Raw genomic sequence first — 144179 nt, forward strand, 5'->3', positions numbered from 1 at the left:
CGTACACACGATCACTACGCGAACCGCACTCGCGCACACCACCATTCAAATCGCACTCGCGCACAGCACCGCTTGGATCACACACCTCCTCTCGATGTCCGTCAACAGACTCGTCGTCCGCGTCGTCATTATCCGAGCACTGTCTGACGTGGCACGGTTTTAAGCGCGCAACATTAACAACGTCGCGTTTTTTGCCAGTTCTATCCACTATCTCCCAGTTGTTCTCGCCGATTCGCCTAACAAGACGGAAAGGCCCGTGGTATCGGTGAAGGAGTTTTGTCTTTCCCCGAGCTCTGAAGGGAGTCCACAAGTACACCAAGTCCCCCGCATGGTAGTTTGCACTTCGTCGTTTAGCGTCGTAACTACGTTTGTTCTTTACTTGCTGACGCCTCTCCCGTTCGGTCACTAGCTCGCGAGCACGCTGCAGCCGGAGGGCCACTTTCCTGGCGTCCAGGGTGCAGTCGAAACCGCGTTCCGCGCCTAGTGCTACATCTATAGGAAGTGTGGGCTCATGTCCGTGCAGAAGAAAGAACGGGGTGAACCCGGTGGTCTCGTGGGTAGACGAATTGTATGCAAAGAGCACGTACGGAAGAAATTCGTCCCAGTCGCGATGGTGCGAAGAAACGTACATGCTGAGCATATCGGTCAACGTGCGGTTGAAGCGCTCGCACAAGCCGTTCGCTTGAGGATGGTACGCTGTAGTAGTGGCATGCTCGCTACCTATAAGTCGGAAAATTTCTTCAGTCAGGTTGGCGACAAAATGCTGCCCCCGATCTGTTATCACTTTTTCTGGTGCCCCATGGCGTAAGACAATTTGCTCGACGAAGGCTTTAGCAGCTTCTGCAGCAGTGGCCGCTGTACACGCGACAGCCTCGACCCATTTCGTGTGGTAGTCAGTAACCACGAGGATGTAGCGGTTTCCTGCTTTGCTTTTAGTGAAAGGGCCAAGAAAATCCATGCCCACTTGTTGGAAAGGGCGACTTGCAGGTGGGATCGGCTGGCTTTCTGTGGGCGAGCGGCTGTTTCTGGCACTCAGAGCAGGATAGGACGTACTTGTTGACATGGGAAAACATCTTTGGCCAGAAATAGCGGCTGCGAATTTTCTCCCATGTGCGCTTGACACCGAGGTGGCCTGCCGTGATGTCGTCATGGCAGTGCCTCAGAACCTCCGATCTCAAACACTTGGGGACAACGAGTGCTGCGCGATCTTCCTGAAAGCCTTTCGCTCTTCTGTACAATACACCGTCGACCAGCCGAAAGCTCCGTGCCGTTCTTTTCGTTTTTCTGGCAACGGGCGCACTCGGCTGCTCTAGGTGTTGTAATACTTCTCGCATCCATGAATCCTCTCTCTGCCTTTCGCCGATGTCCACATGATCCAGCACGAGCAACGGTAAGGGATTTTCTTCGCTTGCTGGTGCGGAATCATGCGGAAGTCGGGAAAGAGTGTCGGATTTGCTTTGCTCAAAGTTAGAGCGCTGCTCCTTCCCCTGGGGTCCGTTTTCCTGGAGCCATTGCCGGCACTGGGGCGCAAAGTGGCCGATGCGGTCGCATAACTGGCAGCGTGGTCGCTCGTCGTCGTCACGGGTATTTTTCGCTGGCCAAGGCACTGGAGGACGACGTACATCTTGTTCGATACCTTTCAGGCGGTCAAATAATGAGGCTATAGAGTCCGCGATCGTCCTCAAGTCCCTGTCGCGGTCGGTGGCCTCTCGCGGGCAGTGACGCTCTGCCGCAGCGCAGGAGGCGAGACATGTTGGAGGCGGCTGCACTGTTGCTCCAGCGGGGGTCACTCCCGCGAAGGGTGCCGCGGCGAGTGGGTACCACGACTGCTGGCCGGCAGGGAGGTGGGTGCCGATCGCTTCTGGTTGGTATGCACGTGTCATCAAAAAAGCTGCCCAATCAATTCGGCGTAAAATTTCAAGGAAAGCAGAGCAGCTGTCCGGGTTTGCAATAAGGATTTTTTCCATCACGTCCGGACGCAATCCGCGCGTAAGGTGCCGCATCCGCTCCTCTTCCGTCATAGATGGATTGGCTCTGGCGCACAGCTGCACAACGTCATAATAATAATCTTCGAGAGATTCTGATGGCAGCTGCGTTCGGTTTTGGAGCCGCAAATATGCGATCTCAACTGAGTGACGACTTGTGAAGGATGTTTTTAAGAGCGTCGCCCACTCTTCCCATGTATTAGGGGCACCCGTTAGAATTTGCGTGGTGTGCCACTTTTTCGCATTGCCATCTAATGCCAAATATAAAAATTTTGCTTTCGTCCCTTCATCCCAGTTGTTGAGGGAGGCTACGTGTTCGTAGCAAAGCAGCCACTCGGTTATTGACTCTTCCGGTGTGCCTCTAAAGACTGGCGGTCCGACGAAAGGTTTAGCTTGAGGGGTCGACATGGTAGCGAGAACAGTAGGGGGTTCGGTTATATTCGAGCTGTTAGAGCTAGGTTCTTGGGGTTTGTTGCCACGGCCCATGATATTAGTGCGTGGCCTTCGGTACCCAGCACACTCCACCACTTTGTAGCGAAGTGACGCAGCCGTGAGATATCTGACGCATCAACTCACCAGGGAGACGGAAGAAGAATGGGGATGAGCTCTGGCAGGGAAGGTCCAAATCCGCAGGTACGACGACGAGAGTAGCATTTGAACAACTAGATTTATTCCCTTGGCATTTGCCGTAAGTTTAAACTGTACAAAAATATTTACAAATAGAACGATGTCATACCCGTCGTCGTCGGCCTGCCTGACCGGCCCGGTCACCCCTGGTGTAGCTGCGCCGTGTCTGCTGCGGTCTACTTGCTCACTCTAAACTACCCCGAACTATTCCTTAAATAAGTTTCCCCAGCATCCAAGAGACACTTTTCTCCACCAATGGGCTACTTCGTTACTTCGACCAATCAGGCAAGCCGACATCATCCAATAAGCGGCAGAGTTCAAGGGGTCAAGAAATGGTCGCGTCAACACTCCGTACACAAAAGCACTCTGACCATAACTAATTGGCCTTTGACCGCCGAGCGTGAGAAGACGACGCGACATGTGCAGGTGTGACGTCAGGTGCGGCGGGGGCGGCGGCCGCGCGGCAGCACTGTCCGCGGCGCCGTCGAGGTCATTTGTGTACAAAGGTTTGCCCCGCGTCAAGGACCCCACAAAATTCCCCGAAAGACAGCAAAGAAGGCCGCGTTACATTGTCTTCGCGACAATAGAGTCCTCGTCTAGGTTTCTCAGTATTTTATGAGTAATACTGCCCAGCCCCGGGGCAGATTTGGTACGGAGATCCCGTATGGCTCCCCTCAGCTGCGCCGTCATGAGCGGGAGGTCTAGCGTTGCGTTTGCAGCTCCCGTGTACGATTTGAGTTGCTCTGTCGGATTTGTTCCGATGTATCGGTCACAGATTTCTTTGATTAGCGCATCGTCCGTGCCGCGACAGCTGAGCATTTGTTTGCCTAGTCGTTCCTGCAAGCCTCGCTTCGCTTCCCACATGTGTAGAAGTTTGGCATTGGCCAGTTGCATTCCGGCTTCCTCTGGAATGGTTTTTGTGGCTTTCGCCACGCATGGGTGAAGCTGTTCGAACCACGATTCGATGTCCTCGATTTCGTATGTTTCTGCGCTGCCGTCGTGCGAGTTCCTTTCGGCTGCTCTAAGCTTCCTAAACACGTCCCACTCTGTGATATTGAATTGCATGCCCCCCTTGGGTTTTATGAGCCTGCTTCGAGTTGTGTGACCAGTATGTAATGGTCACTTCCTAGATTATCTTGTGTATGGTGCCATGTCGAGCTTTCTAGGTGAAAGTTGGGTCCGGTGTGGTATCTTCGCTCACGGTGTTCCGTTACCTGGTGGGGTGCGCCGGTTCGGTGATCACGGGCAGCCCCTCGTGCTGTGCATCCAGCCAGAGATACCGCCCCTTGGTCGTTTTCCGTTCGTACCCCCAGGTAAGGCGGTGTGCGTTAAGGTCCACCGCTACTTCTAGTGTTTGATGCTTGGCAATGTTCAATGCAAGAATTTCGAGGACTTCACGAGGTTCGGCAAGCTGTGGGGACACTGTGGACATCAAATTTTCCGGTGAGCACCTCGCCAAACCTTTGTGATGGGCCAAAACGTGTGTGAAGTGTGAACGCTAACGGCGGCGGCGAGGCGGCGGCTGCTGGTACGCGGAACGCGTCGGCGACGCGGCCGCGACAGATGGCGACGCTTACGCCGACTCCAGCTACGGAAGCGCCGAGAACGCCGACGACAATGTTTAACGAGGCAGCAGGCCCCGAGAAAACACCCAACGCGCAACTCACCTCCTCGGACGTGGACCGAGATGAGATGGAATTCCAAGAAACCGTTAATGAGGATTGCATCGTCCTCCAGAGTACCGAAGAAAGTGGCGGATCCCATGGACGCCACGACGACGACGGAGATTGGCAAACGGTTTTGACCGTGCGCCAAAAGAAGGCACTCGCACGAGCGGGAAAAAAGGCCACTTTTTCCGAGGGTGGCTACGAATCATCGGGCCCATCGTCCAAGCCCCCGGTACAACCAGCGAATAAAAAGAAATCCAGGACAAGGCGACTTCCACCACTGCCTAAGGACGACTTTAAAGTGGTCGTGCGCCCTCACCAAGGTCTCCCTATCAGGGAACTCACGGCGCCCCAGATCGCAGAAGCAGTTATAAACGCCTGCCAAGGAAAAGTGAATGGAAACCAGTTCCTGCTGAGATTGAAACCAGGATCAAACATTTTTATTATCTCAACCCCTACAGAAGAGGTGGCGGATATTGCAAGAAGAATTACAGGCCTCACCTTGAACGGTCGGCTGCACGCAGTGAGTGCGTACGCAGCAGTAGGCGAAGACACAAAGAAAGGAGTGATACATGGCATCGCTCCTTACACAAGCCCTGAAACCCTGCTAGCCAACCTACGTCTTCGTACGCAAGGCGTCGATATACTAAGAGCTAGGATGTTGGGTGAAACGAAAACAGCGGTAATTACCTTCTTTGGCCCCATCATACCGCGATACGTCTATTATATGGGAGGGGAGCTTCCCTGCTTCCCATACAAGAATACCATACAATTCTGCAAGACTTGCAAGCAAACGGGTCACAGAACGGACGTCTGCCCGAACCCCCACCTGCTGATATGTCACAACTGCGGCACTCGGGAGCCACAACCAGACCACGACTGCAACCCTTTTTGCGCCACCTGCGGAGAAAAGCATCTCACGGGATCCAAGGAGTGTAAACGTCGTTTCAAGCTGCCACCACAGCGACCGCAGCCAAAATCACCAAACCGGATGGCCGTCAAAACGCCGGGCATGACGATCAAGTCATCGTCGCCAAAACAGAGATGGTCTGACACGGACGATACGGACGATGACGATTGGCCTCCACTGCAGACTCAAGGGGACATTCCAACGTCGCAACCCCAAATTCGAAAATCAAGATCACAAGAACGACAGAAGAATCGAGACCAAGGGCTATCTGACCGCTCCGCCTCCAGACACCACAGAATGTCCTCCAGATCCCCTACCCCATCCAGGACTTCAGTGGCAATGGGAGACTCGACCCAACATAAGGTGAGCTGGGCGGGGATGGCACAAAAAGGGGCTCCAATAACCGCCAACCCTGAGTACCAAAGAATCCTTTCTGAAAATCGTCAGCTTAAAAAACAGTAGAAGAACTTAAAATCGAGATGTCAACGCTGAAGGCACAGTTTCAGAATACCAAAATTGGGCAAGCTAAACCAGCACAAGGAGATAAACCGGCCGCCCAATAGACAACAATTAGCAACATTGAAAGAATGATGAATCAGGTAGTAGAACAAATTCAGGCTCTGCAAACCTTTCAACAGCAGTTATTTGCTGAGGTGCAGAACCACAAAGTTTATGTAGACGAACAAATGTCTAAACTGCACCAAACATCACGCAAAAGAGCCAGCAGTAACCCCGGAACACCGACGGCGAGAAAGGTAAAAAACGGGGCTGTTTCCGATTCGACGGATACCGAAATCGTAGCTAACCATGGCCAGTAAGACAACCCGAACCACGGACACCGCTGAGATATGGCAATGGAACTGCCGCTCTTTTCAGAAAAGAGCGGCAGCGCTACAAGCTTATTTAGACGCCGCCATTATTCAACCGGACGTCATCTGTCTTCAGGAAGTTGGAAAGGGAGTAGTTAAGCTTAGAGACTACTACACCTTTCAAAATCCCATGTATCCTAGAGTGGCGACGCTGGTGCACAAGAACATCGCGGCCAGTGAATACTATTATCCCCAATGCTCAACGGAGCACCAATTGATCGAATTACACACTACAAAAAGGAGTAAAACCAAAACGTTTATTGGCAACGTGTACAGCCCACCGAAAGAACGGCAGACTGCGTTTCCCGAGATGCTTGAATGGGCGCTTGGACATCTGGAAAAAAAAAGACAGGTTTATTTTAGTCGGGGATTTTAATGCTCCCCACACCAATTGGGGTTATAGGACAAATACAATAAAGGGCAGAAACCTAGTAGAAGCAGTAGAGAAATATAACATGCAACTAGAGACCTTACCCCTCGCCCCCACGAGACTTGGAAATAGCGTCTGCGGAGACACGTACCCAGACCTCACCTTTACATTTAACGTAAAAGAGGAACAGTGGAGGAACCTGGATGAAAATGTGGGAAGTGACCATTATATTATTAGTTACTCCATTACGACTCCCAAATTAAAGAAGCCTTTCAGAAACGCGAAACTTACAGACTGGACTGCATATAGACATTACCCGACCTCTCAGCATCCAATAGATACAATAGAAGAATGGGTAGACGAAATGATGCAGGCATACCAAACTAACACAAAGCACGTCGCGCTAAGCGAAAGAACACCGGTAGTGGATCCCCACCTCGTCCATATGTGGGAAGGCAGGCGAAGTGTTACTAAACGATGGAAGCGACAGCGCTTAAACAGACAGCTCAGAGCTAGAATAGAACAACTGACAGAACAAGCAAATCAGTATGCTAGGCAACTACAAGCGAACAACTGGATACAATTTTGTGACTCGTTACGAGGAACTCTCTCAACAACCAAGACATGGGCAATTTTACGGAGCATGCTTGATCCATACAATACAAAAACAGTCACTACTAGAGCATTACGCACATTGGTAGGAGAATTTAAGGGGGATGACGCATCCTTGATCCAAACCCTGGCAGACAGATACATCGGGACAGGAGGAGATAACATCGATAAGAGAGAGTACAAAGGCATGGACAATCCCAAGCTTCATGCACCCATAACGAAACAAGAAGTATATGCCGCCGCTCTAGCATTAAAACGTAACTCAGCCCCAGGCGAGGACGGCATCACGAATGCTATGTTAAGAAATATGAGTGATCAGCAACTGGAACGCCTAACCCGGTACTTCAATTAGAAAATCTGGGAAACGGGAGAGCTTCCTAATCAATGGAAAGAAGCGACCATCATCTTAATACCTAAACCGGGGAAAGCAAGAACATTGCAGAATCTCAGGCCAGTATCTCTAACCTCCTGCTTAGGCAAACTTTTCGAAAAGGTCCTTCATATCAGGCTTACTAGCTATATCGAAGGGCACCAACTTCTCTCGCACAACATGTACGGCTTCAGACAACATCTTTCTACACAAGACATATTCGTAAGGCTACGAGATGACGTGCTGCAAAATGTCCCTACAGGGGGAGAGAACATCATAGCAGCGCTTGACTTAAAAAGCTCTTTTCATACGATCTCCCATACCCTCATACTTGAAGAGCTCGAAAGAATGGGCTGTGGAATTAAGATCCACGATTACATCCGCTCTTTCCTTACTGAACGTAAAGCCACAATAGGTATGGAAAATATTCGATCTTCCAAACTCCCAATGCCTAACAGAGGCACACCACAGGGTGCCATCCTCTCACCACTTCTATTTAATGTCGCAATGAACAGCTTGGCACGACAACTAGAGAAAATTAACGACCTCAACTTCGCGTTTTACGCAGACGACATCACGTTATGGGCCTGCAAAGGCTCGTTAGGGCAAAAAGAACAAACTATCCAGGAGGCTATCGACTCGGTGAAGGACTTCGCAGAACAAAACGGTATGCAATGTGCTCCGGAAAAATCTGAGTTTATCCGGATCCACGGGCGTAACTACAGAAACAAACCGAGCATCCACCTAACTATGGGTGACCGGACGTTACCAGAAAGAAATATGATCAGAATACTAGGACTATGGTTACAAAGCAACAAAAGAGCCACTCACACCATTGCGACTCTAAAGTCAAGCACGAGGAGCATCGCTAGACTAATAAGCAGAATTACAAAGAAAGGTAAAGGGCTCCACGAAAACGAAACCATAACACTAGTCCAGGCTTTTATTCTTAGCAAAATAACATACGGACTACCATATCAAGAGCTAACCCCGTCGGAAATCAAAGAAATCGACCTACTAATACGTGGCGCGTATAAGTCAGCCCTTGGGCTTCCTAAGAATGCGGCAAACGAGAGGGTGCAAGCTCTAGGCATATACAACACATTTGAAGAGTTAAGAGCAGCCGTTCTGATGACACAAAGAGAACGACTATGCCTCACAAGCACAGGTAGAAACGTTCTGTCGCGTTTAGGCTACCCATTGCGACCGCAGTACTCCAAGGAACAAACAACCCCAATGCCGGATCGAATACGCGAGCGCATAGTGGTCTCCCCAATCCCCCGCAACATGAACAAAACTTATCACACAGCGAGAAGACAAGCGAGAGCTAAACATCTTCAGAAAACCTTCGGCAGTAATCAAGACGTAATGTGTACTGATGCAGCTAGATTTAGCAAAGGACATGTAATAGTGGCAGTTCAACCCACACGCCACGGAACGCTTCACACATCAGCCTCGATACGCACTAGGTGCACTGCAACAGCGGAAGCAGCGGCGATTGCTCTCGCTATCGCATACAAGGAAAAGCAAAACCGCTCAGCTTTAATAATGTCCGACTCACAAGTGGCATGCAGAATGTATCTACAAGGCAACATACCACAAGTCGCCCTTAAGATCATAGGCGACACATTGAAAGAAGATCATGCAATTTTATGGTGTCCTGGCCACGAGGGTATCTCGGGAAACGAACAGGCACACACTCTAGCTCGAGGCTTTACTAACCGAGCTGGAGATACGCACAACGATGAAAAGACGATCGCCTACTGGTCCGCGATATACTGGAGCACCAGCGAAGAACCCGGCGACAGTACGCCCCACCACACAAACTACTCAATGTAGAGGAGGCGCAGAAATATAGAAGAATACAGACGGATACCTACCCACATTTGGGTAGATACATAAAATAAACCCAACCTTGTACACTAACTCTTGTCCGTGGTGCGGGTCATGGCCTTCATTACCTCACGTAACATGGGAGTGCGCCAAAAGACCTCATGCCATTAATTCACCTTTGGTACTCACCTTGCTAAGGGAGCCCTGGGAGGCCATCCTCGCTCTTGCTGACCTCGAGGCCCAGAAGGGCCTCTTGGACCAAGCTGGGCGGGTCGCGATGGCCACTGGAGTCTTGGAATAGGGACCCACCCTGCACCGCTCCCTTCCGCCACTTTTTTGTCTCATCAATAAATGTTTATTCCTCCTCTTCACTCGCGGCGAATCCGCCCGGAGAGCGACGGTGACGTAGTCGGGCTCCTGCACCTACGTAATCGTGTCCGCAGTGTGAAGTCGCTCGTGGGGACACGTGACTTTGAGAACTGTTCAAGACAACATCAGTTATCTGTGCAATCTGTTGCTTGAATATAAAAAATTGAAGTTTAGAGAAATAATAAAACACACAAACAGAATGTCCGCGTGTTTTTTGCTTTATTTCGCATCGATGCAAGAGAGATGTACTTCCGCTTCGTCTGCTTGTTCCCACGGTCATGCGGTCACGTGCGAAGGTACCGAAACTATGCCATTTTCTACCGTGTTCCAGTGCGTGATCACACTCTGCAATCCGCTTGTTGTGCCTCAGTATTCGTGTAGCACTGAATTATACCGCTAGTCTGTTTCCTTGTGCACAGCGCGCAAAATCGTGCGCTGCGCGAACGAGACAACAGCTCGCGCGCGGCGCGGCCAGAGGAAATGCGTAGCGCAGAGAAGGAAATATGAAGGCGGGGCCTGTGACGTACGCGTCACGCGATCCTCGAGGTCAGGTATGGGAGAACGCAGGGAAGGAATTTCGCTAGACGGGGCGAGTAGAGAGAGCGTCTTGCTTGGCAGTGGAGCCCGCCTGCTGAAATCATAGGTTCGCGGCACTAAAATATTTCTATCTCGCCGTGCCCGCATAGTGATCGGCGGAATGGAATCGCAAGACATAGACGTGGGTTGCACGGGCACGCCACAGGGCTCCGTCATCTCGCCCATGCTTTTAAAAGGAAGCTTAAAGCTTTTCCAGAAAAAATGAGTGAAGAGGAATACGTCGTGGTTTTCAGCCTTCTGAATTTGAATATCGCATCGAAATTGAGCGAAAGACAGCGCAAACATATTTTATTTCGACGAAAAGTGCAGCAGCAGACACGCCCAGCTCGCGCGCCTCGTTTCCGCCTGTGATTGGTCGGGCGCCTCGTGACGTCAACAATGGTGTTCGTCCGCACCTACTGCTGCCGCTACACACGAAGCACGGTGCAAGGTAGTTTGGTGCTGTTTTGCTGAGACGGTCATGGGAAATTTCGAGAGCTTGCGTTCTCTGAGGAGTTCGGCGTTAAGTCCAAACTACACGCGAGCGATTTTGCGCGCGACGGTGACGGCCGACGGCTTCGAGCGACAAAACGGGCCGTCGCTTAAACAGATCGCTTGGTGTTGTCGCTCGATCGCTCGTTTCTAGAAATCTAGAACTCGTCGCTTGTCGCCTGGAAGTGCTATGAGCGACTAGCCAATAGTGCGAAGCCGGAACTGGATGTACATAACTCAAATACTACTGTTTGTCGCACGGAACGAGCAAACTATTGAATTTTACACGTGCAAGAATAAGAACCTAGTGCAAGACCTTCATAAATATTTTATGCTCCTTTTTCAGTAAAATACATCAACTTAAATTGATAAAGTATACGTCACGCTTGTTTCGGCGCGTATATTGCTGCCCTCATACCGGGAAGTCGTCGCTCAAAGCCGTCGCTTGCGTGAAGTTCGGCTTGCAGGCGACGAGTGAACGCGACAGCCATCGCCTCGCTTGTCGCGCTGTCGCTGTCGCGTGCAAGATCACTTGTAAGGGGTTTATACTTTACTCCCTACATGTGCGAGCCGATTGCGAAGAGCCAGCCTCTCCAAGAAGCAAAAAATGCTGGTGCAGGCACTGCTTTCGACGCAAACGAAGGCGAAGTGTTAGCATCTCCTTGTTTTGGAAATGTTCTTTGGCGAGTTTGTTTTCTGCTAAGCTGCATTCAGAGTTCTAGTGAGTACGTTTCCGGGCAAAAAACTGCAGTGTTATGTTCCTGCATGCCTCCTCGTAGAACAAGCGGCGATGCGATCTTCGGCATTTGTGCGCTGCCCGAAAGCTGTCGGCAATCTACACAGACGGTTTAAACGCGGGAAAAGTTTACCGGCTGTTGTAGCACGTGTAGTATAGAACCTCCATTAGCGCGCCATCCGCACGCTACTCGTAACCGGCGAATTCCGTCGGCTACGTGCGATGGTCGGTTTCTCGCTGTGCGCGAGAGAAGGAGGAGCGCAGCGTCCTGGCGTGAGCAGGCTTTCCAACACATGCAAAATTTACACTTGCACTGCGTTATGGTAGCTGCATGCAGGCTGTTTCACAACACACGTGCAAATAGAAAATTCGCGGCGCTTGGTGATGAAACCTGCGTCAAGGATGGGAGATAAACATGCACCTTCCGTTCAGCCTGCTGACACGAAGGAGAACCCAAAGCACGCATTAGTGATAAACTCCGGTAGTAATCGTCACGGAAGTGGTTAGAGCACAACACTGTTGTTCTTGAGCGCTTGAAGTTGTTTCGCTTCACAGCAGCCTCCCACTTAGCTGAAAGCTTCTTGTCTTGCAGGAGCTAATAGAACATCGGAACATCGTCGCGGCCGCTTGTGTTCGTGGAAGCGTAGGCTGCACAGAACGCCGGCATGATCGGCCTACAGTTCAATTGATGCTGCGCACGTGAACTACCACTCCTATATACACACAAACAAAGGAATGTAGGGTCGAGCGAAGCAAATTAGGATGGCACGCACGCAGAAATAAGCCCGGTCAGGCACGGTCGCGGAGACGGCGAAGGAACGGAACACCAGTGCTGACGTCACTACGCCGCGGTTTCCGGTCTCCGCTCGCATCGTCAGCGTCAGCAGCAGCGCACGGCGCTCGACGGGGGGCGGAGCCACAGCGCAATTTTAACCGACGATTACGTCGCTACTAAGTGAGAAATCTCCCTCCAAAATTTTACCTGCATGGTTTATAAGGTTCCCGCATCCATATATGAGTGTCTTATTGAATTCGACAGACTCTTCAGCTTCCCTTTAACGTCGTGCTTCTCGGGTTACCCCAGAAACTGGCAGAGATAAAAGGCCTTCACCACGGCTTGTACGCCGATGACATCACGCTCTGGGTTGCTGAGGGAAATGACGCCCACGTAGAGCGAACGTTACAGGCGGCTGTCGACGCGGTGCAGGAGTATCTGTGCGACACGGGCCTCGAATGCTCCGCGGCCAAATCGGAGCTCCTGCTCTACAGACCCACGCGCCGGGGCCGCAAACCCAAGAACGCCGATTCCACAGCCAAGCGCGCAGACAATTAGAGTACTCACATCGGAGGGCATCGTCATCCCGCATGCACGACACATCCTCGAGACGCTTGGCATCAGCTACCACACGCAGCAGGGCGAAAAGGTCGCGATACCCACACCGATTCGCGAGCGCATCGTCGTTTCGCCGTTGCCCAAGAACATTCACCCGACGCATCACATTGGCCGGCGCAACAGGCGCGCGCGAGACTTGCAAAAGAAATACGGCAGCAACAAAGAAACCGTTTACGTAGATGCGGCCCGTTATTAGCGGCGACGTGGTTTCGCGGTGGCAATCACGGACCACAGCGGAACTTGCGTCGCGAGCGCGACGATACGCACGGAAGAGACGGAGGCAGCCCACGAAGCAGCGATAGCCCTCACAGTAGCCACCACGGACGCCGAGGTGATAACAAGCGACTCGCAGGCAGCGATATGCAACTACGCTAGCGGCCGGATCTCCCGGGAAGCGGCCCGCAGCCCGCTTTCTCCAAATTCAACAGGGCAATATTTGCCGCAAAAGCGACAGATGTGTGGGCGGGGGTCCTCGTACGGACCCCCGCCCACACGGACCCTCCGCTCCCGGGAAACGAGATGGCCCAGGCCGCGGCTCGCGGGCTTACATGCCGAGCCGCGGCTTCCGCCGGCAATCCCGACGTCTCGCCCACCGCGAGAGCGATGGGGGAGTGGACGTGGGTGGATCGCATGAGTCATGGCCACATTTAGAGACGTCACGCAACAAGTGGACGAGACTCGGGTAAACCTCAATGAGGTTGCTCATGACTTGGCACGAGGACTTGCTAACCGGGACAGTCACAACCGAGCCGTTCACCATCAAGCCAGGGAATCTAGAGATCATTTAATAACATACAATGACATTACCAAACACTACTATTTAGGACGCAGGCAATTTTCATTGCCACATTCAAAACTGAACAGGGCTCAGGCAGTCTCACTGCGCTTATTGCAAACAGGTACATATCCCACACCGTACACCATTAATAAAATATATCCAGAGAGGGAGATTAAGATGGACTGCAACGATTGTAATGACATCATTGGAATCAGACATATGCTGGCGGGGTGTCCCACGACTCTCCCCAACCTCGTTGAAGAATGGACACAGTGGGAGAAAAGGATTCAAAGCCCATTGTTTCAGGACCAACTAAGGGCCGTCCAGAGGGCCCATGATGTCGCTGAAAGGCTTGGCCTGACAGTGCCAACGTGGGAGCGGCCCGCCTTGACTTAAGAAGTCGAGCCTCCGGACCTCATTAAAAATAAATGTTTTCACACACACACACACACACCACCGCACGCCAAACTAAACAAGAAACAGGCGGTTGCCTGGAGGCAATTGCACACACACATATATCCGAACCCGGCGATCCTTCACCTGTGCTACCCCGCCATTTATTCGTCCGACGATTGTAAAGCGTGCGGAGCCAGAGCGACGCTGCAGCACATGCTGTGGGCATGCGCCGGTAGCCAGCAGCAGGAGTCCCCGACGAATGGGGTAGACATGGCAGTCTCGAACCGAGGGGCGCGTTGGGAGACGGCCCTGCTCAGCGACGACCTCGCTGATGAACTGTGGGCCGTCCCGCACGCCGAGGAAGCCGCCCGAGTCCAAGGACTCGAGGCCCTCACCTAGGCTGGGGTGCTTGTGGCCCCACCCCGCCCAAATCACCGGACATTGACAATCTGTAAATGTCCGGCGAATAATAGCCGAGTGAGCGAGTGAGTGTTCACTCACTCGCTCACTCGGCTATTAATGAGCCGATTTGAAAAATTATTGAGGCAGAACGCTCCCTGAGGACATGTAACAACTTCCAGCGTATAACCAAAATTTGCTATGGGGCCTCGTGAGAGGCCTTTAAGGGTGGCTTACGATGGCTAATTTTGTGTAGAGCTCTTGTGAAATCCTTTCTCGAAAAGTGGCCACTTTTCAGAAATGGTAAGCGAGCACGCCCTTGTTACTTCGGGAGGCGATGTTGATATTATGTGCCACCTATGGCCACTCTGCTTATGGTCAGCCCAGTCGTGAAAATGAACTTCAGTATAACCGCGAAATGCATAATTCACAAAAAGTTAACCTGCTGTTAACAAATTAAATAAAAACGAACATATAAAAAAATTGGGCGCAAAAGCGACCTCTAACCTCCTCCGCCCGCAGTACGGGGCAGGCACCCTCCTTGTCCGGTTTGTCGGCACCCTCCTTGTCGCAATAAAATAATATGTACTGCAAAAGTCAAAGGAGAAATTACGTAGAGGTCTGCTGCAATGCAGCTCCCGTTGGTGGCGCTATAGCATTGGCCCCGATAGGGAAGCGATGGTGGAGCGGGTCCAGGTGCCACGTACTATAAACACTCACCTGTTGCTTCGCAAGTTCAAGTTGTGCTATGCCATGGCGCGAGTACTGATGTTACTGCGTTTCGAGCCTCTTATGGGCTTCTGGCAAGTTTCTTGCAATGATTTTCATCTTGTTCATGTGAAAATTTAAGATATAAATTTTCAAATGATTGTGCTACTCGTTGTCGTGCGTGGAAATACCGTGAGTGCTGCTGTGCGTGGTTAACACATAGCTCGGAGTCACGAATTAGTACTGCGTGCATTGTGAGGTCAGAACGAAGGACGGGCGTTATAAAGGGCTATTATGAACACCCTTTAGACGATCTAATTGCTCGATGGCTCACTTATTCGTGAGGATAGAATACGCGGTCTGCATCGTTTTTCTGTCCTGTGTTTTATTCCGGAACCAGGGCGGCCCTTCAAAGATAGATCTTGATCCACACATTGCGCATTTTATTTGTTACGCGTGATAACTTATTCATTTTCACATCTTAGTCGTGCCTGATGGTGCCTTCGATATTTCCCGCGAAATTCGCAGCACGCACTCGCACCACGTCTCGCGATCAATATTATGCAGCGTGTTTCTAATTACAGTTCTTTTTTGCCAGCGGCGGAAGTTTTCGATTATCACATCTTTAAGGTTCTAGCACTCGAGTGATAATGTACTTCATATAACTCCGTTGTGTTCGTATTGAATAGCGGAGGAAATTACATTCCGGTTTTTGTAATGTGCGAGACACTGCGCAAGCAGACAGGCTTTGCAGAACGACAATGCGAAGGCCTAAATGAACATTTTCTACATAAAATAGTTCACCCCGGGCCGCGCCGGAGAATGTAACGCACGACAGCGTACATGCTCCGACTTATTAAGGATATGCTGAGGTACATTGTTTAAATATAATTTGAGTTATGCAAGCCATACTTTAGATAGGAAGTGTGCGTGAACACCGCGCTTTACCTTCTCGCGGTCTCCGATGGCTTAGGAACCTTCTTCAAGTAGAAAATAGGTGCTAGGCTCACAAAAATCACACGTCGTTCCACTCCAAGAAGATATAAGAAGCCAACAAACACTGACACCAAGGACAACATAGGGGAAATTACTTGTGCTTAATAAATGAAATAAAGAAACGATAAAGTAATGGAAATTAAAGTGGATGAAAAAACAACAAACGGCGTCGTTTCCCATCCACTGCGAAAACGACGCCGCGGTAGCTCAATTGGTAGAGCATCGCACGCGAAATGCGAAGGTTGTGGGTTCGGTTCCCACCTGCGGCAAGTTGTTTTTTCATCCACTTTAATTTCCATTACTTTATCGTTTCTTTCTTTCATTTATTAAGCACAAGTAATTTCCCCTATGTTGTCCTTGGTGTCAGTGTTTGTTGGCTTCTTATGATATGACTAATAAAAATCGGGCCCCTCGGTTAACCCCCTTTCTTCTCGTTCATTACATAACGAGGGTCTCGAATCCGGCAACATTGATGCCTTCAGGTAGCATATGTGGGTTTATTGACCAGTTGCCTTCCACCCTAAAAAGATCACGTTCTCGTGACGCCTGCGGCAAGAAAGACGTTCCACGTCCGCCGCCAAGGTCTGTGAGTGGTGGCGCTGGCTAACACTCCCAGGGTTCTACTAGGACACATAAATACCCAAGAAAGTGGATGGGAAAACGACGCCGCGGTAGCTCAATTGGTAGAGCATCGCACGCGAAATGCGAAGGTTGTGGGTTCGGTTCCCACCTGCGGCAAGTTGTTTTTTCATCCACTTTAATTTCCATTACTTTATCGTTTCTTTATTTCATTTATTAAGCACAAGTAATTTCCCCTATGTTGTCCTTGGTGTCAGTGTTTGTTGGCTTCTTATGATATGACTAATAAAAATCGGGCCCCTCGGTTAACCCCCTTTCTTCTCGTTCACTCCAAGAAGAGTTAGACGAACTTGATCACCTTTATTCCTCACCATGGATAGCACATTCGCGGAAAAAAGGCAGTAAAATATTTCTTGATTTACGAATTAATTAGCATAGTTATTAACTAGTAAATGCGTTGCTGAGCTATCGACAACTGAAACTTCGCTCCTCCGTTTTAGAAAAGCTAGTGTGGGCTTAACTCTAAGTTTCTCATGCCCAAATGAGCAATGTGAGGTATCAAACGACATGTAAAAAATAATACGGTTGACTTTTTAGGGTCAAACATATGCATATACTGGTTGGATCTTATCACAAAAGTAGACCAAGAGTTGTTTTTCTTCATACCGTTACATAGTAGTACATGACTGAGAAGTTTGCTGCAACGATTTCTAACCATCAATTGTGTTTCATCCTACCTGAAAGGTTCACAATCCCTTTAAGTTATCTGTATTTATTTTGTGGCATATTTGCTACGCATGTAGTTTGGTTCAAACAGTAGTGAGTATCCAATGAGCGCTATAGGTACTTCTATTTTGTTTTGCTGTACTTTACTCACTTATTTAGGAGTTCAAGAACGGCAAGGAAAATAAGGACTAAAGTGTTGCGGCTGAGCGGCTGGATCGGGAACTCATAAGAAGTGCCTTCCTACAGAACAACTCAATTCCAATCACATTTTGTTCGTTCCAGCCCTACAGGAGCTCTTCCTCGCTCAGGCTCAAGAGATTATCGTCAGAAATAACTAATTTATTTGTGTCCCGTGATCGACGTGGGGTCAGTGATGGGCACATTACCAAATGCTACGAGCTGCGAGAGTTTCCCGTGCTGTTCAATGTCGCGGACCTCAAGGCAGAGGTCGCCGATGCTTACAATCGCCACTTTTTAGCCATCACCTAGTGTTTCAGTGAAACAATTAGCCACAGCGAAAAGTGATAGTTCTGAAGGTATTTCCTTCACTTTGATTATGTATTACATGGAAGCGTGGGAACGTTCCCTTCCCGCTAGCTGAACATTTGGGAAGTTTCTTCTATGCGTCCATTTTTAGAAACAGGACAACCAGGAATTGAGGGAACAACCTTTTAGCCATAAAAAATTTATTTAGCCAGGTACGCTAGCCGCCCGCCACCGAGCCCAACAATGGGACGTTAGGAGACCCGAAGGAAACGCTGACGCCATTTCCGCGTAGCTGCTGCAACCTAATATAATATACCCGAGGTTGGATAGACCACAGTGTGTTCACTGTTGCTGCCTGAAAAATCGGCTGTAGAAGGAAGTGAGAAGAAAGTAGATTGAAACTGAGAGAGAACGACGAAGGTTGGCGAGCGAGACAGGAAAACTACTGATTTCCCCGCTGGATGGGTCAGTCCGGAGGTGCCGTTCTACGTGAAGCGGAGGCCAAAGAGATGTGTTGCCTTTGCTGAGGGGCCTTATAGATCCAAAGTCCCGGATCCGGCTCAACCCTCCGGATCCCCATTTCTCCGGACTAAGCCGCACACGGTTAAGCGCGGGAGGGTCTCGCGCCACCATTTGCTCGGGACCGTGGTATCGCAACACACCAAACGCCTGCTGACGCAGACTCCCCTGTGGGAGCACTAGGGATTGTATACATAGCATCTATTGAGGCAGTGGATGATGCTCACTCACCGCACACATATCAGCTGTTTTTGGTCCGTCTGCATGAGCAGTGGCCCTGGGGCTGGCAGGCGCGGTTGTCTGCTGGCCTTTCATCGCTGCTCCTTCGACCGAGCGGGCTAACGGCGTATCACCGGCGTACTCGTGTGACTCGGACAGGCGACAAATACTGTGGCGCTGCCCGACTTCGCTTCAAATCTAACCTGGACGAAGAGTGCTTTGTGAATAAACGTTTCCCTGGCTCGTCAGAAGATCGATTTCGTTTTACCTTTGATTCAGTTTTTTACCTGTGAACAAGGCTCCCGTGTGGCAGTCGAAACGTCTTCTTTTCTTTTAAATCTTTATTTGGTCGGCGAAGTACCCCGGGTTTTTGTTTACCTTTTAACCATGTTTCATCCCGACCAGACGGGCTTCCGTCAAACACTGAACTTCATTCAGTTTTTCTTCCCGTGACGTGTATTATTGAGAGTAAGAGAGGTGGTGGTCCCCATGAGTTAGTACAGCGAGCAGTGGAGACAAATGTAAGCGGAATGGTCACGTGAACTACACCTCGCACATGTAGGGCACCCACGGCAGCTTTGTGACCCATGCCCAAATTGCTGGCACTTGAAGCATAGACGCAGGTTAGGAATGGATGGTCGTACACTGATCTTTCAGTATCCGGTGTCGATTGGGTCTGTGAAATTGCTGGTTTCGGAAATAAATATTTGGATTTCATTATGATCGCGGGGATATCTTCATTTTCGAATATTTCCACGTTCTGGTCTTGCCACCTCACGAGTAGGCTGTCACTGTAGTCCAGGAGGTCGTTTTCGTTTCTCCCTTTTGGCAAAAAGTAATACATTTTATCAATTTACCTCGTTACAGAAAGCGATCAGGACGTGCAGAAAAATCAGAAGCCATGTTGGAGCTACACTATTTGGCAGGCTTGCCAGCCGCGCAGCATTGATGCGTCTCGCGGACACTACCCGACTTGAGGTATTAAGTTACGTTCAGCAGCATATACCCATTTTAACCCTATATGAATAGCCTAGAATGGTCATGCCACGTGTACAAAGTTAACCCTCGCGACTGGGAAGTTTCCAAGTAAAAAGGGAAAAGAGGACTGAAGTGACTGAAGAGGAGGACAAGAAAGGGCCACTAGCGATTTCTCCCGGTCGGGTATATCTGGGGGGTTCCGCCTACGGGACCCCGACGTTGAAGTGAAGCGCGTCGGCTCCGGATAGGGGTCTCAAAAGTCCTACTACAGCGCGTCGGCTGAACCACACGGATCCCCTACACGACAAAGCCACGCACGGCTTAACGCGGGTGCGTCCAATTTCCATGTTCATGAGTCCGTGGTGTCGCAAAAAACAAATCAGAGCACGGCATAAAGGCTGACTAAAATACATAAGTTCTTTGACACTTGGGCTCATATCGTATTTTTTCTTTATTTTTGTGAGTAGCTGTCGCGCGCACAACAATGGAGATTTATTTTGCGCGATACCCCGCTGAGAGGTTGAATTACCCAGCTGAGAGACCCAATTGTCAAAGTGACTTTGCTACTTGGAGTCTTCTCGTGCGGCTTGGGATGCAGAAGTCTGCGTACGTGGCTTTTGTGCGTGGATTACCAGTAAATTATGCGCCTTGACCGGTCTCCCGCTACGGCGCTTCGAGAGGTCCTTCAGGATATCTTCTGTGAACTTGCGCAGCTCCGCCTTTTCGTCTTCAATCAGCAGCTGGTAAATAGGGTTCAGAATAGTGTAGAAATCTGCAAATAAAGAAGGTGCAACTTTTAATTCCACACCAAGAGCTCCTACCTGAGTTGTGTTCAGTTATTCCATAGTCGTTTGTTTTTAGGCGTGCCAGCTCTTTCTATCTTCTCTTTCCATTCTCCCTTTCCCGTAGCCCAGAGTAGGGTGGCTGACCAGACGCATTGCTGGTTAACATTTCTGTCTTCTTTCTTTATTTCCTCCTCCTCCTGCTTATTTCGCACGGATATGCGCGCTTCACACAAATACCAAATCTGTAGAAACCCTGTTGAGCGCACAAATAGGTACGCATAAACTGCCCCCGTCACTTGTTGTGCTTGAGAATTTCGCTAAACTATGGTTGCATCAGTACCACGAAAACATTTAAACTGGTCTGCATTGCAATGAGAATGACCTGCTTCTTTAAGGACGCAAAACAGGACGATACGGTTCGAGTGACTGTCATTGATACTCGCAATACAACAAAGCAACGAATTTCACTTCTGCCTGGAAAGTCAGTCCCCGCTGAACTTTATACTGACGGGCAACGTCACTTACATTCAAACTCCTCAGGATCTCTGCTGAACCGACATGAGAACGCATTATGGTAACAGGGGCAAAAAAGAAAGCCATCCAATAGTTCGCGTAGGAATGTGTGGCCGGGCCAAATTTCGTGATTACGATCGAGGACCACAAATGCCTAATGTCGTCGGAAAGGATGACTGACGAGGCGAATGAAGTTTCGTAGGTGGACTGGTTACACCTGCAATGCAGCTGCTTCATCGGGACGTGGGCGTCGTTCGGAAGAACACTTACCAGCAAATCCGTGCCAATATTACGAGGCAACAGCGGCATCGAGAAACAGAGTAATGTACTTTTCTGCGACGCCAGGTGCGCAGCCGGTAAATTACCGTGGTAGCGTTAGCCGATTCTCTCCTATGCCCGCAAATGCGGGGTGATCACTTTTTCTTTAGTTTTTACAGAATTATTTAAAAAACTGCCTGTGGCAGAGAGCACAATTCTTGCCCTCGAGCTGTATAGTTTGATAAGGCCTACACTACTAGCACGAGAAATTGAAAAAAAAAAAACATTCAACCAATGAACAAAAGGTGAAAATTTAACTTCTTCATTAATTAGATTAGGGTACATATTGCAATTTACAAATAGTAGCCCGCGAGCTTGCAAGACGTATCCGCTTGAAATGAATTTTCAGGATTACACCAGTTTCAAGATATTTCTCAAAAACGTAGGACGAAATGCATGGGCCTGAGCCCCCTCCGGAGTTTTCAGGAGGAAGCAGAGCCCCCCCCCCCCCCCCCCCCCCCCACCCGCCGATGCAGAAGCCAACCCGCCCCCCCCCCCTCCCTTACACACACACTTAAAATGTCATTACCACAGCTTTGTCACCCACATCATTTAAGGTTTCTTTGGCTCGCTTCGACGTTAAACCTTAAAATGTTTATTGTAGCTAATAGCTTACTTCATCATTGTTGGCGCGGACGTACACGGCTTTTAATTCATACTTTCGCTTTATTTCTGCAAATCCTGACAATAGGAGGACAGGCGTATTAGAAGCACAAGTTGCGGCTGCCTCATCCGTATTTTCCTGATTTCAACATTGTTTTGATTTCCACTGAAAAGACAATGCACATACAGAATATACATAAATATATACACGGGACAAGGTTCATTATACTTTTGAAAGATAAGGAGGTAGCCGATTAACAATTATTTATGAAGGTATGGATAGCTTATTCCTACAAAATAAATATGTTTCTGTATGTTCAATTCGCTTCAAATTCATTTGCGTGCTTTTTTCACCCTGAAAAGAAAAAAAGCTTGCAGACTTTAGCGACCCTCGCAGAGTCTTTTATCAACGGCGTGTAAAGTGCACGTGAATGATATCTGTCTCAGTATTGCTTCTCTTTTCAGTAAGCAATATTAAGGACTAATGAAAAAAAAGCAAGAAAAGAAACTCTTCTAATAACTTATAACATTTATTAGAAATGGACACATCACTACTTTCAACATGCAGAGGTCATAAACATGTAGATGGTGTCCCAACTATCAAGCATCAAGATTAGAAAAAAACTGCAATTGCGTTACTCGAAGAAAACTTACTGCATATTGTTTCAAGTACAGTGGAGTAGCCACCCCATTAATCTTTCCGTTACTCAGAGTTAATTAGGCAATTGTAATTACTTATATAACTCGAGACGTACTGCCCTAATTATCTAAGTGTCAACGAGGCATTTGTAGGCACTGCCAAGGGGCATTTAACTGCGGTATTTTCAGCCACGTGATAATCTCGCACCAATTTTTTCCGACTTAAGAAAGCCCGCGAAATACGCAAAATACCACGTTGCTGAGCTCCCACCCGCACCATTAAGCAGTGGCCTCAAACAAGCTCCCTCTGAATTAGCTGGAAAGACATAAAGGAAATGAAAAATAAACATCGTGGTCGATCTAGTGCCTTATCTCCCGCGCCCCTGCCGAAGTAACACGCCGCGTTTGGTGTTGGAAGCAAGCTGAGATAGCTGTCGTCTAAGCATAGATAAAGTGCACGGGTGTTTTTTTTTTCGCCATAATACGTATCACAACAATATTGACAACGTCAGTGCAAATGTTTGAAGGTGCGTTTTGTTTAGTCCCAGTCGCCATGTCTTTCTCTAATGAGGAGAGGGTAAAGATTATCCTTGCCTTGAGAGCTTCAAATGACAAGAGGAAGGCCACAAATATATATCAGTTATGGAATTATGGCGGTAGACCAAGCGCATGGAGGTCCATCAGAAATTATGAAAACCTGAGACAAACCGGCAGCTTCAAGAAACGTACAGCGGCGGAGGATTCCGTCTTTCAGTCCTAGCCTGCGCACGGATGTTATACCATTTATGACCTCGAACCCTCATGCTAGCGTGCGGGTAGGGGCCGCCCAGGTACCAATGTCCAAGTCGACAGTTTGGAGGATTTTAAACGGTGGCATTTCGCCCGCACCACTTTAACACCATTGCTTGGAAGACAGGAAGCTGTAGAATCGTCTAGATTTTTCGAATTTCTCACAAAAGCCGATGAGTCACCGGAATTTTTTAGCAGCATCATTTGGACAAATGAGGCCAATTTTCGCAGAAACGCCCAGGTAAATTTGCATAATGCACACTTTTCGACTGTCTCTAATCCACACTGGGTTCAAGCGCACTCGGCACCAGTACCAGTTGTCGTTCCATGTGGGGTGCGGAATTTACGCCGGTGCTACAATCGGCCCCATCTTCTTCGATCACCCACTGACTGGACAGCGTTACGTGGACGCAATCCTAGAATTTGTGCTGGATAAACTTATCAGCGAGGTCCCGCTGTCAGGTCTTGCACTTCTGTAGTATCAACAAGAAGGGGCGCGAGCACACCGCGGCAGCCGAGCACGAAAGTGGCTGGATGTGACTTTTCATGAGCAATAGATCGGAACGGGCGGGCCTTCAAATTGGCCGGGCAGGTCACCTGACCTCTCTCTCCACTCGATTTCTTTCTTTGGGCTTGCGTGAACGATCGTGTTTACATGATCGAGACGGACGTCAGATGAGCTCAGGGCAAGTATAACGGAGTCTGCCGTACAATTCCAGCGTCGGTCATCAAGAAAGCCACCGACGATGTCATAAAGCGGACTCAGAACTTCGTACACCGGCAGGACACCGATTCGAACCCGTCCTCTAGGCAGCAGCTGGTGTTCAACGGAGCTTGCAAATTCATAGATAATAAGGGCACCTCAAATTTGATGGTTTTAAATGCGTAAGCATTTCTATCCTCACACAACGGAAGAATTGTCCCTCTGTCCGCCCCGTAAGACGATCGCTTTCAACATATCGCCCGCAGCAGCGAGCGAGTTCACCTGCTTGCTGCCTCTCGCTTCTACGCCAACGAAGCGCTGAAAACGCAGCGCTGACGGAGCTCTCAGCACATGCCGCACTCTGCCGCTTTCGCAGATCATTTTCAAACTAGGGGCCGCGCCGCCGCGCCAGCCTTATAGTTGCTTACGAAGCACGGTTGACCACGTTTTATAACGGTTCAGTTAGTTAGTTAGTTAGTTTGGGTTTAGTGGCACAAAAGGCAACTAAGGCCATGCTGCGCCAGTCACAAGACAAAATAAAACGGAACGTTAGGGCAGGTAAACCTGCATTACATTATAGTTGGTGTAAATAACCAATTTTTTCTAAAAAGTCGAAGAGGTTAGAAAATGGCACTAGGGGGTCATCTGCTAGTAATAGGGCAGGGTGTAATGGAATGTGCAAATTATACAGGCTGTGTAAAAACCTCCGTCTCAGTGTATCGATGTGTGGACATGTTATTAGGATGTGTATGACTGTGAGAGGTTCAAGGCATTTTTCGCAGGTTGGCGGGTTTTCTTTTCGGAGGAGGAAATTGTGCGTCAAATGTGTGTGTCAAATTCTAAGTCGACATAAGATTACCTCGTAGAACCGTTGCTGGTGACTGCATGATTTCCACTCGCCAATTACAGGTTTAATAAGATGTAGCTTGTTTTCTGTACAATGGTCCCATTCCTGTTGCCACTTTAACGTTAAGGCCTTCCTAATGGCACGGATGCTATCTTTATATGGAAGTAATGTGTTTATTGTGTCTTTGTGCGCTGCCATTGATGCGCATCTATCCGCTGCTTCGTTACCAGGTATACCAACATGGCTTGGTACCCAGCAAAACCTAATTGACCTGCCGTATTTGTTTAATGTTATCATGTTTAAAATTTCCCCTGTCAGGGGTTCACATTCAGATTTCATGTGAAGAGCCTTCAGCGCGCCTAACGAATCAGTGTATATGATTGTGTTTTCGTGTTTTTCAGCGATGATCTCTTTAACCACAGTCCGTAATGCATAGACTTCAGCTGTGTAGACAGAGGCGTGCTGTGGCAAGCGAACACTTCTTTCCCAATGTTCTGTTACCGCCCCCACACCCACGCGTTCTTTTGTTTTAGAGCCATCAGTGTAAAATTCCGTGTAATTTTTATATTTGTCCCGTAGAGAGCGGAATTCTTGTATAACGTGTTCGTGTGGGGTGTCCTTTTTTTCTTTAAACGTGTCAATGTCCAATCACATAACGGTGCCAAATCGTGCCACGGGGGCAAACGCTGTGGTTTTCTCGCAACCTGAAGGAGTTCGCGAGGAATGTTATAATCCCGAATATATTCCTCATATCGTAGGATAAGCGGCTTAATCATGTTCGGTTTGTTTGTATAGTGTAAGCGGGAGTTACACTGTGTGACAATGTTGAAGCATATGTGTTGTGGTGAGGACTGGATTCTTAGTACGTAAGAAAAAGTTAGTAGCACTCTGCGTTGCTGTATAGGAGGTTCATTACAGTCAACATACAAACTCTGGACAGGCGATGTTCTGTAAGCGCCACTTGCCAGTCGTAGTCCAAAGTTATGAACTGAATCAAGTCGTCGAACGTAAGATTGCCTGGCCGAACCGTATATGATGCTACCATAATCTAATATGCTGCGCACCAAAGTACGGTAGATGCGTAGTAGGTATTCACGGTCAGAGCCCCAGCGCTTCCGGGACAGGACTTTCAGATGTTAAGTGCATTGTTCGCTTTTATTTTAAGGCTCTTTATGTGAGCGAGAAAGTTCAACTTTTTATCAAGCAGAACACCCAGAAACTTGTGTTCTTGTTTTACTGGTAGTGTGGCTTCTTGAAGCTTAAGCGTGGGATCTGGTTGTAGGCCTCTTTTTTGTGTAAAGACGACGCTGATAGTTTTTTCACTTGAGAAACGAAAACCGTTTTCGGACGCCCACTGTGTTAGTTTGTTCATTGTAATTTGAATTTGCCGTTCGCAGGATGTCAGGTTCGATGTACGACATGCAATTTGTAGATCATCCACATATAATGAATGCACTGCTGGAGATGGAATTACTTTATTGACCGAGTTCATTTTGACCACAAACAAAGTTGTGCTTAATACGCATCCTCGTGGCACACCATTTTCTTGGATGAATACACGTGACAGCGCCGTTCCTAAGCGCACCTGGAATGTTCGGTCCGACATGAAATCGGCTAGACATTTGAGCACTCTACCTCGGATTCCTAAATCTGCTAAGTCCCTTAAGATACCAAACCTCCATGTTGCGTCGTACGCCTTTTCAAGATCAAAGAAAACTGTGAGACAATATTGCTTGTGTAGAAAGGCCGCACGAATCTCGTGTTCTAGCCGGACAAGGTGGTCCGTTGTCGAACAACCTTTGTTGTACCCACACTGATGGTTATCTAGAAGGTTTTCCGTTTGAAGGACGTATGTCAATCTTATGTTTATAATGGCTTCATAAGACTTTGCAAGGCAACTTGTGAGTGATATGGGTCTATAGCTGGTTGCTGTTGTGGGAGGTTTTCCAGCTTTCAAGAAAGGGATAATGATGGCTTTCTTCCACTCTTTCGGCATTTTTCCCGTTTCCCAGATTTATTAAAAAAACAAAGCAAGGTTTCAACTGCATTAGGAGATAGATGAGCGAGCATTGCTTAATGAACTCTGTCCGGACCAGGTGCTGTTTTTTTGTTAGTGGTGAGTACTCTGTTGATTGCCGGTAGTGTTAGAGCGGCATTATACGGTCTTTCTGAGCTTCCTGCGGTCGGAAGCTTTAGTTTTTCTTCTAATTGCTTATATTTTAAAAATGCAGCAGAGTAGTTTTACGAGCTTGATATATCATGAAAATGCTGCCCTAATATGTCTGCTTGTTCTATTAAATTTGTTTGTGTGTCTGGGGGTGAGAGTATGGGTATCGTGTAAGGAGCGTAGTCGCCTCTAAACTTACGAACCTGATCCCACATTCTTTTGGAAGTTATCGAGCTATTTATTGACGAGACATAATTCTTCCAGGACTGTCTTTCGGTTTTTCTGCATGTGTACCTGGCTTTCGCTTTTGCTTTTTTGAAGGAGAGTAGATTGTCTTGTGTTGGGTATCGCCAAAAGATACCCCACGCTTTGTTTTGTAGTTTTTTGTTTGCCTACATTCCTTCGTCCAACAGGGTTTTAGGTTTTTCTTAGGAAGCCAGACGATTGAGGGATTGTTTCTGCTGCTGCAGCGAGTATGCAGGTGGTGATCTTATCATTCATTTCATCTGATATGTTGTCTAGAGTGGCCTTTTCAGTAAAAAGAGGCCAGTCTGCTAGATGGAGTTTCCAACGGGGTGGCCTCAGTGGGATGGTAGGGCGAGGAGATGTTCTTTTGATCATAGCGGGCATATGGTCACTACCATAAGGGTTATCAATAACACTCCACTGAATATCTCCAAAAAGAGAGGCAGAGCACAGTGCCAGATCTAGGCAACTCATAGCTCCTGTGCTTGGGCAGTAGTAAGTTGCCGCACCGGTGTTTAAAAGGCATATGTCGTTTGTTAGAATAAAATCTTTAAGTGTTTGACCCCTGTTGTCAGTAGTTTTACTACCCCATTACGTGTTATGTGAATTAAGATCACCGGCTAATAAAAATGGTTCGGGTAGCTGGTTTAAAGTTAACTCTAGGTCTATTACGGTAAAATGTGAATGCGGCGGAATGTATACTGGACAAATGGTGATGGTTTTGTGAGCTAAAACGGTGACAGCAACGGATTCTATGTGAGTGTTAATGGGAACTTCTCTGGCTGCTATACCACCTGGCAGGACAATGGCTACACCACCTGACAGCCGGTTCGCCTGAGTACGGTCGCGCCGTACAACAGTGTAACCTTTAAAAATGTTTTTGTGTTTTGTGCCTAGGCTTGTTTCCTGTAAGCACAGGGCCACAGGAGAGAAGTTTATTAACATGTCTTTAATGTCACCTAAGTTGTGTAAAAGCCCTCTATAATTCCAGTGGATAATAAAAGTCATCCTAAAATAGAAAGATAACAAATGGCACTACGGAAAAATTAAGAGGTGAGGTATAGGTGACATGGATTTAAAAAGGCTAATAGAAATGAGCGATAACCTTTGGGTTACCGCTTTCTTATTTTGAGTTGTTATTGGGATTTTGTCCCTCTTACCGCGCTCGAGACAGCACTTGTCCTTCGGTGTCAATGACACCGGGGTTTTTGTGTCGACCTCCATCGCTCTCTCTGAGGCGCCGGAGGACCGAGAGTTGGGCGCCGAGACACGTGCCTCGGGCCTTGGGCTTCGTTTGATTTTAGGGCCCTGCGGGGCTGGTGTCTGCAGGGCTGTCGTAGAGGGTGGAGCAGTACTGACTGCTTCCACCACGGGGGCGAGAGGAGTCACTGCGGCACCACTGCGCGTGGGCTCGGAGGACTCCGGAGGCCTCTGTGACGCTGCCCCCGCCTGCGTCACATCGGCATAACTTCTTCGCGGAAGGTACGACACTCTCTTTCTGGCTTCGAAAAACGAGATTTTTTCTTTAACAGTTAGTGCAATGAATTCTTTTTTCTTTTTTCCAGCAAGGGCAGGAGAGCGAATAAGCTGGATGATCTCCCTTGCAGTTAATACAATGTGGCGAAGAGGTGCAATTCTCTGATTGGTGGTCGTTGGAGCTGTATTTAGCACAGGTTGTTTGTCCTCGGCATGCATGGGAAGCGTGTCCAAACCTTTGGCACTTGAAACATCGCCTGGGGTTTGTGATATATGGTCTCACATTGACTTTAACATAACCTGCATCGAGCGAGGTAGGCATTGCGCTTGTTCCGAAGGTGAGTATAACGTGTTTGGTGGGGATTTCTTGGTCGTTTCTGCGGATTACTATTCTCTGTACTTTGGTAACATTTTGTTCCTGGAAACCTTCCAGCAGTTCCTCGTCGCTTAATCTAATAAAGTCTTCTTCAGATATTACTCCCCTGCTTGTATTGAGTGTTCTGTGGGCTGAAACAGTCACTGTCGCCTCGCCGATACTGGTAAGTTCAGACAGCTTATCTGGTTGATCTTTATTATTCAGTTCCAGGAGGACATCCCCGCTAGACATTTTGGAGGCTTTGTATGTCGGTCCGATTTTATCTTTCAGGCATCTGGCTACCAGGAATGGAGAGAGCTTTCTAACAGGCGTGTTGCTTTCACTGTGGACTACATAGTATTTGGGGGAAAGATGGAGCATTGCTTCGAAAGGAGAATTGAAATGGTACTTCGGTGCGGCATCTTTTCAGACGCCGATCATGGACAACAGAGATTTGAGCTGCCATAGGAAAGTGTGTGTGTTCGGCAACAGCGCCGACCGCCCACCACGGAGCCCAACGAGGGAACGCGGCAGAGCTTGTGTCCAAGCCTGCACGACGCCAGCCGTACGCCGTCACTATAATCCAATATGGTGTACCCAAGGTAGGATATCCACACAAGGTTAACCCTTGCCGCCGTGGAGAAAGGAAGTAAATGGAAGGGAGAAGAAGACAGGAAAGATAAAAAAGTGAGAGATAAAGACGAAGGTTTGAGGAGAGAGAGATAGGAAGAGGCGACTACTGATTTCCTTCGGGTGGGTCAGTCCGGGGGTGCCGTCTACGTGAAGCATCGGCCAAAGAGGTGTGTTGCCTCCGCCGGGGGCCTTAAAGGTCCAAACACCTGGCATCGGCTCAACCTCCAGGATCCCCCTTTCCCCGGACACGGCTAAGCCGCGCACGGCTACACGCGGGAGGCTCCAACCCTCGTGTGCTCGGGAGGGTACATGGTGTCGCAACACACCAAACGCCTGCTGACACAGACGCCCCTGCGGGGATAACGGTTCAGTGTACTTAATAAAAGTTGTTTATATTTGCGTCATTTGCTACGCCTCCCTGGTCATTTCATTTCATGTCCACAGCGGGATATCTATGAGTGAACATTGCTTCTACTCGCGTTTTCTACGTTGTCTCGTGCATGTCTGTATTGCAATCGCGCTTCTCCGTTTCACGGTTCCTTCGCGGTCGTTCTGACAATTACAGGAACCACACCAACATACCCCACGAAACGCCACGTCATTACTACGAAATGCTTACGCATCATTCAGATAAATGCCAGAAGAAATGCTGCATGGATTTTATTTATTTGCTAATATGAATACGGTCCAAGAGAGCAGCAGGCAGCGTGTCTTAACCAGAGCAGCTCAGGCAATCTCGAGCTCGCGCCTCCCGGACGACTGACGATGTGTCTGCAGCGCCAGGCACTCCTCTTCACTACATTCGACCCTCCCCCCCCCCCCCATAGGAAAAGGAGCCATCCTGGCGGCTCATGGTGAACACAGAATAATGGGGTCGTAAAACGGCTTCAGGCGTTGTACGTAAACGGTTTCACGACCACGACAGCATTGGTCTGTAGGTGGCGTGACAGGCTTGGCAATATAGTTCACAGGCGATGTCTGCGCTACAACACGGTAGGGTCCTTGACACTTGGATACAAGCTTGGATGAGAGTCCAGCAGGAACGGCGGGAACCCAAAGCCACACAAGGGAGTCCAGAAGAAAGTGACAGTGCGGGTGATCATCGTCACGTCGAGACTTTTGTTGCCGTTGGGCGACGGCTGTAAAGGAACGGGCGAGCTGACGGTATTCCTCTGCGCGGCGGGCAGCTTAAGAGATGGGCGCACATTCGGATGAGTCGGATTTGTACGGAAGAATGGTGTCGAGGGTAGTCGAACGTTCGCGGCCATACAAGAGGAAGAACGGGGAGAAGTTTGTGGTCGCCTGTGGTGCAGTGTTGTAGGCGAACGTGATGAATAGCAAAATGAGGTCCCAATCAGTGTGATCAGAGGCGACGTATTTGGAGAGCATGTCGCCAAGGGCGCGGTTAAATCTTTCCGTCAGACCATTAGTTTGAGGATGGTAGGCGGATGGTGGTGCGATGAGCGATGCGACATTCAGCAAGGAGTGGGGTTACGACTTCGGAGAGGAAGACGCGTCCTCAATCACTCAAAAGTTCGCGAGGTGCACCGTGACGGAGAACAAACTTTTTCAGGAGGAAGGATGCTATATCACGAGCGGTGGCAGCAGGCATAGCGGCTGTTTCTGCGTATCGAGTCAGATGGTCGATTGTGACGACTATCCAGCGGTTCCCAGAAGCCATGCTCGGAAGGGGTCCATACAGCTCAATGTCAATGCGATCGAAAGGCCTAGCAGGACACGGGATTAGCTGGAGTGGACCAGATACATGCTGCGCAGGAACCTTGCGGCGTTGGCACGGAGGGCACGACCGAATGTACTTGCACACAAAGGTGTACATGCCACGGCAATAAAACCTGGAGCGAAGCCGGGTGTACGTCTTGAAGACACCCGCATGTGCACACTGCGGGTCATTATGGAAGGCAGAACATATTTCACCACGAAGATGTCGAGGTATGACCAGCAACCACTTGCGTACGTCAGAGACGTAATTCCGGCGATAGTGAAGTCCATCCCGAATTTCGAAGTGAGATGTTTGAAGGCGCAAAGCTTGAGAAGGTGAAGGAACATTCGACAAGTTTGAAAGGAAGCGGATAAGAGCACTAATCCAGGCATCCTTGCGTTGCTCCGAAGCCATGTCGCAGCCTGCTGGGAATGAAAGTACTTGTCAACGGCAGAGAGGCAGGCACCACCTTCGGTTGACACGGGCTAACGGGAAAGCGCTTCGGCATCGGTGTGGCGGCGGCGAGACCTGTAGACGACGCGCACGTTGAAATCTTGCAACCGCAAAGACCAGCGAACTAATCGACCTGAGGGGTCCTTCAACGTGGACAGCCAGCAAAGTGCATGATAGTCTGTAATCACGTCGTAGGGGCAGCCATGGAGGTAGGGTCGAAATTTACCAAGTGCCCAGATTATGTCCAAACATTCCTTCTCCTTAACGGAATAATTCTCCTCGGTTTCGCTGAGGGTGCGGCTTGCGTATGCAACGACGTACTCGTCGAATCCAGATTTGCGCTGCGCGAGCACAGCGCCGAGACCGACCCCGCTGGCGTCGGTGTTTACTTCGGTCGGAGCTATCGGGTCGAAGTGACGCGAAGAGTCGAAGTAGGATCGGCTCCGTAGGCGTTGTTCAGCGCGAAGTTTGCGCACGCCAGGGCGGCCGAAAACTTCTGCAATGCTGGTTTTGAAGCTAGTCCACGTGCGGAGATCGGCTTCGTGGTTTTTGAACCACAGCTTGGCGACGCCCGATAAATAGAACATCGCGTCGCCGAGCCTGAGGGGATCGTCCATTTGTTGGAGTTACTGGCACGTTCATATGATTCCAGTCAATCTTCAACGTCTTTCTCATCGGTGCCGGTGAAGATATCAGGATCCCGCTGACGCTGGGCACCGGCACATACGATGGCTGGAGCAACCGGTGGGGATGTCGGGCTGGGGTCGTCTGGCATGACGGATGGCAGAGTTCGGGTGCGTAATTCCAGATTGGGGGAAAACTGCAGCACCTCCACCAGAATTTAATATGAATACGGTCCAAGAGAGCAGCAGGCAATCGGGCTCGCGCCTCCCGAGCGACTGGCGATGTGTCTGCAGCGCCTGGCATTCCTTTTCACTACAATTTATTTATTTTTTGTGCAGACGCCCCGAATGCCAATTCGGCTCATTAGAAGTGGCAGATTTACTGTCCCAAACGCCTCGGTTCTGGCTTTTCTCTACACGTCGGTCGCTTCCCGGTCTGTTCATTTCGCTTTTATTTTTTGCCACGAACCACTGGTAACCATTCTTCCTTGATTGTGCATAGCGATTCCGATTCTGTTGTGCTGTTGAACTTGTGTTGCATCGAGACCCAGCCCAATAAATGCCCCGTTTTCTGTGCGAAGAGCTTTGCCCAGGGTTTTTCTTCACTGCATGCGTGGGCTCCCTTTTCCCTCTCTGAAACCGGCGTCGGCTCACGGAGCGGGCGCAAACTCGGCGCCCTGCTCCACGCATGGCGGCTCGCAGTGCGCGATCGGCGCGTTCGATGGGAGCGCACACGCCGTGAGCGGGGTGTGGCTGATTATTGCATTGCCACATGTACTATTATGAGCAATATGAAAGGGAACACAGGAACGCGTAGGAAACACCCTCAGACCCACCTATGGGTGATACGCAGCGGCCGCCGTCGGAAACAAAGTGGAAAGGGGGACGCTGTTTTAACAACTGTTCGCACTCCCGCCGTGGGCTGCAAAGTGTGGAAATTCGAATCGCCAGCAGACTGTGATAATAGTGTTAGATAATGCGTCATGGTAACGTTTTGCGCTGAAATCATTACAAAAGGTAGCACTGTTCCTTAATTCGAAATTGATTTTCCGTAAATCTTCTAAATCGGAAAAAAATGGGCTGTAAGGGTGAGTTCAAAATAAGTTTATTGGCGCTTGTCGAATAATAGAAAGGTATTGTAGCAAATGAAATAAGGAAATAACGTCATCCCAGCTTATGCTCGTCGTTTGTTTTGTTCGTTAGTGGCCTAATAACCCGTCATGCCACCGCCGACTTGAATGGCGGCCTCCATCTTTGGGGCAGGGACGCGTAGAGAGCCTCGATGAATGCGGTATCAAGGCGCTTCCACTCATGTTATATTACTTCCCATAGTTGGTCGGAGTTTGCCAATTCTACCGACCTCTTCGAAAGGTTCACTTTCATGCAGCCCCAAACGTGCTCTATAATGTTCATGTCGGCACCCTTAGCGCACCACTGCAGTTGCATTAGCCCTCACTGTTCCAAAAGGCGCGCCACGTTTTTCGATGTATGAACGGGAGACAAGTCCTGCCCGAAATAATAACACCCATCCGGGTGCGGCCCGTTCAACATATAACGGACCATCTGGTGCTCGAACAGAGTGCAATATGCAGCACTGGTAAACCTCCCATCAATTCTCATCAGTGGGAAATCGCCCCCCAGATGTTCACAGACACGCGTCCGCTGGCGGCCACCTCCTGGATATCCTGCGGACTAAAGCGTGTGTTGTCGGTCCGCCACATTCTCTTCCTTTGGTGCCAGCGGCTCGAGAACGTGGACTCATCAGAGAAAACCACATACTTCCGCTCGCGCTCACTCCAGCTGCGGAGTTCAGTAGCGAACCTCAGGCGAGCTCCTTTGTTGGCTGCGGTGAGCAGAGTTTTCCGTGCGGCGATGCGACTTCGCAGTCCTGCTTCTTTAAGCCTTCGCCGTATTATGCTGTCGCTGAAGTTGTCTAGGCCGAGAGCACCTAGACGGTCCTTTGCGCTTTGAAATGGTTTGTCGCTGACGGCAGCCACGATGCAAAGGCCTTGGTCGTTCATTGTTGATCGGGGTCGTCTGCGTTGCTGCGCATCGTTTATGCGTCCTTCGTCTCGGTAAGCCTGGATAATCCGGTTGACCGTTTTCAGTGGGCGGCCTGTCACGAGAGCCGTATTTCGCTGCGTATAACCTCTTTTGGACATTTCTGTTACATCCTTCCGCTGTTTAAAGGCACTCGAGGCATCTTGAGGCTACCAAATCACAGTTAACTGCTCTGCGTGGGCGACTGCAGTGTGCTAGGAGAATTTTTCTGAACGAACTTGGTGCAACAAAGTCGCACGAGAGACAGTTTGTCAATGTTTTTTTTTTCTTTATTCTATTCGTCTGTCGTCATTGGTTCGAGCCCCGCAGCTGTTCGAGGTGTCACTGACAACCGGGTATGTCGATTCAAATAAAGAACCGGTTTGTCATACAGGACAAGCTTGGTCTAAGAGTGCTATATCAAGCGGTTGCGTGAAGAAAAAAAAAGAATGAATGAAAGAAAAGAAAATGAATCGGTGGAAGTCACTACGACGATTACCGTCTTATCGGCCGTCGGACGATACCATATTACCGGTGAAATGACGTAAGCTACTGCTTTGTAGAAATGGGGGAGTGCTGACTGTTAGTGGAAGAGCGCCCTCCTTTCCCCCTTTGTTTGAAAGCGCCATCCGCGTATCGCTCCGAGTCTGCTTCGAGGCTGTTTGCCACGCGTTCCTGTGTTCCCTTTTATATTGCTCATAATAGCACATGGTTATCTTTCTCGGGTGACCGTTTTTTCACCGGCTTACAAAGGCAAACGTAATCGCTCAGCGCAGGATGCGCCTGCATATATTGGAAATTTCTCGAATGTTATCGATGACTCTATCCGTTGTCTGTTGTCACGGAAGTTTGTATAATCTAATTGTATGCGCGACGCCATTTGTGTAGTACTTTCTGGAAGACACGCGGGCACCAGCGATTATTCTGAAACCTTCGATGATTCATTTATCAAAGCTGACTTCCTTGTCCCGTAGATCAGAGTTCGATGATCGCCTTGTGTTCGCCGCTATCGTTGTGCTTTGAGTGTAACTTGCTTTTGTCGGTACAGATTCGCCCAATAAAATTTTAGTTTCGTCATTCACAGTTTTGCGTGTGTTCTCTTTATCGTGCCTACCACGCGACAATATATAGGGTGTTCAAAATGAAGCTTTATGGTTTTGCACTGAAAGGTACGTGAATGCCACCTGTGAAAATAAGTTATGTGGCCAGGGGGACACAAAGTGAGATGATAAATATTGCTGTCAGCAGCCGAATGAACTAAAATTGAATAATTAACTTTTTGTTGACTATAGTAAGGGGGTATGTTTGTATTGAAAACTTAGAGGCAGTCGCGTTTCTACACATGTATCAGTTGGAAGAATTCTTCTAGCGTCTCTTTGCTGCGAGATATAAGAGTCCAAATTTTACATGTCGTTCGCTTGATTACGCATGCAAAATAGTTACGATCCGCGCAAAGCTCCTCCCTGATGTGGCAAGCCCGTTGCGTGCGGCGTTTAATCTGACAACGGGGCGGAGGCATTGGCAAAGATGATAACTGCCCCCCTTCCCCTTTCGGCTGGCGAAATAAAAAATCGGAGAACCCGGAACCGCTGTCGTGACACGCGACCGCGCGGCCTGTTGCGATGGCGGCAGCTGCCATGCCAAGAAAATGGCGCGCGCGGAGAAGCCGGAAGTCAATGCACGTGCGTGATGGTGACTAGACGAGCGGCCATAGTCCTTGCCTGTGCTACGCAAATAAAGTGACCGCTGATTTCAAAGCACTATAAGTTTTATTGGAATCAAGTGTAACAACTGCACGACGCACCGCCCTGTCATATATTTTGATTCGGGTACGAAAAGTACCCTGAACGGGGAGGTAACAGGGGTAACACCCTACGTGAAAGTAGCCAGGGTTGGAGGCTGCGGCGGTAGCGGTCGAAACGCTTATTTTACATCTGAAAAGAATCGCACCGTGTGAAGTGGCTGTCGTCGCGGTATGCAAGGCGAAAGGTAAGACTTCGAGAGTGAACACTTCACGTCTTGTAGCTTGAGTGAAGAGAGTGCCAGCCAAAGGAACATCAATAAAACGATCGCAGAAAGGCGAAGCGTAACCCTTTTGATCTGAGAAACATGTATAGGACCAATGGAAGCACCGGTTTGGCATGTTTCAAGCGATATGAAAGATTGAGCTCCCGAACAACCGTAAAAGGGCCATCCCACCGAGGTGCCAGCGACCCCGAAAGACCCCTGGCTGAGTTATTCAGCAAGTGTGTACGGCGCAACACCAGGTCACCAAGCTCGTACTGAACGTCCGTGCAACCCGAACTGTACTGAGCGGTCTGCTGCAGTCAACCGTGATGTAACCGCTCGCGAGCAGCAGCGATGGCAGAGTCAAGTCTCTCGCGTAACTCAATTGCGAAACTATGGCTATCGGGGTGTGAATGACGTGATGGGATAAGCGTGTTTAGCGATGGGAAAGAAATTTCCCTACTAAAATTAAGAAAGACAGGAGTGAAACCGTAGCGGCGTTCACTGAGGTTCGCGCAGCAAACGCCATTTCTGAAAGGTTGTTGTCCCAGTCCATGTGATGTGTGGTATGGGCAGTAAGCAAAGCGCTCATATTGCGATTGAAGCGCTCGGTAATATTCGCCTGTGGGTCGCATGACGAAGTTTTCTTGTTTTTGATACCAGGGCGGGGCACCTCTTCGCGAATGTATGATTCGTAAAGTAAATAGCGTTGTAGGTTATCAACTGTGCTGGGACGCCGAATTTCGAAAACACTTTCCCGAGGAAATTCCCGATATTTCCCGACGACAGTGCATGCAAGGGGTACACCTCCACCCGCTTTGTGAAGTGGTCGCTAATCACATTGAGGTAGCGGTTATCACGAGGACTGCGGAGGAAAGATTCCGTTATATCACAAGCCGCAAACTGCCAGGGGCTGTCACTTAGGGCTACATAAAACTGAGCAGTGGACCACAACGGGGTTTTACCCGCTGACATGTAGAACAACGTCTAACAAATAGGAGAGAACCCTGCAGCCTGCCTGTCCAGGTAGCAGTCTGCCACAATTTATCGTAACACTTGCTGGCGGAGCTGTTTCAAGTCAAGGCGGAGTCATATAAGCACCGGAGGATGTTGGTTCTGAGATTTCGTGGCATTACTACCTGAAACAGAGAGTAACAGAGAGGTCCCATTTCAGTTTCTAACTACGGGACCTCCTTCTGTATATACATATGCTGTAATTATCTCCATGTTTGTCATGAATAAAACTGATTCTGATTCTGGACTGTCATCATCGCCGGCTTGGGAAAGTATCGAAGGAAACACCGTACCGAGTGAAGGGCATAGGAGTCGGACTCACCATTGTTGCTTGTGTGAGGTAGACTAGGGTGATGTTGGCGTGCAGCCAACCACCGGCAAAGGCCTTCCTCGTGCTTAGCAGCGAGAAGGCGCCGCCTGCTGATGAAGGGTTCCACCGTGAGACGGCGTCAGTGGCAGCAACCAGGCTAAGTGTGTGGAAGAGGACTCCGGCAAAGGCGCGCGAGAGAGGCCGTCATACACTTGATTCAGGGCGCCGGTGCGGTGCTCAATGGTGAAATAATGCCGCTGTAACGTAAATATCACGCGGGCAAGGCATCTGCCGGGTTTCGCAAGTGCTGCGGCCAAGTGGGGAATCAGTCACTCAGTCAACAAACTTTATTAAGGTCCTAAGGAACTACTAAGTCGTAGTTGCGGGACGCTCCCACGTTGCGGCCGGAAGACCATGGTCCTCCGCCCGTTCGCGGGCCCTTTGGACAGCCCTTAGTTGGTCCTGAGGATCGCCGCTTTTAAGGGCCTCTTCCCAGTCCTCTTGTTTATTAAAAGATGGGTTTTGTAACGCAGAGCATTGCCAGAGCATGTGTGCTAACGAGCAATACTCTTCATTGCACTCGGGGCAGTGTGGGTCGATGTCCGGAGCAAAGCGGCTAAACTTTCCTCTCGAAGGGAAAGATCCCGTTTGTAACATTCTCAATGTGGAAGATTGAGGTCTAGTTAGCTGTGGGTCTGGCAGCGGAATTGCCTGCGCCCAAGCTGATAGTGTTTAACTATTTCATTAAAAGAGAGTAGAGGATCAGAGTTATGCTCCCAATCCCGACTGCTTAGCGTATCGGGATCATTGCGGAAAGTTAGACCTCGCGCCTGGTCATGAACTAGCTCATTCGGGTTGGGTTTGCTGGGATGTACATTGGTTCCCATGTGCGCCGGGAACCATGCGATAGTGTGAACAGCATCAGGCGGTCTTTGCTTGATTATAGCCGCCGCCTCTTTCGAGATTAGGCCAGATAGAAAGGCTCGTAAGGCTGATCTCGAGTCACTCTAGACGTAAGGCCGCGAGGGGTCATTCATAGCTAGCGCGATGGCAGCCTGTTCAGCTGCCGCTACCGTGGTGTGTCTTACCGAAGCTGCATTGAGAATTTTCCCGTGAGGATCAGCTACAACAGCTACAAATGAATCTGTGCGCTCATACTGGGCAGCATCTACATAGGTAGTTAATTGCAGGCTTTTGTGCGTAAAGTTAATGAGAGAGCGGGCTCGTGACTTGCGTCTAGCTGCATTGTATTGGGGGTTACATTCCGAGGGAAAGGGCTAACTTGAAAGGTTGCCCTAACGGTGTGAGAGAGCATGATGGCATTCTCGTCGACCGCCAAGGGCGCTAGACCTGCGGACATTAATATGCTTCTGCCTGCCTTCGAAGACGAGAGGCGGACGGTTTGTGCCGTTCTTTGAGCCTCGATTACCTCTGTCAGGGTATTGTGAACCCCTAATTGTAGGAGCTTCTCCATGCTGGTGCTAGTGGGAATTCCCAGTATGTGTTTAATGCTTTTTCTCATCAGCGCATCAATTTTGGCCTCCTCCGAGCGGGACCAGTTGAGCGCCGATGCTACGTAGTTTATGTGACTCATGAGGTACGCATGATACAGCCTAAGGAGGTTGCTCTCACTGAGGCCGCCTCTGCGGTTCGAGACTCTTGTGATTAATCGGAGCATGTTTTCCGTTTTTTCCTTGACGCGGACAACAGTTTGATTGTTGCTTCCCTTTGCATTTAGGATCAGACCTAGAATTCTGACCGATTCGACTCTAGGGATCATCTGACCAGATTCAGCGTATAGGTTAATAGGAATCTGTTCGAGAGGGGTAGAGTGCCTCTTGCCCCTGCGATCCGGTCTATAAAGCAGTAGTTCTAACTTTGAAGGTGATAGACAGAGGCCCGGCCCTTTTAAGTACTCTTCCGTAATATCCAAGGCCTCCTGAAGGGCACGCTCCACGGCCCCCTCGGACCCCCCACCGCTCCAAACGGTGATGTCGTCCGCATAGAGCGCATGATTCGCGCCCTCGACCCTAGCCAGTTTTTCCGAGAGGCCTTTCATCGCTATATTGAAAAGAAGGGGTGATATCACTGCACCCTGCGGAGTGCCCTTAGCCCCTAACTTGAACTCGTCGGATCTTAGTTGACCGATTTTAATAGTGGCTTTACGGTCCCTTAAGAAAGAGCTGACGTAAGCGTGAAAGCATTTCCCTAAGTTTAGGTGCGAGATGGATTCCAGAATGAATCTGTGTGTGATGGTGTCAAAGGCTTTGGCGAGATCTAACGCTAAAATGCCTCTGACATCCCTGGTGTTCACGTCGATTATCTGCCTTTTTATGAGAAGCATGATATCTTGCGCGGATAGAGAGGGCCTGAAGCCTACCATGTTATACGGGAAGAGTTCTCGTTCCTCGATGTATCTCGTTACTCTCTCATGGAAGACGTGCTCAGCCACCTCGCCCACGCAGGACGTGAGCGAGATTGGTCTAAGATTCTCGGGTGTGAGTGTTTTACCTGATTTCGGGATAAGGACAACAGAGGCCGTTTTCCAGTCCTCTGGGACCCAGCCAGTTTCCCACGTGCGGTTTATCTAGTGGAATCCCTTTGAATTGTCAATGAGGTGCTGTCTTTCAGACCCAGTGACCGTGTAACTATTTTCTGGAGCCGTCAGTGTATGACTTGCGAAAACAGCCAGTTGAAGTGCACTTTCGAATTCCTGCAAAAAAAAAAAACACTCCAAGATCATAGACGCTAGCGTCTATTTGCAACACAAATGGGTTGCTCAGGTCCTGAAGCTGTACGGCTGCTGTTGCAGCAATTGCCCTGGTAAACGATTGGATGGTTTATTGCTGATCTTCGCTCCAGTTACATTTGACGCTCTTGTGCACCATTTCATTAAACGGAACCGTAGGTTCTGCACAGCACGATACAAATGCGTCGTAGAACGCTATCATGTCAAGAAAACGCTGCAAGCGTCTAGCGCCACGTGGGCTAGGGTACTCCACGATTGCAGGAAGCTTCGCGTCGTTTGGCCGAAGACGTCCGTTGTCAACAACGAACGCAAGCAAATGGACTTTGGAGCTGGCATATTGTAGCTTCTTTAGTTCAAGTGTTAGTCCCGTTATTTGCGTTTTCTGGACAACAAAGGTAAGATGTTCAAAATTGCCCTTAAATATGACAACGTCGTCCATGTACGTCATTGCGAATCGCTACTATACATCGTCGAGAACGACATCCATTTAGCGTTGAAAGAGCTGCGGAAGTTCTTCAGACAGAATGGCATGCGGACAAATTCGAAGAGCCCTTTGTAACAGATAAACGCAGTCGTAGGAATGTCCGTGTGTTCCATCTCTCTCTGCAAAAAGCCACGAGAACAGTCAAGCGCAGTGAACATACACGCATTACTCAGACTCGACAGAATTGACTCGATTGACGGCAGAGGGTAAGCGTCCCGAACTGTGGCATCGTTTAAGCGGTCATAGTCAACGCACAAGCGTGTGGTACCGTCGTCTTTTGGCGCTATAACAATGGCAGCAGTCCAGTGGATTAGAGTCGGTCTCACCCCACCGGTGTCGATAATCTCCTGGAGCGCGACGTCCAGAGGCGCCCACTTATGCACTCTCAGATGCCTTGTGTTGTCACCCAAGGTCTCGTGACTAGCATGTCAATGCGATAACGCAGTACAAGAGTGCAGGCTGGTCTCTCCGCGAACATGGCTGCAAATCGTTCGAACGTGCATGCAAGCTGTCGTTTCTGTGCCTCCTCGAAAGCACACTTTTGTAAAGTATCGACGATTGGCGACGGCTGCGAACACCCTGCCATGAAAGCCGTGCAGTCGCGGGTGTTTTGCACAGGAAGGGTGGCTATGGAAGTAAAACGAGATCACGGGCTCAAGTGATCCGGAAGCCACCATTTGAAATATAGAGTGCTAGGTTCTCGCTCACCATAAAGTCATCACCCAAACGCCAACCCGGACAATCGTTAAATCACTGTCGACACGCTTTACCCACGGAGGAGAGCTTAGGACAGGACAGTAGCACGCGCTGTGAGAACAGCACCGTTCAAAACTCGCAAGCGCGCCAGGCGTATTCTGTTTGTCTGGCACAACTGAAAAATATCGTCTCCGATTAGCGATACATTGCCACCGGTGTCGACAATGGCGGCGATATCCGAGCGAAGAACATGTACCGCGACGTACGGTACAGGAATAGAATTTGGGGAACGAGTGCGTTCCATGCGGCAAACGAAAGGAATATCAGTTCGTTCACAACCCTCAGAAGCTACGGCCCCAAAAGGTGGTATCCTGGTTGTCCACACCCAAAGAAATAGACCTTTTTCATGCTTACAAACAGAGTTCCCAGAAGACTTCTGGTTAAGCCGTCAGGAGCAACAGAAGTTACATTAGCCTATAAACTTACAGGACCCTCCAGCTGGCACGAGCTTTATTGGGGAGTTGGAGTATTTGACAATGAATTGGATTGTTAAGTGCAACAAAAAAAGCCCGCTCCTGAGTTCGAGGCATTGCGCACGTTCTTTTATCTGAAAATATCAAGAATGTGTGCCTGCCGTGTAGTATGCGGCAAAATACTTTTTTTCTTGGCTAACATGGCTCTCGTAAATGGCTGACCGGAAGTTCTCTGGGGTCATGAACGCAGTGCTGCCACATCGCGGATGGCTTGGGAACGGCGCGATCACAAAATCCAGGCCAGCAGGCCCCACTCCTGGTGAGCCGCGCCCAAGAGCGCCCAGCCGCGGTCTGCGCCAGCGTTCGTCATGCCGGCGTACCATTTATATATATATATATATATATATATATATATATATATATATATATATATATATATATATATGTGTGTGTGTGTGTGTGTGTGTGTGTGTGTGTGTGTGTGTGTGTGTGTGTGTGTGTGTGTGTGTGTGTGTGTGTGTGTGTGTGTGTGTGTGTGTGTGTGTATTATTACGATATTATCGGTAGATACCCGCGTCAGTCCCAAACTGATCCATCCGGACCCAGATAAAGTTATTCATACCATACCATACCGGAGAGACGAGCCGCCACGAAAACGACGACGAAGTGGGTCTGTGCTCTTGGCACGAGAAAATGTCGGCCTGGTGCTCTGGCTCCAGTCCAGTGTAAATAGCTTGTACATAGCCTCTTCCGTCTGTATCTTTCTACACGTAACTTTCTGGTGGAGGTGAGCGATCCCCGTCCTCGCCACGGAACTCCGGAGTGGTCGGTACGTCGTGCTTATCACCATGCCTCCCGGTGACGAGACCACCTCTGCAACAGCTTCGACTTGTCCGACTGCTCCCGTTGTCACGGTTGCCCAACATCGCGACCCTGGTGTGTTCTCTGGCCTGGAGGGACAGGACGTTGACGAATGATCAAGCTATATTAACATGCCAGCGCTAATAACAGGTGGGACCCAACGATCATGCTCGCCAATGTCATCTTTTATCTCGGCGGCACCCCATGCGTGTGGCACCAGACGCATGACGACGAGATAACCAGTTGGGACAATTTCAAAGAAAAGCTCAGGGAACTGTTCGGCGACCCCATTGGCCGCAAGGTTGCCGCGAGAAAGGCTCTTGCGTCTAGTGTTCAGACATCTACAGAGCCGTACGTTTCATACGTCCTCGACGTCTTGGCTCTATGCCGAAAAGTTGACGACGCTATGTCTGAAGCTCATAAAGTGTCACATGTCCTAAAAGGCATCGCCAACGACGCTTTCAATTTGCTTGTTTTCGCCAACGTGTCGACAATCTACGCCATCATTAAAGAATGCCTTCGCCTTGAACAGGCAAAGAGCCGCCGTATCACACACCACGTCACGCGGCTACCCAACACTGCTGCTACGTCGACATGTGAGGGTCGACCAGGTGAGGCTACCACCTGTGACGACGTCACCGGTATTGTTCGCCGCGAACTCGAGGCCACCTGTCCACCAGCTTTCGCCGCGACGCCTCCCGGTCCGCCAGCAACCACGATTGCGATGATTCAGGCCGTAGTCAGACAGGAATTTCAGAACATGGGTCTGAAATCCATGTGTACAACGTCTCAACCGAACGTTCCCCATTTCTCTACCGGCCCTCCTCGTCCCCGACAGTCCTTTTCTGCCATATCTCGCCGCAACCCGTCCGAATGACGTACCCCTGATGACGGGCCGATCTGCTTCCACTGCTGTCGCATCGGCCACGTTGCTTGTAACTGCCGCAACCGATGGCCACCACCTCCTCGGACATACGCCGCCACTTATTCCCGCACCTTTGGACCCTATGTTCCCCATGCCACCCGCCATGAGCCCACTGCCGCTGATGCCCCAGCTCCGTACCTTCGCTACAGCCGCTCGCCCTCACCTCGACGCCATCAGTCTCGTTCGCCCCAACCCCGCCGCTTCTCCTCGCCGTCTATCGCCTCCCGGGCCCAGCCGGAAAACTAGGCACTGCAGCTTCTGGAGGAGAAGCTGCGTTGTCAACACTGCCCTCAAATCCTCTGCTCACGTTAAACACGAACCAAAACCTTCTTGACGTTGACGTTAATGGCTACCCTGTCACGGCACTCATCGATACAGGGGCACATCTTTCTATTATGAGTGCTGCCTTCCGACGACGACTGAACAAGCTCCTCACCCCAGCGTCGGCACGCGTCGTCCGCGTTGCGGATGGCGGTACTGTGCCTATCATCGGCATGTGTACGGCACGTGTTAGCATCGCCGGCCGCCACACTCCTGTCCTCTTCACCGTGATTTCTCATTGCCCCCACGACCTCATTCTCGGCCTCAATTTTCTCTCCGCGCATTCTGCTCTTATTCACTGCTCTGCCAGTACCCTTCGCCTTGATTTGCCGATTCTCGCAGAACCTTCTGACGCACCCCAGTGCCGCCTACGCCCCACCGGCTTTATTCGCATTCGCCTGGTGCCAAAATCAATATAGCCTATATTGAATTCTTGTCTTCCCCACCAATCCCTGATGGCGAGTACCTCGTCACTCCTCTGCCCGACATCCCAATACAGTATGACGTCACCATGCCTCACAGTACCCTTACTATTACTGCGAAGCACACTCGCATGCCTGTCTGTAAATTTGGGTTGGCAAAGCAAATTCTACCGCAAGGTATTTGCCTTGCGACCATTCATTTTCTCGGCGACCAATACGTGGCAGCGTTATCGACCGATGGTTCTCGCGAGCTTAGCATGCCCCTCGCGCCAGCCTCGGGCGAGTACCTCGTCATTCCTCTGCCCGACATTCCACTACAGTATGACGTTACCGTGCCTCACAGTATACTTACTATTACTGTGCACCGCACTTTCATGCCTATCTTTAATTTTGGATTGGCAAAGCAAATTCTACCGCAAGGTATTTGCCTTGCCAACGTTGATTGTCCCGGCGACCATCACGTGGCAACTTTATCGAACGATGCCTTTTGCGAGGTTAGCAGGCCCATCGTGTCGGCCTCGGCCGCCGATCCGAAGATACAGAAAATGGTTGAGACGGACGGACCTGTCTTCTGCGCAGGCCGAAGACCTTTGCCAAGTATTATCGTCCTACAGAGGTATTTTCGACTTCGGCGATCGCCCTTTAGGCCAGACGCTCGCGGTCAAGCATCGGATTCTTACTGGCGATGCTACTCCTATTCACAGACAACTGTATCGAGTGTCTCCGTCGGAACGCCGAGTAATTCAAAGCGAAGTCAACAAAATGCTAGACAAAAACATCATTGAGCCTTCTTCGAGTCCCTGGGCGTCACCTGTAGTTGTTGGTTAAGAAGAAGGATGGCACGTGGCGTTTCTGCGTAGACTACCGCCATCTGAACAAAATTACTAAGAAGGACGTCTACCTGCACCCACGTATAGACGACGCCCTTGACTGCCACCACGGTACCAGCCATTCCTCTTCTATTGATCTTCGTTCTGGATACTGGCAGATTGCTGTTGACAATAGGGACAGAGAAAAAACCGCGTTCATCACACCTGATGGCCTATACCAATTTAAGGTAATGCCGTTTGGATTATGCAACGCCCCTGCCACCTTTGAGCGTATGATGGACTCCTTGCTCCATGGTTTCAAATGGTCCACATGTATCTGCTACCTCGACGACCGTCATCGTCTTCTCGCTCACGTTCGACACTCACCTTGGGCGTCTAACAGCTATACTTGATGTATTTCGAAAGGCGTAGCTGCAACTTTACTCGTCCAAATGTCGTTTCGGCCGCCGCCAAATTACTGTTCTGGGCCACCTCGTTGACGCTTCCGGAGTACAGCCTGATCCCGACAAAACTCGCGCTGTCCGAGACTTTCCGGTTCCGAAGACAGCCGCAGACGTTCGAAGTTTCGTAGGGCTATGCTCGTACTTTCGTCGTTTCATTCAAGATTTTGCGGCAATTGCTCGACCCCTCACTAATCTTTTGAAGAAAGGCGTACAATTCTCGTGGGGTACTGCAGAAGCCGCCGCCTTCTCTCGTCTCGTCACTCTTCTCTCCTCACCACCCATTCTCGCCCACTTCGACCCTGATGCCCCTACAGAATTGCGTAACGATGCCAGCGGTCATGGCGTAGGTGCCGTCTTAGCCCAGCGTCAGCGTGGCCAGGATCGCGTTATTGCTTATGCAAGCCGCCTCCTTACACCATCGGAGCGCAACTATTCCATTACGGAACGGCAATGCCTTGCTGTAGTCTGGGCGGTTGCGAAGTTCCGTCCTTACCTTTACGGTCGCCCTTTTCCGTAGTCACTGACCATCATGCTCTCTGCTGGCACTCATCCCTAAAAGATCCTACAAGCCGGCTTGGTCGATGAGCTTTGAGACTACAAAAATTTTCGTATTCTGTGGTCTACAAGTCTGGCCCCTGCACCAAGACGCTGACAGCCTGTCGCGTTACCCTGTTGCCGACCCTGACTCCTCCAATATTACCAGTGCTGCGTGTGTATTCTCTTTGTCGCAGCTCCTTCATTTCGCCGACGAGCAATGTCGTGATGCCTGCATCAGAGGACTCATCGACCGTTTTGAACACTCTCCGGCCGACGCCACTCTACGCCTCTTCGTCCTCCACGACGGTACTCTGTACCGTCGTAACCTTCATCCGGACGGCTCTGAGTTCCTGCTTGTAGTACCTAAACATCTCCGCTCCACCGTTCTAGAAGAGCTTCACGACGCACCAACGGCAGGACACCTCGGCCGATCTCGAACCTACGACCATGTACGTCGCCGTTTTTTTGTGGCCGGGCCTTGCCCGTTCCGTACGACGTTACGTCGCTGCTTGTGAAATTTGTCAATGACGCAAGAAGCCTTCCCAGCCCCCCGCTGGTTACCTGCAGCCGCTCGACATCCCTGCCGAGCCCTTCCATCGTGTTGGCTTAGACCTTCTCGGCCCATTTCCGGAATCTACATCAGGAAACAAGTGGGTTGCAGTCGCGGCGGACTACGCGACCCGCTATGCTGTAACCCGCGCTCTTCCGACCGGTTGCGCAACTGAGGTTGCGTATTTCCTTCTACATGATATCGTTTTGATGCATGGTGCTCCGCGTCAATTGCTAACAGACCATGGCCGTACGGTTTTGGCGAAAGTCATTGACGACATCATGCGGGCCTGCTCCATTCAGCATAAATTTACTACCTCCTACCACCCTCAAAAGAACGGCCTCACTGAGCGTTTGAACCGCACCCTTACAGACATACGATCCAAATGCTTTTCAGACGACCAACGTGACTGGAACCTGGCTCTACCCTACATTATTACCTTTGCATACAACTCTTCCCGTCTCGAAACTGCCGGCTTTTCCCCGTTTTACTTCTTGTATGGCCGCGAACTGACGCTACTACCAGACACCGTGCTTCCGTCCTCCACAGGTTAAACTAGCGCTTATGCCCGTGATGCAATCGCCCGTGCTGAGCATGCTCATCAACTTGCGCGCGCTCGTCTACAAGTCTCTCAAGACAAACAGAACCGACGCTACGACCTCCGTCACCGTGATGTCTATTTTGCGCCCGGCACTCTCGTGTTGCTTTGGTCACCATCGCGTAAAGTTAGCCTTTGTGAGAAACTGCTTTCCTGTTATACCGGCCCATATCGCGTGCTCCGCCGAGTGACCGATGTCACCTATGAAATTGCTCTAGCGACGCCCACTACGTCCTCCGGTGTGACAACCAGTGACATTGTCCACGTCACCCGACTCAAGCCCTACAACTCTCCATGTGCCTTGGATATTTAAAAGCACCGTGACGGCGCTTTTGCCGCCGGGGGGTAGTATTACGATATTATCGGTAGATACCAGAGAGACGAGCCGCCGCGAGAACGACGACGAAGTGGGTCTGTGCCCTTGGCGCGAGAAAATGTCGGCCTGGCGCTCTGGCTCGAGTCCAGTGTAAGTAGCTTGTAAATAGCCTCTTCCGTCTCTATCTTTCTACACGTAATTATATATATATATATATATATATATATATATATATATATATATATATATATATATATATATATATATATATATATGGCGAATGAAGAACGCGATAGCTGGACAAACGGACGACGAAGAAGTGCGCGTGCTTTAGAATAAAGGTATGGCGTTTCAGCCACGCCACGTGTATTCCTTCTGACGTTGCACCAGTTGACAGAATCAACCTCATTAAGCTGCCATGGCTGCCACAAAACATTCGCTCGACATTACGAAGTACAAAGGAATGCCAGCAGACGTCCCCGCTGACAAGTGGCTCCATCTTTTCGAGCTAAAGGCGGCTGAAGCATCATGAACACAGCGCGATCGGGTCAGTCGCTTCAGCGAATACATCAAGGGGAAGCGTTCAAGTAGTACCTGACAGAGATATTCGGTAACAACGAATCATGGGAAGATATCAAGCACGGCAGGCAGGACCGCTTTGCGACGACCAATGGAGCATGCCATCCGACGTTTCATTCACTACCGACTGAAGGGACAAGCCATCAAGAAGTACTACGACGAGAAAAGACGACTCGGTGCCTTGGCTGACCTTAAAGAATGCCACATCATCTCTGAGTTGACTGACGGTGTTCCTCCTGACATGGAACTAGCGCTAGCCGGACTGTCTTGGACCTCACCATCAGTCTTGCACCTCACCATCAAAGGTCGCGACATCCATGAAGCGGGTGAGAGGACATTCCTTTACTCGAACTCTCAGTACAGTGCCAAGAGATCCACTTTTCTTCAACAAACCGCAGCACTCAACTTTGACATCTAGCCCGCGTGTTCCACGAAACGAGTGCAGATACTGCTCAGCTGCTGGTTTCTCCCGACAGTTTCATTGGCACAACGAACGTCCGCGCTGCGCAACGTGTCTGTCGTGGAGACTGTGTCGGGAAACGAGAAGAGCGACCCGGAGTTCCACTAATATGCTTTAAAGGTCTTATCAACGGAGAACCACTTAATGTAACTCTCAATACAGGCCAACGATTACTTGTATCAGTGAGACTGTACACAGAAAGCTCCAACTTCAGTTGATGAGAGACTCTAGCATGACAGTTCAACAAGTTACATCAAGCATTCAAACTTGGGGTCACTTAATCATTCAGTTGAAACACCACAAAGAAAGTAGGTGTGCACGTGCTCCAAGGCATGAAAATTCAGTTGATTTTTGGCCTGGACAGAGTGTCATACTTGAGTCTTTCTGTAAACTTGGAACGCAAGACAGTTACACAAGCACGTGAACTTTTGAATGCCCACGATCAGAACCATCAGGAAAGCACTAAAACCTATCTGATCAAGAACCTGACAAACGAGAACTTGGCAGAACGGCAAGGCACTATGCTGGAATGGAGATATCTTCTCTAAATCCCATATGGATATCGGATGCATCTCTACTGAGCAACATAGGATCGCACTTAAGAATGCTGTTCGAATTCATCATGCGGCATACAGATGTTCGCAAGTAGACAAGGCAGAAATAGAAAAACAAGTTGAAATCCTTGTTAAGGAAGGCGTTGTGAGGCCATCATTGTCCCCCTGCGCTGCCCCTGTCATGCTAGCGGAAAAGAAATGGGAGGGACACACTCGTTTATGTATTGACTACCGCAAGCTGAACTCCGTAACGATGCCCGATTATCAGCCAATTCGCCGGGTTGACGATGTCCTTGAACACTTGGTAATTGCAAAGCTTTTTACTATATTGGATGCGACTTCCACATACTGGCATGTCCGAATGCATTCTGAAAACGTTCAGAAAACTGCATTTGTCACGACCAATGGCCATTATGAATTGCTGGGGATGCCGTTCGGATTAAGGAGCACTCCTGCTACATTTGAAAGAGACACGAAGTCAATAATAGCGAAACATCGCCTCAATAATGTCATAAATTACTTTGGCGATGTTGTGTATATTCAGAGACCTTTGACGACGATCTGGGAAATCTCAGAAAGTTCTTAAGTCCGATAATGTAAAACTGAAACGCAAAAAGTGCCAATTTGCCAAGTCCAGCATCGAGTATTTGGCCACCGAATTTCACAAGAAACTGTGACATCTAAGCAAAGCAACGTTGTTGCGGTACTCAACTTTCCAACACCTATACGAGAGGAAGAACTTAATCGTTTTCTCGGCACCGTAGACACTTACCGTCAATATATCCCTCATTTCAGCTATATCGCTCTTCCTCACACAAAACTGCGCCACAAAGACACTAAATGGACATGGACAGACGTATGCGGAAGAGCCTCTTTGGAACTCAAGGACCGCATAACTCATAAACCAGTGGCTCGCATATACCACGTTTCAAGACCATGTACTGTATAATGCGATGCATCAGTGAAGGGATTGTTACGGTGCCGAAGCAGACAGATAACATTGACAATAAACATCCCCTTGACTATTACTCCCGTAAGCTACTCAAGCACGAAGTTAACTACGCCATCACATAGACAGAATGTGTTGCATCGTAGACGCGATTGATAAGTGGCATTGTTATCTTCGTGGGGAGCCTGTCAATGTTGTAGCGGATAATTCTGCGCTAATGTGGCTGAAGAATGTCAAGAATTGTCAAGGTTGGCTCTTTCAGTGATTGTTAAAGTTGTCGATGTATAAGGTGAACATTAAACATCAGAAAAGTGTAAGCAATGTTCAATCACTTTTCAGAGCTTCTTTAGTGCAGCTTCTCTCGCCCACCGATCTTCAGAAATGTAACAATGAGCGCCACAATGGAACGTACCCGCTAGAAAACGGCCTAGTCATCGACAAAAAGAAAGGCCAAGGAAGATATACGTGCCTTATGAGCTGTGGCCAACCATTTTTAAGAACGCTCATCCACATTTTGGGCAAGTCGGCGTGAAGAAAACATTGTCACTCCTGTCTTCAGAATAATTTTGGTCAGCTATAACAACCAATGTCAACTACATTCTACAGTGTGACACATGCCACAAGTGTAAGAAGACCAAAGTAAAGAAGTGAGGATCAAGGATCACTTGAGTCCCTGCGTCCAGCTGAAGAATCTTTTCATGTCTTTGCAATGGACACTTTCTGGATAAGGCTCATAAAAAAATTCATCCACTTCGTTATTGACCGTGCCACTCGCTATGTACGGGTGTTGGCTCACAAAAATGAAAAGAGCGACGCCTACATTTCACGCTTAAAAAGCATTTTTGATGCCGGAAAACCACGGAAGTTCCTTTCAGGTCGTGCAACAGCGTTCACAATTGGAAAATCTAAGCAGTTCATAAAGCATAACCGAATACATCAACTGGACACGTCGTCTCATGATCCACAATTCACTGGTATGAACGAGCGGACCAATCAAACCATAGTCACCAGATTTATATGCAAGATCAACGATGAACCGCAGAAGTCTTGGACTAAGCTGCTATCGGATGTCATTGACGAATACAATAGAACACCTCAAGAAGTTGCTGCTTACGCACCTTCGTACCTGATGTACGGAATTTTATCTTATCCAGCCATATTGAAGCAACGAGAGAAATTGTTGAGAAAGCAAGGAAAACTGCGGTTAAGAACTCGCCCGCCTACCGCAATACGAACAAAGTAATATATGACAGGAAGTTCCTCCCACTTGACCTTCTAGTCAGTGACTCAGTACTTTACGAGACACCATGGCATCCCAACAGCGCCAAGTTGCGTTCCGTCATGGAAGGTCCATACAAGATCCTACGAAAGGTATCACCAGTGAACTATGAGATCAACCACTGAGTGATGTCTTTAGGCAGAGACTGCGAAATTGTACATATCAGCAAATTGCGGCGTTATTTTGCTCCTTCTGAAGTTAGGCTTTCTTGAGGGGAGGGCCAAACGCGTGACCATTGAAGAACGCGATGGCTGGAGTAGCGGAAGACGAAAAAGTGCGCGTGCTTTAAAATAAAAGTAGGCATGGCAGCCCCGCCACGTTTCTTGCTTCTGATGTTGCACACACACACACACACACACACACACACACACACACACACACACACACACACACACACACACACACACACACACACACACACACACACATATATATATATATATATATATATATATATATATATATATATATATATATATATATATATATATATATATATATATATATATATATATATATATATATATATATATATATACGCCCTTCTAAGCTATCCCATCCCCTTATACCACGTGACCAGGTTCCGATACTTCTCAGAAATACTTTTTTACACTTTGATACTCGTAAAGCTAACGCATTACAATGTGTTCCATGGGTGCTTCAGCATGGTATAATCACGTTACTTACCTAGTGCGTTCTCTTTGCTCAATCCTAGTTCCCCAGTCGCACGGAAGACTTCACAAGCGAGCGGAGCCAAGTTCGTGGCTCGCACGAGATTGACCAGATATAAGCGCAGCGAATCGATGTCTTCCAGACTTCTAGTTTCCGGAAGGACGCGCAGGAGAATCTGTGGTTTCCAAAAAGAAAGCACATCATGCGGTAAGAAAACATTAAAACGTTAGCGCAGCTGGGATTGACTGTTTTATTTAAATTTGATTAATTACGCATAACATTTTATTTTAATCAGCATGCATTGTCTTTTCGTTATTGAATGAACATCCTTTTTCTGGGCCTTGTATTTGTGGCCTCTGTAGGCTTCCGAACAGGTACTTTATGTTATCGAGATCGAGAAAGGTTTTAAGCTCCACGGGATATGTTGTGTCCATTGTCGGCCAAGTATCCGGAATGGGTACTAGGCACATTGGCACAAAAGATGTAACTCTCTTAATTGAAATAATCGAAATTTTTGCTTGAAAATTTGAATTTATTCCTTAACTTTATATATATGTGGTATTTCTCTGTGTATACACCTATCCTCACCATTGTTCTTTCAACAGAGATCATGCATCGCATATGCCAGCTGCAGAAGGCAAGTAGCTATGGCATTGCGCTGCTTAGCTCAGGTCATGGATTTAACAGCGGCCGCGGCGACCACGTTTTGATGCCGGTGAAATGCAATAACGCCCGTCTACTTAGATTTACATGAACGTTAAAGAACCCATGGCAGTCAAAGTTTCTCAGGAGTTACCCATCATCATATATGGTTTTGGCACGTAAATCCCTAGAATTCGAATTTAATAATACATCGCCTTAGTCCTTGTAAAATAACGGCCGTGTGCATTTACCCGATATGGTGTTAGCATATGGCGTATGGCATTGCTGGTGAACGGTGTAATGCATGAACTTCAACAGGGATTATGAAATGTGGATTTTTATGGCGCAAGGGTCAGGTTTACCCAAAGACTGCGAAGACGATGTTCTGCGAAAAAAAAGGCTTAGTGAGAGGGCGATGCACATGGGGGGGGGGGAGGTCTTTCAAGTGGAGATATGTAAACGTGGCTGTAAAGTGCGTGGAATTCATCGGCTGTAAAAATACGTAACATGTATATTCACATAAGACTGTCAAGTATCGTTTGACATTTTTTATGCAGTGATGTGAAGGTGATAAGTAATACGGAAAGGAAAAGGTGTTTAGATCGATTTTTGATTTGGTTACATTTTAAATTAATTTCGTAGAGCACTGCAGTGTCGATACATTCTTCGTGAACAAAAGATTGGATGGCGGTGCTGTTTGTTAAAACAGCTATCGTAGCTACAGCTTCTACGAAGCGATGCTACGACTTAGTTTCTTGGACAGATAATACGTATACCTACATTCTTTAAAAATGAAAAAGAAAGCCTCTTAGTGCAGAACAGCGGTTCAATACTAAGGAAGAGTGTGGGATATCGAGGAATGTGCCTTTGATATTGTTAAGCGCTATTCCCGCGCACTGAAGCACGCATCCTGCCGAGCATGGAAGAATGCGCCAGAAAGACGGTGAAAACGACGATCGGAGTAACGCTCGTGTTGTTGTTCTGCCATCAAGCCTCCAGCCGTCTCTCTCTTTATATATTTTGTAAATGCAATTTCCTATCCCTTTTGGGTGCTCTCATCCCCGTGGCATTTTGGTGGAGGTGCGGGTTACCCACACGGCACAATGGAGCTCCGCAGCGGCCGCGCTTGGATTTCGCCACGATGGCGGAAGAGGGGTCGGCGCCCACCGAGGCGATTGCAACGACAACGGTCGTCCTGGCTCAGCTAAAAGACTCAGCCACATTCTGCGGAATCGACAATGCTGACATCGAGGTCTGGCTACCCCTGTACAAGCGTGCAAGAACAATCACTGGGATGAGACGATCATGTAGGAAAACATCTTATTTTACTTCAAAGGAACAGCGAACATGTGGTTTGAGAATAACGATGACGAAATTGGGAGCTGGGGTGCATGCAAGAAAAAGATGCGTTCCCTGTTCGGCAAGTCTGCAGGTAGAAAGGCAGCAGCAAAGAAGTAGCTGGCATCTCGTGCGCAGGCAGCAACAGAGTCATGCCTGACTTATATACAGGTCGTGCTTGCCCTTTGCCGCAAAGCCGACAACGACATGACGGAGTCTGAGAAAGTGGACCACGTGTTAAAGGGCATAGCAGATGATGCCTAATGTGCTAATCTGCAAAGACGTGGACACCGTCGATGCCATCATCCAAGAGTACGAGCGCTTTGAGGCCGCCAAAAGTCGACGCGTTGCCCATCATTTCGCTCGACCTCAAAACACGGCAGCAGCGTGGTCGTGCGAAGACGTACCTGAGCCGTCGGCACCGCTCACCGTAGAACATGTGAGGATCATACGACATGAACTTGAGGCTGCGTCTCCTGCTTCTACCAGTGGCCGTATTTGTGACCATACTATAGCTCCCAGATAGTGCCACTAGTCCAAGTTGTCGTTCATCGGGAGCTCTCCGATGCTGGCCTGGACTCTGTGTGCGCCGCAGCTCCTTACCAGCCGATCGACCGCCGTCCCTCACTTTGGCACGCACGAGGTCAAAGGCTACCCTTCCGTACTCACAATCCAGGCGACAGAAGGACTGATGAACGAAGTTTCCCTGCTAAGGTGGCTGCTTACCGCTCCTGTGAAAAATTTCGCCTTCCGCGTAAATACGTTCCATACATCAAGAGATTGGACCCCAAGACATCTGAGGACGCCCCGGACGCTCATGCGCAGTCTGGTTTTCTGACATTCAGCGAATGTCACTCCATCGGCCCTGCAGCTGAATTGTACACCGGGACTAGGCCTAGTGCCTCCGGTGACGCGCTGGCGGCGGTAGATTCACCGGCGCCGCTCGTCCCGACGGCGTTACCGGCCGCACAATTGACACCTGAGCCTGGATCCCAGCTCCTGGTTCCTGCTCCGAGTCCTTCGGCTACAGCCTACCGATCGCCTTCCCAAAACGCACATCAGACCGTGAGTGATCTGCCCTCAGGACGGAGCCCGGCGATGGCTTCCCAGACACCGATCGGGAATGGGGCTCCAGTTGTTGTGCATGACGAACCGAGTACCCCTATGAACTTGTCTTCTGCGCTACCATCTGTGCCGTCGGCGCCCCGTGGTTCTCAGAAGCGTCCTTCAGAGCAATCTGCACCAGATTCGTGTTCGGCCAACAGCGGCTCCCAAGGCAAGCGTTCCTGTCTAACGACTGACCACCCAGTTGTGTCGACACCGGGCTCGGTTTGCTATAAAGCAACCATTAAAGCTCTGGCCCCCACAAGCCTCACAGAGATTCCGAACAGGATTATTCAGGCGAACCTAGACGCTTGTCTTGGCACCACAGGCTTCCACGGCTACACGGCCCGGAAGAAGTCAAATACCATCGCTCTGTGGCTCCCGACATTGGCTGCTGTCGAGCGTTTGCAAACGCTTCAACGTCTCTCGATAACGAGCGAGGTCACCGTGCCGGTCCAGGTGTACCTGGTAGAGGGCTCGGATCTACAGCGCTGTGTCGTTTACAACGTTGACGTTGACGAGGACCAGACTGCTCTCCAGCGTGAGCTCTACTATCCTACTCACCGTGTCATTCAAGCGCGCTACATGGGAAAGGGGCGCTCTTGCATCGTCACCTTGCAGGGCCCACCAACTCCCCCAGCCCGCCTGTACTACTATGGCTACATTCTACGGCCTCGGCCATATAAACCAAGTGTCGTCTATTGTTACAACTGTTTCCGACCGGGTCACATGCGCCGATCCTGTCCATTTACAGCACCAGATGAAGCTGTATTAACTGGCGCAGTGTCCTATCGATGTGGACTCTGCAAGACCGGCGACCACGAGATCACGTCTCCGACTTGTCCCACAAGGCAAAAGGCCACTCAGAAGGTTCGTCGCGGGATTCCTAAGCAATGGCCTCAGCATGCTGCAACACAACCAGTGCCGACATCAAACAGGTTTGCGGCGCTCCAGTGGGATGACGACGACTGGCCAGAGCTTTCCGAGCCCGACCCGCCTGCACCCCATTCCCAACAGACTTACAGTGACAAAGTTCGCAAAGACCGCCGTCGCCCGCAGGTTACACAGAAGCAGAGCGGGCCGGAACATCCACGTGATGATATGGCAGCAGTTGACAATCAAATTGCCCGCCTTTTAGCGGAGGTATCCAAGCTCCGACAGCACTGTGAACTACTTGCGCGTCGGCGACGTTCAGTGGAACCTCACACCACTACAAGTATCGATTCTGCTGCATCATCGTCTCTGTCACGCCCTGCTGTATCGGTCGCAGAGTCTACCAGATCTTCAGCTCCGTTGCCGGATAACTCTACAAAATCCCTTTTGCGGTTCATGGTCAGCCAGTTATCCAACCTGACATCTGTGATTTTGCAACGCCTGTACTCGTAATCAAATGGCGGGCACAGGTGTTTGTGGCGTGCTTCAGTGGAACTGTAGAGGGCTCTCCACGAAAGTGGGGGAGCTTAAATCCAGTCTACGTATGAACAAGCAGCAGGTGTGGGCCCTGTTACTACAGGAGACCAACGCCTTGCCTGCCATTCCGCGCTTCAGTGGTTACGTGTCCCCTTAGATGAGTGACCGTCGCGTGCACACAGCTGCCCCTCCAGGAAAGGCGGCAGTGTATGTTGATACGCGCTATATCCTCAGGTCTGCCTTTCTCTTGAAAACTGGTGTAACTCATATCAGGAGGTAGTGGCAGTAGCTGTGAAGTTACCCAAGGCAACTGTTGTGGTAGTGTCATACTACATAAGACCAGCCGGTGGCTCTAATTCAAGAATCAATCTGGGCTGGTTAGTGAACGTCCGTCGCCGATACCCAGCGTGTCCTTTTTAGTTGGTGGTGATTTCAACGCCCCTCACCCAGATTGGGGGTACCCTACTTCTAGCCCTAGAGGTAGGCGTGTGCGGGACGCCTTCGCGGATGCGTTGTTTGTACTACTGAACCCTCCCGATTCAGCAACGCGAGCTGTGCCTCAAGCTCGACGTACAACATACGCACCGGATCTTACGTGGTGGTCGGGTCCCGGCACTCCGACTTGGCACCTGGAGCCCGACTGCTGGGGTAGTGATCACCACCCTATCATCGGCCTTCATCCGTCGCAGGCCCGCCGATTGCGCCGCAAGTGTTCTGTGGTCAACTGGGACAAATTTCGCGCCGTTCTCCAAGATACCTCTTTGAACTCGTCACCACTACTTGTTGACCGCATACAAAGCACGCTCAATGAAGCTACAACCATCAGCTGGGTAGACCTCAATCGACCGGCACAGGATATCGGCCTGCTCAACTTGTGGGCTGCTCGCAGACAAGCTGAGCTGGCAGCATACTGAGACCCCACTTCTGCACAAGCACGTACAAGACTGAATTTCCTTACTGCTAAGGCCCGCAGATACGAACGCGACCTCTCGCGGAGGCACTGGCATACGTGGTGTGAGCGGTTTTCATCTGAGACATCGAATGCTTCTCTCTAGCGAACCTTCCGTGCCATGGAACACGGTGGCAGCCGTCCAGACGCGGCAGCCACAGCCTGCTTCGCTGCTGGCTTGTCGCCGGATGATTTCGCCAGAGAAGCAGCCCGGAAGTTTTTCCCGCAGTGCGACGTGTTGCCTCAAACAGCCAATGGTGCTTCCTTGGCAGGCATTCCGACATATATCGACAGGTTACCATCTACAGCAGACTCCGAGGGGATTGCAAGCTCTTTTACCATGCCTGAGTTGCTTGCAGCAATAGATGGTACCAGTCGCAAGACAGGACCAGGTCCAGACTCTATTACTTCTGACACCTACAAGAACCTGAGTTCCGCTGTGCTGCCTCAACTCCTCGACACCATTAACAAGGTATGGCTAGATGGCGTTGTCCCACCAGGCTGAAAGTCAGCTATTGTGATCCCGATTCCGAAACCAAGCAAGCCGCCGACTGACCTTGGCAACTTCCGACCCATTTCCCTAACGTCAACGTTGTGCAAGCTTGCTGAGAAAATGCTTGCCACACGAATGTCGTGGTGGCTAGCACCACGGTTTCTACCACTCTGCTGAAATTGGCCTCCGTCCATCCATAGGTACGAAAGATGGGCTGGCTGTCTTGGCATCCTCGGTTTTATCGTCAGCTCGTAGCCACAGTGTCCGTACTGTCCTCGCTATGGACGTCGAAAAGACGTATGATAACATCAGTCATGCTGCCATCTTGGCTTCAATTGACATGGTGCATTTTCCCCCTAGAGTACGGAATTTTGCCAAATCTTTCCTTGAAGACCGACATTTTGCAATTCGCCTCAGTGGTGACGCCGTCGGCTCATTTGTCCCTCTTCGTGGCGTACCCCAGGGATCTGTATTATCACCCACATTATTCAATATTGCTTTCATCCCGCTTGCACGGCGCTTACACGATGTACCCGACATAAAGTTGTTGTTGTACGCTGATGACATCACGGTATGGAGCACTCATCACGACTTGCAGACTCAAGCCGCTGCCCTTCAATCAGCTTTAGATATCACGGTGACTTACGCTTCTTCGGTCGGGCTTAGGCTTTCCGTAAGCAAATCTGCTTACATGTCGGTCGCCAATCGCCGGGGCCGGCGTAAACTCTCTGCGACACCCATTCGTCTTCATCTATCCGGAAACCCTCTTCAACAATGTTCAACTATAAAAATTCTGGGTCTGATGGTACACGAGTCGGGAACCGGAACTGCTTGGCTCTCCAGCGCTAAAAAGCAGGCAATTCAAACGTTGCTTCTGATTAGGCGCATTGCTCCTAAAATGGGCGGTGCCAGCTCATATGTTGCGCGACAATTGATGAAGGCGGTAGTGCAACCACGCCTTAGTTATCAAGCCCAATGCCAGCATTTGACAAGGGCACAATGGGATCGCCTTGAGGCTGTTAATCGCGAGGCAATGAGGGTCATCACTTGCCTTCCCCGCATCACCCCGATCGTGGCTCTCCAAGAAAATGCGCAGCTCAACACACTAGATGAGCTGGTGCAGCAGCGACGTGATGCTCGCAGGCTTAAGGCCAGCCTTTCACACGCAACGTGTGCTCTCAGGGCTTACGCTTTCTCGAACTCGCTTCTACCACCACCATCGACAGTTCTTCCTCCCTGGAGTTTTGTACAGCTGAGTGATAACAAGCCAACTGATATACATCGCCCGACATCAACTCAAGCGGCGGCATCGCTTCGTGACCGAATTGTAGATCAGATGCCCACCTGCCGCTTGGCTCCATCGTCCTTTACGTTGATGCAAGCACTAAGGGCTGTGAAACAACCACTGCAATTTATTGCCCATGCGCACCTGCCCTTAATAAGACGACCCGGTTTCAAGTCCAAGAACCTCCTTCCTCCTTTTGTGCTGAGCTCCTTGCTGTCTGAGAAGCGTTGTGCTCTGTGGCCGCCTTTCCCATGGTCCCCACGGCCCGCATCGTCATCCGCACTGATGCCCTCCAGGTGACGCGGCTTCTGCGACGCGTCAGTCGCAGCCCTGACATATGCCAACAGATCCATCTTCTGACGGCACGCATCGCACAATCAATATCTGTCGAGTGGATCCCACGCGACCTTTAAGCTTCCAAAGCCGTGCGGATTCTGCGACCCATCTAGCGACCTCTCCATCGTCACTGCCTCAACTCTTTCATCTAGATGATGCCACCCTCCTTTTAACAAGAAAGGAGCACCTCCGGCGCCGCACACGTGCTCTCATACCTCCGTGTGCGGTAAACCTCCCCCGCGGTCTTACCCGTGCAGAGGAGGTTGCGCTTCGGAGGATCCGGTTCGGTGTTGCTCTCACTCCTGCCGTGACTAGGAAGTGGCCGCACTTTCGCCCGCTATATCCTCGCCCTGAGTGTCCACTCTGCAAGTCGCGAAATGCTGAAGCCGACATCCACCACCTGCTGTGGGTTTGCCCTGCACTGAGACCGACGAGGCTCCGGCACCTCGCAGCAGCAGGACTCTCGCCGCATAATCTGAGCCATTACACTGCTTGGACTCAGGGACAGCATTATCGATCCCTCTTGGACTTCATTAGGTCAGCAAATCTATTTTCATTCATTTAATCATCCTTATTCACCCCCATCCCATACCCTTGTATGCCCTGAGGCATTTATCCTCGCATTAAAAAAACTGCCGTCGTATTGGACACGTGGCCCACCATAGTAACAGCCGGTGGTATTGGTATCAGGTGCCCTATGGACACAACCGTCGCCCCGACATGGATCATGGGCGATTTCAGCCCTACCTCGAGCCTTCCCGAACCACCGGCGACGATGCTTCCTCCATGCCGTACCGTCGTTCACCATCCCCACGTGTCACCAGTTCCGTTCGCCGTTGTCTTGTGGCGAATCATCTCGCTCACCCGAGCATCTCTGAATGAGAACAAGTGGATTGCCGCAGCTACGGGCTACACGACACGATACGCTATGACGTGGGCACTGCCGACAAACTGTGCCACTGACGTTGCGGAATTCCTTCTTTAAGACGTTATTCTTCACTACGGTGCTCCTGGACAGCTGCTGACCCACCGTGGTCGCTCATTTCTGTCCCAAGTCATCGACGACATTCTTCGTTCGTGTTCCATACGTCACAAGCTAACCAATGCCTACCATCCGCAAACCAACGGGCTTACTGAGCGCCTTAACCGCACGCTGACCCCAATGCTCTCCATGTTCGTTTCCTCGGACCACAGTGCTGCTGGAACACCGCTCCCATCGCCCGTCGGCCCATAAAGCGGTGAAGGCGCTTTTGTGTTTCTTAAGAGGAAGCTTTAGCTCGAGTGCTCCTATCTAAATACATGTAAAAGGAGAATTCGTTTTCCTCGGCAACCACTGCACCAAATTTGACGAGGTTTGTTGCATTTAAAAGAAAAACTTAAAATCTAGTGACTGTTGGTTTCGAATTTTTGAGTTAGCTCGTCAACCTTTTATTAAAAATTGGCGAAAATCGAAAATTTTCAGAAAACGAAACTATCAAGTTTACAACTCTGTAACTCAACCACTAAAGATTATAATACAATTCTGTGAATTGCATCTAAAAGTACATCCATAGCGGACAAAATTGATATGTCACAGATGAATATAAAAAAATTTAATCATAGGGAAATACAACTTTTGTAAAACCGTTGTAACCAACGTAACAAATTCATGTAAGATGTAAAATGACATATTGAATTTGTCCGCTTTGAATGATCTAATGGATGCCGTTTACAGAACCGCGATATCAGTTCTTGATGCGCAGCTATCAATTTGTAAACTTCGTGCTTCTATTTTTTTCAAACGGTCAAATATTTGGAAATCGTTTTAGGAAAATTCAAGCTCTAAATCGAAATTCTGCTTCCAACAATCACTAGAATTTAACTTTCTCTTTCAAATGCAACAAATTTTATCAAAATCGGTCCAGGCGTTATCTCATAAAAACGTTTTTGCGTTTTACATGTATTTGAATAGGCCGCGTCGGAGTTGGGCCCGAGCTAAAGCTTCCTCTTAAGGACGACGGGTTTGTGCGACCATCTGTGACTTTTAATGCACTTTCTGTAAGACCTCACGCGTCAGTGAACTCACCGCAATTTCCTTCTTTCCTTCCCTCCTCTCTCCCTGTGATCTTTGTTTTCCCCTTTCCCATTCCCCCGGTGTAGGGTAGCCAACCCGACGTTTTTCTGATTAACCTCCCTGCCTTCTACTTTTAACGCGATAGCGTTAAGGAGCTGGTGTCGCAGAAAAGCCGGTGTCGTCGGCGTCGGTGTCGGAGTCCGCGGCGTTGGCCGTGAGCGATAAATCACGACAGGCACTTTATAAATAAAAAGCAACTTCCAAGATGGGCTGGGTGGGAATCGAACCAGGGTCTCCGGAGTGTGAAACGGAGAGGCTACCACTGAGCCACGAGTTCGATGCTTGAAAGCGGTACAAACGCGCTTCTAGTGAACGCGGTGTTGCCTTAAAAACGTGCCGTAGAAAGTTATACTGCGGTGTATATCGGTAATTATGAGCATGTAACTTACAGAAGTCGCATTTACACGAGTAGCGAAGTAAGTTTCCGCTACATTTCTTCTGCGCTTACCGCACACGCAGAGCCATCTTGCGGCAAGCACAGAAGACCCCCTCCTCTCAATGTACGGTGCTGCCCCGACAGGTGGCGCGCCATGTGCGCATTGGGGCTGTGCGCGGACCGGTGCCCGGCGCGTCGCGCCCCCGACTCCCTCCCCTGACGACGCTTCGCCGTGCTCCCACGCGGGTTGCAGAATCAAGCGCCGTTCCTTTCTTTAGATTACTATCTATCTATCTCTCTGCCCGTGCCGATCACGACGTTTGGCTGGCGTAGATCGTTTCCCCCTCCGAGACACCGAGTTCTTTGGTTCGTTCCGTTTGCTCAGGCGCACGTTTCGTTGCCGCGCCGAACGCTGCGCTGCTCGACGCTCTCCGTGTGATAGGTGGGCGCAAAGTCCGATGCGCGGCGCCTCGTAAGTGATCCCTGCGCCGTAGCACATTGTCTTACACCCCTTGGCGGGTCGATGGGAACGCTGTCGCGTTCCACTCTTGAAGGCGAAGCTTAAGCGTCCTCCAATTTTTATCTCTTGTTTGGTCGCCATCCCACATTGCAGTTGGAGACTTTTACCATCGCCTGTGCACCCGGTTACAGACTACGCCCGCAATGCAGCTTTTCGGGCTGCAACGGCTCGCCAGATTCCACGGGATCGTCTTTCCATCTGTCCCAGAAGGCCCGCTACGATCGCCATTACAGAGTCGTTAATTACTGTCTGGGCTCTTTGGTCCTCCTCTGGGCGTCTTGCTGCCACGTTGGCTTGTAGTCAAAGTTTCTTTCCCGCTACTCCAGGCCTTAAGCGGGGCTACGCCAGATCAGTGATGTCACGTACGGGATCGCTCCATTGGACAGTCAATCATCTTCCGCGTCCGCCACTGATATCGTGCACGTCTCCCGACTTCAGCCTTATGTTGCCGGACACGATCCTACTGCTTCTTAAGCGCCTAGACGGCGCTCTCGCCGGCGGGGATTCTATGTTACGCGCTATTCCCGCTCACTGAAGCACGCATCCTGCCGAGCACGGAAGAATGCGCCAGAACAACGGTGAAGACGACGATCAGAGTAGCGCTCGTGTTGTTCTGCCATCGTGCCTGCAACCGTCTCTCTCTGTATATATTTTGTATACACAATTTCCTATCCCTTTTGGCTACTCTCATACTCGTGGCAATATGCCGGAGGAAAGTGTTTGCGCTTTATAATTTGTTTCTTAAATTCTAAAAGGACATGTATAACTGTAACTGTTTCATTACACCATCTACACGTGGGCAACAGACCACCCGCGACCGAGTATGAGTGAGTGGCCTATACAATCTGCACAATGAAACCTCCCGCCATCTCGCTCGCTTTTCATGTATAAAGATTTTTTTTTTAATTGGGACTGTAAACTGTAGAGAATATACTGTGCAAACTACATTGTATATTCTTCAGTGATAGCGGTAAGCTGCCGGTCATGAATTGGTAATGCCAGCTGTAAGCCGACCACCTGGAACTGTAGTAAAACAAATGAAAAAAGCGCAGCACAGTCCATGTGGGCTTTCGTCTCGACAAGCTCTTTCCCCGCCTCTATCCCTTGAGCTGTGGTCGTTGACGGCGCACAGGGAGCGGGATCATTTACGCTAGTAGAATAAACACGCAGCTGGCACACCTAACTACAGCAAAGCTCGGGGAGTGCAGAAAACCACCGGCTCCACCTTAGCTATGGCGCTTGACAGTGACCAAGCGCTTCAAACCTCCTTCGGCGGTGCGCTTTCCTGGAACCGCCGCAGCCATTCTCCTCGCGCGCGGCAAGCGGGCTGGTGTGAAAAGATTCACAGTTGCGCCGATTAGTTAAACAGGTGGCTTCCCCTAAGGTGGCAAACGACCACGTTCCGCGTCTGACTTCCCTACCTGTGCTCTGGTGTGTGGCATTGGAATATGCGTGACACGGGCAGTTGCAATCACGCGATGGTGGCGATTGCGCAGGCACCCTGGCACCATTATAGGTGCGTCATCGCACGCAGGAGAACGTGCGGTTCCTTAAGGAACATAAGAACTGGTCAGTTTTGACTCTGATCTGAAGCACCAAGCGAACGCTTTCGTATACGCTCCAGACAAGGCGTCGATGGTTGCCTAGAGAACAGTTATACCGTGCACCTCACTTACAGGTTTACTCGCAAACGAGTGTTTGCTATGATGCCCCAGGGCCTTCGGCGCCTGGTAATTTGGTCGCTTCGCGCGTGCGTTCGAGGACTGTCGCCATAATTTGGACGTTTTCCCGCGTCCACGTTCTGCGTATATGTTTGGCCTATGAGCATTTTATTACAGCTGCTGCGCTTGCATGCCGTTTCTTAGAACTTCTGACAAATATGGGCGGCGTGACCTTGCGTCTATGTTGTATATTGTATAGTTTTAGTGAAGATTCTACGCTGAACTATGTTTTCAAAAAAGTGTGCTCATGGGGTTAGTGAGTCGACTGCCCAATCACGCATGGTAGTTCTGGCAAACTCAAGGTATAGTGGACCGATTGTCGAGACACAAAACAAACGAACAATGATTCGTCAGTAAACATTTGTAGCGGAGCGTTGGGTCTAGAAAATGCGGCTCCAGCGTTCCCACCGTGGTTATCGACGTGACTTTGGGTGCTATGCACCATCGGATCTGCCGACATTGGTTTCTCTATGTTGTACAAACCAATATTGCAACCGTTTGTAACCGATGCAACATTGAAAAGGTGGAAACTTGTAACCAAGCTTTGTAAAGACTTTGTAAGTAAAAGTTTTCTTCGTCTATACATGAGCGTCTGCGTCATTCGAGCCAATTACCAAGCTATGCAGGCCGTCTCTGACGGAGCTTGCCGGACGCAGAAGCGGAGAGGGAGGTGGAGAACAATGCACAATCACTGAATCATTCACTGGAGTCGTACGCACTTGTGAAATTCCCTTTGATGATAAAGTGCAGTTGCGAGCATTCGGCCAAGATAAACGCGCTCCCGCGCCGATTCTAGAGGTCAATAAAAAGTTATCGTTCTCCTGCCGGGCTACAAAGCAACACGTTTGTCTTTTGCATAATAATCTTAAATCCTACTCTTGCCCTTTGTCGGCCAAGGTCCTAAATAATTTGTAGAAATTAAGTCATCTCCAGGGTTGCTAACAGTTCGCTATACATTCGTGATATTTTTAATGGTTCCGGCAGCTTTGCACGACCGCAGTAGATTCGCACTGCCGCGTATCTCCGCACTGTATGCGAAGACACGAGCTGCATTGCAGACATGTGCTTACATTAGTTCTTTTGAAGTTGCACATTGTTTCACCACTCAACCGCGTACCAGATGAAATGTGCCCCAGACAGACGAACAAAAATGCCTCCCTGTATGCTCACAAGCAAGACTACCTTATTGCTTACTTTTATCGATCGGGAGCATGAAAATCTCTACTGGTGCTCGTATTTTCCGGCCGCGATCACGCTGAAGGCGTACCACCAGTGCTATTGCTTTGCGGAATACTTACGTCAGAGTACTTCTTCCACCTCGGCGACTCCATCATAGCCGTGAAGACGTCGAACACGACCAAGCAGTCAGAGAAGATCAGGAAGCACTCGCCGCCGGGCGCCAAGAGCGTCTCGATGTTCGTCAGAGCACGGCGATGCTCCGCTATCCAGTGAAAGGCGAGGAAGGAGTAGACTCTCTGGAAACGACCTTCCACCTGCACGAACTTTGTTACGTCCTCGTCCGCTACGATGTCCAGTTTGCGGTACTCAATCCGAGGGTCCCCGCGGTGTTCTACTGCAAATTTCAGCATAGCCTCTGAGTTGTCGACCGCTACGAGCCTCTTGCACCAAGGCGGCAGCCGCGGCAGCAGATGCTTCCTCGTGAAGCTGCGTGTGTGGAACGTTCTTACAGCTCTTGCAAGCTTCCCGATTGCACTAACGCACTATTAGCATAAACGGAGGCCGCAAGTTGTTGACAGATGATAAAGGCAGTACAGAACACTTAAATCAAATTTATTTCGATATGTGCGCGCAAGATGTAAAATTATGAGGAGTGAGCAACGGTTCAAAAGAGAAGAAGAAACAGAAGGACTATCGTAAAGAAGAAATGAAACAGCGTAATTGAAAGTGGCGTGCATGTTTCTAAAGTACAGGCTTTTGTATTTCACTTGTAACTTTGGCCGTATTAGTAATGAATGTCCGTACCAAGTGACAGTCATAACTGCAGCTATTGTCACCCTGTTATCTTCGCACAAATAAGAATTACAGTTTTTGCGTGTATATATGTTTAACGCCACACAGACGAGGGACAAAAATTAACGACACGAGCGATGACTGACAACTGAAAGTTTATTGCTTGAGAAATCATAATGAGGGCTCAGTCACATGGTGGGTACGATATATGAGTGTGTACAGAAATCAGGCCATTAAAAAATACTGTTTGTTTTTGGTGCACTGAAACAGATGCTTGGCTAACAGACTGGAATCTGTGTGCATGTGATATGCTTCAACTATATCCACGCTTGTTAGATCTTTTTTTTTTGTGCAGCACTGTGGTTTGGTGAAATAGGCGGTCGCATTGGCAGCGCCTGTAATGTGCGATCAGATTTGAGCTTGTAGAATTCCTGACAGCAGCGTGGGGCTCTCTAAGACGAACACTTAAGCAGTGTCCAGCCTGTCCGTAGTACCCTTTGCCGCACGACGGTGGTATGGCATATACCACCGTTATTGAACACGGGTCGAACTGCCCCGTGTATTTCATCTGACCCGAAGTTGTCGACGTCTGCCGGGGTTTGTTCAAATCTGGCCGTACAATCCAAGCGCTGTCAATGCAACCCCCTGTTTCACAAACTACAGTGCTGTTTGGAAATAAAAAAAAAACGTCGAGAGATAGTCGACGCAGGTATCATGCACATACGTATTTGTTTAACACACGAGACGGAATCTATTTCACTGCATTGAAAAGAATGGGTATTTTTGAATGGCCTGATTTCTCGGCACCCTTGTATAGTTGCTACGCACCACATGACCTAAGTGTCACGTGGCGATTTGTCAAGCTATAAATTTTTACTTGTCGGTCAGAGCTCGTGAGGACCATTCCTTGTCCCTCGTCTGTGTCACGCTACACATGCATGGGAAAATGTTAAAATATCAACTCACCGACTCGCTGCGTTGAAACAATTAAAATTGCAGTACGCCTAAGCATGAGCAGTTCTCTCTTCACCTCTCCAACTACAACCAACATTAATGTCTAGCGACTTTGCTAAGGAAATTAGGATTCAAAAATGAAATTAATTTTCGCCTCATCCTACTGTGGCTACAAAAACTATTTGCTGTTTTTTATGCTTGCGCTATTGTGTCGTAAGGTGCACTGTTTTCATAAGCTCGTCGCAACACATGTGACAATAATGTACCAGCTGTTACTAACGCTTCCCCGATAAAGTAGACGTAAAAGGCCAATGTATTTCAGCCTTCCAGCCTTCACCGTACCTTCCCGAGCCGCAACCAATGTCCAGGAACTGACTTCCCTCTTTAGTTCGAACCTCGTCCACTGCCTTTCCGACACTGAGGTCAGCGCTCCTCAGAAACGCCGGCTCGAACGAGTCCAACAAGGCAGCGATGGCGGGTGCCACGGGTGCAGAGGCTGCGTCATACAGTTGCACACACCTCGCCACACCATACGTGTCCACAGAATCGCTGCTGATTTGATTTCTCGGCCCCGGAGTAGACATGCTGTTATAAAAAAATAGGCATTATACGTCATATCATCCACGTTATTATCTTTTCGTGCTAATCAACATTAACTGAATGATGAATTTTTTTGGCACGAGAGCCAGTTCTGGACAAAGAGCGCCAAACACTTCGTGTAATGAATGGACAATAATACATGAAAGATTGGTGCAGCGTGGCTGTAAAGGGGCCCATAATCTGTTGCTCTGGATTGTATAAAATATCAATATAACAAAAAATAATGACGATCATCAGTGATGTGTGCTAGGATCAGAAATGTTTGCGACGAAAGTATGACTAGTAAATCGTATAGGTCGCAGTATCACTGGTACCTGAACCGGTCATTCGGACGCAAGGGCTAGGAGGCACGTGTTCTACAAATATGCCTGTATTGCAGCTACAAAGTCCAACTGGACGCCATGCTGCAAATAACCTAGCCAAATGATGTATAAGATGTCCGTTTCTGCTAAAATGTTTAGCAGCGTCTTAAAACGTAGTCGTTGCTGAGAAAAAGTGCTAGGTGGAGAAATATGTGCTCACAACACAGGGAAAGGAAGTACTTTTTTCTCCTTGTTTATATTTCAGCGCACTGAAGAATAACGTGCATAACTGTAAGGCTATTGTCATACCTGCTACATGTAGTAGGTGTGGCGATATGGTAATCTGGCAGTGTGGTAGCAGGTAAGAGAGTGCTGTGGTTGTGCCATATTCTTAATCAACAAAGAAGCACTTTCCTGTTCTTTTGTCCCTAGGGTATATCCAGTTCGCTAACTTTGGTTTTATCATGTGTAGCATGTTTGATACTTCGGTGATCAACTGCTTTTGCCAATACTTCTTTATCTGGTGCCGCGAGAAGGCTGTAAAGCCAGTAGTCACTATGGGTATATTTATGTTTATCTCTGTGACGGAAGGCTACTGATCTAGCGTTTTCATCATAGCCTACATTGTGTTGTATGCATCTGTTGCCAGGTACCTATGAAGGATATTTACTTGGTTGCACATGTACGCTGTACATAGTAATGAGAACAGTTCATTAAACGACGGAGCTATGTTTTTGTCAGCTCATTAAGGTTCTAACGCTGCCCAATGAGTTTGTGAACACAATAGCTTCGGTTAGATTTGTCTGTTTTATGGGTTTGACGACCAAGAATATCGCGAATGGTTTCGCAGTGAATCTACTGGTACGAGTATTTAATGCACCTGATGTTGAAAGCGACGCTCCCAGAGTTGCAAAATGCACACCAACGGGAGACTTGAATTAAGCCGTATGTAAATTTCAGCTCAGCAGTACTTCCCTTGAAGTTCAAGAAGGGCGAGCGTATATGCGTTTCAGGCGCATGTTTGAATATTTCTACAAATATATATCAAGCTCGATAAGCTAACCATTGCCAACGTGCCTGGCAGTGGATACGCCGCAAATAATTGATTGACATGAATGTCCAACATTTGGCTCTAGTTTCAGAAAATAGGAGAGAGCTAAGTATGTTCTTTGGATATGTACGGACCATTAATTCGGCTCCATATGCACTCTTTCTGGGGAACTAATTCTGAAGGCACCTGTAACTAGGCGGATACCGAGATGGCGAGCAGGCTACAGCATCATTAACGCACTCGGCGCAAAACACTTGTCACACGATTTATTGCCGTCTAGACGTCAAGGAACGACGTGGAACGTCAAAGGTTAGCGTCAAGAAACGGCGGGTGTGAAGCGTCCAAAACTCCGGGCAAGTGCATGCTCTGGTTGCGTGGCTACCACCAACACTGGTTTGCTTGCTTTGCTGCATCGCCGTCGTCTTGCCTTCTTCATTACATTGGCCCCGGGAAATAGCGTAGCCATCCTGGCGACTTAAGGCGTTGACAGTATAGCAGGGTCATAATAGGGCTCGAGGCGACTCACATGGACGACTTCCCGACCACGACGACTTAAGTCTTCGGGCAGTGTAAACAGTTCAACTTCATAAGTGACTGGAGATGTCCGAGCGATGATGCGGTAAGGCCCATGATATCGGGCCAGTAATTTAGAGGAAAGCCCAGGAGCACTCGGAGTTCAAGCCAAACGAGGGCACCGGTCACGAAAGTAGGGAGGGGTTGGTCGGTGTCATGCCTTAGCTGCTGGATACCTTGGTCCTCGGTTGTCAGTGAACAGACCAATTGTCGGGACAATCTTCGGCGTACATGGCAAAATCAGAAATGGGAGTGTATTAAGAGTTGTCAGGTGTGTATGGAAGCATAATGTCCAGCGTGCATTATGGCTCGCGTCCCTACAAGAGGAAGAACGGCGAGAATTCTGTGGCCACGTGCGTAGCAGTCTTGTACGCGTATGTGACGAATGGAAGGATGGTGTCCCAAATGGTTTGGTCCGATGCTGTGTACATTCTCAGCATATCACTGAGAGTGCAATTAAATCGTTCATTTAGCCCATTCATTTGGGGATGGTAAGCAGATGTCATACGATGAACTACAAATGTATATATTGAAATTTATTCTCGTTGCACTGAACGAGCAAGGCTTGTATAGCAGCAAACAGGAAAACACGTCCTCTGTCGTTCAAGAATTCACGGAGAGCACCGGGACGCAAGACACTGTTGTTGGGCGCAATACGAAGTTGTGTAAGATGAAAGACGCAACGTCTCTCGCTGTCTCTGTGGGCAAAGCTGCAGTCTCTGCTTAACACGTGAGGTGGTCCACGCCGACAATTATCGACTTATTGCCAGAGGTGGTCGAGGGAAGCAGGCCGTATAAGTCTATGCCGACGCGGCGAAATGGACGGGCCGGCCAAGGGACAGGCTGAAGTGTACGGGCCGGGCGTTGAGGTGGAGCCTTGCGCCGCTCACAGGCAGTGCGAGCACGTACGTACTTGAACACAAATGTATACATACCGCGCCAGTTGTATCGCTGACGCAGGTGGTTGCAGGTCTTGATAACGCCGGCGTGAGCGCTTTCCAGGTCGGTGTTGAAAGCAGCGCATATTTCCGTTCACATGTGGCGGGGTACTATCAGCAGCCACCTCCGGCCATCAGACGCGCAATTTCGCCTATAGAGGAGATCGTCTCGAATACTGAAATGGGCGGCTTGGCGACGGAAACTGATGGATTATGGTTAAACTCACCATCTGTCTTTGAACTGTGGGTGTTAGTCAGAGCGGACGATGCCTAATGATAGGCTACGGGAGCATCGCTACAATGTGATAGAAATGAAAGGGGGATTTCTGGATGCCTACTGCAGGAATTGTACGCGTAATCAGGCAGACGCCACAAATACGGTCACGTGTAAACCGGTATATAGTGCATGGTCAATCGTCAGCAGAAATCGTAATAAGTTAAACCGGGAAATCATCAAGCGGAATCGATAGACAGGTGTGGTGACACCTGGGTGTCAGAACCATCCATCGCTCTTTTCAGCAAGGAGCTGTCCTTCTTGCACAGAGATAGGTATATTCTTTGGGTGGTGCACACGTGATGTGTAACAGGTGCTGCTATATGCATGGTCACTTGCTTCAATATAAAACAATGTTTGAAGTCTGCACTCGTGTGTCTCAGCCTCTTCTTCGTCCTCGTATTGTGCGCAAAAAGCTGCATTCATGTCCTACCAACATGTCCAAACAGTCCCCTTAGCGAACTCTATAAGATATTGATACTGAACAGCTGCCACAGTGGGACTACACTGAAGAGGAGGAACACGACGTGTTCCCGATTGATATAGTGTCGCCATCTTGACCGCCGTTGGGTTACGTGTAAATATATTGTAAATAGCCTTGTGCATCAGCTACACGTAGCATTAGTTGGTGGAGGTGGACGTTCCCCGTACCCGCCATGTAGCTTCACAGTGGTCGCAACGCCGACAATGCAACTTCGGCTCCTGCTTGCGGCACTTCATTTATGCAAGCCTTTACACCGGAAGCCACGACCTACGTTACTATTTCACTCCCTCGGGATCCTTGGATCCTCGGGACCCAGCCGGTAGTCCTGATGTGTACGACTGGCTCCGCTTGTACGAACGTGTCAGCACCAGTCACACGTGGGTTCCGGCTATTATGCTCGCCAACGTTCTTTTCTACCTCAACGCACTCCACAGGTATGGTTCCGGACCCACGAAGAGGAGATCAGGAGCTAGGATCTCTTCAAAGAGAAGCTCCGCAGCCTTCGTAAAAATACGTTCGGTCGCCAACTCAGTGCAAAGAAGGCCCTTGCCACACGCGTACAGACGTCGCCCGAGTGCTACGTGGCATACATTCTCGACGTCTTGACCTCTTGTAGCAAGGCCGACCCGAACGTGCCGGAGGAAGATAAGGTTAGTCAAGTCCTCAAAGGTATTGCTGACGACGCCTTCAATCTACTGGTGTTTAACAACGTCACCAGCAGCGATACGATCCTCAAGGAATGCCGCCGTCTCGAGCATGCTAAACGCTGCTGCGTATCCAAACACATCACGCACCTTCCCAACAGAGCCACTGCGTCATCTTCTGACGACCTCTTCAACCAGCCCTCACGATGTGACAAATTAACGCGCATCATTCGCCGTGCGGTCGAAGTAGCACAACCGGCGGCCACTTCATTCCCGTCATTCAATCCTTCTCAGGCGACGATCTCCTTGATACGGGTCGTCGTCTGCCAGGAATTGTCAAACGTCGGCCTTCACTGCGTTCGTCCTATGCGTTCTGAACTTCTTTATTTACCCACGTTCCCACCCCGCTACTCTTACTACGCTTCTGGACAAGGCAACCTGTCCGAATGGCGCACCTTTGACGACAAGCCGCTATTTTTTAACTGTCGACGCATCGGGCATATCGCTCGCCACTGCCGCCCCCACTGGGCTTCTCGACACGCTATTCTTTCGCGGCCCACTCTTGTCCCTCTAGCTCGTCCTTTTCATTCGCTCCCTGCCCAACTTGTCCTATGCCCAACATGTCGCAGAGTCATCTGACCCGGCAACATGTCTGACAAACCCCGCCACGCCCGCTCACCTCCCTCCCGCCGTCAATCTCGTTCGCCTCCGTCACGACGTGCTCCTTCTCCGACCTATTCGCACCACCCCCGCCCGAAAACTAGACAGTGCAGCTTCTGGTGGTGGAGCTGCATTGAAGACATTGGCACAAAATTGTCGCCTGACCATACCCACGAGCCAGAATCTTTTGGACGTTTTCGTAGACAATGTTCCTGTGTGCGCGTTAATTGACACCGGGGAACATGTGTCCATTATGAGTGCTGCTCCTCACCGTCGGCTCAAAAACGTCCTGACGCCTTCCCCCAACCAAGCCGTACAAGTCGCTGACGGAGGGACTGTCGCTATTGCTGGCTTGTGCTCTTTCTAAATACCATCGCTGCGAGGAACACCGTCGTTCTCTACACCGTCATCGAGCATTGCCCTAGGAAACTCATTCTGGACCTGTATACTCTAGCCACTCATTCTGCCCTTATTCAGGACCGGATTAATAAAAATGGGGGCCATGGGCTAATGCACATGCAGGCCCCCTTTCCCGATACTGACCCCCCCCCCCCTGTCGCCTGCTACGCTACTGGAAATATGCCATGTTTCATTTTATTTCCACCAAATTAAACAGAACAAAGTGCGATCAGAGGGTTTATTATTATTGTCATTATTATGAGGAAAACAACAAAACTTGCTTGAAACGCGTGCTGTTGTAAACACCAACACATATTTTCGCTTTGTGATTAATCTGCATTCTGTTTTCAGCAAAAGCTAGGCTTTAAGGAAAATTTTAGTGCATTCAAGACGATCAAGAACGTAGAAAAGACAACACAGCTCAGATGTCGATGCTTCTGTAGCTAGGCTTCATTGGCATCACTAACTTTACTCCCGTGAAGAGACGCATGGTTTTATCCAAAACATTCTTTATTAAAATTCAAGCATCAGACTGCAGTAATCGTTATACACGTTACTCTATAAGTATGCAATAGATATATACAATACTTAAGGCAACACAAACACCAGAAAAATGCACTAAAATACAGATGAAAAGTACCAACTGTAATTACAATACAATTTTTGAAAATATTTTCGTTAAAGGTAAGACAAGCAAGGACCACACCAAATAAACGTGGCACTATCAAAAACAACAAAAATATAGTTCTTTATAAGCACGCTAAATATTGTTACGGTGAAGTGAAGGAAGTTGAATTGGACTAGAGGAAGAAGAAGTCTGGCAGTTGCCTGAACGCCAGATACACCATTTGTAAATATACATTATTTTACAATCGTGCGCCTGCTTTCTTCCTGCAACAATTTGGTGGAACGTGCGGGGTACAATCACGGAACTTCGCAACGGACGCCATCTAGCTGCCGGCATAATGGCAAATCAACCGACACTAGCGACAACGCCTCAACAGCCCGTGTCAACGGTCATCCTCACTCCTCCGCGGGACCAGGGACATGTTGTGGCACGGAGAACGCCGATGTCGAAGACTGGCTTACGATGTACGAGCGAGTGTGCGACAACAACAGGTGGGATCCAACAATGATGCTAGCAAACGCGATATTTTATCTGAGGGGAACTGCGAAGCAATGGTACGACGCACATGAAGCTGACCTAACGAGCTGGGATGTCTGCAAAAAAAATGCGAGACCTGTTTGGAAGACGTGTCGGTCGTCAGCTTGTACCAAACAAAGAACTTGCGTGCGGCGCTCAGACGTTCACAGAATCCGATGTCGTGTGCATACAAGATGTACTAGCCCTCTGTCGCAAGGGTGATGACAACATGACAGATGCAGACAAGATTGGTCATATATTGAAAGGTATTGCAGACGATGCCTTCAATCTCCTGATGGGTAAGGATTGTGCCACTGTGGATGCAATTATAAATGAGTGCTGGCGCTTCGAACAAGCGAAGGGCCGCCGCGTCGCTGAAACTTTCGACCGTTTGCCCAATACCGCCGCGACATCTTCTTGCGAAGGCCCAGCGCGGTTCCTTCAACACACAGGACCGGAAGAAATAACGCGCATCGTTCGGCGTGAGCTTGAGGCCATGGCCCCCGACACCAGTTTGTTCAGACTGTCGGGAAAGCGTACCCGCTATCTCCCTTATACAAGCGGTCGTTCGGGAGGAAACAGCAAGTTTGGGCATTCCACCTCTCTGCTCGCTCCGCCATACGAACACCTACCAGATGTTTCCGGCCGCTAGCTCCCAGACGCAAAGGTTTCCGCCACTCCGTCGCAACCCAGCTTACTGGCGCACAGTGGATGATAAACCCATCTGTTTAATTGTTCCGGTATTGGACATATCGCCCGTCATTGCCGCAACCACTGGTCGTCGCCTCCTCGGTGGTCGTCTCCGAGTCACTACAGCCAAGTACCAGACAATCGTACTTTCTCGCCCTATAGGCCGACTAGGAACATCAACGCCGACAGTGCTCCACCAAAATCCAGCCGCTCCCCGTCTCCGCAAGGTTGTAGGCCCCGTTCGCCTCTCGTTCACCGCTCTTCGTCCCCTTCTGCAACAGGTCGCTTCGCTCCGGGAACCTAGGTGGTGCAGCTCCAAGTGAAGCTGCAACTCCGCCCCGGCCCACAAATCCTCTGTTGACCCTGCCTAGATGTGGAAATCTACTGGACAATGAAGTTGATGGCGTTCCTGTTAGATCTCTCGTTGATGCAGGAGCGCAGCATTCAGTTATGAGCGCTGCTCTGCGCCGAAGTCTCAAAAAGGTTCTAGCACCCGCCGTACCGTGCACTGTGCGAGTGGCCGATGGGAGTACTTCACCTGTCCTTGGAATGTGCACAGCACGTGTGACCATTGGGGGCCATTATACCGTTGTTCTATTTATCGTCCTTGAACACTGTCCACACGACCTAATTCTCGGCCTCGACTTTCTTTCGAAACAGTCTGCCCAAATTGACTGCTCCGCAGGTGTTGTACAGTTGGATCTGCCGCTTCCTGCCAACGCAACAACTTGTGCTTCCCACCGCGTATGTTCTGCTGAGTTTGCAAGGCTGTCTCCACAGGCAGCTACAAATGTCTTCCTGACGCCGTGTCCTCCCGTACCTGATGGCGAGTACGTCGTGTTGCCGCTTACTGCCGTGGCTTTGTCGCGCAATATTGTCCTACCGAGCATCTAAATCCGGATCCGCGAAAAGGGCTCTCGCGTGCCCATCCTCAATTTTGGATTTTCGTCGCATGTGCTGCCACACGGTATCGTCATAGCACATATCACGCCTTCGGAAGAATTTCAGATTTCTTCTTTGACCTCTGAATCCTTCCTCAGTACCAAAGGACCTTTGCCACCCACTCCTTTGTACTCGACGCCTGCGGACGATGTTTCTAAGATGATCGCCCCTGACCTTCCTTCCGAGCAAACAACAGCTCTTCGTCACTTCCTGTCATCTTATCGGGCCATCTTTGACTTGGACAACCGTCCACTTGGCCAGACATCTGTTGTCACGCATCGCATCAACACCGGTGACGCCAGCCCCATTCACAGGCGGCCATATCGTGTCTCCACAACAGAAAGGGCCATCAAACAGAAAGAGGTAGACAGGATGATGGACAAGGACATCATTGAACCTTCCAGTAGCCCGTGGGCATCATCGGTTGTCTTAGTAAAGAAAAAAGACAACTCGTGGGGCTTCTGCGTTGACTACCGTCACCTCAACAGGATAACAAAGAAGGGTGTATATCCCCTGCCTTGCATTGATGACGCTCTTGACTGCCTTCACGGATCCCAGTACTTTTCATCAATTAACCTCCGCTCCGGCTATTATTGGCGGATTAGCGTCGATGAGATGGACCGCTAGAAAACCGCCTTCGTCACACCGGACGGCCCGTACCAACTTATGGTTATGTCCTTTGGATTATGCAATGCGCCAGTTACATTCGAGCGCATGATGGACTCTTTCTTGCGCGGCTTGAAGTGGTCTACATGCGTCTGTTACCTCGACGATGTGATTGTGTTTTTGTCGAAATTTGAGAGCCATCTGCGGCGCCTAACAACCATACTCTCCGTGTTTCGTAGGGCTGGCCTTCAGCTAAAGTCTTCCAAGTGCCATTTCAGTCGCCGTGAAATTAACATGCTCGGCCATCTCGTAAACGCTGCCGGAATCCAACCCGATCCACAGAAAGTTCACGCCGTGCGAAATTTTCCTCTACCTTGTTGAACAAACGATGTCCGTAGTTTTCTGGGCTTAAGCTCTTATTCCCGGCGATTTGTGAAAAAATTTGCCGACGTCGCTCACCCTCTCACTGATCTTCTTAATAAAGACGTCTCTTTCTCTTGGGGACCACTGCAGGAGAAAGACTTCTCTACACTGATTGAGCGGCTTACAACTTCCCCGATTCTGTCACACTTTGACCCTTCTGCGCCCACTGAAGTACGAACTGACGCGAGTGGTCATGGCATCGGCGCTGTCTTCTCTCAGCTTCGACAGGGCCAAGACCATGTCATCGCTTACGCTAGCCGCCTCCTTTCCACGCCCGAGCGAAAGTACTCCATTACTGAGAGAGAGTCTCGCGCTCATATGGGTGGTCGCAAAATTTCGACCGTACCTTTTCGGTCGGAGCTTCTGCGTCGTAACCGATCATCACCCCTCTGCTGGCTCTCCTCTTTAAAGGACCGAACTGGACTACGTGTGACATCTTCCTTCCTTTCTTGCTTAGACTGTGCCATCATACTCATCTTGCCCCGCCCAAATTACCATCACAGTAAAGAAAAGTCGAATGGGAAGCACTGCTGGGTACTGCAGCACGTCTTTTCTATGAGGAGGACAGCGGCGGAACTATTTGAGAGGTGGAGGGTGGCGTGGTGGTTACGAGGGGCAAGGGAGATTTATGTCCTCAACCCACATTACATGTTTTAGGTGTTTCCCTATGCCCCTCCTCTACAGACAGCACTGGACAGACGGGCTGACAGGAAAGCGCGAAAATTCTTCCAAGCAAACGCACCTCCCTTCGTAAGAAAGAGGGCCCCGTCGGGGGTGGCGGGGGATTCCAGCTCTCCCCAAATGATCAGGCTAAACGCATCCTGTTACATTAGGCGGGGGCCCCGTCTGCTCGTTCTGGTTTTGTCGCTTCATACATGTCGCTCGAAGTTCCGTTGCCCATGGTTCCATATACTAAGCAGGTTAGAATAAATGGGCCCCCTTGCTGTCAGAGGTGAGGCCCCGGGCTGCAGCCTCCTTAGCCCCCCACCCCTCCCCGTTTAATCCAGCGCTGCCCTCAGTGAGTATTCCGCCGGCTCACTTCGCCTTGACTTGCCTCTTCTTGCCGACCCTGTGGACCCGCCTCAAATCCGCTTAAGCTGCATGGATTTTATTCGCCTCCCGCCTAAATATGTGACACATGTGGACATGTTTTCCACACCAGCTGTATCTGACGGCAATTAGTTGGTCGCCTCAATTCCTGTCATTATGTTTACACATACACATGGTGTCACCGTTCCGCACACTCAGCTGACAATTACTGGCCACCTCAACTGCCTTCCACTTGTGCATTTCACGCTAACAGCGCCGTTACTCCGTCAAGGGATCTCGCAGGCTGAAATTAATGCTCTGAAGTATAATTAGGTCGTGCCCGTCGAAGTCGAGATCTGTTGCAGCTCTGCCCGTACCGCGACGTCATTCCACGGCAGTGGCGTCGACATCGCGAAGATGTTTTCCTCTGACTATACACCTGCTCAAGCTGAAGCTCTTTGCCGCGTTCTTGAAGGCTATCGTGAATTTTTTTTACTTTCACAATCGTTCCTTAGGCCAAACGTCCGTAGTGACTCATCGCATTAATACTGGCGATGCGAGCCCTATTCACCAACGTCGATATCGTGTTTCCGTGTCGGAACGAGCAGTTATTCAGCAGGAAGTAAAACAGATGCTTGCGAAGGACTTTATCGATCCTTCCTGTAGTCCCGGGCCTTCTCACACGTGGCGCTTTTGTGTAGATTTTGTCTTGATTTATTTATGCTCTGAGGCTATTGTTGCCCATTCAGATATATATTGGGAGCCGGCAATATTCCCGTCTTGTTTGTGAAGAGAACGAAGGTACTTTTTGGAGGGATTAGCTTAAATACATCCCCATCAGCCCCCTTACACAGTTTGTTTGGGCCAAGCTGTACCTGTCGCTCGCAGATTGCATGATTACGTGATCTGAATCCAACCTGCACATCGTCCACATGGTTATAATAAAAGGTAGTGCGTGGTATAACGGCATGCAAAGAACTCATTTTTGCAATGAAGAGAGTACCTCTCAACACACCATCTTGAGGCACACATATCTTCTGACTGAACAGCAGAAATAGGACGTTGCTACCACTTACATGAAACGTTCTGTTGGATAGGTATTTTTAATGACGCAGTGTAAGTCCACGGATACCCATTCCAGGCAAATCATGGAAAATTCCAAAGCGCCAAGTAGTATCGTAGGACTTCTCTGCGTCATATCATAGCATACAGAAAGTTAAGATTGCTTGTGTGTAAAGGCATCCAGGATATTCGCGTCCATGTGGACGAAGCTGTCGATCGAAGATATACTTTCTCTGAATCAACACTGTGGGGAGTCCTATATTTTGTTATGTTCAATATAATGGATCAGGCACTCGTTTACTATTTCCGAAAAAAGTTTGGACAATCAGCTTGACAATATTATACTGTGGTAGCTTCTCGCTAGAGACAGCTCATTGCTTTCTTTGGGAATTTAGATTACAATTGCAAGTTTCCAAGCGAACCGAATTTAACCCGTAGATCGTATGGTATAGAAAAGTAGCAGGAGTGTTTTTTTGGGTTTCAGCGTTTACGTGTACAATAATGTCGCAAACTATAATGTTGGTTTAAAAATCCGACGACACCTAAGCACGTATGAGTTGTGAATGCGAAAGCATTAATGTCTAATTGATCGCCGTTAAGCGGCTCTTCGGGTTATAAACTCCTCACAGACAAACCAGCGTGTTAAGATTGTTGGCTAACACCTCCTAGAAAACACAAAGCGTGTGCACTTCGATCCGTGACGTCATGCTGCCTTGCCCTACTGCCATAGAATCTAATGGAGACATTCCCGAGTAAGCCGCAGTGGTTTTGGCGTCACCACTTTCGTCGCTCCTGGCTTGGCAGTAACAATTTTGGTCCAAGTAGCATGGTGCCATAAAGCAGAGTGCACAGGCCTGCTACCTAGGCCTGCCACTTAGGAGATTAAGGGTCAGTTGATTGGACGTGAACTACTTAAAAACATTATCTAACTTAGCATTTATTTTATCCTGTATATCAAGCATACTGTCTCCTGTGAATACAAGGGCGGTGTCGTCAGCATACATCAAAGCCTGTGAATGTCTAAGCGTTGCAGGGAGATCATTCATGTAGAGCGAGAAGAGCATGGGCCCAAGAACGGGGCCCTGTGGCATGCCGGTTAGTGCGATTTGTGAAGTAGAGATATAATTTTTAAGTAATACACGCTGCTTGCAGTTACTGAGGTAGCTTCTAAGTAAGTTCAGGATTTTGCTCCTAAACCCTTGATTGTTAATCTTGTTCAGTAACATCTGATTGTCAACTGTATCGAAGGCCTTTTTTATGTCGAGATAGACAATGACCGCAATCTTATTCTGCTGGAGAGCCGTATTGAGTAGGTGAGTCAGGGGGAGCAGAGCGGAAGAAGTGGATTTCTGAGGTCTGAAACCGTGTTAGGGGAGGCTCACGATACTGTATTTGGATATGAATTTCTTTACGTGCACAGCGAGTATCTTTCCAAAAACTGCGTTGATAACGCTATTAATTGAAATCAACCGATAACTCGATGGATTAAATCGATCTCCGTCCTTATAAATCGAAAATACTTTTGATATTTTTAATTCAGAAGGATATGTTTTGGGATCAAGGGAGTGATTAAACAGAAAAGGAGGGGACCCGCTAATATGTCAATTTTGTCCTTAATCAGATAACAGGTATTTGGACATGCTCAGTCGCCTTATTAGATCTTAACTGTTTAACAACTGCTATTATTTCATCCACTGTGATATCCTCAATTACAATAGTATTCACCACTGATTGGATAGACTACGTACATTCGGTGACTTGAGGTAGTTGGGTTGCTAGTTGCGGTCCTATATTTACAAAAAGATACTCGTTAAACTCATCAACTGTTTCCTGGACAAGTACATCAGGCAATATACGCTGCTCTACTGCACCTGCACCTAAGCCCTACTTTCCTACTACACCTAAGCCCTACTTTAATCCAAATTTTACCTGTCTTGCCCTGAGCAATAATGACAAGAGAAGAGTAGTATAGTTGTTTTATTTTACGCAGTAGAAATACCGGCAGGTTCCTGAAACCCTTAAACTGGCTTAGATACCAGTTATTACTTTTAGCACGTTTCCGTTTCTCATGCCATTTTTCTTTCTCCTTCAGTATGCGTAGGATGTTGTTAGTCATCCATGGACATATAGGTACAACATATCGACTCGAGGACCGGCTGATACAGACACGAAATAGCCCTTGCTGCCCTCTAGGCCCACGGCCATGCCAGCGGGCCCTAGTGATCCTCTGCGCCATGAAGCCAAGAATTACAGGGTCAATGAACCCGGTGACCCTACGGGCAAGCAAAGAGATGGACACAATGAGAACGAAAGTGTTCAGAAAATGCTGAAGAGTCAATGCGCGTGATTCTCAGTGGTCTTTATAATCCGGCCGCTAAATGTGCCCTGCAGATGCTCGCCGTGCTGGAGCCACTTATCGCAGCTCTTTACATGCTGTAAAGCTATTGTTTGGCGCTTGTGCTGCTCACGCAGGGGAGGCCCACACACCAGCTTCGTCTTAGCGCCTTTATCTTTAGGTGACTTAAATTGGTGATTACAGACTAGATAGGGAGCCGATAGTGGCTTCATGGATGAGATTTCTGAATGTTTATTATCAGAATGTTGAACTTGCTTTCACCGTTGTGCATCCCTCTTTCTACGTCATCATCATCCCTCATCACACCTTTATGTTCCCGTTGCCCCTCCACCAGTGTCGAGTAGCAGGCTAGAGCGCGTTACCTCAGACCGACCTCTCTGCCTTCTTTCAAATAAATTATCTTTCTATCTCGAGGACTTGTTTGTGGTGCTCTGCAAGGCGGCACTCTGGACTACTGTAAAGATCTATTTATACCTAGTAGCCCATCATTTACCCGTATCTGTTGCGGTTAAAATCCAAGAAAGGATAACTGCGAACATATCTGGTCATGAACCGCAGAAGAAGATTGACTATCGATTAGTTCGAGAGAATTTGCAGCAAGTAAACTTCTTTGATACCTATGGTATCGACACAAACAAAGAATATACAAACTTCGCTTTTTGCGCACTCTTCAAGCTTTGCTAGTACATCGGTGAGCACCTTCACAATTTTTTTTATGCTATTCGGTTGTTTTTCGCCAGAAACCGTGAGCGCGTCCCCGAGAGTACCAGTGTTTGCCATAATTCAAAGTACAGAGAGCATCAGCGAACCACGAACGTCCTTGCGAATACAAATTAGGCAACAAGCAGGCAATATGCAACACACTCGTGGCAGCCACAGCGACGGTGCGGCGTAATATTTCCACAAATAGGAAAGGAATTACCACCAACCTGCGAAACGTAGATCAACTTGGTTATGCCGCGTCTGTACGCCGCCGCTGCTGCTGCTGAAGTGAATGCGGCACACAAGAATGCCACTCCTCGATGAAGCTGATAAGCCCAGGAGTAGTCTCCGGTCAGTGAAAACAGATGGCAGCAGGCGTGAGTCTTGTTGCATTTGAAGTACTGCGTTTTCTTCGAGATTGGCAATGAACGAAGGCAGATATGTTCCGGGACCCTTTGAATATGCTGGCAGCGCTTCTGTCCACTGCTACGTGAAAGGTAGATCAATTTCTTCATGGCGCGTCTGTACGCCGCCGTTGCTGCTGACCAAGTCAATCTGGCGAAGAGCTCCACGCATGAGGAACCGAATTTTCTTCTCAGGCATATCTGGGTTGGTGTGGCGGAAAGGGCGCATCACCTCCTCGGTGAAGATGGCTATGGTCTCGTTGTGTAGTTGTGCTCGAACTTCTAGCATAGCTTCGGCCCTTTCCTTGCACACGACGCTCGTAAAGATGCGCAAGAAGCCGCTATAGAACAGGTCCCATGTTGTCAGGGTCGACTCCCGCTTCTCGAACCACATTCTGGTGGCGTCTTCTAAGGGAAGTATAGATGCCACAACTGTTCGTCGGAATACCAGTTGGAGGCCCAGCACCTCTGCCAGGTGTCACGTAGTGGTGACGGTGAAGAAAGCAGCAAAGCTGGGAATGATGAAACTAGCGTTTTATTAGGCGAACCTGTGCCCTCAAGAACAGGCTGCACTCAAAGAACGGCTATAGCGGCGAACGCAGTCGGCGATCGTCGAAAGATGATCTGGTGGTCAAGCGCGTCTGCTTTTATACACGAGTCATCGAAGGTGCCAGAGTAATCGATGGTGCCTGCGCGTCTTCCAGAAAGTTTGACACAATTCGCGTAACACATGGAATCGGATTACACAAGCGTCGGTGACAACAGAACCGTCGACAACATTCCAGAAACTTCCAATACATGCGGGCGCGTCCTCTACAGATCGATAACATTTGGGAGACGGTGAAAAGCGGTCACCCGAAAATGTTTAACTACATGCGTCAATATGTTAGCACCGGTAAAATACATTTATCATACACCTTTCTTTTCGGTGATAGCGGTAAGCTCCCAGTCAGGATCTAGCAATGCCTGCCGTATGCATTCCAACACGTTTTCATGGTTCTGTAAGTTCCTTTCTCATGGTCAGAGTCCCGATCAGATCAGAGGCTGACTGGCAACTTTTAACTCTTGTTCCCTTGCCAGGCTGTTGGACATTATCTTTGTCTTCTGCATATTAATATTCAATGCCACTCTTTCTCTCTGTTAAGGTCGTCAATCATTTGTTGTAATTCGCCCCCAGTGTTGCAGAACCGGACAATGTCATCTGCAAACCGAAGCTTGCCGAGTTACACGCCGTTCATCCTCACTCATAAGCCTTCCCAGTTAAATTGCTTGAATACTTTTTTCAAGCATGCAGTGAATAACATCGGAGAGATTGTGTCTCCTTGCCTGACCCTTTTCTTCATAGATATATTCCTACTTTTCTTGTGGAGAACCAAGGTAGCTGTACAGTCTTTGCAGATATTTGCCAGGATATTCACGTAAGCCTCCTGTAGGAATGCGTGTGCGCACAGCGCTCATGCCAGCGGTTGAAGCCAGATGGATGGACGAAAAACGTTTATTCAACGAATTGAGAGTTTGCAGGCCAAACATGGCCCTTTACATAGGTGGAGTCCTTAGTCTGGGACCCCACTGGACGAAGCTGCTACCCGCGGCCGTTGGACTAGAGCCCTTTGGGACTCCAGCGCCGAGCAATTGAGTAGGGCTGCCTCCCATGCCGCTCTAGTGGGGGAAGGGTTGGGGGGAAGGGACGGATTCATCTGACACGCCCACACCATGTGAAAGTTATCGGAGACTTCCCCACAGTGAGGGCATCGCCCATCAACTTTTGGGTCAAAATGTTTTGCTATTGCAGGACACAACAGGGTGTTTGTCTGCAGGCGCCGCAGTGTTCGTTCATCGGCCTTACTCCGGCCCTTAGCAGACACACGGAAAAGCCGATGACGTTCGCAATAGTCTGCCAGAATTTCCCTGAACCGCAGAAGCGGTTGTCTAATCTCTGAGCCGGAAGGGTCTAGTTGAGGTGCCCGGTGGGTAAGCGCTCGGGCGGCCGCGTCCGCAGCCTCGTTACCTCTGAGGCCCTGGTGGCCCGGAGTCCAAATAATGCGTTTGGGTGAGGGGTCCGATTCCCTCACGGCTCGCTGTAAAATGTGGTAGGCTAAAGGTGATACCTCGCCCGCCAGGTAGTGCTCACAGGCTCTGCGCGAATCTGTGATGATTACCTTCGAATTCGGGTCCGAGGCGGTAAGTGCTATAGCAACCTCCTCGGCCTGCGCGGAGTTGAAAGCGCGGTAGGAAAGTCCGTTAACTCATTGGTTCTGGTGAACTACGGCAGCCGTGTAGAATCCAGTGGGCGACGGCCCTGCCACATCAACGTAGTATACACCCTGCTTTAATCCATATTGGTGTTCGAGAGCCCGAGCGCGCGCCTTTCTTCTGCCTTCATGTGTCTGCGTGTCCATGTTGCTCGGGAGTGGAGATACCCAGAGCTTGTGACGCCAGAGCTCCGGAAGCCTGCATGTCTCCTCTGGAATGCACTCATGTTGTATGTGCAAGCGGTCTAGCAAGTGGCGTCCGGACACCATCTGCGAGAGTCGCGTGTATTGGTTTACAAGGTAGGCCTCCATTAACTCCCGGTAGGAGTTAAGCACACCTAGAGCCAACAACTTAGCGTTGCAGGTAGCCACCGGGAGGTCCAAAGCTCGCTTTGTAACCTTCCTTATGATGGCGTCGATGCGTTCATCGTGTTTCTTTGTAGTTCGAAGGTAGGGTACGGAGTATAGGATCCTGCTGGTTACGAAGGCATGGGCGAGCAGAAGCGCGTCCCTGCCCCGCAACCCGCCGCGTTTGTTGGAAACGCGGTGGATCATACGTTCGACCTGTTCGCCTATGCGTTTGAGTTTGTCGATAGTGGATTCCGGGCTGAGTCTGTGATGAATGAACAGACCCAGGATCCGGATCTCCTCGACCTCTCTAATAGGACCTCCCATCAGAAAGAGACGCAAACTCGTGTTGTCTTTGGGATTGGTTTTAATGTGAAGAAGTTCTGATTTCGCAGGAGCGCATTGGATACTACAGTGGATAGCATAGCTATCGCCGATGGAGGCGGCCCACTGGAGGCGGTCCTCCATTTCCCCAACGCTTCCTTCGGTAGTCCAAATTGTTATGTCATCCGCGTAAAGTGCGTGTTGGATGCCTTCCACCCGGGCCAATTGTTGTGGAAGCTGCACCATGGCAATGTTGAAAAGGAGTGGCGACAAGACCGCTCCTTGGGGAGTGCTCCGTGTGCCCATGGTGTATGGGCCATATTCCTCGTCCTCGATCCTAAGGAGGGCCTGACGCTTCGAGAGGAAATCTCTGACGTAGGCGAACGCCTTGTGCCCGCAATCCGTGGTGTTCAGGTTTGCCCGGATGCTGCCGCGACGAACGTTGTCAAAGCCCCCCCCCCCCTAAGATCGAGGGCAAGGATGGCCTTGTCGTTGTGGCGCATGGCTGTGGGTCGTATTATGTCGCGATGTAGTTGGAGGAGGACGTCCTGTGCAGACGTATGCGGGCGGAAACCAAACATGGTGTCTGCAAAGAGGCCCTCAGCCTCCATGTACGGAGAGAGGCGATCGCGAACCATCTTCTCCATTAGTTTGCCCGCACACAAAGTCAGTGAGATGGGCCTTAAGTTGTCGGTATTTACGGTCTTGCCTGGCTTAGGGATGAAAGTGACCAAGGAGGTCTTCCAATCAGGAGGGAGTGGACGCCCGTCCCAGATCTGATTAATGTACTCTAGCAAGTGAAGGCAGGCCGAGTCCGGAAGATTCGCCAATAGTTTCACTGTTATGCGATCACGGCCTGGAGCCGTACCTCTGCGCATCTTAGCTAAAGCCGCATTAAGGTCGTGGAATGTAAAAGGGGCATCAAGATCTGGATTAGGCTTGCCCGCGTACTCGTACTCGGGCCCAGACGGGTCCGAGTACGAGTTCGAGTATGAGTAGTCCTCTATGCGACAGAGATACCTGTCGCATAGCGTGTCCGCGAGTTGAGCTGTCGTGCCTTGGTACCCGTGCAAAGCTCTCAGAAGTTGTCATTGCGTCTCCCCTCTCGTCTGAGTAGGGTCAATGAGGCTGCGAAAGAGACGCCACGTCCCTCTCGAGCTCATTTGATGCGCTGCCAAATTGCACTTTTCCATCCAATTTGAGTCCGTGAGCTGGGCAGCATACGCTGCGGCTTGCTCCGTGAGTTCGGTAATGCGAGCCTTAAACTTCCGATTCAGCTTTTGCTTCTTCCACCGTTTGGTAAGGCTTCGGCGCGCCTCCCACAAGTGCATTAGGTGATTGTCCACTGCGGGGATGTCTTCGGAAGTCTGCACTGTCGTAACGTGTTGTTGCTGTATTGTGTGTAATTGCTTTGCCCACTCAGCGTAACCGCTGGAAAAGAGCAAGGGAGGTACCTCCTGCATTCTGAACTTATGCCAATCAGTCAATTTGGCCTTGCGCCACTTTTTGCGAGCCGCCTTCGCCAGAAGAGTGATCCGGAAAAGGCAGTGATCGCTACCAAGACAGTCCCCCAGGTTCTCCCAGGCGGCATCTTTAGCGCTCTTAGCGAGAGATAGGTCAGGGCATGTGTCACGCGTTACCGAATTGCCCGCGCGTGTGGGCCATGCCGGATCCGTGAGCAGCGTGAGACAAAGTGTGGATATTAACTCCGCCAGTTTGCGTCCTCTGGCCTTCTCAAAGCGGTATCCCCAATGAAGGCTGGGAGCGTTGAAGTCCCCAACAATCACGAGAGGTTCCTTGTCAGCCAATTTGAGCGCGCGGTAGAAGATTTCGTTGAAAGTTACGCGCTGCTTGTGCGGGGGGCAGTAAATATTAAGAATATGTATTGACGGGTAATGACGCTTAAGTGGCAGGACCTTGACCATGGTGTATTCCTGTTCAATCTCCAAGTCGAGATCGACCGGGACTGCGGTGTATGCCTTGTTCACCAGGATGCACGTTGTAGGACATCCTTGAAACGAGCTATACCCAGTAAATTTAGCTTCCGCGCCGGGTTCCTGTAGAGCCAGGACCGCCGGCACGGAACCGAGGGACTGCTGGTAGAGCTGGAGGTGCGACCGTTTCTTCCAGCTACGAAAACCCCTGCAGTTCCACTGTATGATCTCGAATTCCTCTTCTACGGCTTTATTATGGGCTTTAGGCTGGGGTCGGATAGCCATAGTGAACGTTGTTTTTAATTGTGAAGGGCATGCCCACTCCCCGAAGGCGATGGCACCTCAGACAGAGGCACCACAATCTCCGGGGAGGCGGCAGCCGCACTGTGTTCCTGGGAGCCTATGGTCTGACGAGTGACCACCTTTCGCCTACGCGAATCCGGTCGCGGGGAACGAGAGCGAGAGCCGCTGTTCCTAATTTGGACGCTAGCCCGTTCCTGTACTGTGGACAGGACAGTGTCAATCACGGCTGGAGTTATGCTCTGCACAATGTGCGGGAGCTGTTGTTCCCAGAGTTCCCGGAAGGAAGCCCTGATGTCTGCTAAAATTTTACCTGGCATGTCCGCAATTGTGCATTCTAAATTTTCCAAACGGTGCTCTACAACGGGCATGCGCTCGACAGTTGTGCTGCCCGAGCACTGCGAGACGCTAGATAGTTCTGACGTGGCCGAGGCCCTGTCATCTTGTTCTGCCACCTCAGCTTGCTGCATGGGCTCCGAAGGCCCGTCCTGTGCCCGAGGCTCCGTAAGCCTGGCCAATTTTGCCTCTAGCTCTTGTATTTTGTTAGCTAGAATTTCGGTCTGGCGCCTGAGTTCAGCATTTTGCCGCTGTAGGGCGGCTTCGGTTGGGAAGGGGGAGGGAGGCCCGGAGACAGCCCTAACCCAACCGCTCACCTTGGTTTGGGCGTGTTCCAGGGACGGGAAATCCCCAGCGTTGAAAGTGGGCGCCTTCGTCCTGGTCCCGTACTTCGCGTTCGTCTTGACTTGTCCGGATTTGCCCGTCGTAGTGGTAGACTTCCTGTTGTTGACATTGGTGGGCGGAGCCTGCTTGGGAGCCGACTACCGCCTGGCGTTGGTCGGTGGAGTCCTCGGTTTGATAGGCTTCCGGTACTTCCCGATACAGCCGGCAGCACCGGTGAGGTGGTTGCCCCCGCAGGTGAGGCAACGAGGGGTGCACTCATGTTCAGCAGGGCCCTCGGAAGTGGTAGCCACTTGAGAGCCACAGCGGCCGCAGCGTCCTGACTGTGGATTCGGGCAGACGTCAGCCCGGTGCCCTACCGTGCCACAGCAGTCACAGGCGGGGATCGTCTTCTTATAAAGTCTTACAGGGATGCCCTGGTCGCTGCAGTAGATTTGATGGGGCACCCTCTTCCCTTCGAAGGTGACCACTGCGACGTTAGAGTGGCCCAGTTTCCTCACGGAGAGAATCTCGCCGTGCCTCCACCTCAGCTTTTGCTTATGGGAGACGGATGTATCGTTGGGGTCAATGTTAATGACCCTCTTGCAGACGTCACCCGAGGCTTTGGCGTGTCCACGGAATGGGAGCTGGCGGTCCCCGACCACCAGCATGACATCCCTGAGGAGCCTCTCGGCGGCGGGCACTGAGTTCAGTCCACACACTAACACATTTTGGTCCCACACAGGCCACACAGAGAGGTCCACCTCTCCACAGTCACGTATGAGGTTGCGCACCGCAACTCCGGCTTCGCCTGGAACGAAGGTAGCCTTAAGATCCAATGTTGTGCATGGCTTGAGCACCACGATGAATTCGTCGAGCCCAAAGCGCGGCGTTTGCTGCGGCCACCATTGGGGCTTGCGGGCTCCGCCTTTCAAGGTCGCGCTAGCCGCATTCCCGTGCTCAGCATGCGCGGAGCGAGCCGGCGTCTGTTGCTGCTTGGCGGCACCGGCGACTTTGGGAACGTGAGGCTTCTGCTTGCGTCGCCATATGCGGACCATGTCGTCCAAATATTCTTCTTCGGATGGTGGAAGGTCCTCGAGTTGAGCAGTATCCATGCGTACGACTTGCATAGAAGCAGGATCGTAGCCAGTCACAGTCTTCGGAGCCGCCATAGCCGGGCAGTCTCCGGCCGAGGCTGGCGGACGCCGCACCAGAAAGACGCCGCACCGCCGTTAGGCCTAGCGGTGCGGCGGTCGGCGAAATCTTCGAGCACTCAGGAATTCGTCAAAAATGGGCCCACCTTGATAAAAGTGGTGTCCAATTGTGCCACTGGTCTTCACGGAGACAATAGTATCAAAATTTGCGAGATGCGGGTTGAATGACCGCAATTAGAGACGATCATTGGCGGAGCCGAGGTTAAGCGCGTTCGTCGCCGCCGACGCGCCAACAGCGTTCCTGAAGCCAGAAGGCTTGCCTGACTCTAGCAGAGCCAATTGAGCGTAGCGTAACTGAATCACTTTGCTTTTAGAGAGATTCTCTGGAGGCCTTTTAATGCTCCACGTGCGAGCCGCGCATGCACCATGCATAGAAGGACAGAACGCCAACGCCAACGGAGCGAGTGCGCTTTGTGCGTCCGTATAATTAGTATTGCAATAAAGAAACTGGCTGTGCCTTAACTCAGCTAACCCTGGTTATGCAAAGCGATAACTTGTTTTAGCCTGGGTAAGCCTTGCTTTCACTTAGTTCACCTTTGATTTAGCTGTAATTATTATACTTAAGTATACAGTCATAGTTGAGCCAGGCATGACGGCTTTGCCTAGGTCGGTGCCTAGACATGACTGTGATTAGGCTTGCATAGACATGCATCGTTCAACGGTGCTACGCCTCTTGTGCCACAGAGAAAGCGCAGGTGCTAGACATGCGTAGAGACGCCGCGAACATGCGCAGCATGGAAGCACAAACGGACAGGGCGCGAACGCGGTCGCTACATTGATCTCGACGGTGCGACGCCTGTTGCGTTCCGGACCCTCTCCAGTGAAGCAGGTCCCCGGGCGATATCCGCGGAATGGCCAGACGCCGCTTGGCGACGACTGCTCAAAGCCTCCCGCTCCCGCGCAACGCTCAAAGAAGACGGCCCCACCTCGCTATCCTCCACGGCCAAGCTCGCACTGACTATAGGCGAGCGCGGCGCTCCTCGTAGCTTCCTCTTTTTTTTATTGTTTGGCCTGGGTAGGACATTGGTAAGCAGTGTGATGGCAAGAACTTGGTGGCGAAGGGGACGCTCATAACTTCCATCTATCCATCCATCCAACCGCGCCGTGAGTCACGTGGTAAGGCGGCGACCCAGCTACGGTGAGCGCATGCGCCAAGCCGGTGGAGGCGGCGGCGGCTAGCGCTCGCGGCGGCGGCGGAGAGGCAATGGCGCAGCCACGGCCAAATGAAAGTCAAATTGCTAGCGACGGCGAAAGTCGGCTTGACGCGGTTAGTAAAGTTTTCGCTTGAATAAACTGCGTTCTCTACGCTGTATATGCACTGCACTTACCGGCCCACGTGTTCACGTAAATGCATACAGCGACCTAATTATCTTATAAAACAAGAAACCTTGAACTGCTGGCTCAGTAACTAACGACTTAAGTTTGACGCAAAAAAGGAATAAAAATTATTCGTCCGATATGAGAACACGGTCACACATGAGCATACATTATTTGAATCCCCGACCTGTATATTATTTGCTTATTTATTTATTTGTTTATTTATTTATTTCTACACACTGCACCCTCATGAGGCTATTGCAGGAGTGGGATGAACAATAAACATACAAACATTTATAAGCAAGCTTGCGTGAATTTTTTCAGTGGTAGTGAACGGATGTCACCGGATAATGAATTGCAGACTTCAATGGTTGATGACAAAAACTGCGCTTAAGAGAATCAGTGCAGGCAAAAAAGGTTGAGATTTTAGAGCAACTCGACTCCTCGTACATGGGGGTTTGTAAAAAGTGAAACAGTTATCTAGAGAGCAGAGGCGAGGAGAATTAATTAACGTGTGAAGGAATTTTAGGCATTCTAGTTTGCGACGCTCTGCAAGAGGAGTGAAACCAAGTAAGGGAAGAGAGTTAGACGGCAAAAATTCCTTGTCATATCTTCTACAAACAAAACGCACAGCCTTTCTTCTGCACTGATTCTAGTTTTTTGACGTCACAGTGTTTTTATGGAATCCATACAACGCAGCCATACTCGAGGATGGGGCGAATGAGGATTATATATGTAAGTAGTTTCTTGAGGAGCAAGACGCAGCATGCGATCTTAATTATCTAGTCTTTTAAGGGCCTTGTTACAGGTGATATGAATGTGTTTCGATCATGACAATTCGTGTGTTAGTAGGATACCTAAGTATTTGAATTCTAAAACCATATTTAAAGTGACATTGTTAAATGCATAGGCAAAGAAGGAAGGGGATGAGCGTCGTGTAAAGGACATGGATACAGTTTTGGAAAAGTTTATATTCATTTGCCATGCTTTGGACTAGTTACAGAAGTTAGAAAAATAATTGTTAAGGACAATATTATCAGTAGGAGACTTAATGGTATGATATGAAACGCAATTATCTGCGAAAAGGCGTATTTAACTGAGGTGTGAAACGGGGAGACCATTAATATTAAGCAGGAATAAAAGAGGACCCAGTACTAAGCCTTGGGGAACCCTTGAAGAAACAGGCATCAAGGGTGAGTTAGTAGAGTTAAAACATACGTATTCAGAACGCTGGAAAAGAAAGTCTGATATACAGTCAACCAAAGATGCATTTTTAGTATAGCGAACAGCTTGTGCATAAGATTAGGGTGTGAGCCAGTGTCGAAGGCCTTTGCAAAGTCTATAAAATAGTTGAGTTATAGTGCTAAGGCCACGTCTAAAACCATGCTGGGAAGTGCATAAAAATTTGTTACTCTCAAGAAATTCCACACTACGTTTGAAGATAATGTGTCTGAGTAATTTACATGAGTGTGCTGTTAAGGAGATTGGCACTTAGTTAGATAACAATTCAACGTTACCTGACTTAAATAATGGCAGAATTGAAACAAGCTCCCACGAGGGAGGAAAAGTGGCGGTTGAGAGAGATTTCCTAAATATAATTGTTAAATATCTGCTAGGCGAGCATCTAGCAGTAGCATATCATGTAATTATGAATGCCAACGCAACAGCATATTCAAATTTACATTCCCGCCAATTCGCTTGAACCTTAGCACTAGGCGTTCCCAGGTCTCATCAAAATTCAAGAGGGACATGAATTGGCTAGCGGTGTGTAGAAAAATAGTACTCGGCACCTTCACTACATAGTGCCGCACATCTGTTCGGCAAGTGTATTAAGGATGTCAATGCATAACCCTCATTAAAGCACGAGCATAGTGAATAAATAGATGGCGCAATTATTTTCTTTCCATATTACTGGTATTTTCAGAAGCAAATTTAGCGAAAAGCTAAGGTATCACTACGAAATATTCTTTATTTAGCTGGTGTCATTAGATTAGCCGTGAAGTGAGCCACGCTTCGTTTAGGCCTTAAAGGCTGACGGGCCGAACGGGCCGGGGGCGGGGGGGGGGAGGGGGCAAAAGCTTTTCCGGCTTTTACCACGTACCGGGATGGGCTCGCGTGGGCCAGCGCAAGGAACTTTAGGGCTCGGACAGCGCCCACGCCATAACAACCTTCCCATGCAGTGCTTTAGCCAATAGTGCTCGCCTTCAACTGTGTGGAGGAAGTGGCCTACTTTGAACCCCCCCCCACAAAACTTCTGGTAAAAATTCCCATGTGAATACTTTCTCGACTACTTTTGAAGGCCGCCTTGATCCGTCGTCTATGCCCAGACGTAAATTTTCCAGAAGTTCCTGAGTTGAGTTCCCCATTATTTACTCGTCACAATTTTTCGACCAATGTGTAGAGGAAGGTCTGCGACCTCGCCCTGCAGTTTCTAGCTCAAGACGGCTTAGACAGCATTCAGGGAGTCGTCCAGGCGTTGTACAATTCCGGCGGCGAGTTTCCAGCGCTAATCCGCTCTGACAAGTACCTGGATGCGTGACTCAAACTGGACTTGTGCGGCAGCCACATCAGCAAGTGGAACCTTTTCGTCGAGCTCCGTAAAAGTATGTCAATCTTGAAGCAAGGGCAGGTCGTTGCGAACTGACGTGCAGTCAGTGGTCTCAATCTACACCGCGTTTGAGGTGTGCTTGCTTTAAAGTCGACAAGAGTTGCAATGGAGACTTGTTGGTGAATCACGAGGACCACTTTGGTTGCCACGTAACACTTTGCTGAAGTCTTCTGCGCACTTTCTTTTAAAGTTACGGCGCACTGCTGCTGAACACGAGCTCCCGCATTCAAGTCAGGCTGTAAGATGCAAATTGCTATAAAAGGTCGCGGGCAAAAACACAGACACGAAGGAAAACAATCACAGCAGCACGTTTGTATTTTTGGTATTTGTCATTTTAGCATAAATTACGTCTTATTGAAAGTACAAATTAAGCCGACAGCAACTTCTCGGTCCAAGACTGCGACGGCCCAGTTGCGAGATAGGTGGCTGCAAAGATTCGCTTACCAAGCAACGAGCGCATGTTAAAGAACCCGATTTGGTTAAAATAATACAAAAGCCTCAACTATGACGTCGTTTTTAGGTGTCGGCGCTGCTTTGGGGCATTAACCATCATAAATGATTGCATATGAAAACATCTGCTGCACGCCGTTATCAGGGGCGTAGCAAGGGGGGGGGGGAGGGGCTTATGGAGCTTCAGCTCCTCCCCCGACCAAAACAACCGCCGGCGCCGGAAATCATTCTGGATTTTGTATAGAATGGCTTTTTCACGCTCGAAAAGGCATTTCAGCGCGAACATTGCAAACTCGGGAGTCGCATAACGGAAGAAGCCCAATCCGAGCACAGTTTAAAGGGCATTTTGATGACAAGCGGGCTCGTCGCCGCATCTCGCGGAGACGGCGGAATCTACGGAGCGCATGGATTTCAGTTTGGAAACTTTCTGGGCATGAAGTTCCCAAACTTTTGATGCGAAAGGTGCCTTGAAATTTCCAAACTGGTGCTTTAGCTTTTCAATTCCGCAACTTGGTGGGTTTAATGTTACCTAAACATTTGACGCCAAAGATGCATCAATTTTTCTAATATCGTACATCGGAACCATACAATGAGACAACCCGCCGTGGTTGCTCAGTGGCTATGGTGTTGGGCTGCTGAGCACGAGGTCGCGGGATCGAATCCCGGCCACGGCGGCCGCATTTCGATGGGGGCGAAATGCGAAAACACCCGTGTGCTTAGATTTAGGTGCACGTTAAAGAACCCCAGGTGGTCAAAATTTCCGGAGTCCTCCACTACGGCGTGCCTCATAATCAGAAAGTGGTTTTGGCACGTAAAACCCCAAATATTATTATACAATGAGACAAGCCAAATCAACGCACTATCAGACAAGCTTACAAAGCAAGCAGCCGAGGTCCAACGAGACGAAGCGTTGTGGTGGTCCATTTGTACCGTCCTGTCACAAAAAAGAATATCAACATTTCACCTGCACCAAAGCATCCATGTCAAGACACTAAAGCCAGCAAAGGTAACTACACTCTTTATTTTTCTACTTTGACTTTTATTCGCAAGGACCACATTGAGCCTCTTCACTTTTCTTCCTCTCGCTGCCCGTGGGCTCGGGAAACAGTGGTCGCTCGCCGCCATCACTGTGGGGACACGACGGATTGCAACGCGTTCGCTCGACCGCGACCTCACCAGAATGTGTTGTCTCGGCGGTGTAGGATACCTAGCAGTATGCGTATGGTTCTCTGTGGACCAAGCGTCTCACGTTTTCTTCGATATTCCTATAATAGCCACATTAGAGACCCAAAATAGGCATTCGATTACGCCCAAAGTGATTTGCTTTGCGTTTTTTTTTTAATTTCGCTACTCCGGCCCCACAAAAGAAAAAAGGACATTGTTGCCGCGCAGCGAATCGCCGCATGGAGAAAGTTCGATTTCGTTACTTCTTCTTTTGCGGAAAGTAATGGGCCACGGGGTGCTTCAGTTGCACGATATTCTTATTATATTATTGCGAGTGCAATTATATGGACACTCCAGGCGCATTCCTGCCGTCGCCGTCACCCTCATGTTCCCTATGAAGTGCTTGGGCGAGCCGGTGATGGTGGCTCAGTCTTGTGTGCGCAAGGGAGAAAAGCGGCGGAAAAGCGCGGCGCCTTCCGTAGCGCGCAGTACATCGGGGTGCGGGGGGAGGGAGTGGAGGGGGGCGGTCCTTAGGATTCTGTGATCTGTAGATTTGCCTTGTTTGACGCATTGTATAGAGTGACTGTTTCTTAGATATGTAGATTTATTGGAGGCTTACACTTATACTTAAATATCTTCTTGCGAGAGAGAGAGAGAGAGACAGAGGAAAGGTGAAAGGCAGGGAGGTTAACCAGGGGGAGAGATCCGGTTTGCTACCCAACGCTGGGGAGAGAGGGGAGGGGGAGGTAAAGTGGTAACAAAGTAGCGATAAAGAAAGAAATGAGCGTAGACATACAATCACAGTCGGTCACTGTCGCCGCATACTGCCACCGCACAGCACAGTAGCACTTGCAGCACTATAAACATCTCTTCCGGCTACAGCCGCTTGTCCAATTCTGTCGCCCTCAAAAACCACAACAGTGCCCTCGTCACCCTCTGCTGCGATGGCTTGTGATGGTGGCATTTTAAATAAGTTCCTCTGTGAGAGGTCTTCTGTCAAATCGCGCTATCGCGATTGCCAGTGATCGTCTCTGTAAATTATAGCGAGGACAGTCACAAAGAAGGTGTTGAAGAGTTTCCTCGTTACCACAGTCCTCACTCACACGAGGCGTCGTCGGAACATCTAATTCGGTAAGCAAAAGACTTGGTGAAAGCCACCCCTAGCCATATTCGACAAAGCAGGGTAGCTTCGCGACGGCAGAGTCCAGCTGGAATGCAAAGGCTTAAAGAGGAGTAAAGATTGTGGAGTCGGTTGTTTTGAAAACTTCCTGCGTTCCACGAGGAGAACGTGATGTCGCGGCTGAGCATTCGAAGTTTTCTAGCGGCATCTGTCCTTGATAACGGTATCGGCTCCTCTTCATCCCCTTAAAGAGCCGACCGAGCGGCTTTATCGGCGTGTTCGTTCCCCATGACTCCGCAATGACTTGGAAGCCACTGAAGTGTCACGTGGTGTCCTTTCTCAGTCAAGGTATGGATTAGTTCTGTAATATCAAATACCAGTTGTTCGTGTGGTCCGCGCCGCAGGGCTGATAACAAAAATTGTAGCGCTGCCTTCGAGTCACCGAATATTGACCATCTTCGAGGTTGTTCTTGGCTGACGAGACGAAGTGCAGCGCGAAGAGCTGCAAGTTCCGCAGCCATCGGTGTCATTGGGTGACATGTCTTGAAACTGATGGTGGTGGCTTTCGCTGGGAAGACCACGGCTCCAGAGGAACACTGGAGAGTTGCCGATCCATCAGTATATATATGTACGTGTTCGGCGTACCTCTCGTGCAAAAGGAGCAGAGTTAGTTGTTTAAGAGCAGGTGATGACAGCTCAGATTTTTTCCTGATTCCTGGTACGGTGAGGTGCACTGCGGGTCGAGCCAAACACCATGGAGGAATCGATGGCTTAGTTGCGGGGGTGAAGCCTGATGGAAGGCAGGTGTAATACTCCGAAATCGTAGTACAAAATGATGCCTGCGGCCTTTCTGACGGTAGTGTTGCCAGATGGTGGGAACCGGCACAGGCAACGTGGCTAACGTGCACTCTCAACACTTCCACTGCAATGTGTGTTTGTATACGTTGGTCCCGGGCAATCGCAATAGTCGCTGCTGTCGATGAGCATTTGGCAAACCAAGACAAACCCTGAGAGCCCGAGCTTCAATAGCCTGTAGAGCACGAAGATTTGTCTGGCAGGTGTTGGTCAGTACGACCAAACTATATCTCAAGAAGCCCAGAAAAAGAGCCCTGTACAATTCCAACATTGCATGCACTGACATTCCCCAAGTCTTTCCTCCCAGAAATTTGAAAAGTTGGGAGATTGCTGTCAGACGCTGTTTCAAGTAGGTCACGTGCCGGCTCCATGAGAGATCTCTCTCAATGATTATGCCAAGAAATTTGTGAGTCTTCTCATAAGAAATTATCTGGCCATTTATTGAGATGGCGTAGTGTGCCATTGGTTTGCGAGTGAACGCTATCAGTGCACATTTGTCTGACGATATTTCAAGACCTTGGTCGCGGAGGTATATAGCTGTTGGAGCAGCAGCTTTTTGAAGTCTTGCACGTATCTGAGGACGTCACAGATGAGGTCCATATACATATGTCGTCGGCGTACATTGATATCTTGATCGCTGCTGGCAGATGATCAACGAGACCAAAGAGCGTCAGGTTGAATAGGGTAGCGCTTAGTACACTGCTTTGAGGAACACCTCGGTACGTGTAGTGCCGTTCGGTTTTACCATCACCGGTACAAAGAACAAACTCACAAAAAGATAATGAGAAATCCAGTGGAAAACTCGACCACCTAGGCCAAGCATCTCAAGAGCATCGAGGATAGCCTCGTGAGATACGTTATCGTATGCCCCCTCGACATCTAAGAACAAAGCTGCAGATAATCTTTTGCGTGACTTTTGAAGCTGGACGTACGTAGCGAGATCAACAACACTGTCTACTGAAGAGCGATCTCGACGAAAACCAGCCATGCAATTTGGTAACATGTTGTTGTGCTCCAGGTACCACTCCAAGTGGGCAAGGATCATCTTTTCCATTATCTTTCCGACACAGCTGGCCAGCGCTATTCGGCGGTATGAGGTGAGTTCAAGTGGGGACTTGGCTTGCTTCAGGAGAGGGACCAAGCGGCTTGTCTTCCGTTCTTCGGGAACCATGACATCCTGCCAAGATAAGTTGTATAGATGTAACAGTTCTCTCCAGGCGCCATCACTCAGGTTGTTCAAGGCGCGGTAGGATATTCTATCTGGTCCCGCGGATGAAGAACGCCTGCGTAGAGCGAGAGCTGCTTCTAGTTCCTCTATTATGAAAGCAAGATCCATTCGGCAGTCACGTGAAACAGGGATGCGACTGGGGGCTGGAAAGCCTGGACCGGTTGCTTGGCCAGCGTTTTTTGCACAAAAGTCTCCTGCAACATCAGCCTCTAGCCACCCCTGGAAGAGCGCCAGCGCTTTGAATGGGAAGCGTTGTTCAAGGAGGGAACGTAGACCACTTCTGGTTCTCCAGATGTGGGAGAGTCGCTTTCGGGGGTGTAGTGATTGGCAAAACCTTGTCCAACGTCGAGATGCCAATATATCCATGCGACGTTGAAGTTTCTCTTGTGGTCGTCTGGCTGTACGAAGGTCTTCGATGGATTTTGTACGCCGGTAACGCCGCTCCGCACGACGACGGAGTGCACGAAGTAGCTCCAACTCTATATCCAATTCCGTGTGCTTCGACAAATCCGTGACCGTGCGCGTGGCGTGTAGCATAGCAGACTTGATTGTTTCCTCTAATCCAGAGGACAAGCCCTCTGGGCAAGCATCTTCCATGGTGGAAGTAAAATTGGTTCAATCAATTAATCGAATGGTGTTCCAAGGGGTGGGCCTGGACATCCCTTTGATGACAAGATACGTGGGAATGTGATCATTCCCGTGACTCGATATCCGAAAACCATTTAAGATATCTTGTGAAAGAGCTGGAGACGAAGGCTAGGTCAAGACAGCTGCCATAATTCACGCCTCGTATAAACGTTGGGCTGCCGTCATTCAGGAGTGAAAGGCCGTGGTTGCAGGCCAAGTTTTCAAGTTTTTGCCCTCTTGCATTTGTCGTTGTGCTTCCCCATGCTATATGGTGCGCATTAAAATCTCCGATGATGACATATGGAGCAGGGCACACAGGTAAGCTGTTCGTTAATCGTAGGGGATAAAAAAACTTGAAAGCGATATATAAACGCCTACAAGTGTAAACATGAGTTTGCCCTTTTTAATTGTTAGGCAAACATATTGATTCTTATCATGAGGTGAAATCGGATGGCAAATATAGGTCAGTTGTCGACGAATAAAAACGAAGACTTTGCTGCATGCATCAGTTGTTGCGGATATAACGGCTTCGTATCCCGATAATCTGACTGGTTTTTACACATTAGGCTCACATATGACAATGACTGGGAACAAATTAGTGTGTATATATATATATATATATATATATATATATATATATATATATATATATATATATATATATATATATATATATATATATATGCTGACGAAAGTCTGAAAGGCGTGATTTTAGCCCTCTTGGGTTCCACTGTATGATTGACGATGAATTGACTTCTTCTCGAAAGGATGGGCGATGGTTGGCCATGTCTCTATTCGAGGGACTCAAGCACTGGGCTTAAGGCGTCCAGTACTTTCAATGCGCTTCGAGCAGACGTAGTTCCAAGGGTCGACAGAATCATCGAATGGCATCTGTGAGGGGACACAGCATTGAAATGACTTGACGATCTGCTTTTGGGCGTGTCATCAGCGGCAGGAGTAGGCTCCCTTGCAGGCTTCACATTCTGTGGTTCTGTGGGAGATTGTTGGCTCGGAAGCGCAGGCCATTCTTCCTGAGACAAATTCCTTTAAGCCGACTTTCTTGTGCTGTTCAGCCCCTTTTTGGCCTGATTGGAGAATATGGGTGCTACAATGGAAGGGGCCCTCTCCTTTCACGGCTCTGACTTTTTTGAGGAGGTTCGGTGACGCCGACGCCGGATCATTGTAGCAGCCTCCCTGTGTGTCGAATCGTCCCGAACCATTTGCTTGAGAACAGCGACCTCTTTCTTGATGCGAAGGCAGTCCCTAGACGAGGCAGCATGGGAACCATTACAGTTGCCGCACTTTAGGACAGTAGCCCGGCACGTCTCTTCCGCGTGAGAACGTTCAGCACAACGGGGACACAGTATAGAGTTTGGACAGACACCTTTGACATGTCCAAGACTAAAGCACTGATGGCATTGAAGAAGCTGTTGTACGAAGGGCCGAACGGGGTGTCGGAAGTGACCGACTTTGAAGTGTATTGATAGGTAATCTCCTTTGAAAATCAGTTTGATGCAGCGCGATGTTCCAAGGCGGCTCACACGCGTGATGACAACACCCTCACTTGCTGGTTTGACGAGGATAAGGCAAGTCCGCATTGTGAATGGCAACAGCGATGTCATAAATGACACCTGCTGTGGATGCATCATCCATCGGGATATATGAACGCACTTTGATGCGCCCAAGCTCCGAGATTTGCTTCAGTTTTTCGAGCGCACTCCCGTTGGTAACATCGATTGCGAGAACAATTTTGCGTGTATTTATCCGAATGTCCTTAATTTCATTCGGCACGACCCCTTCCAGGAAAACAGATAGTTCTTGCCTGTTTAGCATTCGGAAGTTGTTTGAGGGTTCTTCGGGTACGAATACGATGGCGTGAGGCCAGCGTTCAGGCTTTGACTTCAGAGTTGCCGTGCTCGCTTGCGTTGATGTGTTCGCATTGACAGTCCTCCTTTTGGCCCTCTTTCTGCGGACAGTGATGAAGCTATCATCTCATGAATCTTCATCCGACATCGAGTATAGCTCAGTGTCCTCGGTGTCACTGAGCACGCTTCCTCTCTTCCTCGCGAGGGACGGCCTTGATGACCTCTGGCCAGAAGGGCCTCTGGAAGGCTCCGCGTCCATGGCCACAAGACCGGGAGCCGAGGCACCAGGAAATTCCGAAGATTTCGTCAGAAACCAGAGAACACAGATAGAAGCGTTCTAAGAAGAAGGCACTTCGTCGTCGTTCCCCTTGTTGCGAGGTTTTGTGTATACGTGCATAGAACTTCGTTTCCAGTGACACTCTTTTGCCCTTTATCAAGCTCTATCTTCGCATTTGTATGTTCCTTTGCATCTTCGCATTTCTAATGTACGAGGGCGAGTCAAATGAAAGTGAGCCAACCCGCCCCGCGCAATATTGGTTCGGTTCATTATCTGCGAGGAATGCTCGTTGCACACATGCACCACTCATTTGCAAAAGTGACACGACGATAAATGTTCTTTATTGCTCTCATACACTGGGTTGAACATGGTTACGTGACATAATGAGCGCTCCAAAAGTTGCAAAGCGTGCTGTCGTGATGTTTTTGACGGCTGAAGATGTTTCTCAAAAAGAAATTTTTCGCTGTATGCCTGCCGTGTACGTCGAACATTGCATTTCATTGGCCACTGTGAAGCATTGGAGCAAACGTTTCAAAAAAAGACGTGAAAGTTGCAAAGACGGTCCAAGACCGGGCCAAATGCAATGTGCAATCAGCCCCAACACAATTGCAAATGTTGAGCTGATTAGAAAAGAAAGGAGGGTATGCATCGATGAACTGGTAGGGCGTGCGAACATCAGTCACGGTTCGGTTCATACTTTATTTCATGAACATCTCGGTTATCGGCTCTTGTGTGCGCAATGGATGCCCAATTAAGATTTTGAACCACCACAAGAAGACGGGGAGGTTTGGCGCTGCCTTAACTCATCTGATCCGGTATCACAGTGAAGGTGACGACTTCTTGTCTGCAGTTGTCCCCGTGGGCAAATCATGGTGCCACTATTACGAACCTGAAAACGACGGCAATGCATACAGTGCAAACATTCGAATTCACCACCCCCAAGGAAAGCAAAGGCCGTCATTTCTGCTGGAAAGGTGTTGTTCACTATTCTTGTTATCGTCAGGGGTAATTACTGATCAAGTTTTCTAAACCTGGAGAGACTATCAAACGTTTCCGGTATTGTGAAACGCCGGATCAGCTGCGTGTCGCAATCAAGAATAAACAACGTAGAAAATTGGGGAATGGGGTCATCATGCTCAACGACAATGCCCGTCCCCACGTTGTTGATGTGGTTAACACAAAACTGGCAAAGTTCAAGTGGGACACGCTGAAACATCCGCCATACAGCCCATACCTGTCCCCTTGCGCCTTCCACGTTTTGGTGCAACTGAAGAAACAGCTCAAGGGAACCAGACTCGTGTCGGACGATGACGTGAAAGAGTCAGAAACATTTTGAAGCAGCATCCCAAGGATCTTTGTGAGACGGGAATCACCCGACTCGTTAGTCAGCGTTTCAAATGTCTACATGCTCATGGAGACTACTTTGAAATAAAGCACCCCGTTTGTCATATGTTCGCATTGGCTCACTTTCATTTGACTCACGCTCGTATATTTTGCAGAACTCATGCTTTTTATATGTGCTCTTTTTTGCGACTATAATTTCGGTGCAATTACTCAAAATACACGTCCCGTGACAGCTGCGCCTGCGCAATACATTGGAACAAAGGACAGCGTCGTTGAGATTTTTTCTTGGCCGCTGCATATGCACAAAAATGAAAACAAGGTTCTTGGATGACAAAGTTTCATTAAAAAATTTGTGCTCAACTTGTTCATTCCACGACTTTTACATTTTTCATATCAGTGGCATTCACTGCTTTGCTAGTTTTGGACTGACGTAGTTCTAATGTTCGTGTGGTATTTTCTTTATTTACTAAATAGAGAAAAAACGTGGCAGCATTGGTATTAGTTATTTCGGGCACATGTTTTGGGACATACGAGTGTATTCTTTTATGAAAAGATACATATTTTACTTGTCGTGGCAGTGCGTAGCGATCAAAAATTCGTTTAAAACATCTTTTAGGGTGTTATTTTAGGGTCATTATTTTAGGGTATTATGAAACAGATGCTGAGAATCCAATTGCTAATTACTTATAAGATTTCGGTGGTGAACCTCGTTGTGGATATTTAGTTTCTTCTTAAGCGTTACCAGCCCTTGCAGCACTTTGTATTTCGGGAGTGAGGAGGGGGAGAGATTTAGAGATGATGGTGTTCTGTGAGCGTATCCCAACAGCTGAGATGTCAAAATAGAAAACATGGTGGTACTTGAATGGTCTAACATAGCACAGACGCTACATATAAAGCAATACCTATGCATTTCTTCCAAGAAACGTTGTAGCATAACACTGGTAAATTTTGCATGCTACATAATAATCATTTCAGTATCGACCTGAACGAACCTCGCATGAAAAAAAATGAATTTACGTTGAACCATTCGTAAAAAATGATGATGTGTGGTGTTTTGTGGCGCAAGGGCCAGGTTCGGCCAAAGAGCGCCATGACAAGTGGTAATGTTAATGTATTATGGAAGATGTGACTTGGCTGTAAAGTGGCCTAAAAATAGTCGCAGTAAAGTGCGTAAAATCTACGTGCTATAAAATTATGGTGATGACTAATGACGAATACTATGAACACTAGAATGCACTGAGAAAAATGGTGCAATGTACAAAATATGTGAGATGCTAAAATTTTCTAAGAGCACTACTGCCTCGCCAGAGCCCTTGAACCCAAGGGACGAGAGGCATGCGCTATGCGAAACAACTATCACAGCGCTATCCTCTATAGAGAGGAGGCGCTACGAACGTATGGAATAATTACATGTAATACAACATCTTTCAGGAAACCTAGGACTGCGCTGGTATCAAAGAGCGGTTCTGCACCGAGTAACATAACAGGATGAAGGGGGATGTGCTGCCGGTATGCTAAGGGAAAATGTTTCTTTCTTTCATATTCGGCTTCCCGACACTCCAGGAGGACGTGGAGGACGGTCACCCTCTCCCCGCATCTACCACAGGTTGGAGGCTCATTTCCAGTGAGTAAAAAGTTATGCGTGTCAAAAGTGTGTCCTATTCTTAGACGACAGAACAGGAGATCTGTCCGGCGTGATTTTGTTACAGGAGGCCAGAAACCTAATTGTGGCTTTATTACATGCAGCTTATTATTTGTTTCCAGGTCCCACAAGCGCTGCCAGTATCTTCAGAGTTTGCTTCCTAAGAAAGGTTTCAGGTCTGTGACAGGGACTGCAGCGGTAGAATTAACAGTGTGTGATGCAATTGATGTGGCCATCTGGTCCGCTAGAACGTTACCCTGGATGCCCCTATGACCAGGCACCCAGCATATAATCACATGCTGGTTAGATACATATGCTTTATATAAGACGGAGTACAGTTCAATCATTATAGGATTTTTGTGCTTACAGAACGACATCAAAGACTTCACAACACTAAGGGAGTCCGTATATATAACTGATTTTTTGAGTTTTGATTTCCTTGTATGCTTCACGGTCGACAGTATTGCGTAGGCATCAGCCGTGAAGATACTAGTTTCCGGATGCAGTAAATCGGATTCCGAGAAGGATGGACCGATGGCTGCATATGACACCCCCTCGCGAGACTTCGATGCGTCTGTGTAAAACTCCGTGCAGGAGTGTTTGTATTGCAGTTCCCGGAAATGCATCTGGATTTCAATCTCTGGAGCGTGTTTTGTAACCTGTATGAAAGATATATCGCATTTTATTACCTGCCACTCCCAAGGAGGTAGCAGCTTAGCTGGAGGCATTAGGCGGAGCTCGAGGAGTGGGACATGCATTTCATCACTAAGCTCCCTCACACGCAGCGAGAAAGGCTGTATTACGGAGGGACGATTGCGAAAAAGTGTAGCATATGTCATGTCATTAACGGGATTAAAACACGGATGTTGAGGATTTGAGTGGACTTTCAGAAAATATGCTTGGCTGATGTATGTTCTCTGCAGATGAAGTGACCACTCATTCGATTCTACATATAAGCTTTGTATGGGACTCGTTCTGAAAGCGCCAGTGGCCAGTCGGATTTCTAGATGGTGCACTGGGTCTAGCATCTTTAGTGCGCTCGGGGCGGCAAAGTGATAAATCACGGCACCATAGTCTAGTCGCGATCGAATGAGGCTTTTATAGAGATTCATTAAACACTTCCTGTCACTACCCCATTTAGTCTGGGATAGAAGTATCATTATGTTCATTGTTTTCAGACATTTTTCTTTAAGATGTTTAATGTGGGGGACGAAAGTGAGTCTGTAGTCAAGTATAACACTTAGAAACTTGTGCTCTTTGTTTACAGGTATTTGTTGTCCGCCCAGTTCTAAGCAAGGATCTGGGATCATTCCTCTCTTTCTTGTAAAAAGGACACAAGAGCTTTTGTTAGGATTGATCTTAAATCAATTCCTGTCTGCCCACATTGACACTTTGTCCAGGCCATGCTGTACCTGTCTCTCGCATACAGCGAGGTTACAGGATTTGAAAGCTATTTGTATGTCGTCCACGTAAACAGAATAAAAGATTGCCGGTGGTAATGAAGCGCGAAGCGTGCTCATCTTCACGATGAAGAGTGTGCAGCTGCGCAGCCCTCCTTGGGGTACACCCGTTTCTTGTGTAAAAGAACGCGAAAGTACATTACCGACTTTTACCTGGAAGGTACGACTGGACAGATAGCTTTCTATGAGGTTTAGCATATTCCTATGGATGCCCATTTCTGACAGGTCCCTTAAGATTCCGTAACGCCACGTTGTATCGTACGCCTTCTCCATTTCGAGGAATGTGGATAAGAAAAACTGTTTGTGTACAAATGCGTCTCGGATATTTGTTTCTACACGTACAAGATGGTCAGTTGTGGAGCGCCCTTCTCGGAAGCCACACGGATAAGGATCAAGCATTTTGCTCTGTTCAAGGAAATGAATGAGTCGCCTATTAATCGTTTTTTTGAATACCTTACAAAGGCAACTTGTCAGGGCTATCGGGCGGTAACTTGCCACTGAGGAAGGATCTTTGCCTTGTTTCAAAACCGGGATCACAATGGCTTCTTTCCATGCAACCGGGAGGTATCCTGCAGCCCAAATTGTGTTGAAAATTGTGACTAGTGTAACTTTGGTGTCTTTATGTAAGTTTTTGATCATTTCATACATGATTCTGTCAGATTCCGGTGCAGAGCTCTTGCATGCGCTCAAGGCAGCTCTCAACTCGGCAATACTAAAAGGACAGTTGTATGGTTCATTCTGTTGACATTTTCTCATGAGTGGCTTACATTCTTCTATTTGTTTATATTTCAGAAAGGATTGCGAGTAATGGTTGGCACTTGACCCGCTCTTAAAGTGCTCCCCAAGTGAGTCCGCCTGATCTTGTGGGGTATCGCCTTCTGTGTTTACCAAAGGGAGTGCATATGCTTGTCGCCCTCTTATCCTATTGACACTGTTCCAGGTTTTGGCCTCATCTCTGAACGAGTTAATACTCGATAGAAACTTCTGCCAACTTTCTCGTCTGGCCTGTCGGCGGGTTCGCCTGCCTTGGGATTTTACTTTTTTAAAGTTGCTAAGATTCTCCGCAGTGGGAGAAGCGCGTAGCAACCCCCACGCCCTGTTCTGTTTTTCACGAGCGATCCTACAATCGTCGTTCCACCACGGGACACGCCGTTTGCAGGGCAAGCCTTTTGCTTCTGATATGCATTTAGATGCGACATCTATTATGAATGCTGTAAAGAACTCGACTGCAGCATCAATTCCTAACGAAGACAGGTCAGCCCATGAGATACTAAAAAGAGATCGAAATTTATCCCAATCAGCTGTCTCTATCTTACACCTAGGGGCGTGTGGTGGATATTCGTTTTCTTTCGGTGATCTTAGCAGTATAGGGAAGTGGTCGCGGCCGTAAGGGTTGTCGGTAACTTCCCATTCAAGTTCAGGCAGTACAGACGAGGAGACTATGCTAAGATCTATGGAAGAATAGCTTCTGTTTGCAAGAGAGTAATATGTGTGTTCCTTCTTATTCAACAGACACGCACCAGAAGAAAAAAGGAACTGTTCGACAAGACGTCCTCGCGCATCTATAAGAGGGTTGCCCCACAGGTAGTTATGTGCATTGAAATCGCCAAGAACAACATAGGGTTCTGGCAATTCATCTATAAAGGACTGAAATTCATGTTTGCTTAGTTTATAATGCGGGGGTATATAAAGTGAGCAAATAGTGATCAGTTTATTTAGCAGAATAACTCAAACCGCCACTGCCTCAAGGGCCGTTCGTAGGTGTAAACGTTGACAGGCTATGCTTTATTGAATTACAATGGCAACACCGCCCGATGATGCGATAGCATCATCGCGATCTTTGCGAAAAGTAACGTGCTGTCGAAGAAAATTTGTTTGTTTTGGTTTTAAGTGTGTTTCCTGTAAACACAGCACTTTTGGATTGTGTTTATGGATGAGTTCTTGCACATCATCAAGATTCCTGAGAAGACCTCTGACATTCCATTGGATGATTTGTGTATCCATATTTAAAGAAAATTGGTGCTGTGTTTAGGGAAACGGAAAGGATGCCTTAGATTAAAGAGCCCATTCGAGGCCCTGTAACAGGGGTTCTGCCCTTTTTGAAGCGTTCGAGCGACTCTCAGCGCTCCTTAGGCGTTTGGTGCGCCTTGAGGACAGGTGTAGTGTGCATTGCCTCCTGTGAGACGCCGGACAAGCGCTCTTGCGAGCGAGAGGTTTTCCGAGAGAGTCCTGCCCCGGAAGGCGAGACCCCTGCGCCCACCAGCCCGGAGGTCGATGGGGCTCCCTGAGGGATTTGGCTGCGCTGGCCGTTGCCAGCGCTGGAAGGGGCCTCGGAGGTTGGGGCAGCTTCGGCTGCGCCCACCTTCGGGTTTGATGGCCCCGTCTGCTGGGTTGGCGGAGCAGCGCTAGCTGCAACCGCCGCGGGGGCAGTTGGCGTAGCTGCCGACTCACTGCTTGTGGGTAGGACAGCCGCCGGAGGCCGTTGTGACGCTGCCCCCTGACGCGCCACATCGGCAGAGGTTTTCTTGGGCAGGTACGATACCCGCCTGCGTGCCTCTTTGAAACTTATATTTTCCTTTACTTTAACTGTTACAATTTGCTTTTCTTTTTTCCAGGATGGGCACGACCGCGAGCATGCGGTGTGCTCCCCATCACAGTTTACACAGTGGAGAGCATTCTCATAAGCTTCAGATGTGTGTTCGTGGGCACTGCGTTTTGCAAATGTTTGGCGGCCTCGGCAGCTCTGCGAGCTGTGACCGAAGCACTGGCATTTGAAACATCGGAGTGGATTTGGCACGTACGGCCTAACACGGAGCTTGATGTACCCGGCCTCGATTGACTCGTGTAGAATACTTGACCCAAAAGTAATTATTAGGTGCTTCGTATGAATCTCTTTACCATCCCGCCTCATCTTAAGTCTTTTCACATTGATCACATTTTGCTCACTGAAGCCCTCCAGGAGTTCCGCTTCAGTCAGCTCAAGCAAATCACATTCTGACACAACACCACGGGTGGTGTTTATTGCACAGTGCGGGGTTACTGTTATGGGGATTTCCCCAAATGACACTAGTTGCGGTAGTTTCTCATATTGTTTTACATCGCGGAGCTCCAAGAGGAGGTCGCCGCTTGCCATCCTCGATACCTTGTAACCTGGGCCAAAAACATCAGTCAGGGACTTTGAAACAAGGAATGGTGAAATGGTTCGCACTGCTTTGTTTGACTTTTCAGAGTGAATAACATGAAAGCGGGGAAAATTTTGTATTTGGTGTCCGAAAAACTGGAATAAATCTTCGGTGCGCCCTCGTTTCTGAGGGCGATCAGGAAGTTTGGGGAAAGAAGTTTCCATGAAAGTGTTTAAAAATTCGGCAACAGTGCCGACCGCCCACCACGGAGCCCAACGAAGGGACGCGGCAGAGCTTGCATGCAAGTCTGCACGACGCCAGTCTTACGCCGCCACTATAACCAAATATGGTGTACCCAAGGTTGGATAACCACACAGGGTTAACCCTTGCCGCCAAGGAGAAAGGAAATAAATAGAAGAGAGAAGGAGACAGGAAAGGTGGAAGGTAAGGGAAAGACGAAGGTTGTAGGGAGAGAGAGACAGGAAAAGGTGACTGCCGATTTCCTCCAGGTGGGTCAGTCTGGAGGTGCCGTCTATGTGAAGCCAAGGCCGAAGAGGTGCGTTGCCTCCGCCGGGGGGCCTTAAAGGTCCAAACACCCAGCTTCGGCTCAACCCCCAGGATCCCCTTTTCCCCAGACACGGCTAAGCCGCGCACGGCTACACGCGGGAGGGTCCAACCCTCGTGTGCTCGGGTATGTGGTGTCGCAACGCACCAAACACCTGCTTGCGCAGACGCTCCTGCGGGGCATTCCTAAAAAATGGCGCCACTGTTGTAACTTTACATTTGTGCAAAACTTAGTGCGGATATACTTGCTTACAGCATAGTTAGTGGTTTGGCAAACATTTTCGCAGGATCCCTCAACTCTTGCAGAAATATGCAGTAGAATTTAGCGGATTTTATTTTTATTGAGATCAATTACTTCGAGAATAATTTGCAACACTCGTCCGCTCTCTACGATGGGGAAAATAATGCGGTATTGTTGTCTTTACTTATGCCGATTCCCTTAACTCGCGGAATCTTAATTAAAATTTTAATTTAGGTGCAGAAAAGTGTCGAGAGGACAGTGGTTAGGTCATAAAGCGTATCGTGAATGCTCTTCAATGTTTTAAATCACTTATGACCCAGAAGAGCCCACCTTAACTAAATTTACAACGTAGTGTTAAGTTTTCTAATATCCTAAGGACTAAACAGCTCTTTCGATCTTGGAATTTGAATATTATTCCAACATCCGCGATGCCGGTTTCTTGATGTGCATTTTTATCCCAGGCATTCTTGGTATATTGAAAGGAATCGGTAGAGCGTCTACTGCTTCTTAACAACGGCTTTTTATTTCCCGGAATGGTACACTTACTTCGCCATATTTTAGAGAAAGCCACATTGAGAAATATTTTCTTGTTTGCATTTAGGGTAACTCAAGTGATAACCTTGATTCGCACGATGTTCTGGTACTCGCTGCCGACGAGTCCGTTTGTTTGTTCTCCTAGCTGAACGCCATAGACATTAAGACATTGAGATGCGTGCCATACGGTCTGGCGCAACGAAACTCATCTACGCTCGTTGTCTATGCTGCGCCCCTTAATTAAGCGCTGTATACAGGACGCGTTAAATATTGCACAATAACTGAAAGAATGTACCTGCAGGCTTGGCTCACGGACGTGTTCACGAAACAGGCAGGCGCTGCTGGAATGACTTTGATTTCTTGGGGTTTCACGAAAGCCACTGACCGTGTGTCGCCGGGTAAACTTGGGTCGCAGTGAGTTCTTTCGGCTGCATGCGCCGAATGTGAAACCGATTTTTGCTTGCTGTGGACGCGCCAAGTGCGTGAGGTCGGCAGGCAAATAGCAGCTGTTTAAAGCGGTCACGTCTGACGGGAAGCTTCGTCCAAAACAGATATGCACTGCGACTGCGACCTGAAAGCGCGTCTATTTATTGTAGCACGAAACTGATTTCGCCGGTTTACTGTATTTCTTCGTCACTGTCGCATGTATGTCATGTACGTACCCGCGCCATTCTCGCTGCTGCTTTTTTTGTGTCAATGAGCTCATTTTCAGCCTCCTGATCCAGCCAACACAACTCCTACTTAGGGCATTACCATCCATCTTCCTATAAAGATAAATAATGCCTGAAGCGGAAGCCAAGAGGCGACGTTTGCTTATCGGTTGCGTGGCCGTTTCAAGTGGACGTATCTTCCGCCAGATTTATCCTTATCACAACCTACCATTAGAAGTGTGTCCTTCCCGCATTTCAGGAACGCTCAGCACGACTCATTCAACGCCGTTAATCTGAAGGCAGTCACTGCACTGGACGTGTAGCTGAGGCGGAACTTTGAAAACAACATAGTGGCTCAGAACAAGTTGTTCCGTCTGATGTACCTCGGTAGCGTCTTGAAGACAAGACAAAATGGAAGAGGTGCACAGGTCAACTAATGAACATAACATGACATTACTGGGGTCAGATTTAAACAACCTTTCTAATATTCTCCATCCCGCATGGGGATGCATGCAAAATACACGGCCGATACTTCCTGTGACTTACTTGCTTATGTGGTACAGACCATGTAAGGTGATTTTCTTTACACAATGTTTCAACCCCCTAAAAATGACGTTAGCTGACGTTAGCGGACCTCCAGGTTTGGCAACGTACAACACACGAAACCTCTCTAGGGAAGCTAGCTTAGCAGGGCTCTTTGAGGAACAATCACGCATTGTTTGCGATATCATTGGCCTTAGTAAGGTTAGAGGAACTGGTGAGGCTCACACAGTGCTGACTAACAGCTGCGCCTCCTGCTATAGAGGACTCCCAAACAGGAAGCCATACAGGGTAGGATTCTTAATCCATAAGGACATAGCGGGCAACGTTGACGAATTCTACACCATTTATGAGAGGGTAGGAGTAGTCGTCATAACACTAAATAGGAGGCATAATATAAAGATAATACAAGCGTACGCTCCAACCTCAAGTCACGATGATAATGACATAGAACAGGTTTATGAGCATTTTGAATTAGCGATGAGAAAAGTGCAAACTAAATGTACTATAGTCATAGGCGATTTCAATGCAAAAGTGGGGGGAAATTTAAACAGGCTGGTGAGCAAGAAGTTGGCAACTACGGCATTGATTCTAGGAACACTAGGGGAGATATAGTGGTGGAATTTGCGGAAAGGAATAAGCTGCGAATAATGAGCACCTTCTTCAGGAAGTGTAGCAGCAGAAAGGGGACCCGGAAAAGCCGTACTGGCGAAACAAGAGATGAAATAGATATCAGACTTTCTGCCGATCCCATCATTGTGGAGGATGTATAAGTGTTAGGTAGGGTGAAGTGCAGTGATCATAGGTTAGAGAGTTCTATGATTTACCTCAAGATAAAGAGGAAAAGAGTAAAATTGGACTAGAAAATACAGGTCAACAGGCAGTAAGGGTAAAAGCAGACCAATCTAGTCTGGCGCTTGCAAACAAATATTCATCCATAGAACAGAGGAATGAAGATTACATAGACGTAATCAAATAAGCAGTGACTAGACTGACTTCAGAAGCAGCAACTGAAGGAGGCGGTAAGGCACCAAGACAACCAGCAGGTAAACTCTCTTAAGTAACGAAACACCTCATAAAGAAACTACGAAAAATGAAAGTGTTTACCTGAAGAGATCCGATAGAATTCGCTTAACTGTCAAAACTGATCAACAAGGAGAAAGTAAGGGATATTCGAAATGAAAACATGAGAAAGACCGAGTAAGCAGGTTGTATTTTGGAAAACAAGGCCGGCAACTAAATATTGCAAAATAAGCGCTTATGTCCGAGGGCAAAACACCAGCAGTCACAGAGGAAACATGTACATTAGTGATACAGATGTCTAACAAGGTGGCGTTATTTGCTGTTACTCGTGTTGGCAAAGTTATAATATTCGAGCATGCGTAGGAGTGCAGCAGCTCGTAGTATTCTCTTGTTATATGTACTTTCCGCCATCATATGTATGTTCGAATCACCTAGTATAGCAAACATTTTGCCCGTCCCGCTGAAATAAGATAGCAGCTTATCTGTAAAGGAAAAAAATCCTCTTTGTTGCCACAGGGTGGTCTGTACACTACTGCAAAAGTTCTCGCTTTAAGACGAATAGTGATGCATTAAAGTTATAATTAGGGAGAAATCTGCAATTTTCTCTCCCGGGGGTGAAATGCGAAAAACATCCTTGTACTTAGATTTATGTGCACGTTAAAGAACCCCAGGTGGTCGAAATTCCCGGAGTCTTCCACAACGGCGTGCCTCATAATCAGAAAGTGGTTTTGGCACGTAAAACCCCATAATTTAATTTTAAGTTTTAATTTTCTCCAAGTTTAGATTATTTCGTACATAGGCTTCTAGACCGCCACCTCTTGCCTAGGTACGATTTAGTTCGTGATGCGTGTAGTTATCAAGTTGTATGGGGTAGTCCTTATCATACAACCATGTCTCAGTAAAAAGGAGCACATGGGGACTAGTTTTCGCCTGTTGGAGGAATTCTTCGACTTCATGTGGCTTATTTTTATACTTTGGATGGTTAAAGAAAAGGTGGAAATATGTTTCTGCAAACCGGCAGATATATTTTCAAATGAAAAGCAATCACGATACTAGACATTTATCTACTAAAGCGATATCTGGACTCAAACCGAAAAAGAGTTATTCTCGCGAAAAAAAAAAAGAAACTCTAAGGTTATCATCTTCCTGATATCTTCAATGCTGAAAATGTGCAGAATAGACGTTTCATTGCGCCTCTCCATTACTTTCCCTCCCGTGGTCCAGGCAAATTTCCAACCAACCTTACTCTTTCTTTGTTTCGCAGCACTTAGTGAGTGTGTATCTTGGCTAGTCAAGTGCCCATTAATGAATATTGGACGATTTTCATCAAAGGCAAGCATCCTGTCACAATGTTTTTATTTCGTGATTTAACAAGAAGACCGTTCCTCTTGATGCGGCGCACGAATCAAACAATTGGGCTTAGTTCGTTATGTTTCGCTGTAAATACGTTATGGCATGCATAAATATCAAAATATTGGACTTCCTATGTAACAAGTTCGCCAATCTTCTCAATAACAGTCATTGCCTCAGCATCAACAGGAACACGCTTGATTTCTAAGCTCTTGGAACGCTGGGAAGTTTCAAACTCCTATAGTTTTCCCGTCAGCTCAGCATTTTGTACGTTAAGTTCCTTGTTTGCTGTTACATTGACCGGGATTGCTTCTTTCAATGCTCCTAAGTCATTCATTTCCTGTTTAAATTCTTTTACTTCTTCTAGACTTTCTTTTATTTCATGCGTTCATCAATTACTTCAGCACGCCATTGGTACACAGCCTTTTTTGACAAGACGGTTCTGGATTATAGCACTATTTCATGCGTATAAAAAATAGAAAGGTCTCAGATGCACTTTGGTGCAGTCCTGCAGCAGTGCATAAATTTGAGTGGGTGGAAATTAAGTGCATATCGCTCACTAGCAAAGTAGATAACTATTAGTTCTGTGCTCAAGATACACTGTTGCCGAAGTGGAAGCCCTGTCGTCGATCCGCCGATTTTCTTATTCAGCCGCGCTGTCCTGCTGCCCTCTTGTGGTAGGGTAGGCGCCAAGGGGAACCACGTAGGTGGCCGATAAGAGCGTTACAAGGACGGGCCAATGTAGCTCCGCAATCTTGTAGGCGTCACACCGCTCTTTCCACGTGTGGAAAATCCAGTGACAAAAACGATCAGCTGCGAAGCAGATAGCTATTAGTTGTGCGCTCAAGATGCACTGCTGCCGAACTGCTTGTGCTGTAGTGCCATAGAAAGTCAGCCTATTTTCCGTGAAAATAAAAAGCAAGGCATGCTTTTAAAATGGCTGAGTCGCGATGGAGGGGCGGGCGTAAAGCTGACGATGTGACTGCTCAGTGTAACGCCGATAAATGTCCCGTGCAACCGTAAAGAGCTGCGCTGCAAGCGAGTGTCACGGAATTTAGGAATGTTTGCTCAGGTGCGAAAAATGATATCTGTGAGATTGATTCCGTATAGAGAAAGCCCCATCCCTTTCACTGGCGTCCATCAGCTACTGTTGAAATCGAGGAGAAGCAGAACTGTTTTTATAGGTTCACTCTGCAGTGAGCCCTTAGAAACACAATGAAATGTAACCAGTAAGACGTATTGCTCGTCTGCAGCAGCTGTCAGATGCGTATTACTAAATATTATTTATCCCCCCTACCTTGAGCACTGATACAGCCAATCGTTTGCTGCCAGCTAATTTGGGAGTTTTCCATGTCATGGATCATAGCAAAAGGCGGTTCGATTGACTGAAACAGTGTGCAGGTTTGCTTTAGTCACAACGTTGATGCAGGTCAGTTTTCCAGAACTTGATGAAGTTATTAGTCTGTACATTGTTCTCTCTGCCAAGAGAGAGAGAGAGAGAGAGATCATTTATTAAAATAAAGGGAAACCGTAGGGCCCTTGGGCGGGCCACAGGCGTGGGTGAAGCCCTCAGCCCAGGATCTCATGAGCCACGGCCGCCCGGCACGCTCTCACGGCCAGACCGAGCTGGTGCAGAAGAGAGTGCCTTTCTTAACTACACCTAAAGAGGCTCGCGCACATACGCAGCGAAGAAAATATTGTACGAACAGCAAGACGTAACTTGGCAACGTTGTTGACTAAATACACATTTGTTGCTTTACCCCATTTTGCTACAGCGAGTGCAGCTAGGAGTGGAATGCACCCCTACATGCATTACGAAAGAGTACAGCCACAGACTGAGCGTCAGAGGCAAAGTGAGTTACGTGTACTTGGATCAACACAGATATATTTTTTTATGTTTGTTTCATCTGATCATCAAAAAACCTCTGCCACTAACAGACATACATAGTTTGCACGTGATGGTAAACCTGTCTGTCCTCACCATGCGTCATTGCCGGGTACCTTGCTTGCATTGCTGTTTGTTCACCCTTCGGTTCGATGCATACATTCTGCGCATATACGGTTTAGGAGCCGCGCAATGGCAAAAGTTAAAAGCGCCGAATTTCGCCCTTCGTACCAGGACGGGTTTGCAGGACTGACGTGGGTTTGCTATAAAGAAAATATCGGCATGTGTTGCCATATAGGCTCGTAAAAAGTGTGCATTGGTGCGGATGCAACTTCAGAGCCTTACGTGCTGCTAGTCACAATGCAAAAATAGAGGTCTAAAAATTGCTACAGGCTACAAATATTTTGTATGAGGAACGCACCAACATAGTGCCTGATGTCAGGTCTCATCGCCTCAGCGAGACGAGTACATGAAGGCACGCTAACTCATTTAGATGCGGTAGTGAAAGGTGTTTTACCTCAGTATTCCTATTTCATTATTGTTATTCATTATCATTGTTCATTATTATTTCATTATACTTATTCTATCTTCTCCTTTCACAGACAGCTGGCTTGTCGCAGAGCTTCAACCATACATACATTTTCTTTTTTTGTTGCTTAAGTTTTTGCAACTAGACAAACTTTAAAAGGGTACTCAGTGACCCCTCATGCTTGGTGAAAAAAAAATTGCATGAATCGCATGCGCTGCTGCGAACATCTCAGCCAAATTTTGAACTCTTGCGAGGCGCGGGGTGTTAACAAGTGGGGAGCAAAGTCACCTTTCTTTTCATACTCCCTTTTCAACAGAATCCTTCTCCTCACCCATTTTGGGGCTGCCAGCACTTGATATATTACGCCACCTAGCAGATTCTCGTACTGCAGCTGGTATAGGCCAATAGCTGACACGAGGCAAGAAGCATGAGCCGACTATAGTCTGCTCACGCTCAGCTGCAGCAGCCCACATAGGAACGAAACTGCACTGAAAGCAATGAAACTGAATGAGCCGAACATTGGCTCTGGTAGCCGACAAGCTGGCATTGACGACGCGGTTGTTGAATGTGTCCATGTTCCACAACGACAACATCGAGCAAGGTAGCATTATAATCCTGGTTTGCTCTAGCGCCGTTTCTGAGATGTAAATCGCACACGAACGGAACAAACGTTCACTGTTTTTCACATTGATAAGGCGACAGGATTTGTGTGGATCCACTTTGCACCGTGGATGTTTTCGTCATTTTCATGCAGCTGCGGTATGGCATGGGGCTTGTACCTATTCATGATGAAAACTGCTTAATGTTTCCACTTTTGGGTATGACAACAGTCACGAGGTCTTGTGTTTTTGATGTAGAAAAAGAAAATTCATTTATGCGTAGCTTTGTCTACGATAGGCGAACTGCTCCAACAATTAGCATTTCTGCGATGTGAATGCTTCCCCCATTCAATTAATATAATTTGCAGCTGTTCTTATCTGTTGTGAAGCACAATATACTCTATTGAACATGGTGTTGCTGAGAAAATATTACTTACTGCATACATACCTTACTACATATCTCACTTTATGATAAAGACTAATGTTCAATCGAAAATAAAAATATCTGATAGTTGCATGGACGTACACATGCGAAATGCACAGAACCAGCATCACATTAATGTCAAGATTGGCGAAATGCGGCAACATTCTGCGCATGTGCAGTTCTGCAACGTTGCTACGTTGTTACTATTAATGCATTAGCTTCATGTTTACATGCAACGCTGACACAACGCAGGTGTAAGGATGTCACGTTGTGAGATTTATTCGCAACATTACATGAACGAGCTGGTGACAACGTTCATTCAACGTTGTAGTTGACTTTTTAACACTGCATGGCATTTGTTACAATTAGGCAACGTTTGCAGAACGTTCTGCGTTACTTAGGGATAACTAACGTACTGTAAATGCGTATGCAATTGATCAGACGATGTACTTTTGCATATAATGAAGCAATATTGCATCGAATTCAGGAGCTGAGTTTTTGCACATGCATATTTGTTGACGAACACGAAAAATCCACGGAACCCTAGCCATGAACAGCTTCGCTGTAATAATAATCAATAAATTACTTACCGTGCCCATCAACGACAATAAGGTGTAAGTGCTGGCGCACGCATACATTAGTAAAATAACTTCACCGACGATTACGATACCCACTAATGCAAAATATGAGCGCCGCTCTATGTGCGATTTCATTTCGCGATATGTTCGGGCAAAGAATTTCAGAGAGACATGTAACAGAGTCGGCGATCGTCGAAAATCTTATCTGCTGGTTCAGCGCGTCGGCTTTTATAGATGACTCGTCGAAGGTTCCAGTGCAATCGCTGGTGCTTCGTGGCTTCCAGAAAATACTACAGAATTCGCGTCGCGGATGCAATCACATTACAAAATAATCCCAAGCCATGACAATCAAAACAAGCGCGAACGAGAGGAACGTACCGGGCTAACCAAACAAGCGCGAGCGGGAGCTGACGGGAGCAGACCATAGCACAAAACGAGCGATGCGGTTGAGACCACATATGAGTACGCATCAAGCGGTTGGGCTGGCCCCCATGATGCCAGTTTCCCGCACGCACGCCATTGAAGGACCGCTCTCACTGGCCTCCGCTATTAGCGGCTCACGTATTTCATCTCCCGCTCCGCGTTCGCTCTTTCATCTTTCGTTGTGATCGTTCTCTCGATAAGGCCACCACCGCCGCCGCTTGCCGCTGGAATGGGTGCCTGAGAGCTGTATTCTAAAATCGATTCGCATTGTTAATAACGTCTATATATGAGATTAGCCGTAATGTGGACGCGTGAGTACTTGCATGAATGTACAGCCTCTAACGCAGTGTTGTTAACTACCCTTACAAAAATGTCGAAAGGTTGTTAATTTGTCCTTGGGCAACGTCAGACAACGGCACTGAAAGCACATTGCGGTACTATTGAAACATCACTGAAGAAGTTGTATACAAGTATTGATAATTGGCCCGTGACGTTTTGTCGAAACACCGTTGAGGAATTTTAATTTCAAAGATCATTCGTGTATTGTTGAAACCTTGTTATATTTCAATTTGAAAGCCTGCTGAAATATTGTTGAAGACGTGTTGAGCAACGACGTTCAAAGTAGACTAAAACATTTTTGCAGATGCATTGAGTTTCAACTTTGAAAGCGCACTGAAATATTGTGAGAATGTGTTTCATGTCAACATTTAGAGCCCATTAAAACAATGACGGAGGTGCATTGAACGTCCACACTGAAAGGAAGTTGAAACTTCATTATGCGCTCAATGTGCATTTAGCAGTGGCGAAACTGCACTTTTCTTAAAATACTTCTGAGCTATGTTATGTCACATAGCATCATCTTTGATGTCACGCTGATATAGTCCATGAGCACCGGGGCAAACTTAAATACAGGCGCTTGTGCATTGCAGGCCGAGATTCAAAAGCATGCTCTTAGATAGTCTGTAATGAACTACATTGTAAAGGTGCTAGCAGAAAGGTTATACCAGTTTTTCAATTGGCTTGACAGAGCAAAGTCAACGATGTTCCACGAAATCAACAGTGCAGAACTGGTGCAGCCAAAAACCATGTTTCTAGGTGAAGTGCTTATTTGTAACCAGACATCTGTGTAAATGTACAACCATTTGTAGCTTGAGAACATCAGTTATTTCTTAAAGACTATTGCAAAGTACAAACTGCCTGCAAGTTGACACCATAACAAAATTGAATACTGACAGATGCAGTCTTTGTGCCCCTCAACTAAAACACATTTCCCAAAAGGAATAAATATTAAAGAATAAACAATTCCCGAAATAAAAGAACGTAGAACAGACTGACATGACAGTAAACAAAAACACACAAAAAAGGTACTTGCTTTCTTTGTGAAGTAGCCAGTAGTGCTATAACCATGGCACGATTCACATGAGCCCACGGCAGACGCTGTTGGTGGGGGCGGGGGGGGGGGGGTCATGTTTATGTTTTATGGATTTTTAAAGACTGGCTGTTGCAGCCAACATAATTCGAGACCGAGCTGGATTATGCAGTGCCAGACAATAATTGCGTGAGAGATGGAAAGAGCTATTGAGTTAATTAAGAAAGATTAACTGCGTTGCCTTCTAATTAAATATTTTACAGCACTTCCAGCAATTTACGCATTGCAGCCGGCAATCTGGCATGGTCTATGCACTTAGAATGAATTTCCAAAATGACACCAGTGATGAGATACAGGCCATCAAACTGGCCATCAAATTGCACTGTTGTTAAACTTAATTTTGTTACAAAACTGTTTTATGCATTGACGCACAAAAGTGACTGCAGCACCCATGTATTTCGCCCCATATTTCTGGAAAGGTCCCGAAACTGGTGTCATTCTGGAAATGAACTTCAAGTTAATACGTCTTCCAAACTCACTGGCTACAATTTGTAGACTGCGATATGTGCCGTGATGTAATTAAGTGAATTAGTAAATTTGAGAGAATCATTTGAGTATGTGTTTCCATTTGTGCTAGTAATGTACACCTCTGAATAATCCAGCTCCATAATAAGAATTACACTATCCGTTAGAGCCAACATTAAAAAGAAACTGTAAAACTGTAATGTGGACACTCTGCGTAGTCGTTACTTATTGGTTGAATGTTTCGGGCCAATTTCACTATTCATTCTCTACTTTTTACACAGCGTGGCCATTGCAATAAGGGATGCCATGTGAGCAGTTTATTGTGCTGCATCACCCAGTTGTGTTTTCTGCCATGATAACTAGGTTCCTGAGCAGATCATATTATATCGAGCGACTTAGTCATTTTAACTACTTCAGATGTTTACATTGTCACGTAGTAGTGAGGTGAAGAAGGCAGCAAAACTGTGAATGACGAGAAGGGCGAGACTGTGGCCTCACAAAGAGGCTACCCTCATGGCATCTTCGGCTGGCCGTTTAGGAGCGCTCTAGAACGCTCTCTCGAGCGACGTCGCCTTCGGCTGGTTGAAAGAGGGTGCGCACCTTGCGTTCGGCTGGTTCTTTTCGGTCGGAGCACGGAGCACGGAGCACGGATCTCGGAGCACTCGGAGGCGCTCCTAGCCCTGTCGTTGGAGCAGTCGTCGACATTGAGAGCGTTTCCAGCAACGTCTTCACAGCACAGCTTCGCCACTGTTGGCGGCGGTCCACCGTAACCAAGGCCCGTGCATGCTGGCGTCTCAATGTACGTTCGTCCCACCAGCGCGTCTGCCGGTTTCCCGCCAGCACCGGGAGCTTCGTATAGGCGTAACGTCGGATGTTGGCAGTAGTCACGTGGCTTCGCATCTGCCTATTCCTACTGCGAGATCGAGTCGCACGTTCTCCTAGCGCGCGTGTCTTCTACCTCTGAGCTCGGGGAACGCTCGATCTGACCGACTCTGCTTCGGCGGATGGAGGTCACCAGTCGAAGATACCATGATCAAAGAACAACGACAGCGACGAACACAGTCGGCGATCGTCGAAAATCTGATCGGCGGGGCAAGCACGTTGGCTTTTATGCATGAGTCATCGAATCGCTGGTGCCCGCGTGTCTTCCATAAAGTACTATGCAATTCGCCTCGCGCAAACAAGCACTCAGATTACTCAAGGTCCAGTGACAACAGCTAACGGATAGAACCATTGATAACATTCGATAATCTTCCGATACATGCAGACGCGTCCGGCGTTCAGCGATAACATTTGTTAGACGGTGAAACGTGGTCACCAAATACAGATAAACACGTGTCGATGCACTCCCTCTTAAAGAGCATCGTCCCGATGCTACAAACTTAACAGGAGAGCGAGAAGCAAAGGCACGTTAGCGATAAAAATAAGTAACAAAGAAACAGTCCCACAGTTTGTCAGCCATGGTAGAACAGCTTGAGGCGCACAACGTGGACTATTTCAGGTCGTAAGCGGGCCCGCTGTAATAGCGAAATGCCCTCTGGCACCACCTCATAGCACAGTTTGCCAATTCGTCGGATGATCTTGTAGGGTCCAAAGTAACGTCGCAGAAGTTTGCCAGTAAGGCCTCGTCGGCGTATTGGGGTCCAAAATAGCGTTTTAACGTGTCGTATGGAAAATATGAAATAAATAATATATAAACGCGTGTCAATATGAAAAACCATAGCTCTTAGTGCCCTGCTCGAAGGCTAAAAAATTCTTCCTCATCCGAGTTACATTTCAATTTTGTTCAGTGCCTCAAAAAATAATCAAAGAATTCACAAAAAATATCAGGTTTCATGCATACATGAAAGGCACACCATTGCCATTATCGCAGAGTTTTTTGTTACAACTGTAAATTTAAGTTAATCTCTGAATTCTTACTCATGCATTTTAGATAGCAAAATAAACCTTTTTTGCGAACCTATGTAAAATGTACTTTTTTATTGAGCAAAACCACACTGACAGTGACACAGATGCACTTGCAGGTGGATCATTCCACGCCCAATCGACCAGCCTTTCTTCAACACCACAGATATAACTGAAAAAAATGTCACACCTTTACTGGAGTTCAAAGCTCCTTCCCCATTTTTATTTCTTACATTATGCCAATAATGTGATAACACCATGGTAACTCTCGTAACGGGCGCGGTTGTGGACGTGTCGCAAAGGAAGGTGGTTTCAGTGCCGTAGTTGCCGGCACATTCCCAGAGCACGTGTCGCAGCGTTGCTCTCTGTCCGCAAGCTTTACAGGCATCTGTTGGGTATAAACCCGGGCAGCAGTGATGTAAGACGGTGGAGCAAGGGTAGGTGTGTGTTTGGAGAAAGCGTAAGGTTACGGCCTCGTTCCTGTTTGATTTATCGTGTGGTGGCGGGAATGTGCGTCTTTCTGAGTCTGTAATGTTGGATGAGGTCCATGAACGTGGTCAGGCGATCGCCCCACGTCCATTTTGATTCTTATTGCTGCATTTCTCTTGTAGTGTCGCGATCCGGCAGATCCGATGTCCTGCTCTCGCTGGCAGAGGCGGCGGCTGAATAATCTGCGGCAGCTCGGTGTGTGAGGCCTCGAGCCGTAGCGTCGGCCGCCTCGTTGCGCACGAGCGGGACATCGGTGTGTGTTGGGGTCCAGAGGAGGAAGGCCGTAGAATTTTGGGGTTGCGAGGGCGACGTCGAGTCGCCGTCGTCACAGATTTGGAGTATGCGAGCCGCTTCCCGCGAGATGCGGCCGCACGCGAAGCCGCGGACTGCTGACTGCAAGTCGCTGATCGTCACCGCAGCGTTCGGCACCGCGGTCAGTGCTTGGGCTATCACTGCTTCTTCGGCCGCCTCCGTGTGTACCGTGGTCACCGTGGCGCTCGCGAGGCACTTAAAAACCCGTGCGGTCTACAACAGCGACCGCGTGTGCGTTTCTCCCTTCCCCATACCCCGCGATGTCTAGGTACACCGCCTCGTCGCTGTTGCCAAACTTTTTTTGAAGGTCGATTGCTCGTTTGTTGCGTATCCCCACGTGGTGCACCCGGTGCATGTTCTTGGGAAGCGGCGGGACGATCAGGCGGTCGCAGACCGAGGCCGGAACCGCCGTCTTTTCTCCGTATTGAGTGGGGTCCGTGATGCCGAGCAACTCGAGAATGCATTGACCCGTCTTTGACTTAGATAATCGTTCGCATTGCGCAACGTCGTGCGCCTCGATTAACTCGTCAAGTGAGTTCTAAAGTTCGAGCTATAGAAACTTGTCGGTGCTCGCGTTGAGTGGAACGCCGACCGCCCTCTTGAAAGACTTTCGTATCGTACACGCGACCTTGCTTTTTTCCGTCTCAACCCACTTCAGATGGGAGCAACATAGGTTATGCGGCTTATCGCGCACGCCTGCAAGAGGCGGATCGCGCAGTGCTCGCTCATACCATTGCGTCTGTTCGCGATGCGGCGCAAGAGTCGGATCGCGTCATCCACCGAACGACGAAGTCTTCGCACCGTCGCTCCGTTATGGCCATTTGCCTGCAGGTGTAACCCCAGGATTCTAATTTTGTCTACGTGCGGTAGACAAAACGAGGCTTGCGCTCGGTGTGGGCCATGTAAACAATACGCCATTGCACATAAAACATGGGAGTACCGTCTGCCAATATAATGCGTATTTTGCAATTTTCCCCTTCCTTATCGTGCAGGGTTTTATTTCTGCCTGCGGGCTTGTAGGTTAAGAGCTCCGACTTGGTAGCCGAGCGTCAATCAAACTTTTTTAAAGGCACATTGTGTGGATCAAGGCCTTCAAATTGTGTGCATGGGAAGATGGTGAAGTGATGCGACTGCCAACGTAGCGAATTTTTTCATATATTGGAATACTTCGAGTGCTTTTGGCAGGGAAAGCACGAATAAAATTGCGATGTTTGAATTTCTCTCGCGGCGCAGAAAAATTCAGAAGCCAGAAATTAAATATAAATTGGTAACCCTGTTGACATAGTGTATCATAAATATATCTGAAGTTTTGAAGGCTCTGCCGATCGCCTGTAAAGAAACTGTAAAGTTGTCATGTTTTGCAAGAAGCTTCGTGTTCAAGGTAAAAATCATCTTTTGTGGTTGGCCTAAAATATCTATATGACACATCCTAAGAAAGTTCTACATGTCTGCTTTGCATGTGAGAAGTTGCAAAAAAAAGTAGATTACTTTATTAAACCCGACAAATTATTGTTTTTTTATTTTTGTGTCAGCATCGGCTTTTCGACATGCGCACAAGCTTGCCGGCCGGTAATGCAGACGACAAAGCTGACTTCGTCTGCAACATAGATGAGAGCGAAGCAGTGTTGCGGCCTGCGTTTTAATGGCGAGAAACGGACGCTCTAACGCAACGAGGCTTGCGCTCGGTGCGGGGCGGGTAAACCATACGCCATTTCACATGAAACATTAATGCGTGTTAAATTCGCGAGGGAGTCCTGCAGTGCTAAAAGGTAAGTTTTATGCAGTTTACAAACAGAATTATTTGCTCTTACGTAGCCAGTATATGCGGAATGAGAGCTGATATCGTTCACGCAAAGCATCTGAAAAGACATGTCGCACTGCAATGCAATGCGACATATCAACACGTATTGCGACATGCAAAGCTGTGCAACATACAGGGAGCCGGACACTTTGTGCCCTGCTCCCTGGAACCGCAAGGCTGCCATAAGACGATGAAAGTAGAAAACACGTCATAATTACAACTGAAAGCGTACGCGAGCCTGAACAAATTTCTTGTGGTGTTGCGTGTTACGACTTTTCGACAGCCTGAACGTGCTCGACTGAAGTCACACGTGCAGTGTTCGGTCTGTTGTGGTCAGACGTGGTCGGCGACCACTGTTCGCGTTCATGCTAACGAAATTATGAGTCGAGACTGCGGCGTGTGGTGTTGCTTGCTTTCGTATTGGTAAAAAAAAAGTCAGTCATAGTTTGTTGACTAGTTCTTGCGCTTAATTTTGTTACCAATCTTTCCTTGCTAGACGACAAGGCTTCATATATTTATTGCTGCACGCGTCGTTATCCACAAACGAACACTGCAAAAAAACTATTTTTCGCATTTAATGAATAATGCCTTTCTTGTAACTTCTCACGTGCATAGTGACCCGTAGGGCTATGCAGTGATGTATCACATATACTCTTACGCCGACCACCAAAGCAAAATTTTTCAACTTGAACACAGAGCTTTCTTTGCAAAAAAAAAAAATTGCAATTGACAATTATCTAGGCGATCAACTGAATCTCCAAGGCTTCAAATATTTTGCGCCTGCACTATGTCAACCAGGCTGCTATTCTATATTTTGTGCCTTTTGCATTTCCCTGCATTCCAAGAAGCAAAATTCGAACTTTGCAATTTTCCTCACTTCTGCTGATGCCAAAAGCACTAGAATCGTTGAAATATTTGAAAAATTGGATATTTTGGCAGTCACCCATTTCATTGTCTTGACAGGAACACCATCTGAATATTGGATCGTACAATTTCCACTTGAAAAGAAGAGCTGATCAGTGCCTTCTATCTTAGCTGCGCAAGAACAATTTCTTTTTTTGCAAAATACTGGAACATTCTTGCGATGAAAAATAAATACGGAGAAAGAGTCGAAAACATCAACAAATATGTGGCATTTTTTTCAGCTATATGTATGAAGGTTAAAGAAACGCTAGTTGCTTTGACGTCGAATGACCTGGGTGTGTGTATTAAACCAAATTTTTATAAATATTTCTTATTGTACCTACTTTTGCATATCAAGCAAACTTAAAATTGTGTGCCATGGTGGAACAGTTCTTAACAAAACTAAGTTGTTTGGCATGAAATGACCAAATATACTAAAAATGAATAGTTAAGAAACCTGGTGGAACTATATTAAAAGTAAACATAAAAATATAGTGAAAGATTACAAAGCAGAACACTTGTATGCTGGTTTGAGTCATCCAACGTAGTCTTTTCAGGAGACCAGCATAATTAACATAAATAAAGTTAACATAAGAAGGTCAAGGCTTACAAAGGCACATTTGTACGCTCGTTCAAGAAATACGAATTGGTCTCTTCAGGAGACTTACATAACAAACATAAATGAACATACATATGTCGAGGGCAACAAAAGCACAACACATGTGTTTTTCTTTGAGCTGCCCAACTTCGGCTCTTCGAAGTCTTTAGGTCCTTCTCACGCGAGAAGCGAGGCCAGGATGTTTTTACGTAGGGCATGTTGGTACCAGGAAATTTGGCACACGGGAAGCATGCAAAAACAACGAAAAACCAGAAAAAGTTTTACTAATCAAGTTCCACATGCAAGAGTGTGGCATACAGCGTGTCCTCGTTATAATGAAACTGATTGATGTGTTTCTTTTCCTTTATTCCAACCTATCGCAGGTTAAAACTTCAGAGAATGACCACTTAATCTTCTAAGTGGCACGCGACTCCACGAGCTGTCAAACGTAGAAAAGGGCAGAGAGGTACAACACACTGTAGCAAAATAACTTTATGAATATCCTCGATGTCAAAGATGTGAACTTTGCTTTCTTAGAAACAAAATGATGAAAAAACTTCATGTCATTCATGAAGCAACCCAAGGGGGACTACTGGCAACTAAAATTATTTCTGGTAACTTTCATAATTAAGATGTGCAGCAACTAAAATTATTTCTGGTAACTTTCATATTTAAAATCTGCAGCACTTCATTGTGCTTTGCATGCTCCAAATACAATACTGTCACGTCATTAGAATTGAGTGTGGCTTTATTGGAAGTAACGCTTTACGGGCTCACACGAATTTGCAGTGCACGTTTGCCTCAGATTGGCTTTCTTGGGACTATCTGCTTTAAAGGAAACACTGCTCATATCGAAGTGTGTTTTCTGCCTCAATTACTTATATTGAGGATTCTCTGTAGTTGTGAACCGAGCTCGTTATCCTGACACAAGCATAACGTGACAGATACGAAGAAATGCTGTCTTCTAAGAGCCATACGCCAGTGGACTGACTTCTTTAACCCTTTGGGCTTCACTGCCGTACATGTGTGGCAGCGACGGATCATCTGAAAAAATGCGCCTTTTCAGAATAAAGCGTATCCTGGCATCCCACTGGAGGAACTGCAACCTTCTGGGACATCTAGAAAAAATTCTTATTGTGCTGTCGCTCCTTGACTTTCTCCAAAACTGTTTTTTCTCTTAGCTCTTTGGTGGCTGTCATCGCAGTAGTTTGGTAGTTTGGTAGACACCTAGTTTAACACAAGCAAGTTTTGTAAGTTTATTACATTAAAAAATATGCTACTTTATCCTTCATAGAACGATAAATCATGTCTAAAACTGCAAATCCTGGAAAAGCTTTGTCACTTTGTTGTCAAGTGAAAAATTATTTGCCCATTTTTTAGCGAAAGGTTACTCCGAAGAACTTAAATCCGTGATAAAAATATTAGGGATGTTTGAATAGTGATTTTTAAGACCAAACCGAATCGAATAATGCCGAAAGCGAATCGAATATGTGAGAGTTATTTGAATAATGAACAGCTAATATTACAATTAATATAATATTATGTTCACATGTTAGTATTCTCAAAGTTAGCAAGTTTCTTTCACTGCATACTACATAATGAAGAGCTATTTCTCAAAAGCAGAAATGGAGCAGCGAACAAGTAGTTTCTTCATATGCACAGGACTCTTCAGTAAGCATGGATGATTTCTGCAGTCTCTAAACTACAGCTAGTTAAGTGACATAGCCTGCTTTACTACACAATTTCTCATAATTTATATCTATACTATGGCCGTAGAGGTGAACATTTAGCGTGCTCTTGCTCCAATTTTATGTTTTATTGGTGTTTTGAAATATTCGAAAAGAATTCGAAAAATATTTGTATTTACGAATAGTGACAATTCAATTCGAAGACCAAATCAAATAGGAGACCATTCGTTCGGAAGTTTCGATTATTTGCGCACCCGGGGAGACTTATTACCCGAAAAATGTGATCGACAGGTTAAACGAAGCAAGTGGAAAGCCCATTCATTTTTTCAATATATCTAAGCCCATAGGCTACTTAGCGATGGTTTATAATAGCCCTGTAAACACACTTGAAGTAAAGAAGCAGGAGACACTTCCAACAATTTCGGAATGAAAGTTGTGCACATGGGCCAATGGTCTATAAGAAGCTTTAGACGTTAGTTGCCAGGGACCTATTCAGTTTATGCAAACACGTGCGGAAAAGCCACATCCATATTTTTGTCATACCTTAGAATAAAAAGTAAAGAAGCGCAGGTTAATGAATAGGTTTGGTGTTTAGAATAAATAACCGTTCGCCAAACATAGTATTGTCGACAGTGATGTTGGTAATTCTGTCCCCACTGTTCCTATCATTAAAACCAAAGAAAATGCCACACAGCTCATGTTCCTTCTGCTGAAAGGCTGCTGCATGGCATCACATGGACCTCCTTAAATAAACGAGCAATTTTAATTTAATGTGGTCTGTTAAAATTGCTGAAACCACTCTTTTGTATTAGAAAGCCTGGAGGGCCATTTTCATTGCTGAAATTTGGTGGAAGTGCTGTCCCTCGAATTGAGCAGTAACTGCACTTAAGCTGAGCTTCTCCAGAATTCCTGTATTATAAATAACACTTACAGGCTACTTAAGCATGTCCTCCCTGCCACTAGATTGGGAGCGTGCTTCAAAGACTATTCATTACAATGACAGCCAAGTAGCACTAGTAATGTGCAAATGCAGCTCATTTTTCTGGTGGAGCCGGCAAAAACTTCTGGCAGTTATAGCAGCTTTTAAAATTTAGAAGCATTTGAATATGTAGGCGTTAGGCACTGAAGTTCATGTGCACAGCCATTCCAAATGGCAGGCTATTAAGGCGAAAGTCTTTCTAGGCTCATGGTGAGTGAGTGAGTGAAGAAACTTTGTTGTGAATGCCTACAGATCGGTTAGCCTTCCCCTGCTCATGGGGAAGTTTGTGTCAGCAGACCTGACCACCGGAGTGTTCGCCGAAGCGTCATCACGCCATATCAAGACAGATTAAAGACATTAAAGAATGAAAAATGATGGATAGTGACAGTTAATGAATGACAACGTTATAGTAGAGATTGGTAGATGTTAATAATGACTAATAATGACTACTATTGACTTGTAATGACTACTAATTACTCCGAAATGACCAATATGTCAACGACGGCTTGCGATGACCACAATTGGTTAGAAATGACTAGAAATGTCTAGTACTGAGTAGCAATGACAAAAATGACTGAAATGACTTGTAATGACTAGTAATGATTATGATATGACGAACATGTTTAACGACGAATTGTAACGACGACAATTGATTAGAAATGACTAAAAATGCTTAGTAGTGAGCAGTAATGACTAAAAGAAAGAAAAGATAGAGAAGAGGCAAAAAGAAAGGCGAATGATAAGAGGAGGAAAAGTAGGCTTTCGCCGTTCGCCTCTTAAGAGAGATCTTAAGAGACCCTGTCTCTTCTTGTAGTACACAGTTGCAGACACAACCTACTCGAAATCCATTTGTTATGCTAGTGGCATTTTGCTAAATTAACATACAATATATTAATGCAAAATTAAATGGGAAAGGACGTACAGTGCTTACCTATTACATGCGTTTACCCCAGGGACTCAAGAGTCTCTTTTTGCACCTTGGTGTTGTTATTTCCAAAGAGTAAATGGCCCATGAGTTCCTCCTCTGTGAACGTAAGGTGAGGCAAGGCCCTTGCAAACTTTCCTGGTTCTTCATGGCAGGCCATGGTAAGTTGTGCCAGGATAACCTCTTCAATGCACACTCCTCCATCCTATGCGAACCTGCATGTTTAAGTACACGTTAGCCAGGCAGTTTGAAGTCTTTTAAGCTCATTTAAGAAACAGCCGTACTGCAAGTAATTCGCAACAATAGTGCGTGTTGCAGATCTAGAATGGTAATCTTACAAGACATCTTACTAGCTTCTGATGCTCTTTGGATGCAACGTGCTTCAAGAAAACAAGAATTTATCCAGAACAAACAAGAAAAATAATAGGTAAACCAAAGTATCTAAAGCATCTAGTATTATTTTATGCTATTAACATTCTTAGGATACTTTATACATTCGGTTGTATGTCTCTAACCACTTTCCCGTCTACTTGTGTCAATGGGCAGGCCATGGTCTAATGTATAGAGTATCGGGCTGCTATGTTGAGGGAAGCAGGATCATAATTAACCCTCAAAGCAGCTTGGGTCGCTGGGTACGTGACTCTTGGTATGTGCCACTCTTCAAAGAACCTCTTTCACGTCATTAAATTAAATCTGTGCTTGATTGTTGCCTTCAGTCACTTTTATTGCGTTAAAATATCATGTGTGAATTGTATCCCCCTCTAGGTAATGCCTCTCTGGGCCTTTAGAGTATTCAAAATAAATAAATAAATCTCTGGCAACAGCTGCTGCTTGTGTTGGCAAGCAGCAGTAGGAGCGCGAAGAGGAACATGCCTGTCGCTGTTAATGAGATTACCACTACACATCAGGTTCGCTTGCTACGCTCCAGAAGTAATATGCGAGATTCTACTCTGCTGTATGAAGTGTACATAAACCACAAAGACCGTGTACGCCAGCAACAACCTGATAAATGAATTAACTGACAACAAAGCACAGGCTACACAAGATGACGGAGCGTACTCACAAGTTTTTCGACAAGCACAATATTGAAAAGCAGGTAACGCTTGCAGCCATTAACTTGCAGTCTGTCGACGTCCACGTCAGGGACCTGGAGGGAGGCTCCGCCAGTTCCTCGATGTGCGTCATCGCGCCCTCACACAATCTATTACAATTCTGTCTGTTTCGTTAGTTCCACCATAAAAAGAATGGTCATCACGTATCACCACTAATTGCAATTAGAAGTATACACTTATATCTACCCTTTAATACATCTCTATGGAGAATACCATGAGCACGAGTTCTGCAGAGATAATGAATGCTACAGCTTAAAGAAGCACTAAGGGGAAATTAAACTAATTAAATTCCAGGGTTTTACGTACCAAAACCACAATCCGAGTTTGAGGCGCGCCACAGTGGAGAACTTCAGATTAATTTTGACCGCTTTTGTTTGCATGGTACACGTACGTGATCTTGCCTTTCACCTCCGTCAAAATGAGGTCGTTCTTCCCGCGACAAATGCCAAAGTCGCCTAGTAACCACGGCAAACGCGCACTGAAAAAAAAACAATAATCTCAGACGTACTTGTAGATGACCTTCCTACAAAGCAAAATAATTCACTCGTACCGCAACAAGAGGCTGAGTAAACTGTAAAAAAACGCAAGAGGAAAGATTGGTGGCACTGCTGCGTGGAAGTTGCCGCACCAGCTGCTGTGACCTCATGGATTTTGATGCTGTCTACTCAGGTGTAGCTAACTTTTTTACCAATAAAGGTGTTCTTCAGTGCAACCCAAAAAAGCGAAAGACCGAAAATAAAACTGCAACGAACTTTTACTCAGTCAAAACGACTCAAGTTTGTAAAAATACTTTAAAGCCACAATGGGAGATCAGCACTGAAATTTAGGGGCCATACTCAGAAAATTTGACTTCGAGCTTCATTTTCTTCAATAATCAAGCTACTAGGAATATACAAAGCAAGTAGATACTTAAAACGATGCTTTTTCAGTTTAAGTTTAAGTTTTTTTCAGTTTATTAGCGTCCCCTAATACAAAACAAAAAATGCGCTTGACTGAATACTAGTATAACAAGTGCCACTTGTTCTCTTTAAGGTAGGATTAATAGTATAGCAGAGGGCATGTACTGGCTGATCCAGAGGGGAGCCCCCTGACGCCTACCTCCCCCCTCCCCAATCTGCCAATTTCATTTGGTTTATGAGGAGTGATCCAGTTTCTGCAAGTTAAGTCACACAATGCCAAGGATATTCATGCTGAGCTGCCTACGGTATGTAGTGACCGGCACTACACACGGCCGAGCTTGGCATCAGTCTTTTTGGAATCTGGCTCTTGAAATGAAGAAAGCCTAGATCACTGCTCGTTCTTCAATTAACTTTCTCAGTAGACGCTGCTGTTTTTGCCTTGACGTCCTTAGCGGTCTATTGCAGTACGACATAGGGCATAATGCATTTATTCTGCTAAATCTAGAAGGACGTGCACTCATGTTGACTCCTAATAGGCACACCTGTTCTAAATTTATGGTACCGATAATGCCTAGTTTCTGAACGCCCCTCGTATATCAGGCATACACTCCCATATGGCAAATTTTACGTTTAATTTACTCACAACTCACACTGAAATCCACTCCCAGTACCGGTGCAGTTGCAGTCTCTCAGATGAGTGATTAAAGTCATCACGTCTGCTAGCGAAGGCACTGTGCACCAATTCATAAATCGAGGTAATGTTTGCAGTTGCATCAGCAATGTTTTTCTTCTGCTCCCTGCAATACATTTTCATGGCATCACTGCATTTGACCATGGTGATGCTAGATAATGAATGGCCAAAGGAACCCACCTTTCGCGCTCCGGCTGTGGTGTCTCCCGGCTTACTTTGATTCTGAAAACAAATGTCTATTAAAATGTGAAGCCACGATGCAACCAAAAGCAACAATCAAAGGAGCTACATGGACCATTAGGCTCACATAAATGAACGGATATGAATTACTGACTGAAAACATTAAAGTGTGGCTGCTCTTGCCACTGGTAGTGTGAGGTGGGCAAATAATTTACTTTTAATCCCTCCTAATTTAAAAATTATTACTGCTTATCTACTTAACTCTTGTAGCTACCTCTTAAAGGCAGGCCTTTCATTTGAAACCACAGTGTTGTGTTCCCTTGCTCCTCGTCTAGTCGCTGATACTGAAGTTTTTCTTACTCTCAAAGGAAGTATTTCATAGAACTGCTCCACCGACAACGCATTGTTCCAAGCTTGTGGCGAAGCTTCATTTCGTTCGCAAGGATATGCGCTCCCCTTTCATCTTGTTCTCTCTTTAGTGCGTGAATTCAAAGCAAAAATAGCTTTTTGAAATAACTAGGTACTTCTATGGTCACAAGAAACTTTGATAATTTTTCACGTTTATGCTGTGGATAACGCATACATGCCGTCTGGTGACACAGTGGGACGGCGCGGTAGATATGCCCCATACATCTCGCTCCTTCACTGATTTTAGAACTTTATTAAATCAACCAGTTATTGAAGTGTCAAAAGCTGAAATTTCACGCACCACATCACCTTGAATGTTCTATTCCAGTAAGGCACGTAGAACCTAGAATGCCATGGAATCTGCCTTTTCCGTGAATGCAAAGAGCGCCTAGGTGAAGCCGTTTGCGTGAAGCACTCGACGGCGTCGACCGAAGAACACGGAAGAATTACAGGGTCTCTTAAGATCTCTTTCAAAAGGAGAACGGCGAAAGCCTACTCTTCCTCCTCTTATCATTCGTTTCTTTCTCTTTGCCTCTTCTCTTCGTCTTCTTTCTTTTAGTCATTACTGCTCACTACTAAGCATTTTAGTCATTTTTAATCAATTGTGGTCCTTACAAGCCATTGTTAGACATGTTGTTCATATCATAGTCATTACAAGTCATTTCAGTCATTATTAGTCATTACTGGTCATTACTAAGCTTATTAGTCATTTCTAATGAATTGTAGTCGTTACAAGTTGTCGTTAGACATACCGGTCTTTTCGTAGTCATTACTAGTCATTGCAAGTCATTTCAGTCATTATTATTCATTACTGCTCATTAATAAGCATTTTTAGTCATTTCTTATCAATTGTAGTCTTTATAAGTTGTCGTCAGACATATTTGTCATTTCATAGTCATTACAAGTCCTTTCAGTCATTATTAGTAATTACTGCTCACTAGTAAGCATTTTTAGTCATTTGTAATCAGTTGTGGTCATTACAAGCCGTCGTTAGGCATATTGGTCATTCCGTAGTCACTGGTAATCATTACAAGTAATTAGTAGCCGTTTAAGTCATGACTACTCGTTAGTAGACATTTCTAGTCATTTCTAATCAATTGTGGTCATAACATGCTGTCGTTAGGCATATTGGTCGTTTTGGAGTCATTATTAATAATTCAAGTTATTATTAACATCTACCAATCTCTATTATAACGTTATCATTCACTGTTATAACATTATCATTCATAACGTCACTATCAATCATTTTTATTCTTTAACCTGTCTTTAATCCGTGTTCATATGGCGTGATGACGCTTGGGCAGCCACTCCAGCGGTCAGGTCTGCTGACACAAATTTTATCATGAGCCTTGAACGGCTTTCGCCTTAAGAAGACAGTCGAACGCACGCGAACTGCTGGAGAACAAAACACATGTGGCTGGCAAGGCGCATAACCCGATGATTTTGAAGCATTCGGTAGCATCACTCCTAGTTTATCTCACCTATCATATAGAATCGCACGTACATGTGTGCCCATGAAATTCTTTAATATTATCGCACCATAGTCTTCGATAAGTTTTGTGATCGCACGAGCGTCGACCGCACGGCGTGTGAGCGGCCTTGCAGCAACGCGTGGCGCTCGATACTGAAGCGAATAGCGCGCGCAGAATACATTTTCGCCGATCCCACCGCCCCTAGCTGCTACAAGCCCGCTGACATGCCATGTAGTGGACGGCGTGGAACGAATGAAATATCTTTGATTGCAGTACAGTTCGGATGATTTCACGTCGCATTTTCTTTCCACGAAAACGGCAGAGCACTAGCGCTCATTCATAAGGCTAACTCAATCGGTGCTCGAACACCGTACATAAAATCGTGTCGTACAGCATGCCCCGTTTTAGCTGGCGCCACATGCCTGCTTTACGTTGCAACAAGAGCACTGTGAAGTAAAACCAGGACAGAACCCCTTGTTCAGTATCACAAGTCTAGTGCTGTGCATCCAATTCTCGCAACGGAAGGTTCATAGGATGATACTATGAATGAAAACGAGCACAAACACGCGCATAAGACACGCAAAGGTGCACGCACTTTCGCGCTTTTGTTCCCTGCGTCGCAATAAACGAAAAAGGTGAATTCGAAACACTCATTCACCATCGATGTGGCCGAGTCGGAGGAGATCATCGTGACCTTTGAAGCAACAAGAGGCCCATAAAAAAGCGAGAAACACGTAGAAGTATGCCAAAGAAATCAAAGCGAGGCATGCAAAGAACGCAGAAAACGCAAGAAGCTATCAAGCAAACCGCGCGCACTAAATACAGTAATGCACCAAAGAGTCAGTGCTGCCAAACTCCGAAGCCAGTTTTCCCCTAACTTGGATTTAAATATTCCCTAAATTTCCCTTGATTTTCTGCAGCTGCGGTTGTTCAGTTTGCCAATGTGGATTCTGCACACAAAAATATTTTTTATCCAGACAGACTGCGAAGTTTGTGTTTATGCGTATTCCTAATCTCGATTTGAAAAATTTAAACCAAATTTTACCGTACTAAAGCTGAAATTATGTTGCAGTGCAAGTTATTAGTTCACGAACACAACCTAGCACGAAGTCATGCACCGGAGATCAAGACAACTTATACTTTTCTCAACATGCAAAACAAGAGTTACGTGGAATGTTTTGGGATTGTACGGAAGGTGGGCAAACTACGTATCTTACATAATATAACAGTGCCAATGCGGTGTGCCACTTCAAGACACCAACGTAAAAGATGCGGAATTAATTTTTCTTGTTTGTCGTGCACTAGCCTACTGGAGAGCGCCAAGACCGCCTCGTCGTGCTCGGCGGTATAGCTTGTATCTGTCAGCTTACGCCGAGATTTGCCTGACTGCATGGTTGCGGCATTCGCTTGTTTCGCAGTTGACAAATCGAAATTTCCTTGAAAGTGCACGTAGATCCACAGCACAACAGCAATAACGCAATATGAGTGCTGCCGTAACCAGCCGAGCGCATCCACGTCCTGTAGATTGCTTGGCGTGATGCGTGCACTGAGCTGCACTACGATTACAAGTCATGCTTCGCATGGTAATGCCATGGTCATTTGCGGTTGCTCAAATCGAAGCGCGCCTGCGCGGTTCCAGGTATCGGTTGTTGTGGCGGCGCAAGAGTGCTTTCTTCTTAGCCATTTCAGGTGCCAATTCCGTTGATTGAAGATTACTTTTGCCGCATATTTTGCACCTTGAGAGTAATAAAAAAACACAGCTTTAGAATATACTAGGAATGTTCCCTGATTTAGTGTTGTCAAGGGCACGGAATGTGCGCTCCATGCGAAAACTCACCATAGGAACATTAAATATGAGGGCATCAACTATTTCATGCCGAGCCGGCTTGAAAAGTATCTATCCGACCATTTGAACATTACGCCTTGTGCAACCCATTGTGAAACACAAAGGAAGAAGTGAAACCGATAGCTACCGCCACGTACTGACAACGAGCAATAAAAGACAGCTGTCCAACTCATTTTACTCAACCATATTACACATGTTATTGAAATGTGCCACACAAAAATAGAAGTGTTTCTAGATGTAGCAGACATATTGTCACGTAGTGTGACGGCAAAGAACACAGAAGCAATACTTTGAATGACAAAACTAACTTTTATTGGACGAACCTATGCCCACAAAAACAGGCTACACTTAAAGCACGACGATTGCGGGGAACATAGCGGGCGATCGTCGAAATGTGATCTGCGGTTAAGCGCGTTAGCTTTATACATGAGTCACCGAAGATACCGATTTAATCGCTGGCGCCCGCGTCTCTTCAAGAAGGTACTAAACGATTCGTGTCGCTCGTACAATCAGATTACACAAGCTTCGGTTACAACAGACATTGGATAGAACCATCCATGACGTTCGAGAAGCTTTCGATACGTACAGGCGCCTCCTGCGCTGGATGATAAGGTTTAACATTTGTTGGCTCGTGAAAAGCGGTCACCGGTGAAAGGTAAGTACACGTATCAATAACCTCCTCTTAAAAAGCATATCGTCTCGATGCATCAAAGAAAAAAGTGAAAAATAGAAACACCCGTATGGTAAAGAAATAAAGTTCGTCAACGGGCGTAATAGGGCTTAAGACGCACCACGTGAACCACCTTAAGTCGTGCGCGGCGCCGCTATGATAGCGAAATGCCGTCTGGCACGACCTCATAGTCCAGTGCGCCAATGCATCGCGTAATCTTGTAGGGTCCGAAATAGCGCCGTAGCAATTTCTCGCTGGTCCCCGTCGGCGTATCGGAGTCCAGACCCAAGCACGGTCACCGGGCTAGTATTCCACGTGGCGTTGTCGAAGATTGTAGTGCCGGCTCTCGGTCGTCAGCTTGTTCTTGATGCACAGACAGGCGAGATGTCGGGTTTCTTCGCTACAGATAGGCGGCTACGTCGACATTTTCTTCATCAGTGACGTGCGGCAGCATGGCATTGAGAGTCGTCGTCCGGTTCCTTCCGTAAACCAACTGGAACGCCGTGATTTAAGTTTGTTGCACTGCAGTGCTATAAGCCTAGGTGGCGTACGGCAGGACCTCATCCCACGTCATGTGCTCAACGTTCACGTATATCGCTAGCATGTCGAGGAAGGTCTTGTTCAACCGCTCCGTAAGACCATTCGTTTGCGGCTGGTAGACAGTTGTCCTCATGTGGCTTGTCTGGCTGTATTGCAGAATGGCTAGGGTGAGCTCTGCTATAAAGGCCGTTCCTCTGTCGGTGATGAGGACTTCTGAGGCACCATGTCGCTGCAGGATGTTCTCGACGAAGAATTGCGTCACTTCGGAGGCACTACGTCTCGGCAGAGCCTTAGTTTCAGCGAAGTGGGTAAGGTAGTCCGTCGCCACGACGATCCACTTATCTCCGAGTGTTGATGTCCAAAAGGGTCTCCTAAGAGATCCATTACGATCTGCTGAAATGGTCGGCATGAAAGCTCGATCGGCTGTAGTAATCCCGCTTGCCCTGTCGGTCGCGTCTTGCGTGGCTGACAGTCTCGGCATGTCTTGACGTAACGGGCGACGTCGGCGGTCAGGCGCGGCCAGTAATACATTTCTTGTATCCTCGACAGCATCCCGAAGAATCCGAGGTGTCCAGCAGTTGGACCGTCATGCAAGGCGTGCAGTATCTCTGGACGCAGCGCTGACTGAACAACAAGAAGGTAGCTCGCGCGGACTGGTGAGGAGTTCTTCACGAGCAGGTTGTTTCGTAGCGTGAACGAAGACAATCCGCGCTTAAATGCCCTAGGGACAACGTCGGTGTTTCCTTCCAAATACTCGACGATGCCTTTTAGCTCCGGGTCTGCTCGTTGCTGTTTAGAGAAGTCTTCCGCGCTTATTATTCCAAGGAAGACGTCGTCTTGCGGCGGGGGATCGATGGGGGCGCGTGATAGGCAGTCGGCGTCAGAGTGTTTTCTTCCGGACTTGCATATTACCGCTACGTCATATTTTTGCAGTCTGAGGTTCCACCAAACCAGCCGTCCTGAAGGGTCCTTGTTAGCTAGCCAACACAACGCGTGATGGTCGCTGACGACTTTGAATGGCCTGCCATAGAGGTAAAGGCGGAATCTTGCTGTAGCCCAAATGATGGCGAGGCATACCTTTTCATTCGTAGAATAATTGCCTTGCGCTTTCTACAGCGACCGGCTAGCATAAGATATCACCCGTTCAAGTGCGTCTTTCCTCTGGACTAGGACGGCACCGAGGAGAAGGCTACTGGCGTCAGTGTGGATCTCGGCATCGGCGTCCTCGTCGAAGTGTGCAAGTACCGGCGGCGACTGCATGCGTCGTTTGAGTTCTTGAAATGCGTCGGTCTGCGGCGTTTCCCACTTCAACTCTACATCAAATTTGGTTAGATGTGTTAGCGGCTCCGCGATGCGTGAAAAGTCATTGACAAAACACCTATAGTAGGCACACATGCCAAGGAATCTGCGCACTGCCTTCTTGTAGATTGGCTGCGGGAACATTGCGATGGCACGTCGGGGCTTCTGCGGGTCGGGGCGTACTCCAGATTTGCTGATGACGTGGCCTAGGAAAAGGAGCTCATCATAAGCGAAGCGGCACTTTTCCGGCTTCAGAGTGAGCCCTGGTGACTTGATGGTCTCTAATACTGTCGCCAGCCACCTAAGGTGATAGTCGATATTTGCGGTGAAGACAACGACGTCATCCGAGTAAACAAGACACGTCTGCCACTTCAATCCTGCTAACACCGTGTCCATGACGCGCTGAAACGTTGCAGGCGCCGAGCACAGCCCGAATGGCATGACCTTGAAATTGTAGAGGCCATCTGGCGTGATGAAGGCGGTCTTTTCGCGATCTCTCTCGACTTCTATTTGCCAGTAGCCAGACTTGAGGTCCATCGACGAGAAGTATTTAGCGTTGCAGAGCCGACCCAATGCGTCGTCTATCCCCGGAAGGGGGTATACGTCTTTCTTCGTGATCTTGTTGAGTCGACGATAATCGACGCAGAAACGTAGGGTTCCGTCCTTTTTCTTCACCAGGACTACAGGAGATGCCCAAGGGCTTTTTGACGGCTGGATGATGTCGTCGCGTAGCATTTCGTCGACTTGTTGCCTAATAGCTTCACGTTCTCTCGTCGAAACTCGGTAAGGGCTTTGGCGGAGTAGTCGAGCGCACTCTTCGGTTATTATGCGATGCTTTGCAACTGGTGTTTGTCGAATCCTCGATGACGTCGAAAAGCAGTCTTTCTATCGTCGGAGAAGACTACTGATCTGTTGCTGCTTACTCACAGGAAGACTTGGATTTACGTCAAAGTCTGGTTCGGGGACTATGCTCATCGGGGTAGGTGCGGCAGAATCCGACAGGACAGAAGCATTGTTGGTTTCCCCAATTTCCTCGATGTATGCAATTGTCGTGCCCTTGTTGATGTGCTTGAACTCTAGGCTGAAGTTGGTTAGCATAACTTTCGCTTTACCTCCGTCGGGTCGAGCGATCCCTCTTGCGACGCAAATTTCACGGCCGAGCAGTAGATGTTGGTCGCCCTCGATGACGCCTTCTACTTCAGCGGGTGTTTCGGTGCCGACGGAAATAATAATGCTGAAGCGCGGCGGGATGCTCACTTGATCTTCGAGCACACTCAAGGCGTGGTGAATACGACAGCTCTCCGGCGGTATCGCTTGATCTTGTGACAGCGTTATCGATTTTGACTTCAGGTCGATGATTGCGCCATGTTGATTCAGGACGTCAATGCCGAGAATGACGTCTTGTGAACACTGTTGGAAGATAACGAAGGTGGCAGGGTAAGTCCGGTCATGAACGGTAATTCTTGCCGTGCAGATTCCAGTCGGCGTAATGAGGTTTCCTCCAGCGGTTCGAATTTGAGGGCCTTCCCATGCAGTTTTAACTTTCTTCAACTGGGCGGCGATGCGTCCACTCATGACGGAGTAATCGGCCCCTGTGTCAACTAAGGTGGACCCTCCGTGATTGCTCAGTGGCTATGGTGTTGGGCTGCTGAGCACGAGGTCGTGGGATCGACTCCCGGCCACGGCGGCCGCATTTCGATGGGGGCGAAATGCGAAAACACCCGTGTGCTTAGATTTAGGCGCACGTTAAAGAACCCCAGGTGGTCAAAATTTCCGGAGTCCTCCACTACGGCGTGTCTCATAATCAGAAAGTGGTTTTGGCACGTAAAACCCCAAATATTATTAACTAAGGTGGTAACTGCGTGGCCGTCGAGAAGCACGTCGAGGTCGGTGGTTCTTTGTCTGGCGTTACAGTTAGGTCTTGGCGTCGGATCACGGCTGCGTCACGTTGACCTGTGGCTGGTATGTGGCGTTGTCATATCATATTTCGTCGGCGTAGTCTTGGCTTCCTGACTTCGTCGGGACGGCGGCGTGTCGTTATTTCGTCGAGATTGTCTCTTCGTCGTCTTCGTCGGTGGCGGAGGATCTTCGTCAGTTCGACGAACAGCAACCGCACCTCCATCGGTTTCTGCTTTTAGTTTTCCGGATATGGGCTCGCAGAGCGGCCCCAGGCTGGGCCGGTGTATGGTCGGCGCTGCGGCGACAGGTAGCGGCCTGGTGACGGCAAGGGCTCCACTGAGTCGTCGTGGGCTCCACTGAGTGGTGGCGAGGTAGCCGGCGATTTCCCGAGGTCGTTCGCCAATCTGTGGTCGCGGCCCGTTAACGGCGAACCTTCGGAGTCGCATCTCCCGGTATGGGCTTCGACGGTAGATGTACCCGGCTTCTCCGCAGTGATAGCAAAGCGGACGGTGATCGGGGGCACGCCAAACGTCAGTCTTCGTTGGAATACCGCGTGGAGTGACGGGGTGGCGTGCTGGCGGCGGGGGTGGTGGTGAACGACGGAACTGTGTCGTCACTGGGCCCTGCCGTGGGGGCGGAGGAGGAACGTGACCACGGGCTACAGCGGCGTATGTCATCGCTTGCGGCTGAGGCAGCGGTGATTCAAGGGCTAGTCCGAGCTGTTGTTGGAGCTCCTCACGTACGGCGTCGGCAATCGAAGCCACTTGAGGCTGTGATGACGGCAACAGCTTCTGCAACTCCTCCCGCACGACCACTCGGAAAGTCTCGCGCAGGTCGTCGGTGGCCAGGGACTGAACTCCGGCGTAGCTTGCCGAGTTCGTGCGGCGGTTCAATTTCCGGATCCGCAATTCCAGTGTCTTCTCGATGCTAGTGGCCTCGCGAATAAACTCGTCGACAGTCTTCGGTGGGCTTCGTACCACTCCGGCGAAAAGTTTCTCCTTTACACCACGCATCAGTAGGCGGACGTTCTTCTCCGCGTACTTTTCCGGGTCGGCGTGGCGGGATAGGCGGCTCATCTCTTCTGTGAAGATCGCGGTGGTCTCATTAGGCAGCTGCACTCGGGTTTCTAGTAGTGCTTGGGCTCGCTCTCGGCATACGACGCTTGTGAATGTCTGCAGGAAGCCGCTTCGGAAAAGGTCCCAGGTCGTTAAAGCGGCTTCTCGGTTCTCGAACCATGTTCTGGCGGCGTCTTCCAATGCGAAAAAGACACGCCGAAGTTTGTCGTCCCTATTCCAGCTGTTAAAAGCAGCGAACCTCTCGTATGTCTCAAGCCAGGTTTCCGGATCTTCGAATGTTGAACCGCGGAATGTCGGAGGCTCCCTGGGCTGCTGCAGCGCAATGAGGGACGCTGCATATGCCATTGGGGTTTACTGGGCGACGACCTTCCTGATCGTCTCAGGCAAAAGTCCGTGCTCCGGGGGCAGTCCTTGCCGCCTGCGGCTACCTCGCTGGCTCTTGGCGACGTTGGTGTTGTCTTCCGAGTTCGGGCTTGGGTCACGGCTTTGTGGTCGCGTACGGTACATGAACGCAAAGCACCTCCCCCAGGTGTCACGTGGTGGTGACGTTGAAGAACACAGTAGCAATACTGTGAAAGACAAAACTAACTTTTATTAGGCGAACATGTGTCCACGAAAACAGGCTGCACTTATAGCGCAACGATAGCGGCGAATACAATCGGCTATCGCCAAAAATCTGGTCAACGGGTCAAGCGCGTCGGCTTTTATACATCAATCGTCGAATGTTCCAGACTTATCGCTGGGACCCGCGTGTCTTGCACAAATTTACACTATTCGCATCGCGCATACATGCAATCAGATTACACAAGGTTCGGTGACAGACAGCGGATGGAACCATCGATAATATTCCTGAAATTTCCTATACATCCAGGCGCGTCCTGCGCTGCGTGATAACATTTGTTAAGCGGTGAAACGTGGTCACCCGAGAAAGATAAACATGTACACGTGTCAATATATATATTATCGAGCGATGCTTAAGAGACGAGCCGCCGCGAGAACGATGGTGAAGTTGGTCTGTGCCTTGGCGCGAGCGAGTGTTGGCCTGGCTGTCTGGCTCCAGTGTAAATAGCCTGTAAATAGCCTCTTTCGTCTATGTCTTTCCACACGGAACATTTTGGTGGAGGGTAGCGATTCCCTTCCTCACCACAGAACTCCAAAGTGGTCGGTGCATCGAGCTTGTCACCATGCCTCCCGGTTACGAGACCGCCTCTGCAATGGCTTCGGCTTGTCCGACAGCTCCAATCGTCACGGTTACCCCACATCGCGGCCCCGGTGTGTTCTCTGGCCTGGAGGGACAGGACGTTGACGAATGGATCAAGCACTATGAACACGCCAGTGCTAATAACAGGTGGGACCGAACGATTATGCTCGACAATGTCATCTGTTATCTCGACGGCACACCAAGCATGTGGCACCAAACGCATGATGGCGAGATAACCAGTTGGGACAGTTTCAAAGCAAAGCTACGGGAACTGTTCAGCGACCTCCTTGGCCACAAAGTTGTCTCGAGAAAGGCTCTTGCGTCTCGTGTTCTGCCTTTTCTGCCACATCTCGCCGCAACCCGTCCGAATGGCGTACCCTAGATGACAAGCCGATCTGCTTCCACTGCTGTCGCATCGGCCACGTCGCTCGTCACTGCCGCAACCGATGACCACCACCTCCTCGGACATACACCGCCGCTTATTCCCGATACTTTGGACGTCCTGTTCTCTATGCCACCCACCATGAACCCACGGCCGCTGATACCCCTGCTGCGAACCTTCGCTACAGCTACTCGCCCTCACCTCGACTCCATCAGTCTCGTTCGCCCCAACCCCGTCGCTTCTCTTCGCCGCCTATCGCCTCCCTGATTCAGCCGGAAAACTAGGCACTGCAGCTTCTGGAGGTGAAGCTGCCCTGCCCTCAAATCCTCTGCTCACGTTAAACACGAACCAAAACCTTCTTGACGTTGACGTTGACGGCTATCCTGTCACTTCCCTCATCGGTACAGGCGCACATCTTTATATTATGAGTGCTGCCTTCCGACGACGACTGAACAAACACGCGTCGTCCGCGTTGCGGATGGCGGTGCTGTGCCTATCGTTGGCATGTGTATGACACGTGTCAGCATCGCCGGCC

General features: G+C 48.3%; 1 protein-coding gene, 1 long non-coding RNA gene, 2 other non-coding genes and 1 pseudogene across 4 annotated transcripts; 2 read left to right on the top strand and 3 right to left on the bottom strand.

The window, feature by feature from the left end:
- Positions 1-6301: 6301 nt before the first annotated feature.
- On the bottom strand, positions 6302-9567 carry LOC142574372 (uncharacterized). Its single transcript, XR_012826516.1, has 2 exons — positions 9433-9567; positions 6302-6392 (listed from the first exon to the last, which is right to left on the bottom strand). It is a non-coding gene; the product is annotated as an uncharacterized LOC142574372 (long non-coding RNA).
- A 6715-nt stretch (positions 9568-16282) lies between these two features.
- Positions 16283-16355, top strand: TRNAS-CGA (transfer RNA serine (anticodon CGA)). Its single transcript has one exon. It is a non-coding gene; the product is annotated as a tRNA-Ser (tRNA).
- A 396-nt stretch (positions 16356-16751) lies between these two features.
- Positions 16752-16824, top strand: TRNAS-CGA (transfer RNA serine (anticodon CGA)). Its single transcript has one exon. It is a non-coding gene; the product is annotated as a tRNA-Ser (tRNA).
- A 3202-nt stretch (positions 16825-20026) lies between these two features.
- On the bottom strand, positions 20027-83032 carry LOC142576576 (juvenile hormone acid O-methyltransferase-like). Its single transcript, XM_075686762.1, has 5 exons — positions 82851-83032; positions 68087-68329; positions 66118-66484; positions 52548-52707; positions 20027-20365 (listed from the first exon to the last, which is right to left on the bottom strand). Exons 2-5 carry the CDS (start codon positions 68326-68328, stop codon positions 20157-20159), a joined length of 978 nt encoding a protein of 325 aa, XP_075542877.1. The 5' UTR covers position 68329; positions 82851-83032; the 3' UTR covers positions 20027-20156.
- A 1548-nt stretch (positions 83033-84580) lies between these two features.
- Positions 84581-86257, bottom strand: LOC142574963 (uncharacterized; annotated as a pseudogene).
- Positions 86258-144179: the final 57922 nt, after the last annotated feature.

Source organism: Dermacentor variabilis, chromosome 3 (genome assembly GCF_050947875.1).
Source record: "Dermacentor variabilis isolate Ectoservices chromosome 3, ASM5094787v1, whole genome shotgun sequence".
Classification (NCBI taxonomy): domain Eukaryota; kingdom Metazoa; phylum Arthropoda; class Arachnida; order Ixodida; family Ixodidae; genus Dermacentor; species Dermacentor variabilis.

Bases quoted from the DNA above. Each gene is read 5' to 3' on its own strand.
- LOC142576576 (XM_075686762.1), bottom strand. From the start codon at position 68,328: ATGTCTACTCCGGGGCCGAGAAATCAAATCAGCAGCGATTCTGTGGAC. The intron at 66,485-68,086 runs GTACGGTGAAGG...CCACACACGCAG, and splicing joins ATTGGTTGCGGCTCGGGAAG to CTTCACGAGGAAGCATCTGC. The intron at 52,708-66,117 runs GTAAGTATTCCG...TGGAAACCACAG, and splicing joins GGTGGAAGAAGTACTCTGAC to ATTCTCCTGCGCGTCCTTCC.